This window comes from Schistocerca piceifrons, chromosome 2 (genome assembly GCF_021461385.2).
Source record: "Schistocerca piceifrons isolate TAMUIC-IGC-003096 chromosome 2, iqSchPice1.1, whole genome shotgun sequence".
In the NCBI taxonomy this organism is placed as follows: Eukaryota; Metazoa; Arthropoda; class Insecta; order Orthoptera; family Acrididae; genus Schistocerca; species Schistocerca piceifrons.
This window is the reverse complement of record NC_060139.1, coordinates 593,578,340-593,710,495: the sequence shown is the minus strand read 5'-3', so window position 1 is coordinate 593,710,495 and position 132,156 is coordinate 593,578,340. Positions and strand designations below refer to the sequence as shown.

Genomic DNA, 132,156 nt, shown 5'->3' with positions numbered 1-132,156 from the left:
CCGCCGTTTGAGTCTCGTACAGATTCCCGCATGGAGGACATAGTGATAGACATCCCTGGGGTTGTGAAGCACCTGAATTGGTTGAAAATAAATAAATCACCAGGTCCTGATGGGATTCCAGTTCGGTTTTACAGAGAGTACTCTACTGCATTGGCTCCTTACTTAGCTAGCATTTATCGCGAATCTCTTTCCCAACGTAAAGTCCCGAGCCGCTGGAAAAAAGCGCAGGTGACACCTGTATATTAGAAGGGTAGAAGGACGGATCCTCAAAATTACAGACCAATATCCTTAACATCGGTTTTTTGCAGGATTCTCGAACATATTCTCAGTTCGAAATAATGAATTTGCTTGAGACAGAGAAGTCGCTGTCCATGCATCAGCACGGCTTTAGAAAGCATCGCGCCTGCGAAACGCAACCCGCCCTTTTTTCACATGATATCTTGCGAACCATGGAAGGAGGGTATCACACGGATGCCATATTCCTTGACTTCCGGAAAGCGAATGACTCGGTGCCCCACTCCAGACTCCTAACTAAGGTACGAGCGCATGGGATTGGTTCCCAAGTATGTGAAGGCTCGAAGACTTCTTAAGTAATAGAACCCAATACGTTGTCCTCGATGGTGAGTGTTCATCGGAGGTGAGGGTATCGTCTGGAGTGCCCCAGGGAATTGTGGTAGGTCCGCTGTTGTTTTCTATCTACATAAATGATCTTTTGGATAGGGTGGATAGCAATGTGCGGCTGTTTGCTCATGATGCTGTGGTGGTGTACGGGGAGGTGTCGTCGTTGAGTGACTGTAGGAGGATACAAGATGACTTGGACAGGATTTTTGATTGGTGTACAGAATGGCAGCTAACTCTAAATATAGATAAATGTAAATTAATGCAGATGAATAAGAAAAAGAATCCCGTAATGTTTGAATAGTCCATTAGTAGTGTAGCGCTTGACACAGTCACGTGTATTAAATACACTCCTGGAAATGGAAAAAAGAACACATTGACACCGGTGCGTCAGACCCACCATACTTGCTCCGGACACTGCGAGAGGGCTGTACAAGCAATGATCACACGCACGGCACAGTGGACACACCAGGAACCGCGGTGTTGGCCGTCGAATGGCGCTAGCTGCGCAGCATTTGTGCACCGCCGCCGTCAGTGTCAGCCAGTTTGCCGTGGCATACGGAGCTCCATCGCAGCCTTTAACACTGGTAGCATGCCGCGACAGCGTGGACGTGAACCGTATGTGCAGTTGACGGACTTTGAGCGAGGGCGTATAGTGGGCATGCGGGAGGCCGGGTGGACGTACCGCCGAATTGCTCAACACGTGGGGCGTGAGGTCTCCACAGTACATCGATGTTGTCGCCAGTGGTCGGCGGAAGGTGCACGTGCCCGTCGACCTGGGACCGGACCGCAGCGACGCACGGATGCACGCCAAGACCGTAGGATCCTATGCAGTGCCGTAGGGGACCGCACCGCCACTTTCCAGCAAATTAGGGACTCTGTTGCTCCTGGGGTATCGGCGAGGACCATTCGCAACCGTCTCCATGAAGCTGGGCTACGGTCCCGCACACCGTTAGGCCGTCTTCCGCTCACGCCCCAACATCGTGCAGCCCGCCTCCAGTGGTGTCGCGACAGGCGTGAATGGAGGGACGAATGGAGACGTGTCGTCTTCAGCGATGAGAGTCGCTTCTGCCTTGGTGCCAATGATGGTCGTATGCGTGTTTGGCGCCGTGCAGGTGAGCGCCACAATCAGGACTGCATACGACCGAGGCACACAGGGCCAACACCCGGCATCATGGTGTGGGGAGCGATCTCCTACACTGCCCGTACACCACTGGTGATCGTCGAGGGGACACTGAATAGTGCACGGTACATCCAAACCGTCATCGAACCCATCGTTCTACCATTCCTAGACCGGCAAGGGAACTTGCTGTTCCAACAGGACAATGCACGTCCGCATGTATCCCGTGCCACCCAACGTGCTCTAGAAGGTGTAAGTCAACTACCCTGGCCAGCAAGATCTCCGGATCTGTCTCCCATTGAGCATGTTTGGGACTGGATGAAGCGTCGTTTCACGCGGTCTGCACGTCCAGCACGAACGCTGGTCCAACTGAGGCGCCAGGTGGAAATGGCATGGCAAGCCGTTCCACAGGACTACATCCAGCATCTCTACGATCGTCTCCATGGGAGAATAGCAGCCTGCATTGCTGCGAAAGGTGGATATACACTGTACTAGTGCCGACATTGTGCATGCTCTGTTGCCTGTGTCCATGTGCCTGTGGTTCTGTCAGTGTGATCATGTGATGTATCTGACCCCAGGAATGTGTCAATAAAGTTTCCCCTTCCTGGGACGTTGAATTCACGGTGTTCTTATTTCAATTTCCAGGAGTGTATTTGGGCGTAACATTGCAGAGCGATATGAAGTGGGTCAGGCATGTAATGGCAGTTGTGGGGAAGGCGGATAGTCGTCTTCGGTTCATTGGTAGAATTTTGGGAAGATGTGGTTCATCTGTAAAGGAGACCACTTGTTGTTGTTGTTGTTGTGGTCTTCAGTCCTGAGACTGGTTTGATGCAGCTCTCCATGCTACTCTATCCTGTACAAGGCTTCTGCATCTCCCAGTACCTTCTGCATCCTACATCCTTCTGAATCTGCTTTGTGTATTCATCTCTTGGTCTCCCTCTACGATTTTTACCCTCCACGTTGCCCTCCAATACTAAACTGGTGATCCCTTGATGCCTCAAAACATGTCCTACCAACCGATCCCTTCTTCTAGTCAAGTTGTGCCACAAACTCCTCTTCTCCCCAATCCTATTCAACACCTCCTCATTAGTTATGTGATCTACCCATCTAATCTTCAGCATTCTTCTGTAGCACCACATTTCGAAAGCTTCTAGTCTCTTCTTGTCTAAGCTATTTATCGTCCACGTTTCACTTCCATACATGGCTACACTCCATACAAATACTTTCAGAAACGGCTTCCTAACACTTAAATCAATACTCGATGTTAACAAATTTCTATTCTTCAGAAACGCTTTCCTTCCCATTGCCAGTCTACATTTTATACCCTCTCTACATCGACCATCATCAGTTATTTTGCTCCCCAAATAGCAAAACTCCTTTACTACTTTAAGTGTCTCATTTCCTAATCTAATTCCCTCAGCATCACCCGACTTAATTCGACTACATTCCATTATCCTCGTTTTGCATTTGTTGATGTTCATCTTATATCCTCGTTTCAAGACACTGTCCATTCTATTCAACTGCTCTTCCAAGTCCTTTGCTGCCTCTGACAGAATTACAATGTTACGCGAATCCCAACGTTTTTATTTCTTCTCCATGAACTTTAATACCTACTCCGAATTTTTCTTTTGTTTCCCTTACTGCTTGCTCAATATACAGATAGAATAACATCGGGGACAGGCTACAACCCTTTCTCACTCCCTTCCCAACCACTGCTTCCCTTTCATGCCCCTCAACTCTTATAACTGGCGTCTGGTTTCTGTACAAATTGTAAATAGCTTTTCGCTCCCTGTATTTTACCCCTACCACCTTTAGAATTTGAAAGAGAGTATTCCAGTCAACATTGTCAAAAGCTTTCTCTAAGTCCACAAATGCTAGAAATGTAAGTTTGCCTTTCCTTAATCTATTTTCTAAGATAAGTCGTAGTGTCAGTATTGCCTTACGTGTTCCAACATTTCCGCGAAATCCAAACTGATCTTCGCCGAGGTCGGCTGCTACCAGTTTTTCCATTCGTCTGTAAAGAATTAGTGTTAGTATTTTGCAGCTGTGACTTATTAAACTGATAGTCCGGTAATTTTCACATCTGTCAACACCTGCTTTCTTTGGGATTGGAATTATTATATTCTTCTTGTAGTCTGAGGGTATTTAACCTGTCTCATACATCTTGCTCACCAGATGGTAGAGTTTTGTCAGGACTGGCTCTCCCAATGCCGTCAGTAGTTCCAATGGAATGTTGTCTACTCCTGGGGCCTTTTTCGACTCAGGTCTTTCAGTGCTCTGTCAAACTCTTCACGCAGTCGCGTATCTCCCATTTCATCTTCATCTACATCCTCTTCCATTTCCATAATACTATCCTCAAGTACATCGCCCTTGAATAGACCCTCTATATACTCCTTCCACCTTTCTGCTTTCCCTTCTTTGCTTATAACTGGGTTTCCATCTGAGCTCTTGATATTCATACAAGTGGCTCTCTTTTCTCCAAAGGTCTCTTTAATTTTCCTGTAGGCAGTATCTATCTTACCCCTAGTGAGATAAGCCTCTACATCCTTACATTTGTCCTCTAGCCATCCCTGCTTAGCCATTTTGCACTTCCTGTCGATCTCATTTTTGAGACTTTTGTATTCCCTTTTGCCTGCTTCATTTACTGCGTTTTTATATTTTCTCCTTTCATCAATTAAATTCAATATTTGTTCTGTTACCCAAGGATTTCTACTAGCCCTCGTCTTTTTACCTACTTGATCCTCTTCTGCCTTCACTACATCATCCCTCAGAGCTACCCATTCCTCTTCTACTGTATTTCTTTCCCCCATTCCTGTCAATTGTTCCCTTATGCTCTCCCTGAAACTCTGTACAACCTCTGGTTTAGTCAGTTTGTCCAGGTCCCATCTCCTTAAATTCCCACTTTTTTTGCAGTTTCTTCAGTTTTAATCTACAGTTCATAACCAACAGATTGTGGTCAGAGTCCACATCTGCCCCTCGAAACCTGGTCCCTAAATCTCTGTCTTACCATTATATAATCTATCTGATACCTTTTAGTATCTCCAGGATTCGTCCATGTATACATCCTTCTTTTATGATTCTTGAACCAAGTGTTAGCTATGATTAAGTTATGCTCTGTGCAAAATTCTACCAGACGGCTTCCTCTTTCATTTCTCTCCCCCAACCCATATTCACCCACTATGTTTCCTTCTCTCCCTTTTCCTACTCTCGAATTCCAGTTACCCATGACTATTAAATTTTCGTCTCCCTTCACTACCTGAATAATTTCATTTTTCTCATCATACATTTCATCAATATCTTCATCATCTGCAGAGCTAGTTGGCATATAAACTAGTACTACTGTAGTAGGCATGGGCTTCGTGTCTATCTTGGCCACAATAATGCGTTCACTATGCTGTTGGTAGTAACTTACCTGCACTCCTATTTTTTATTCATTATTAAACCTACTCCTGCATTACCCCTATCTGATTTTGTATTTATAACCCTGTATTCACCTGACCAAAAGCCTTGTTTCTACTGCCACCGAACTTCACTAATTCCCACTATATCTAACTTCAACCTATCCATTTCCCTTTTTAAATTTTCTAACCTACCTGCCCGATTAAGGGATCTGACATTCCACGCTCCGATCCGTAGAACACCAGTTTTCTTTCTCCTGATAACAACGTCCTCCTGAGTAGTCCCCGCCCGGAGATCCAAACAGGCGACTATTTTAACTCCGGAATATTTTACCCAAGAGGACACCATCATCATTTAACCATACATAAAGCTGCATGCCCTCGGGAAAAATTACAGCTGTAGTTTCCCCTTGCTTTCAGCCGTTCGCAGTACCAGCACAGCAAGGCCGTTTTGGTTAGTGTTACAAGGTCAGAGCAGTCAATCATCCAGACTGTTGCCCCTGCAACTACTGAAAAGGCTGCTGCCCCTCTTCAGGAACCACACATCCGTCTGGCCTCTCAACAGATACCCCTCCGTTGTGGTTGCACCTACAGTACGGCCATGTGTATCGCCGAGGCACGCAAGCCTCCACACCAACGGCAGGGTCCATGGTTCATGGGGGTAGGACACTTTATTTACAGACACTAATTTGAAAGCGATAGATGTTCTCAGGTCGTGTAATATCTCCATCAGGCTGCAAGAGATTGTTTAACATAGATGTTTTTTTTCAGAGTTTAAATTCTCGCTTTTTCTTTACTCTGATGAATGTTTCGACATAGCGAGGACATTCTGCGGCCATAGGTAGGTTTTGCAAGAAAATAGTGGAAGCTGTTTTATCCCATTTTAGACAGGGTGTACATGTGAATTTTGGTCATCAGTAATCGGCGGTGGTGCACTTCGCTGGATGTCGCGAAATAATGAGATGCGAATTGTATCCTGCAGTTGAACATACGAGGTGCATTCAAGTTCTAAGGCCTCCGATTTTTTTTTTCTAACTAACTACTCACCCGAAATCGATGAAACTGGCGTTACTTCCCGACGTAATCGCCCTGCAGACGTACACATTTTTCACAACGCTGACGCCATGATTCCATGGCAGCGGCGAAGGCTTCTTTAGGAGTCTGTTTTGACCACTGGAAAATCGCTGAGGCAATAGCAGCACGGCTGGTGAATGTGCGTCCACAGAGAGTGTCTTTCATTGTAGGAAAAAGCCAAAAGTCACTAGGAGCCAGGTCAGGTGAGTAGGGAGCATGAGGAATCACTTCAAAGTTGTTATCATGAAGAAACTGTTGCGTAACATTAGCTCGATGTGCGGGTGCGTTGTCTTGGTGAAACAGCACACGCGCAGCCCTTCCCGGACGTTTTTGTTGCAGTGCAGGAAGGAATTTGTTCATTAAAACATTTTCGTAGGATGCACCTGTTACCGTAGTGCCCTTTGGAACGCAATGGGTAAGGATTACGCCCTCGCTGTCCCAGAACATGGACACCATCATTTTTTCAGCACTGGCGGTTACCCGAAATTTTTTTGGTGGCGGTGAATCTCTGTGCTTCCATTGAGCTGACTGGCGCTTTGTTTCTGGATTGAAAAATGGCATCCACGTCTCATCCATTGTCACAATCGACGAAAACAAAGTCCCATTCATGCTGTCGTTGCGCGTCAACATTGCTTGGCAACATGCCACACGGGCAGCCATGTGGTCGTCCGTCAGCATTCGTGGCACCCACCTAGATGACACTTTTCGCATTTTCAGGTCGTCATGCAGGATTGTGTGCACAGAACCCACAGAAATGCCAACTCTGGAGGCGATCATTTCAACAGTCATTCGTGATCCCCCAAAACAATTGTCTCCACTTTCTCGATCATGTCGTCAGACCCGAGGTTGTTTCGGTTTGTTGTCACACGATGTTCTGCCTTCATTAAACCGTTGCACCCACGAACGCACTTTCGACACATCCATAACTCCATCACCACATGTCTCCTTCAAGTGTCGATGAATTTCAATTGGTTTCACACCACGCAAATTCAGAAAACGAATGATTGCATGCTGTTCAAGTAAGGAAAACGTTGCCATTTTAAGTATTTAAAACAGTTCTCATTCTTGCCGCTGGCGGTAAAATTCCACCTGCCGTACGGTGCTGCCATCTCTGGGACGTATTGACAATGAACGCGACCTCAATTTAAAACAATGTGCATGTTTCTATCTCTTTCCAGTCCGGAGAAAAAAAATTGGAGGCCTTAGAACTTGAATGCACCTCGTACATGCACTGTGCCTATTTTTGTGGAAAGGTGACATTTATTATCGTCATGATTGTGTTTTCCTTTTTAATAGATGCTCGATCGTAGGAGGTGAATTAACGTCAAATACAATTGTTAAAGTGCGGTTTTTTCACATTCAGTACTCAGTACAGTGGGCACTTGCGGGGGCAGTGTGGTGATGGGCCAGTGTGTGTATGTGTGTGTGTGTAGTCGCCCTGGGCAATTGTACCCCAACCAGGGCGCAGCCTGTGGGGTGGGGCAGCCTTTATTTATCTCATACTGTTAAGTTGGCTTACATCCTTTCATGTTGGCTAGAGACTGTCGCCTCAAGTTGGGGTGGTTATAATCAGTGACTGCAGTGGGATGGCAGTATCCCACAGATAAATGCACTGCATGCTGTAGCAGGTGACGATTTGAAAAAGCCTGTGTCTCCCCATGGGTGGAGGGAAGGAGGGAGGGGAAGGAATGATGTAAGGTAAGAGGGCCTCTAATTTCGGCAGTTTGTGGTTGTACATCAAGAAAAACACACATTCAGCTGCAGCTGATAAGCAATCTTTTGCGAGGATGATTCTTCCCCAGTAAATATGTTGCATTATGACTCATTGATTACGTGTGCTGGCTTTTTTCACTTCAATTGCGATGTGTAATTAAAACAATGAAGCATTTTCCATCAGTTGTGGTAGGGTGTATTGGCTTCGATTACCTGGGCTGCAACGTGATTGTCAATTAGGCATCAGTATCAAAGCCTGACATCAAACGGCGATAGATAAAGTCCTAAGCTGTATACCTGCAGAAAATACACTATTAAACTCCTCTCTGTCCAACTCCAGCATCTCATCAGTTGAACACATTTCCCACAAAAAAGTAAAGATACTACCTTACACTCCAATCTTTTTAGTGCCAGCTTGTAGGTGAAGGGTAGAGTCTGTGTTCATCTACCACTAGTTTCGATTAGTGTTGTGAAATTTTTTCCATCAAGATAACACCAGTTGTATAGCATCATCAATTTTTGAGTTGTATTGTGATTTTAGGAACTCATTGTGTAATTATGCCGAATCTTTACGATTAATGACGTAATTAGGACCGATCTCTACTTCAGTTTCCCAACCAAAATAAAGTACACTAATGTAATCTTCCCCTCCTGCATCTGGATAGTTAACATGTGTTGGGGGGTGCACTTGAGCTTTATGTCCAGAAAGACCAGGGTTCAAGTACCAGAAAAGGCACCACCATTTTTAATTTCCTGCCAATTTCCAGGTGGGGGGAGCGGTGGGACGTCATCACAGCCCTGAGGCAGAGAAATTCCGACGATTTTTGAAATTGCCGCCAAAATTCGAATTTCCCACCAAAATTCAAAATTGCTATCAATAGGGTAGATGGGGGAGGGAGTGGAGGGGAGGGGGCGGGGACACACATGCAGGTAGAGGAAAACACATCACATCATCAAGGGAGGTGGGGTGTGTGTGTGGGGGGGGGAGGGGGGAAATGAGGTGATTAATTGACCAATTTAATTAATTTTCATATCAATTTGACATCAAAACTGTGCTCACACCGCCATCTCTTCGCTGCTCACGCATGTGTTGAGGCACTGTTGTTGTTGTGGTCTTCAGTCCTGAGACTGGTTTGATGCAGCTCCTGTGCAAGCTGCTTCGTACTGCAGCCTACATCCTTCTGAATTTGCTTAGTGTATTCATCTCTTGGTCTCCCTCTACGATTTTTACCCACCACCCTGCCCTCCAATACTAAACTGGTGATCCCTTGATGCCTCAGAACATCTCCTACCAACCGATCCCCTCTTCTAGTCAAAATGTGCCACAAACTCCTCTTCTCCCCAGTTCTATTCAATACCTCCTCATTAGTTATGTGATATACCCATCTAATCTTCAGCATTCTTCTGTAGCACCACATTTCAAAAGCTTCTATTCTCTTCTTGTCCAAACTATTTATTGTCCATGTTACACTTCCATTGTTGAGGCACATGGAAACCATTTTCACGACTTACTGTAACTGTGGGTGCATGGTGCAGTGCGTGATAGACTGCAGTCTCTGTAGCAATGTATAATTGAATAAATGGTCTATAGCATGGAAATCATGTATTTCCGGATGTAAAATCATTAGACCTTTTTTGTTCCGTATCCTCTCATTAATCAACCACCAGAGTTTGTACATGGTGGAAAAAATTACCCTGCATACCATTGTGATTCCGGCGTGCGATTAGAGAGGTATCATCACCATCATGAAATGTCAGGCTCACCCTAAACAACGAACATCAACATTCTTCAGTATATAAATGGGCGTAGCGTACTGTTCTTCTATGGGTTAACTCGTTTTATTTTTCTATTTCTCAGCAGGAGCAACATCCTCTTTCAATACATCTCTTACCTTAAACTGAAGTGGATGTAAACGTCTTTGCGTCAGAATGTTTTCCTGATCATGAATTGAACTCGACATTGATTTTTGCAAACCCACATTACTGTGGTACGAAAGTAATATTAATTGCTACTGAGTGATGTGAGCTGTGTGATAAATGAATAGTGATTGCAGGTATGTTCGCTCGAAATACTCAAACAACACTTATAATGTTGCTAGGTGATCATAGGAGCAGTGCAGGTGACTTCACACAACAAATCAAAACTTTTAACGAAACAGAATCGACTCACATGCAGGAACAGAACTTCAAGAATATAATGTACAGCAGCTTTGCTATTCAGGAAACACTCGATTGGAGACTGAGCCGGTGGCCTTACGCGTATAGCTCATACGAATCATTGTGGACTGATTTACAGAAGCTTTCATGACAAACTTCAAATCCCATGGAAGAAAATGTAGCTCAATAGTTCGATGCGTGTTGTAGGTCACTATACGGAACTACGTATGGGCTTAAAACACTTGATTTAGGCGTAGAACTGCGATCTGATTTGAGTATATACATATGCACAGCTATTAGTAGAGACAGATTAAGCATGTGTGTGACATTGTGTCCTTTTTTCCTGTAGAACACCCTGTATGCTAGTACAGTAAAATAGTACTCAACATGAGCAGGTACATGAAGCGTCGTCTCCACAAGGACTTAGTTGTAACTGACAGATCCGAGAATACTTTGGAAAAATGGAATAACAACAACGGGTCACTGCTGTTAAGTAGTAACAGGTCGATTATTGTTGGTCCATCTGATTGCAGGAAAACAAGTGTTCTCATGTCCCTGTAAGTGCATCCTGATGTTGTTCGCTTCGAGAATGTATACATATATATATCCAAGAACACTTTTTAAGCCCAAGCACCAGCTACTTGTGGAAATACTTTCGGGTGTTGATGGTATCATGTATAAGACTTTCACATAAAGGGAGATGTCCAGTCACCTGAAGGATGGAAAATTAGGATCATATTGGTAGATACTACTGTTCCAGCCACTATAGAGGATAAGCCAGACGTATTCAAAGATAATAAATCAATCGGAAAGAGATATTGCAAACCTTGTTATTTCCTTAAAATAGCATAATATAAATTTAAAACGCATTTACCACGCACAAATGCGAACATTCTATGAATTTACAACTTTCTGCAGAGACTGCTGGAATAATTCTCAGTATTATTTCTTAGTTATCGATGAAACAAGCAATTGGATGATGGTCTATGCTGTCGGAAATTTCAAGAAGTTTACGAAAGATTATGACAAATGTATATGTAGTGAAACAACAGGGTAATTACGTCATTATACTCTGTTTTATCGATAAGTTTACGAGATCATCAACCCACCACCAAGGCAACACGTTCCTCTGTACATTCATGTGAAAATTCAGATGCTCAGCGACGGTATTAAACTTCATAATAATAGACTTGAAGCACTCACAAACGTATCAAGGAATGAAATATTTATTATCAAGTCATTCTGACGTTAATCAACAAGTTAACTGCTAGGATTGATGTAATTGAAAAGAGGACAAGCGAGTTAACTGCACGCCTTGATGTAACTGGAAAGAAGGTAAACGGAAGTGTATATAAACTGTATTCTTTTCCGAAGTCTGCTCAGTATACAACAACACGTTGTGTGACTCCATTCCGCTGTGAGCTCTATCTGCAACAGCATTGAAGCACTATGCCTCGTCGACGTGTGTGTCCTCAGCGCCGCCACCGCATGCCTGTCTACAAACACATAATAAGTCTCGAAAATAAACTTGACACAAATGGAACTGCACAAAGTGTTATGTTGAATGCACCGATTTTTTTCCGTGGATGTCGAGTTAAGTTAGGACATGTGGAAAGAGGCCAATCACTCAGACACACATTTAGGCTTGTCACAGAATTTCTTAAAATACGCTCGGAGACTAAAGAAGGGAGGAAGAAGATGGTACTGATGATTTCATTAAACATTACAGCGACTGTCGGGTGGATAAAACTTATGGAGTTAGCACGGAAAAACCATATATGTTGTTACTCAACCTCTAAGTTTAACCAAGAATGCAACACAAATCGGTGACGGAATTTGAAAGAACACTCTCTTTACTGAATCCAATCTTGTTAAAAACTACAAAATTAGATAGCTATTCAACGAAAAATATTGAAAATTGTGGTCAGATACGTATGACTGAAGTATATAAGAAAGCCAGTGGAGTATGAGAAAAGACATTAACAGTTGCAAATCCAAAAACATTATTAAACATGAGTTCTCAGATGTAGGTGGCAGTGGCGCTACAGGCTTTCAGAACAAGAAAATCAACGACATATCACGCTAATACACCCATTACCATGACGCCAATTAAGTAGTTGAACGATTAAAGCTGGTCACATCATCTGCAGTTGGGAATGAAATCATTTCTATGGTTTCAGAATAATAAGTTTGGAACCAATTGTTCAGGAACTCCATAAACCGACATGCAAAACATTTCCATGTAGGCAGGTTATAATTCAAGGTTACGATGACTTAAGGCAGGCGGATCTTGTAGATATGAGGCAATATTCATAGGAGAATTGAAGTTTCAAATGTATTGTAATTGTTATTGATACATGCATGGAATTTTCTTGGGCTCTGCCTGTATAAACAAAGATAGAATAAGTAGTTGTACGGGTATCTGAACAATTGCTACAGGCAGGAACCAACTGCATCCTACACAATCTACAAACAGACGACGGCTGCGAATTGTAAAATAGATATTTCAAGGTGATGATGGAGTGGTATGGAATACATCATTACTCGACATTCTCTCAGATGAAAGCATGCGCTGTGGGGCCTTTAAACCGGTTGATAAGAACAAAAATGTGGATGTATTTTACCGTTTGTATTTTTTGTAAATATCCTCCCACAAGTCATCAACATATACAGCCGCTCTGATCACAGGACAATAAAAATCAGGCCAATTGCTGAACACGTTAATGAGTGTCTAAATACCGTTTACAGTCATATTAAAATTGTACATCGATCCAAACAGAAATTTAATATAGACGACTTAGTACATAATTCAAAACACAAGACAGCAATTGAGCAATCAAACGTCTGAAACTGGTCAAAGAAGATATTTAGAATTTCCAGGGTGCAACAGTCAAACCCTTGAAATTACATCTTGAAAGATAGCAGCGATAGTGAAATTTCCAGTAGTTTTTACACAGATGAAATACAGCGAAGCAGGGAACCAGATCTCTTCCTTGTAGAGTGCGTCATAAGGTAACGGGGGAAAAGGCACGGCACTTGTCAAAAGGTTTGGATTCAGTTCATCGCATAACAATTAGACGGATGACAATGATTTGCTATATAACAAGGTGCCCAAACTTTACACAGTAGAGTAACATGCATGATAGGGACCATATCAGCAGAGGTAGTGGTATTCCTGGTAAATCACCAATAGAACTTCATACCCCTACATATAAGTACTACAGACCTGGGCCCAAGCGTGAGAAGCGACTAGGGCATAGTGCAAGGGAATCAATCTTTTACACGATATCGTACACAAAGCAAATAAGGGTCTCGCAAGACGACATGTGCAGGTAGAATATTAGCCGATGGAGCAAAGGAAATATGATTAAGAAGGGATATCGGTATTGGTCCATGTATTGGCGCACTTTTAGTGGATAAAGCAACGTGCGCAAAATTCAAACTAGGTATGGGACTAAACTTCAGTCGTGTTATGAACGCTACTCGTCACCTGCTGAAGAATAAGGATAAGAAGAAGAAGAAGAAGAAGAAGAGAAGGACATATTAGGATATCTAGACAATGTATTTAGTTATCATTGGCTGCAGCAGACAGAGCATCAAAAGGAAACTTCATTAAAATGCGTGGAGGTCTACCACTGCCAGGCACGTCAGGTGAAATCCTTCCGTTCCTAACTCCACGCTTGGCGGGGCTATCAGAAGTTGGTTCACTAGCCGGCAGTATGGAAGCTATCGCCAGAGCAGCGACAAATGCGGAAAACGCACAGCAGGCTCTAGGCGCAGCTAAAAGGCATAATAGGATTTGAGAACTACGGCCACTGGGAAAGGACTACATTTAAAACCACACAGGAAAGAGCTTGGATTGTCCATTAAAATCAGTATAAGCTATACTGCCTGACGAACAGTTACACACTTCGATGTGCTTAAATCCGTCAAAACGTTCTCTATGGCAGGGCTTCATGGAGTGTTCTTGCTGAATACTCTACTTGACACGATGCGGAAATCAAATTAATGTAGAATCTAAATTTAGACGTTACAGGAGGACCTGGAACTCATTGGATGTCGCACGTTAAAAGAAGAATCCAATATAGTGTTAATTACTTTGACTCAGTCAGCCATTTGCAGCCTCCAAAGAAACTATGCCACTATTTTGCCGGTAACAATATATTTTAAAATTTTCGGTGCTACAAAAAATTCAATATATACCTCTGCGGACACCTACACTGATCCGCCAGAACATCATGACCACCTAACTAATAGTCGGTAGCCAGCCGAAGTGGCCGAGCGGTTCTAGGCGCTACAGTCTGGAACCGCGCTACCGCTACGGCCGCAGGTTCGAATCCTGCCTCGGGCATGGATGTGTGTGATGCCCTTAGGTTAGTTAGGTTTAATTAGTTCTAAGTTCTAGGGGACTGATGAACTTAGAAGTTAAGTCCCATAGTGTTCAGAGCCATTTGAACCATAATAGCCGGTATGTCCACCTTTGTCACGGATAACAGGGGCGACGCGTCGTGGTATGGAAGCAATGAGGCCTTGGTAGGGCGCTGGAGGAAGTTGGCTGCACATCTGCACACACAAGTCACCTAATATGCGTGAATTTCGGGGAGCGGGCGACAAGCTCTGACGCCCCATTCAGTGAAATTCCAGATGTGTTCGATCGTGTGCTGCTGCTGGTTTCTGGTGACAAGAAGTGATCCCTGGCTCAAAATTCAGATCTATTTACATCCTTCTGGTGCCCACTTGTTTCATTAACACCAAGCATCTAGTCACGTCCCTCATAACAAGAGACTCGTCTTGGTGTGGTGGCATTCCACCGCTTGCTGCATGGTTACTGCAGTACGGGACAGTTTACTGCTGTGCTCGGCTCTCCCTGCTTCGCAATCCTCTGGCTTGTCTGTTATTGCGATCCACTAGTCGCCACACTTGCGACCACCTGCTCACGGCTGCTAACGCAGTGCCCCATAGCGGCCTCCTCACTACCTCTTTTCGTTTTCGCTTAAGACCTGACTTTTGCTCAAAGACTGGGTAGCAGCCCTACCAAAGGAAAATTCAGTAGGACCTACCTGTTAGCAAGATTTGAGTCGAGTGCAATGTTGTGACGAATTCATTTCTCAACAACAAACTGATTCATACTAATTACTGGTTATTCCCTACAGCAGATCCAGGTTACAAAAATGTAAAGACGCGAAGCAACACATTTTAGCTCCCAGGGACTGTTCAGACAGACCACATTGGGTGGAGGTGTGTGGACAAGAGCGACTATCTCGTCAATTTTTGCCATGAAGAGAGCCTGACAGATCTTCATTTGAAGCAGGATTGGGATGCGGTATAAAAGCAGCACCCACAACCAGCTGCACTTCAGTTTACAATCAAAACACCAAAGAACTGTCAGTTCCTTAAATCGCTGTTCTTGAACCACACAAGATCAGTGTCCCCACTCGCACAATTGCTCCAGTCGAGTATGATGCACAAACCTTTTGCCTCTGAACCATTGTGATTCAGCAACAGCATTCTTTCACCATTCCTAGCAGTAGTTTCCTATACTTGGAGGGGGAATTCACGAAAAAGGATGGGACTCCCAAGGCAGGACGTTATCTTACACCTAACTTATTCCAATTCCTTTTTCAGAAAATGACATACGAGCTGAATGGTGCTAAACTGACCGCAGTAAGAATGCAGGTATCACATCAGACTGAAAAACATACATTTCATCTGTAAAATAGGTATTGGAACGGTATAGAAAATACAGAACGGTTTATGGATAAACCACCGTCGGCAAACGAGTACAAGCAGTTTAGTGCATGCATACCTCTCAAAATACTTATAGGATCCTTTGATGATATGAGGTGTATTCCAGTTCATGTGAAGTAGGAACATGTATAATAAGAAGTGGAACACATAGTAATGGATATATTCAAGGTGCCAGTTCAGAAGGGAACGAGACAGTGCTCGAGAAAATAATTTGGAAGGTGTCTCAAGTCTCTTGAACAGACGAAGAACGTTGAAAACTTTTAAAAATACTCGGATCTAGGATTCAGCTGTCTTTAAATTTCAGATCATGGAATCTGTCTAAATATCCTCTACTTCCAAGCTAATCTAGACAATCATGGACAATTAAGATGCCAGTTCAATTAAAGACAATTGGATTTATCATCCTCGCACTTCAAACCAATAGGGAATCGTACCCCAAACGTGATTCGAGTGAATTCGACATAACTGAAAAAGTGCCCTGATGATCTCTCCCCTGCAAAAGATTGGAGGGAACTACCAAGGGGAAGGTGTCCAGGGAAAAAAGATTGAATAACCAACGAAACCATAACGTTCTGTGAGTTGGGGCGTGGAATGATAGGAGCTTGAATGTGGCAGGGATGCTAGATATCGTACGGGTCAGTGAAGTGAAATGGAAACTAGACAAGGCTATCTGGTCAGATGATTGTATGGTAATATCAACAGCAGCAGAAAAGGGTGTAACAGGACTAGGACTCGTTATGAACAGGAAGATAGGGGTGAGAGTGTGTTACTGTGAACAGCTCAGTGACAGGGATGTTGCTATCAAAATCGGCAGCAAACCAACACCGACATCTGTAGTTCACTTGTATATGCCGACGTCGCAAGCACAAGACGAAGAGATAGAGAAATTATATGAGGACACTGAAAGGGTCATACATATGGAAAGGGAGATGAAAATCTAATAGTCTTGGGAGACTGGAATGCAACTGTTGGGGAAGAAGAAACGGTTACAGGAGAAAATGGACTTGGGACGAGGGATGAGAAAGGATAAAGACTAATTGCATTCTGTAATAAATTTCAGCCAGTAATAGCGGATAATCTGTTCAAGAATCACGAGAGGAGGATGTATGCTTGGGAAAGGTCGGGTGATACGGGAATATTTCTGTTAGATTACATCACGGTCAGACAGAGATTCCGAAATCAGATACTCGATTGTAAGGCGTATCAAGGAGCAGATATAGACTCAGATCACAATGTAGTAGTGATCAAGAGTATGCTGAAGTTTAAGAGGTTAGTCAGGAAGAATCAATGCAAAGAGAAGTGGGATACGGAAGTACTAAGAAATAACGAGATATGCTTCAAGTTCTCTAAGGCTGTAGATACAGCAATAAAAATAGCTCAGTAGGCAATACAGTTTAAAAGAATGGACATCTCTAACAAGGGTAATCACCAAAGTTGGAAAGAAAAACTTTGGTACAAAGAAGGTAACTGCGAAGAAACCACGGATAACAGAAGAAATACTTCAGCTGATCGATGAAAGAAGGAAGTAAAAAATGTTCAGGGAAATACAGGAGTGTAGAAATACAAGTCGCTGATGAATGAAATAAATAGGAAGCGCAGGGAAGCTAAGACGAAATGGCTGCATTAAAAATGTACTGAAATCAAAACGAAATGATTGTCGGAAGGAGTGATTCAGCATATAGGAAAGTTAAAATAACCTTCGGAAAAATTAAAAGCAAGGGTAGTAACATTAAGAGTGCAACGGGAATTCCGCTGTTAAATGCAGAGGAGAAAGCGGATATGTGGAAAGAGTACACTGAAGAGCTCTATGAGGGGGAAGATTTGTCTGATGTGACAGAAGAAAAAACAGGACTTAATTTAGAAAAGATAGGGGATCTAGGATTAGAACTAGAATTTAATATAGCTTTGAAAAGACTAAAAAACATCAGAAGGGATATATAACACTCCATCATAATATTTAAAATTACTGGGGGGAAGTGGCAACAAAACGACTATTCACGTTGGAGTGTAGAATGTATCAGTTTGGCGAAATACCATCTGACTTTCGGAAAAATATCGTCCACACAGTTCCAAAGACTGCAGGAGCTGACAAGTGCGACAACTATCGCACAATCAGCTTAACAGCTCATGCATCGAAGCTGCTTACAAGAATAATATACAGAATATATGAAAAGAAAATTGAGGATGTGTTAGATGACGATCAGATTGACTTTAGGAAAGGTAAAGACACCAGAGAGACAATTATGAAGTAGTGGTTCATAATGGAAGCAAGACTAAAGAAAAATCAAGAAACATTAATATGATTTGTCGATCTGTAAAAAGCGTTCGACAATGTTAAATGGTGGAGTATGTTCGAAACTCTGAGAAAAATAGGGGTAAGCTGTAGGGACAGACGGGTAATATACAGTATCTAAAACAGCCAAGAAGGAATAATAAGAGTGGACGACCAAGAACGAAGTGCTCGGATTAAAAATGGTCTATCACAGGGACGTAGTCTTTCGCCCCTATTGTTCAATCTGTACTTCGAAGAAGCAATGATGGAAATAAAAGAAACGTTCAGAAGTGGAATTAAAATTGAAGGTGAAAGGATATCAATATACGATTCACTGATGATCTTGCTATCCTCACTGAAAGCGAAAAAGAATTATATGATTTGCTGAATGGAATGTAAAGTCCAATAAGTACAGAATATGAACTGAGAGCAAATCGAAGAAAGACGAAAGTAATGAGAAGCAGCAGAAATGAGAACAGTGAGAAACTTATCATCAGTATTGATGGTCACGAAGTACATGAAGTTAAGGAATTCTACTACCTAGGCACCAAAATAACCAATGAAGGACGGAGCAAGGAGGACATGAAAAGTAGACTAGCACTGGCAAAAGGGGTATTCCCAGCCAAGAGAAGTCTACTAGTAACATATATGGGCGTTAATTTGAGTAAGAAATTTCTGAGCATGTACGTTTGGAGTACAGCTGTGGGAAAACCAGAACAGAAGAGAATCGAAGCACTTGAGATGTCGTGCTACAGACGAATGTTGAAAATTAGGTGTACTGGTAAGGTAAGGAATGAGGAGGTTGAAAGTCTTTGTTAGATTAGTTTCATGTTAGTTAAGTCGTATTTAGTGTGGTCACGCTCAGTCATTTGTAATTTAGTTTTGTACTTCGCGCTGGTCCCCATTCAGTGCTACACACTTACATTAAAGCATCCGTTTTTCCAGTAAGCATGTAATCTTATGTACATTACCAACATTTTGTGCTCTCAAATGTACTTTCTCTCTTCATCATCTGTATGAATGAATGAGTGAGCGTTTGTGTTGAGTTTGTCTTATATATGGTAGCAGTAAAACATCTGGCTGTCTGCTGCGATAGCAACCGTTTAGCCAACGTAGCTTTCTCAGGCAAGGCAAAGAGATTTGTAACCATTCGGGAGTAATTCGAGAATAGTGAAGTTGGTGGCAGAAAGGGCCCCTTTGGTCTCTTCCGGCTTCTCGGGATAAGTCCGTTGCAGGGAGTGTGTTAATGTGTGATGGTTTGTAGCTATTCCAACTGATGTACACGTTTGACCCGATAGTACATTTTCAAGTTAAATAGTCGAATTCTTAGATTTTTCACAGTGTAGTCACGAGTACATTTTTCTGTGTGTAGTAAGTTTTTCCGGACCTCGCTTTGTGTAAGCAGAGCACGTGGCGTCGGAAGCTCGTAAGTTCGTTACTCCAGCACAGGTTTAAAATTCAATTGGCTGACTTCTCTTTTAACTGGCATTTATGTGTGAACTTTTCTCGTGCATGTGTTTTCATTTCTTCGACTTTCCATTTAGTTTCAGTTTTAGGATTGTGTAGCTTTTTTCGTACCACGTGATGGTGATTTCACCTGTGTAATTTCACTACCATCTTGAATAAGTTTTATTCTTAACTACACGTGGTATTTTATTGCTGTTTGTGTCTGTACGGTTTACATCTGTGTTCTTGAAGTTTTCACGACTCTTAGTAATTTTGCTTTGCTCATGAGTATTAGCGGCATTTGCGGGTGTTTGACGCCAGTGTACCTTGGTTTCATGTGCAAGGTGATGCAGAAAAATTTCTTTGCTTAATACTGTTCCGTAGTATTCTTATTGACAATAACTAAATCACAGCGATAGGGATGAACCTCTGAGCCTTTGTCTTATTGTCATGGGAAAAATTCTTTTTCTCTCTATTCTTGTATATGTGAATTTTTCCCTTGTGCGCCTAAGATTACGTTATCAACGTAATGTACCTCATCACTCAATTTTAAATACACTCCTGGAAATTGAAATAAGAACATCGTGAATTCATTGTCCCAGGAAGGGGAAACTTTATTGACACATTCCTGGGGTCAGATACATCACATGATCACACTGACAGAACCACAGGCACATAGACACAGGCAACAGAGCATGCACAATGTCGGCACTAGTACAGTGTATATCCACCTTTCGCAGCAATGCAGGCTGCTATTCTCCCATGGAGATGATCGTAGAGATGCTGGATGTAGTCCTGTGGAACGGCTTGCCATGCCATTTCCACCTGGCGCCTCAGTTGGACCAGCGTTCGTGCTGGACGTGCAGACCGCGTGAGACGACGCTTCATCCAGTCCCAAACATGCTCAATGGGGGACAGATCCGGAGATCTTGCTGGCCAGGGTAGTTGACTTACACCTTCTAGAGCACGTTGGGTGGCACGGGATACATGCGGACGTGCATTGTCCTGTTGGAACAGCAAGTTCCCTTGCCGGTCTAGGAATGGTAGAACGATGGGTTCGATGACGGTTTGGATGTACCGTGCACTATTCAGTGTCCCCTCGACGATCACCAGTGGTGTACGGCCAGTGTAGGAGATCGCTCCCCACACCATGATGCCGGGTGTTGGCCCTGTGTGCCTCGGTCGTATGCAGTCCTGATTGTGGCGCTCACTTGCACGGCGCCAAACACGCATACGACCATCATTGGCACCAAGGCAGAAGTGACTCTCATCGCTGAAGACGACACGTCTCCATTCGTCCCTCCATTCACGCCTGTCGCGACACCACTGGAGGCGGGCTGCACGATGTTGGGGCGTGAGCGGAAGACGGCCTAACGATGTGCGGGACCGTAGCCCAGCTTCATGGAGACGGTTGCGAATGGTCCTCGCCGATACCCCAGGAGCAACAGTGTCCCTAATTTGCTGGGAAGTGGCGGTGCGGTCCCCTACGGCACTGCGTCGGATCCTACGGTCTTGGCGTGCATCCGTGCGTCGCTGCGGTCCGGTCCCAGGTCGACGGGCACGTGCACCTTCCGCCGACCACTGGCGACAACATCGATGTACTGTGGAGACCTCACGCCCCACGTGTTGAGCAATTCGGCGGTACGTCCACCCGGCCTCCCGCATGCCCACTATACGCCCTCGCTCAAAGTCCGTCAACTGCACATACGGTTCACGTCCACGCTGTCGCGGCATGCTACCAGTGTTAAAGACTGCGATGGAGCTCCGTATGCCACGGCAAACTGGCTGACACTGACGGCGGCGGTGCACAAATGCTGCGCAGCTAGCGCCATTCGACGGCCAACACCGTGGTTCCTGGTGTGTCCGCTGTGCCGTGCGTGTGATCATTGCTTGTACAGCCCTCTCGCAGTGTCCGGAGCAAGTATGGTGGGTCTGACACACCGGTGTCAATGTGTTCTTTTTTCCATTTCCAGGAGTGTAACAAGCAATGACAGATCATAGTTTAGAATAACTTTTTGAATTTTCGATATAATGTTTTGTCCTGTTAAACTATGTCAAACTGTGATAACTGTTTCTTAGACAAAGCCGTCCCCTTCTGTAAGATTATTTTTAATACATCCCACCTGGCGTTTCTGAAGTGCAAAAGGCAGTCCTTACATTTGTAGACTTCTGTCCGATTATTATTATTATTGTTCAGGCTTAAGCTCTTGCCTGCTCTGAATTATTTGATTTAACTTTTGTACTTAAACCGTTCCCATATGTTCATTCCATATTTTCACTTGGATCTTTTTACTATTATTAAAACGTTAGTTATGTTTACCATTTCAGTGATTAATTCAGTTCTAATATTAAATTATTCCAATTTTAATTCAATTGGGTGGCGACCCACAGAAATATTGTGGCACACGAAACTTACAGTAGACTGCAGAGTTCCACATTAGCTAATTTCCCCCAGTTACTGTTTCCAGATCAATTTCGTGCTAACCATTCACCCATTAATAACCATTTAAGGTTCTGTGCAGAATTCAAGAGGAAAAGAATATGTGGAAAACACTGACAAGGAGAAGGGATAGAATGATGGGACATCTGTTAAGACATCAGGGAATGACTTCTATGGTACAAGAGGGAGTTGTAGAGGACAGAAACTGCAGAGGAAGACAGAGATTTGAATACATACAACAATTAAAGAGAACGCAGGTTGCAGGTGCTATTCTCGCGGAGTGGCAGCGCGATATCAGGCGACATACAAGGATTGCGCGGCCACTCCCGCCGGAGGTTCGAGTCCTCCATCGAGCACGAGTGTGTGTGTTGTCCTCAGCGTAAGTTAGTTTAAGTTAGTATTGTATAAGTCTAGGGACCGATGATCACGGCAGTTTAGTCCCTAATAATAACTAATGGCGTGTGACGAGGGCCTCCCTCCGGATAGACCGTTCGCCTGGTGCAAGTCTTTCGATTTGACGCCACTTCGGCGACTTGTGCGTCGATGGGGATGAAATGATTATGATTAGGACAACACAACACCCAGTCCCTGAGCGGAGAAAATCTCCGACCCAGCCGGGAATTGAATCCGGGCCCTTAGGATTGACAGTTTAGTCCCTTAGGAATCCACACACATTTGAACTTTCTTTTTGCTACTCTGAGATGAAGAAGTTGGCTCAGGAGAGGAATTCGTGGCGGGCCGCATCAAACCAGTCAGAAGACCGATGACTCTAAAAAACATGACGTAGTCACTTTCCAGAGGCAATGATACCGACATCGTAGTGCACGGAAAAGTAAAGACGAAATAATCTGATTACTGCAGCGATAGCAGTGGGGAACTGCCAAAAATTGTCGAAATAATGTGTTTATATTCCATAACAGAGTAGCTGAAAAGAAAGAAACAAGTAATTGTGGACATACCTAAACAGGGATCAAACACATGATGCATTCTGGAGCTGTACATTGTTGTCGTCAGGAAAGCAATACATAAAAGCTTCCCATAGTCGCATGTCTGGACACTTTACATGGTGTAGTTTCGTGAGGTGCAACTGTATGTGAACCCCCGTGCAGTGTGTATAAATTACTGACTTCAAAGCATATTCCGCAAAATTGCGCCGAATAATGACGTAACGGAATAACTAAATGGTAAATATCACTATCTGTGAGTGACAGAATGGCAAATCGAAACGGACAGACTGTGCTGCTGGAGCTGTTGTATTGTCGGAGTCAGAGTAGCTTCCTATAGCCCTATGCAGCTAGAATATAGTTAACAGTGCAGAGTTTTAAGTTAAAAAAGCTGTTATTCCATCGGTTTTAAACTCTGCAGAAATGTTGCTATCATATGTGCAGAGTGCTGCAAGACGTGATACATCAGTGTCTTGAATTCTCGTCAAACAATTACAGCTATACACAGGTAAATAACTGACATGCGAGCGATTGCGTAATGTAACTGTGCTACAGACAGTCTCGATATTAGTAGTTCTCCTATAGAAAATCTCCACTATTTCGCTGCTAGATGCAAAGGTGAATTTGAAAATTTTTTGAAACTAGCTAGTTGAAAGTATAGTACCCCTTGTCTGTTAGCTACATACGAGGGCTATTCGGAAAGTAAGGAACGATAGGTCGCGAAATGGAAACCACAGTTAAATTCAAAACTGTTTTATTTGCAACAGTTAGCTACAACTTCCAGCTACTTATCCCCATAGTCGCCGATCCAACTTAGACTTTTGTCGTAGCGCTGTACCAACTTCCCAATACCCTCGTTATAGAAGGCAGCCGCCAGTGCATTCCGTCAATTCTCTACGCTGGCCTACAGCTGGTTGTCTGTGCCAGAATGTTGTCTTCATAGCCAGCGGTTCATGTGAGCAGAGATGAAACTCAGAGGGAGACAATTACGGGCTGTATTGTGGGTAATCAAACATTTCCAATTGAAATCTTCATTGCCCCTGTAGTATGCGGCTGAGAATTGTTTTGAAGAAGAAAACGCACGACAGTTATGTAATATTGGCTGCATAGCTTCAGGAGATATTTCTCACCAGGCCCTCGTACTTGGCGGGTGACACTATTGTTCTAAGTATCTTAATGTGCTCCCTGTGTGCTCAGAACTAAAGAGAACGACGTAACGCGATCGACGGGTATACTAGAGACACTGCCCTACACACCTGGGCACAACTTTATCGGATTTTCACTGTGATTTGCATTTCGCGACCGATCGTTCCTTACTTCCAGAATAACCCTCGTATCAGCGCCAGCGGCGCAGTCTGTCCATCGTGGTTTGACGCTCTGTTACACACGAGTCGCCTAGAGAAAAGACTTATTTTCCCGTGTAGAACTTCAAGTTAACAATGGTTTGCACTGCTGTTTTCCATCGGTTTTTAAATTCTCCTCTATATGTATACCATATGTGTAGGGTGCTGCAGGATGAGGTAAGAAAATAATTTTATTCCGGCGGTGCCACCTTTCGAAGCACGTAATTTCCTACTCTCGATAATTATAAAAAAAGTTCTCCAGTCTTTAGGAAAGGGAAGGACAGGGATAGAGCTGAATCCATTTCCGTAGTCACGCGTTGTAAATTTCTGTCCAATACTTATGTTGGAATCAGTGTTATTGGTTGCTCCACAAGTGATCTTGCCACAACAGAGTTGTAGTACGGCACCATACATTAACAGGGTTATTACAAATGATTGAAGCGATTTCACAGCTCTACAATAACTTTATTATTTGAGATATTTTCACAATGCTTTGCACACACATACAAAAACTCAAAAAGTTTTTGTAGGCATTCACAAATGTTCGATATGTGCTCCTTTAGTGATTCGGCAGACATCAAGCCGATAATCAAGTTCCTCTCACACTCAGCACAGCATGTTCCCATCAATGAGTTCGAAAGCATCGTTGATGCGAGCTCGCAGTTCTGGCACGTTTCTTGGTAGAGGAGGTTTAAACACTGAATCTTTCACATAACCCCACAGAAAGAAATCGCATGGGGTTAAGTCCCTGCTTGCTTTATTCGTCGAATTCCGCGGGCTATGCGTGAAACTTGCCCGCACGTGTTCAACTGTTTCTTCGCTCACTGCAGGCCGACCCGTTGATTTCCCCTTACAGAGGCATCCAGAAGCTTTAAACTGCGCATACCATCGCCGAATGGAGTTAGCAGTTGGTGGATCTTTGTTGAACTTCGTCCGGAAGTGTCGTTGCATTGTTATGACTGACTGATCAGAGTGCATTTCAAGCACGACATACGCTTTCTCGGCTCCTGTCGCCATTTTGTCTCACTGCGCTCTCGAGCGCTCTGGCGGCAGAAACCTGAAGTGCGGCTTCAGCCGAACAAAACTTTATGAGTTTTTCTACGTATCTGTAGTGTGTCGTGACCACATGTCAATGAATGAAGCTACAGTGAATTTATGAAATCGCTTCAATCATTTGTAATTGCCCTGTACTAAGCGAATGCTAAGGAACTTCCGGCGTAAAATAGTTTGATTTGGTAGTCCTACAAAGTTTAGTAAGATGGATGTAATATTTGATTGGAGGTGACATCTGGCATATAAAAAGACACCTAAGGTTGTAGTTTAGTAGACACAAGCGTCCTCTTTACGCTGCAGGTATGGATTTACTGTGCGGGAATTTACAAGACGGGCTGTAGCCCTGTTTGTTTATAGTGCCTACGGACGGTACATCGACCCGGCTGCTCAGGCCATATATTCGAGTTATCGTTTCTTGACTTCGCCGTCTCAACTCTTCGGTTTTCTTTTTGTTCGTTTACATATCACATTCACCTTTCTTAGGGGCTTATTACTCCAATATGGAAACTGCAGAACACTAAGCGCAGATTGGCATTTTTTTGCTTGCAGAAAGGGTCCACATTGGAATATGATGGCAGACTGCAATGGAGCGCTCTAGAAATACCTTTAGAAGCTCTTACTCCATCAGTTTTTAAACTCTATGAACGGTTGTTATGTTGTTATCACCAAAACTTTACTTCTAGCTCGTATGTGGGGATAGAATACCACAGCATTCAGAATCCAAATAAAGGGATCGATAGAATCTTATAGCCGGGAACAGGATAGATCGTGTGTTTTAAATACCATCAAACAGTGTCTACGATATGCTCCACTCTATTCTGTGCCAAATGCTTCCATGAGGTGTTAATTAGCGAATAACTTACGGAACAACTGCTGTGTGGTGTTTAACAAAGTTTCTGCTGTTTGCCTACTGGCATACATTTAAATCGTTAAAACGGCTGAGAAATTGAAGAAAGATTATAACATAACTATGAGGGTTGGAACTTAAATACGAGGACCGTTCAGAAAGTAACCTCCGGTTGATTTAAAAAAATACACCAAGTTAAATAGAAATATTTTAATATATACATCTTACAACTATAACTTTGCACTATTTTTCTACATAGTCTCCATAGTGATTGAGGCACTTATCGTATCTCTTCACAAGCTTTGAAATTCCTTCTGCATAAAAATCACCCGCTTGTGCCTGGAGCCAGCCTGTTACCGCATCTTTGAGCTCTTCGTCGTCATCAAACCGCTGTGACCCGAGCCATTTCTTCAAATGCATGAAGAGGTGATAATCACTTGGCGCCAGGTCTGGGCTGTAAGGTGGATGGTTGATAACGTCCCACTTGAAGGACTCAAGAAGGGCTGTTGTTCTGCGAGCAGAGTGAGGACGGGCGTTATCGTGCAAAAAAACGATACCGGAAGTCAGCATACCATGGTGTTTGTTCTGTATAGCCCGTCGTTTATTTATTTATTTTTATTTATTTATTTATTGTTCTGTGGGACCACATTTAGGAGAAGTCTCCATGGTCATGGAACGAGTCAATACATGAAATTATAACACGATTGTAGAAACAGATAAAATGAAATATAAGAAACATATTCAGGCGACAAGTCGTTAGCTTAAATAAAGAAAATCAAGAGTGTAACACTGGAATTTGCTTAATTTTTTAGCTCTTCCAGGAGCTCCTCGACAGAATAGAAGGAGTGAGCCATGAGGAAATTCTTCAGTTTAGACTTAAAAGTGTTTGGGCTACTGTTAAGATTTTTGAGTTCTTGTGGTAGCTTATTGAAAGTGGATGCAGCAGAATACTGCACTCCTTTCTGCACAAGAGTCAAGGAAGTGCATTCCACATGCAGATTTGATTTCTGCCTAGTATTAACTGAGTGAAAGCTGCTAACTCTTGGGAATAAGCTAATATTGCTAACAACAAACGACATTAAAGAAAATACATACTGTGAGGGCAATGCCAAAATTCCCAGACTATTGAATAGGGGTCGACAAGAGGTTTTCGAACTTACACCATACATAGCTCGAACAGCCCGTTTTTGAGCCAAAAATACCCTTTTTGAATCAGAAGAATTACCCCAAAAAATAATACCATATGACATAGGCGTATGAAAATATGCGAAGTATACTACTTTTCGTGTTGAAATGTCACTTATTTCAGATACTGTTCTAATGGTAAATAAAGCGGCATTTAGTTTCGGAACAAGATCCTGAACATGGGCTTTCCACAACAGCTTACTATCTATCCGTATGCCTAGGAACTTTAACTGTTCCGTCTCGCTTATAACATGCCCATTCTGTCTGATTAAAATGTCAGTTCTTGTTGAATTGTGGGTTAGAAACTGTAAAAACTGCGTCTTACTGTGATTTAGCATCAAATTATTTTCCACAAGCCATGAACTTATATCATGAACTACATTATTTGATAATGTTTCAATATTACACACAAGATCCTTCACTACCAAGGTGGTGTCATCAGCAAACAGAAATATTTTTGAATCACCTGTAATACTAGAAGGCATATCATTTACATAAATAAGAAACAGCAGTGGCCCCAGCACCGACCCTTGGGGAACGCCCCATTTAACAGTGTCCCATTGGGACTGAACATCATTACCACTCTCAATATTGCGGAGGATTACCTTCTGCTTTCTGTTCTTAAAGTAGGAGGCGAACCAATTGTAAGCTACTCCCCTTACTCCATAATGTTCCAACTTCTGCAGTAATATTTTGTGGTCAACACAGTCAAAAGCCTTCGTTAAATCAAAGAAAACACCTAACGTTCGCAACCTTTTATTTAATCCGTCCAAAACCTCACAGAGAAAAGAGACTATAGCATTTTCAGTTGTTAAGCCATTTCTAAAACCAAACTGTACATTTGACAGCAAATTATGTGAATTTAAATGCTGCAGTAACCTTGTATATACAACCCTCTCGATAACTTTAGCAAACACTGATGGCATAGAAATAGGTCTATAATTGTCAACATTATCCCTGTCTCCCTTTTTATAAAGTGGCTTCACTACCGAGTACTTTAATCGGTCAGGAAACCGACCACTCCTAAAGGAAAAGTTACAGATATGGCTAAGTACTGAGCTAACATACGTGGAACAATACTTCAGTATTCTGCTAGATACCCTGTCATATCCATGAGAGTTCTTGGTCTTTAGTGATTTAATTATTAACTCAATCTCCCTCTTGTCAGTATCATGGAGGAGCATTTCAGGTAACAGTCTCGGAACACTTTTTTCTAAGAGCGCTATATGATTCCCTGTTGGGACTAGGTTTCTATTTAGTTCACCTGCTATATTCAGAAAGTGATTATTAAGTACTGTACATATATGCGACTTATCAGTAACACGGACATCCCCACTACGCACTGATTCTATATTCTCGACCTGTCTCTGCAGACCAGCCACTTCCTTTACGACTGACCATATGGTTTTAATTTTATCCTGAGACTTAGCTATTCTATCTGCATACCACATACTTTTTGCCTTCCTACTAACTTTTTTAAGCACCTTACAATACTGTTTGTAATGGGCTGCTGCATTTAGATTTTGACTGTTTCTAACGTTTTGATATAATTGCCACTTTGTTCTACAAGATATTCTTATCCCTTTAGTCAGCCACCCAGGCTGCCTGTTTGTGCTAGTACCCTGTTTTGAACGTTCTAACGGAAAGCAACTTTCAAAGAGCACGAGAAAAGTCTTGAGGAAAGCATTATATTTATCGTCTACTGTATCAGCACTATAAACATCTTGCCACTCTTGTTCCTTGATAAGGTTTACAAAAGTCTGTACAGCAACTGGATCAGCTTTCCTAAAAAGTTGGTAACTATATTTAACATGTGTTTCAGCACAAAAATCTTTTAGACTTAAAATTTGTGCATCATGATCTGAAAGGCCATTCACCTTTTTGCTAACAGAATGCCCTTCTAATAATGACGAATGAACAAAAATATTGTCTATGGTTGTTCTACTGTTCCCTTGCACTCTCGTTGGAAAGAATACGGTTTGCATAAGGTTATATGAATTAAGGAGGTCTACCAGCATCCTTTTCCTTGCACAATCACTTATACAATTAATATTGAAGTCACCACATATAACTAACTTCTTGTATTTCCTATAAAGTGAACCAAGAACCTCCTCTAGCTTTAGCAAAAATGTTGTGAAATCGGAGTCTGGGGATCTATAAATAACAACAGTAAGAAGTTTAGCTCCACTAAATTTAACCGCACCTGCACAACATTCAAACACCTTTTCAGTGCAGTACTTTGAAACTTCAATTGACTCAAATGGGATACCGTTTTTCACATACATGGCTACTCCCCCACACCGCAAAGAGCTCCTAGAAAAGCTGCCAGCCAACCTGTATCCTGGTAAAGGAAGCCTCTGAATTATCTCCTTATTTAAGAAGTGTTCAGATATACCAATAATTTCAGAGTCAACATCTATAAGCAGTTCACTAACTTTATCTCTAATACCTTGTATATTTTGATGAAATATACTAATTCCCTCATTAATCGGATACCCAAGCTTTGTAGAAAGTGGTTTCTTTGTTAGAGAGACTTCCCTTAAGCAGGAATACCTATCAGCTGACTTCAATCTAAAAAAGGTACAGCTCTAACACCCACAACTACCGGAATTTTCCCATGAGTGATCCCACCACCCCCACCTATGCTGTCACCTATAAGTTTTGCCAACATCCCCTTTCCATACCTGCTGAGGTGCAGGCCATGTCTAGTGAAACCCGTCGTAACTTTTGTATTGTTTCACAGTACACGTCTTGATTAATGGTCGTACCACATTCCATGAATTCAACCAACAACACCCCTTTGGCATCCCAAAACACCGTTGCCATCAGTTTTCTGGCAGAAAAATCTTGCGAGGCTTTTCTTGGTTTGGTAGGCGAATTTGAATGTGCCCACATCTTTGATTGTTCTTTTGTCTCAGGGTTCACGTACTTAATCCAGGTTTCGTCACCGGTCACGATTCTGTTTAACAATGGTTCTCCTTCGTCCTCATAACGTGACAGAAAGTCTAATGCAGAGTCCATTCTTTGAGTTTTGTGGTGGTCGGTAAGAATTTTGGGCACCCATCGTGCACAGAACTTACGGTAACCCAATCTTGCTGTCACTATCTCGTACAAGAGAGTCTTAGAAATCTGTGGAAAAGCAGTAGACAACTCCGACATTGAGAAACGTCGATTTTCACGAACTTTTGCATCAACTGTCTGAACGAGTTCGTCAGTCACCAATGATGGTCTACCACTCCTCTCTTCATCATGAACGTTTTCTCGTCCACTTTTAAATAAACGTACCCATTCACGGACAACTCCTTCACTCATAACTCTTGGTCCATACACGGCACAAAGCTCACGATGAATAGCTGCTGCAGAATATCCTTTGGCTGTAAAAAACCTTATGACAGCACGCACTTCACATTTGGCGGGGTTTTCTATTGCAGCACACATTTCAAACTGCCACAAAAACTAAACTAGCGCAGGTACGACGTTCACTCGACCACGGCTTGATGCCGACTGACCTGTTGAGTGCGTGAACGCACAGATGGCGTCGCTACTCCCCCCACAACCCGCACTGTGACCAATCAGAGGTTACTTTCTGAACCGCCCTCGTAGAACCCGTTGCCAGCGACGTGGAAGGCTTAGTATACCGTTTGGAAGAGCCTGTTCTGTTGATGGAGCGCTCTACTGCCTGTCGAATCTCTGGAACAGTTCTGAAGCGAATGCCACGAAGTGTTTCCTTCATCTTCAGAATCAAAACAAAGTCACAAGGACTTAAGTCTGGGAGTATGGTGGATGGTACAGTACTTCCCAGCCCCATCGTCCGAACAGAGCACCTGCGCATTGTCGTGTAAAATGATGGGTGGGTTGCGCAGAAAGTGTCGCCGCTTCTTTCGCAAGGCTGGTCGCAGGTGATGCTTCAAAAACGAACAGTAATACTGTGCACTGACGGGTTGCTGTGGAGGAACGAAATGCATTAGGATAACACCATCACAGTGGTACACGTGAATCGCCGTAACTTTCACCATACTGGGGCTCTGACGCACTGTCGACTTTCGCGGCGATCCATAATGAAGCCATTCGTTGGATTGGCGCTTCAGTTTTGGCTCATACTATGTGGCCCATGTCTCATCCAGTGTTACGATACGGCGCAAGAAAGCCTCTCCTTCGCGTTCATAGCGCTCCAAGTGCGTCTGAGCAGCGTCGTAACGTATCCATTTCTGCATTTCCGTCATGCGAAACCCAACGTGATGTATTTTTTCGCATGCCCAGGCATTCCTTCAGGATGCGAAGCACAATCGTATGCGCTAATCCGGTTTGGTGGGCGAGCTCACGAATCACTGTCCACAAACGCGGCAACAGCATGCACTTCTTCAGAGAAGCTAGGACGACCTGCTCGATGTATGTCTGCCACAGTTTGCCGACCTTCGTTAGAGGCTTTTACCCAGTGTGCACTGTTCTGTACGGCAATGTCAATCCCCCGCATGCCTCTTGATCTTGATGCACTGTCGTGCTGCACGACCTCTGGCACATTCAATCTTGATCCAACTCCGTTGTTCCTGTTTCGAAAACATAGTCACACCGTTACGTTAGACCGCTCGCTCACAAGTAATTGTGGGGGTTGGGTTGTTTGGAGGAAGAGACCAAACATCGAGGTCATCGGTCTCATTGGATTAGGGAAGGTCGGGGGAGGAAGTCGGCCGTGCCCTTTCAGAGGAACCATCCCGGCATTTGCCTGGAGCGATTTAGGGAAATCACGGAAAACTTAAATCAGGATGGCCGGACGCGCGATTGAACCGTCGTCCCCCCGAATGCGAGTCCAGTGTGCTAACCACTCCGCCACCTCGCTCGGTCAAGTATGTTTCCCTCCCTCAATTGCGCGCAGGCCGGTGACGTGGGACGGGCGAGTCCATTTGCTCGGAGGTAAGGCAAGTATGTCAACAAAGTGTGCTATCAGCGACAATAGTAGATTCCATTGCATAGTGTCTCCCCAGCAGTGTTGCTACTTTTTACGCTCCAACGTACGTAATTACGTTGGATTCCATGAGAATGCTCCACGACTGTGGTGTAATCCAGAACAGAAGGAAGTTCAGCGTCGGTCGTAATATCATCAGTCTTTTTTGCTGCAAGTCTAGGTTTCAGCTACCAGTGTATCATCATCGGTGCTATAAAAACAAATAATACAAGAATCAGACATAGAAACATCACACTGATCAAGAGCCATGTCATAATTGTACACAATTTCAATTCCATAGTTACATACCGTTATAGGTAGTCATGTAGACTGAAGCAATTACAATAACACACATTCCAATACAAATTAAGCAGGTACAAGTATTAGACGTTTCCCAAGGAAGTGTCATAGGTCCTCTGTTGTTTCTCGACTATATAAACGATGTAGGAGACAATCTGAGCAGCCCTCTTAGATTGATTAGAGATATTGCCGTCATTTACCGTCATGTAAAGTCAATAGCTGATCAAAACTAATTGAAAAATGATTTATACACAATATCTGTATGGTTCAAAAAGTAGAAATTGATTCTAAATCATGAAAAGGGTGCGGTCATCCACATGAGCACTAAAAATAGTCAGCTAAATTTCAGTTACACGGTAAATCACGCAAATCTAAAAGCTTTAAACCCAGCTAATACTTAGGGATTACAATCACGAATAATTTAAATTGTAACGATCACATAGGTAATGTTGTGGGGAGAGCAAACCAAAGTCTGCGATTTATTGGTAGAACACTTAGAAAATGTAAAATCTGTAGTAAAGAGACTGCTTACACTACACTTGTCCGACCTCTTCTGAAGTAGTGCTGTGAGATGTGGGATACGCATTAGATAGGATTGACGGAGGACATCGAAAAACTTTAAAGAAGGTCAGCTCGTTTTACATTATCAAGAAGTACGGGAGAGTGTGCCATGAATATGATACGCGAGTTCGGGTGGCAGTCCTTAAAACAAAGGCGTTTTTCGATGCGGCAGGATCTTCTAATGAGATTTTTCTATCACCAATTTTCACCTCGGTGTGTGAAAATATTTTGTTTTCACCAGTCTACACAGGAAGAAATGATCGTAATAATAAAGTAATAAAAATCAGATCTCGCACGGAAAGATTGAAATGTTAGTTTTTTCCGCGTGCTATTCGAGAGTGGAACGGTACAGAAGTAACTTAAAGGTGGTACGATGAATCCTCTACCGGGCACTTAACTGTGAATTGCACAGTAATCATGTAGATGTAGATGTAACCCAGCTGAGGTTGTCATTTACAGATCGATACAGTTAACCTCGGTTTACGTCATACAGGCTAGACAGAGCCCTTTGTTTCATTACCCATATGTGAAAGATTGGGTAAAGATCCAAAAGAAATAAACAAAAATTTTCAGTGAATTGTGCTTGTGCTCGGGAATAGACAGCGTGATGGGTGCGAGATAAACCGATATGTTACAGAATCGCACGATAACTAGCCTGGCTGATGAACACCTGCTGAAGATGCGACTTTTATGCAGGATGGTGCTCCACCCTACATTACATGTGGAAGATCACTTGCGCACATCGCTTGATCAAGATCATGTGCTGAGCCGCCACGTCCGCCATGCTTGGCCTGCCAGGTCACTTCGGCGATTTACGTGTCGATGAGGATGCGATGATGATGATTAGGACAACACCCAGTCCCTGAGGGGAGAAAATCTCCGACCCAGCCGGGAATCGAACCCGGGCCCCTTGGCGAGACATTCCGTCGCGCTGACCACTCAGCTACCAGGGCGGACGTTAAAGAAGACTGAAACAGGCTATATAGTTATTTTTATCATACTTCTGTGCAAAAAAGGGACAAGCACATTTTTTTTAAATTTGCTGATTACTTAAAATCAAACTATTCATTTTGTTGTCTTTTGCCTACACAATAACCTTTAAACCGATAATCAGCCTGTATAAATGAAAGTGTGATATACCACGCCCACGTTTTTAAATTAGAAATTAGTTTTTTGTGCCTCCTGAAAAATTTGTAAAATATGAGTTAACCCCTTCTTGTACCGAGGTCTTCAATTGTTAAGAAAAGGATTCGATATGCTGCTTCATTTACGACTTAATTAGCAGTGAAGTTAGCCAATCGGGTCGTTGCGCGCGCAAATTCAAGCAGTTTTCCACGGACGGCGTCCCCAGACATGTTTTTAATTTCGATTCCTCAAACCAGGCAAGACAACTATATACATACTATTACGTTCACTGCTGCGGGAAGTGCGTGTCAAGCTTACCTCTGTCGATGTCCTATCGCACTTCTTTCTGGGTAAATTCGCTGCTTCGAGTTTTTTTCGTGACAATTATTTCTCAGCACAACCTTCCTTGCAACACGCTTACAAGATTTTCAGATTGTTTCCCACCACCCTGTATAATAAACTGGGGATGAAGAGGATGAAAAACTAGCTGTGGGTCAAAGCTTCGAATTTACCGTATCATGACAAGCCGTGTACCATACTCGTGCAGCTAAGACTGCAGTGTATGATGTTTGTGTTGCAGTGACTGCTGTACGTGATGCCGTTGTTGTTGTTGACTGCTGCAGGACAAGTGGCAATGATAGAATTTGTAATTGGGGTACGGCACACGTAGTCGTCTTAATAGCAGCCACAGAAGATAGTGTTGAGCTTGATAAGTTAAAAATTATAGGCATCGGTATGCTACTTACAAATGGCTGTTGTCAGTTGCAGGAAGTCTCATTTTTGATTATGATGAAAATCAGACAGCGAGTACCTGCAAATATTTAAAGATGTGACACTGGTAACAATAGTGGCAAACGCACAAAATCCACTGAAGACAGCACTAGATTTGACGGCGGGGGTGCCGGCTGGTGTGGCCGAGCGGTTCTAGGCGCTTCAGTCTGGAACCGCGCGACCGCTACGGTCGCAGGTTCGAACCTTGCCTCGGGCATGGATGTGTGTGGTGTCCTTAGGTTAGTTAGGTTTAAGTAGTTCTAAGTTCTGGGGGATTGATGACCTCAGAAGTTTAGTCCCATAGTGCTCAGAGCCATTTGAACCATTTGAACAACGAAGGTAGCAACAGTGAAGAGTTCTAACTGCAAATTTGTTGAAGCAGGGCAAACATGGGAAATGACCTATGCCAGGCCAGTTACTCCATGACTGAGTAGAGACTGTAGTTTGGTCCCTTCAACCCCCACAAACCAGCCAACCTGACTGGAGATTTCAACCCCAAATGGCTGCTAAGACTTTAATCCATGAAAGAAATATTTCAATAGTAAAATAATGTATCACTGACTGGTTCCCTGTTCTTATCACAGTGCTGTTATACAATTTTTTTTTCTTTTGTTGCCTTTCGATTCCCCCCATGGGGGGGGGGGGGGGGGTTGGCAGCAGCGTAATATGCTGCTCTACAGCCTACAGAAAAGTTAAAAAACATAATGAGAATATAAACAAACAAGAAAAAAGCGGAGATAAAACGGTGACATTGTAAACAATTGTAGGAAGGAGGAAAGTCGTAGAATTTAAAAGATAAAAAAAAAGACGGCGTTGACGATGCGGATGAAGGCATACAATAAGTAGACAGACACAATTTAAAAAAAAAAAAAAAAAAAAAAAAAACAGCGACAGTCTGGTTTCTGTTCACATGAGACAAAAAACACAATTAATGACAGTATGGTGGCTGTGTTATACAACCGGAGACTCCCTTGTAATACATTTTCATTCATAGCTGAGCAGCGAGAAGCAGAAGGAACATGTTAAAACGGTGTTCCAATAATTATTAAGGAGCAGTGATAGGAATCACTGTGTAGATACCCATGGCTAGTGACATATTCATCTCTGTGCAGCGCGAAACAGAAAGAACATGTTAAAACGGTGTTCCAATAATTATTAAGGAGCAGGCATCACTGTGTAGATACCCATGCCTAGTGACATCTGTTGTCGGGTCGCCCCTACAGCTGATAGTCGAGGCAACTGATTCACAGACTGTTCGATACTGCCACTAGAGTGCTCCACCCGTCAAGTGCCTGTAACTGATCAAGTTGTTTGAGACTGTAATTTGCATTCCATTTCCTCTTAAGGGTTAGTAGCTTTCAGTGATATCTTTCAAAGTCGAGAGCCGTACAGGTTAACCAAATTTCAGGCCAGGTATAGGTATCTGAGACTCCCCAATAATTGTTGTTACAAAATCTGTGGTATTGGGCCTACACATACACTCATTGAGGTTCAGTTTGGGGGAGGTAGGCCCCGCCGTCGCCTGTGTTTTCCGTGCGTCAGTGTTTCCGCGTTTGTGTACAGTGTCTTCATCAGTGTTTTCTACTACGTTCGTGTCTCCACCTGAACGTCTTCATCTGTTTTCAGCTGGTGCCACCCTTCATTACAGTGTCTTCCATCGAACGACTTCTGATTTCTTGTGCAGTGTTCATCTTATGTTTGCTAGCCGGGGTGGCCGAGCGTTAGTCTGGAACCGCTCGACCGCTACGGTCGCAGGTTCGAATCCTGTGTCGGGCATGGATGTGTGTGATGTCCTTAGGTTAGTTAGGTTTACGTAGTTCTAAGTTGTAGGGGACTGGTGATGACCTCCGATGTTAAGTCCCATAGTGCTCAGAGCCATTCATCTTGTGTTTATCATGTTTTTTATGTATTCTATGCCTTTCGTGTATTTATGTTGTGTCTTTTGGCCGAAGAGCGGCGTATGTAGGCCGCTGCCAGCACGTCTCAGGTGAAGCATGAAATCACAATAAAGGAAAAAAAAATTCCTTTTGGGGACGCCCCTACTCTTTTCTTCCCGCCCCCTCCCCTGCTGCACCTTGCTCTCCCCTCTTTTTCCATCCTCTCCAGTCTCTCCCTATGCGCGGGTCCCGTCTGGCAGTTTTATTCTTCATCGTGTGTGCTCCAAGTGGGTTTAAAGTGTGTTGTTCTGGAGTGTTTTTAATACTGTTGCCGACTTTTAACCTCTGCTTGTGACTTCAGTGTCTTTTTTGTGTTCTAAGAATCGCCAACTGTGTTTTTTAACTTTATGTCGACTTTTTTAATTGTCCGCACATGAACGTCTCCATGTCAGTGCATTTTTACGTCCGTTATTTCCCCTTACTGTGTTTTATGTCCCCCTTTTTTATCGCCTTATATGTAACGTATGGGGAAGGGGAATGAAATCACAATAAAGAAAAAAAAGTTCATTTTGGAATTCTCAGAGAGGTCTATCCAGAGTTATAACAACTTGTTGTTGCTGCAACGTGTTTAACAAGTATTTTTGAAGTTTCTGAATCGTCGATAGTAAAATGGCTTTACAGATATTCTTTGACAGCGTATGTGAAGATAATATGCATGGTATGAGAGAAATAATAGTCTTATCCAGGGTCCCACTGCTTCTCTTATCATGGTGGTGGTACATTGCCACTCTCCAGCTGAGAACATTTACAAGCTAGAGGTATATAACGATGACTGGCAGGACCCTGGATACAAGGTATAAGGAACACATTGGGACGTGGTATTACAGTAATAAGTTACTCAGCATTTACAGACCAGCTTAAAAGTGAATATTATAAGCTAAGTGCGATAGGAAAACATTTGAGCATCAGAAAAATAGAATCTTCTCACTTTCAAGAAAAAACACTAATTCACAGTAAAAACCTGATTTATGATCAGATAAATATTGGAAATCAGATACAAAGCAAAATCACTGAACGCATAAGAAAACTTCCCCACTCTCTCTTCCCTTACTTTGCATTCACTGTCTTTTTACTTTTGCTTGTGTATGTTCCCTCCCTCTATGTGCTCATGAGTTAGGTCTTCAACTCCCACACTACTCCTTCACTCCTTCATCCCTCTTACATATTAAATAAATACACATAAACACGAATAAAACTACATAATACACATATGCCAAACCGCAGACACAAAACTAGTTAGTGAACGTACACACACATTAGTGGAGCTGTATTACGTTGTACTTCAGGTCAAAAAATGTACTTTGCTCGAAAACAATTTGAAAGCAAGACAAGAACATCAGAGCCTAACACAGGGATACCTGGGATATGTGCAAGCAGACTACACTTCCACATGTAAGCGGAAATCAGGAAAACGTGATGTAATCAAAACTCACATGTCAGTATCTTTTGTAACGAACTGTTTTAGATCTAGAAAGCAAAGTAAAATAGTAAGTTTTTTTCTTTCGAGACCACTGACGATGTTTCAAATCAATAAAACAAAACGCTTGTCGCGATATAAATACGATTTTCTTAATAGCTGCAAAGACAGATTTAAACACCTTCTGGAAGAATGTATGGGTAGATTTTTTTAAAAACTTGAAAATATAGAACATGCACGTGTTTTTAAAAATTAATGACACGGGCGGATATAAATTGAAGACTTTAAGCTAAAGTAGTGTTGTCTTTTAAAATGCAGAAAACTGACGATAGTGTATACACATATAACAAAAAAAAACGAGCATTTCGCTTTCGTGGGCTGAGTTACAGAAAGTGACGCGTACGTGAGAGGTGGTATTTTGGAAACAGTTTGAGATGGAAAAGTTGAGGAGGAGGATCCCGAATCTAAGATTTGAAAAGGACGAAGAAAAGTAGGGAGTGGATGGAGAGGGAGTGGAGGGAAGAGGAGGAAGGAAGAGATCTTGATATATAACAAAGGAGCCAAGAACGTAAACATTATTCTTATAATGCAGGTATTGTAAATGGGAAGACTGATGGTTAAAGAAAACGCATAACATCGAAGAAACTAATACTGTCGATTACTCTTTGTTGAAATATAGCTGTAATTTTGTGGCTAGAAGTCAGTTCGTTTCAATCGCTAGTTTTTCTTCAGGCCAAAAGGGCAACACCATTTGAGTACCTCAGAACGTGTCTGTTCTTCTTGGCCGTCTATCTACAATGGTAGATTTTCAGTGACTTATTTCATCCCTTCTTCGTCAAAAATTAAACAGCAGAGGTAAAACAGAAAACATGATGGGCTATTTTCTTGGTTTTTTAGTTTTAGTTTTCCGCCTAGTTTTCGTGGAGTTTGAAACACTTTGTTTTCGCAGTTTTTCACTATTTTCCCAAAACTTAAAAGAACTTGCACCAGTTGACAGTGTCCATCACTTATTGTAGGACTGACGGTACCAGAACGGTATTTTTCGCTGTTCAGTCCACGATGAGGCAGCACACCTTTGAAAGCCTGTACGAACACAACTGGATTTGGGGTACTTTATTCGTCAAAAAGACTTGGGGCTGTCTGTGCTTAAGTAAACTTTTTTCAAGTAGGACACAAGATAGTGAAGATGTAACCCCTACATAGCGCGGTACATAGTTTGGCGAAAAATCACCGGAATTCATTTAGTTACCCTGCGTAGCGTGGTACACAATAACTATCATACGTTTTGGTGGCAGACGGAGGGTTGCCCTGAATTATTCCCCTAATCCCAGACAGTGCCTGTTGCAAGATGTATTTTATCTGTGCTAATTTTGACTTTACTGATTCACTTGAATTTTTCCTTTCAGACTTGGTCAATGTGACCAACTCATTTACCACATGCCCTAATTCTGAATCTAGTTTGCTATTAAATTCTATGTCCTGGCAGGAAAGCTATTGTGAAAAGTTATTTACAGTGTGCTTCCAATGATCATCAAACTGTTTCTGTACTTTAGTGCCTTGCCTTTCACCGAAAGTATCGACTCTGTTTTCTAACTTTTCAACTCTTTTCATTGTTTTTGTTCATTAGACAAAGAACGTGTGGCTTCAAAGGCCATGATAAGCCGTTTTTAGTAGTGAAACTTTTGGCATAACACTGCAGTGATAATTTGTTAAAATTAGTAGTCAGTTTTTTAAATAATTGTATTTTTTTTTGTAATTGCGCCGATATGTTGTTAAAGTTCGTTTCTTGTTCAGTTTTAAGGCCTTTTATACTTTCTTCCATTGGTTAGACTTCATAATGAGGGTGTAATTGGATCAACTGGCTGATTACTTATTCGCACATTCGATTCACATTAAGTATCGTCCATTGGAACATTTACCTCACATCAAACATCATCAGGTTGAACAACTGCATTACGTGAAGAACTGCCTAAGTGAAAATCACCTCCACATGAATGAAGATCAGTTAAAGTATTTGTCTCACTTTCAGAGTGTGATTCTAGATCGTTTTCTGGAATGTGTGGATTTTCAATTTCTGTGTTAGTGAATTCGCTTTGTCAGTGTTAACCTCATTGGCATGTTTTTCTTCTCTTGCCATTTTAGTAATCTTTCCTACTTTCACAATAACACTATGTGGGTAGAAAATGTTTAAACAATTTGAACAAATTATGATCTGAAAGCCCATCTACTCGACAATAGTGCTTAGCATTCATAATTATCTGAATCAAAATTAAGTGTCCTGCGTAGGACAATGTGGTATGACTTCGCCATTGTGTGTTATATGTCACGAGAACAGCCATCTTGTGGCCCAAATCCCATTAATTATTCTTTGGAGCTAAAAATTTTGTTTATAATAGACAGGGATCCAAATGTTAAAAGTTGCACACACATAAAAGATAAGTGACATAATACAGTTTTTTCTTTCTTTCTTTCGCTTGTCCCTTTTTCCCGCAATGACGCAGGGTCGGCATGGTTAATCGGATTTGGCAAGGTTAATTGAAGGGGTGGCCGGATTCCCATCCTGCCGCCACTCCGTACCCCCTGGGACGGAATTAGTGTACCCCAGCTGACTGTGTCTAGTGTAATCCATGGAATAGGACGAATGTGTCCAGGTGTCTGCAAGCCGTCTAACTAAGGCGGGACGTGGGGACCAGCCCGGTTTTCACCTAGTGGGATGTGGAAAACCGCCTAAAAACCACATCCAGGCCTCCATTGTTAAGCCGCCGGGTGGATTCGATCTGGGGCCAGCGTGCCTACCCGAATCCAGGAAGCAGCACATTAGCGCTCTCGGCTAACCTGGCGGGTTGATATAATACAGTTCTCTGTACCTTAAACAGTGACGTGTTGTAGTTTCTGAATAACAGTTCCCCCATTTTTTTCAATTCCTTGTAAATTATTTCCTTATCTTATTAATTATTTTCTGGTGAACTTAATATTAAAGATTGATTGTATTTGGTTACTAGCAAAAAGAGAAAGCTGAATTACCTTAATGGCAGGAGTTGAGACGGAAATATGCGTAATCAGTGATTGTTAGCTCTTTGCTAGCGAGATGATGCGTTTGACTGTGAGAAGAAATATTAGTAGTTCGATCCCAGTATTTGTTTTGCATTTTAATGGTTCTCCAAAAGGTATCGGACTTTGTAACATGATTGCACAACAAATAGAGGTTATTTCATTGACCATTTGGTATGCATTCAAGGCTGCAACAATGGCAGTCGATCAATGGCATCACCATTTTAGCAACGTTCCACTCAATCTCACCATTAAAAGGAGGCGCAAAAACATTTAAAAATTAAAGCTAGGACAAGGAGTAATGATAATATTCATCTGAAAGATTGTACCTTTCAAGCAAACATCACTAGTAAACTAAAATAAAGGGAAAAAAATCAGACCATCTTATGATAGTACTTCAGACTGAGAAAACCAACGAAAAAGTGATGCAGGAAGAAGAGCAAGACGCAGCATTTCTTTTTTCTGTCACACAGTTTACTTCACCGTCGACCTCATGACGTTCAGAGTACACACTGATTAGCTGAAACATTATGACCATTGCCTACCGCGGAGTTGGATGCCACCTGATGGCGTTGCGGGCACGTGACTCGGTAACAAAAGTATGTAAGCGGATCAGACGGAGACGAGGATCACCCTAGCGAAGATATGGGCTGCAAATGGGGAGTGACTTTGACAAAGGGCAGATTATCATTACGGATCGCCTGTGAACGAGTATCTCGAAAATGCGAAGCTGGTCGAATGTTCACGTGCTACTGTCGTGTGCATCTATGGAAAGAGATAGATGGACAGTGGAACTACCACTAGGCGCTAAATAGTTGGACGTCCACGACTCTTCAAAGAACATAGGGTTCGGGGCCTTGTCTGTTCTGTAAAGTGGGATGGATGGTGACGTGTTGCATCTCTGCCGAAAGAGCACAATGCTGGTGCCCGTACAAGTGTTTCGGAGAACGCCGAAGAGTGTACATTGTTGAACACGGAGCTCCGCAGCAGGCCACCCCTGAAGTGTTCACATTTTTACCCAACGACATCCTCAGTTACAGCTGCATTGGGCACTGGACCATGGGGATTCGACCGTCCATCTGTGGAAACGTGTTGGCTCTTCGGGTGAATCACATTTTTGCTAAACTAGGTCTATGACTAAAAAACGCCATCGTAGAGCTGAAGAGGTGAACGGCGTCTCCCGACGTGCAACGCGCCACGGATAGAGGCTGGTGGGAACAGTATCATACTATGGGAGACATTCTCCTGCCCTTGCATGGGGCGTGGGATAGTAAGCGAAGATACGCTGACAGCTGCGAACCACCCGAATCCCTTCATGCTTGGTGTCTTCACTGACATCGATGTTATGTTTCAGCAGTATGATTGTCCGCATCTCGCAGCTAGAACCGTGTTACAGTGGTTTGAGGAACATTATAATGAACTCACGTTGATGTCTCGGCGACCAAATCCGCTTATGTAAATCCTATGGAACCCATCTGGGTAGCCATCGAGCGCCATCACGGAGTACGCAAATCAGCGGCTCGTTATTTACGCTAATCACATGACCTGTGCGTAGACATCTAACGCCACTTATCTCCACAAACCTACCAAACGTCTCTGGGATCCCTGACACGCAGGGTCGGTAATGTATTTCGTTCCAAAGACGGACAAGCGAGCTATTAAGCAGGTGGTCATAGTGTTTTGGCTCGTGAGCGTGCGCGCTCGTGCATGTGTGTGTGTGTGTGTGTGTGTGTGTGTGTGTGTGTGTGTGTGTGTGTGTATTTGGGCATGTATATACGGGGTGTACCTGAAATGAATGTAGAATATGATAGGGCTGGCAGAGTGGGTCTTATTTCACATAACAACCATGTCCACTCCCTTTCCATACTAAGCTTTGTTGAACAGCGTCGCTCGCCGCCAAGCGGGTAGACACACAACGTGTCATCCGAGCCGTCATGGTAGCATAGCACGTCTGCAGGGCAACGTTTTCAATGTATTTGTGGCATCAAGGTAAATGTGAAATTGCGATGAAGTTTATAACCTTTATTTGAGACCAGTTACAAAAGGTGTACGAAATTACTTCCTACTGCTTGAATGCACTGCGTTCAATGACGCTGGGGTGACTGTCGCACTCTTTCAAACACTCCTGGGAAAATGGAAATTGCATCGGAGGCTGTCATAATGCGATCCATTTGCTCTTCATCAGTCTCAATGGGTGTTTTAGTGGCCCCAAAAGAAAAAATCAATGGGCGTCAAGTCGGGGGAACGTGCAGGCCATTCCAACGGCCCACCGCGCCTATGCATTTCTTACCAAAGGTTTCATCCATTCGCACTGCATGTGTGAAGTGCACAGGTGTACCATCGCTCTGGTACCACATTCGCAGTCGCACGCTGAGTGGAACATGTTCCAAGAAGTGTGGCAGATCATGCAGTGTAAGATTTCACTGCCGGTACTAACATCACGTACAACTTCTGGGCTAATAGGCCGTGGTCGATGTATTAAACTTTCTCCTAACATTCCCTCTCTGACTGCATGAGACATTTTCAGTTCGCCACTTCACCTCTGCAGATGTCTCCCGCAGTCGGAGCAGAAACGTTAGGAGCAAGTTTTATACATCGACCACGGCCTATTAACCCAGAAGCTTTAAGTGACGTCTGGCACAGTTTCTCCTAAAAAGATTAAGTATCTGTTTGGTTCAGTCACTGGAAGAACGTGTATGGACCGACCAGATTATCGCCAACCAAGCCGGCCCAAATGTTGACAGCGAAGCAATCTCTGTGACCACGAACATAGCCAGGGTGATTATTGATTGTGTCTGTTGAATATCCCCCATCGTGTAAAGGATGCCTCATCCCTTAAAAGTACACCGTTCGGAAAGTCCGGTTGAATGGCACGCCCTTGCAAAAACCACTGGCAGAATTCAATTCGGCGTGGAAAATCGTCTGGGTTAAGGGCGTGTACCTTCTGAAGGCGGTAGGGGTGCAAATCATCGTCACGCCACACACACCAAATTGTGGAATGGCTTACACGCTTTTCCCGTGCAACACGCCGCGATTTGTTGAGGGTGTCTTTTCTAACAGTGCTAACGTCTCCTCTTCAAGCCCTTGTGTACGCACTGTGTGTTGACAACCGCGTCCTTCAGGCCTTCGCACAAGTAACACAAAATGAACACACTGGGTTTCGATGTAGACCTTAACCCACGTGCCATTACGAGAACGTGCAAGTGGAAAACGCACCTCAAGTGAACCTGTCCGTCGCAGGGGCCTGTGAATGTGCGTGGATCTGGTACTCGAAGATTCGGAAACCACCAAATGTACAAACTTTGGGCAGTGTGAGCCTTTCCATCCGCCGCCCCGTAAGTACAGTACATGTTTGCCTTTTCCTCCAAAGAATAGAGCTTCATTTCCTGTCCTCACCACACAGCAACAGAGTGTTCCCATTAGATGACGAACTGACGCAGGGCGAACCAGACTCTGCAGTGTGCACAGGTGCTGTCCTCTACACAGCACCTATCGAACAGGCATTTGCACAGCCAGAAGCAACGCGTTCACGTCTCAGTAAGAGGCGGAAAAACCTTGTTGCGTTGTCCCGCCTGGAATGTTTGCTACTAGGTCGACTATAGTGTTCGTAAATAAGTGCCATAAAACTTCGACCAGACGTCTCTTTTACCTTGACGTCAGAAATACATTGAAATCGTTGCCTTGTGGGCCTGCTACCACGCCAACTCGGATGATATGTTATGTGCCTACCCTCTCGGCAGCGCGTGACATTGTTCAACGACGCCTAGCGTTGTACGCTAAGAGAATATGCTTGTTGTGACTCACTCTACCACCCCTCTCATTTTCTTCATTCATTACAGATACACCCTACACATATATCCCGGGATGTAGAGAGCGCTACCTGGGATTTGGTCCACTCTACTCGGAGACTCGATTCTGTTCAGCCAGATCCTAATTAGATGTGAGTGAAGCAAAGGGCTTCTGAATTGATAATATTTGGGAATAGATCACCGCTTCCAACATTTCCCTTACAACTAAGAGAAGCATCTCCAGAATAATATAAGAAACGGGAGTAGTGGAGCTGCTTCTAAATTACTTCTGCGATAATACACTGGCGTGCAAAACCTAAGAACGAAATTAAGTTCCGCATGACGTGTCACTGGCAAGCAACGTAACTCGATGAAGAATACTTAGGAAGAACTGCTACAGTATACTACGGAAGTTAACTGAAAGAAATACGCTACTAGACGAATAGAAATGATGTTTTTATTCTAAGGCAAGAATTACACACTGAAGTCAGCACGATTTATGGTGGTCCCCTCGACATAACAAAAGGCTGGACATGGCACTTAGTACGGTGTGTGAACACCACGGACGGCACTGCGTGCTCTGCAACGTCCTCCTGTGGTTAGTAAGGAGCTTTTGTGGTAGGGGGTTTCATTCCTTCAACAGCGCGGTTAACAACTGGTGGATGCTGTCGCGCATTGTCATCCAAGAAAAATAGCCAGGTGCGAATACGACTCGCGTGCTGAGAGTTCCGTACAAACCTAATTACGTATGTAAACAGTTCATCCATTCCAGGAATCGAGGATCTAGACAATTTTTGGCTGTTATAGACAATGATACAGGCGAGATATTGGTCCTAGGGATTCCAAGACTTTCGAGAACGTTTTAATTTCGAGTTTGAAGTCGGATAACAAATGAAAAAGAAATATTTTTTGTGTGATGTAATTACAAATTCACAATTTTCTAATTATTTTCTTTTACTTATAGAGTAAAAGTATTTCTTCCCAAACTGCATGGTTCTACGTCAAGGGGAAGTACCCTATACGGTTTAATGAGTCAGTTTGCGAGTATCAAAATGTATGACACAAATGGCCGTATCCTTTCATTACATTGAGTTCAGAGCTTAACTTTTTTACACCACCAGAGAACTATAAACGTCAGTATGTCACATACAAGGAAGAGCCAAAGAAACTGATACACTTGCCTAACATCGCGTAGGGCCCCCACAAGCAAGTAAAAGTGCTGCAACGCTACGGGGCATGAACTAGACTAATGTCTGAAGTAGTGCTTGAAAAGAAACTAAAAAATGTTGTAATATAATCTCAAAGATACAAGAAGAAAATTTGTTCGACTGTCATACCTGAGGAATACTCTGAAAAACTGTTTTATCCTTGATACACAAAGGACTAATTTCGAGATTCTTTTGTTACTTCTAGTATTAACTACTTTTTGTTTTGTGCTGGCGTAAAGACGTACTGTATAATTTCATGTCTATGTGTGTGTTAAATGATGAAAAATGTGTTTTATAATTCCTGTCAAGATCAAGCTTAAATCCCATACCAATGGAGTACAACTTATTCTGTTAATTCGAGAAGGCGAATTTTAGATGGAGGCGACAATCTTCACGACGGCGCTGCTCAGCAATAGAGGTACGTGATTGTGCTCACTACTTTCCTTTGGTGGCCGCTAAGATTAATTCTGATGTGTTTATGCCGAGACATTCACAACCTGCAATCTTCCTTTTCGTATAAAAATAGGAGTCCTATGGAAAAAGAAATATTCTTAAATTTAAATAATTGCAATTCTTTTACCCAGGCCACGGGGAATGATAGAACGTAGGTGCCTCTATCCTGAATGTACGTTCGCAATCTCCGAGTGTGTTACGACGTAACTATTTTACGAAAAAAAATTAAGATAAATCTTTCTCCTCAGATCGCAACCACTCGCACGCGAATTTACGTACCCTCTGAATGTGTCTTGTCAGTCGTGCGCATTGTTCTAAAGCTTTTCTGTTAATATTCAGTGGATTGCATCTCCGCAAGTAATTTTTGTTTATGTCGAAAATCGCACTTCACGCGAAGTATTTATTGCGCAAGTTTCAGGCTCCATTTAATGTCAGAAAATTCCGAAGTACGGCTTACTAAGCAAACCGCTACAATAATTTCATATCTCTACAACTACAATAAAAAAAAATAATAACATAACAGAGAGGGTACGTTACAATGGCGACCGAGTGCCATGACGATTATTTCAGTAAAAATCAGTAGAAATTTTAGTTGAAATATTTAAGCCATTTTTGCCATCCATTATTGCTACTACAACTCATTGTTTCTGTTGCATGTTACGCGAGCTGCGTACAAAAAAGAAAAAGCCCATATAAATTACCAATTTTTGAGAGAAAAGTGTTGGACCATTTAATGTCAATTCTTTTGACTACAAAACCGTCCGAAAAAACACGTAAGGTAAGAGCAGCAGCACTACTACGCTTTAGTTGAAAGTAAATGTGGGATTGTTTTTTCATTTTTTCGACACCCACTGCGTAGAACGCATCAGTTCCTTTTTCCAAATTCTTTCCCATTTTTTACGTAAAAATTGCAATAGTTCATTTGCTATTATATGTAAATGCATCACAAGATGGCGGACAACATTTATTAATTGCGCGCGAAAAAGAAAAGAGTCATTTACCAGTCTTCTGTTTTGCCAGACATATTTTACTACGTGAATTTTCACGGACGGGCGCAAAGCCATCTGTGGTTTATTTACGTGTAGTACGAGCTGTAGTGATAGTGAAGTTCGACTGCACGCTGTTCTGTGTTGTGAATCGGCATGGTGAAACTTAGATCTCAAACCAAAACCATGGATAGTTCGTCAGATTAGGAACCCGATAGTCCAACCTTTACATAACCTTGAGACAGAAAGTACTGGAAACACAGTCGCAGCTACCGGCAGTGCTCAGTCGCAAGCGCCGGGCGACAATATGTCGACTATAGAAACAGACACGAATACTGACAATAAACAAGACCCAGTAGAACCAGACCTCATGCGCATGTTTAGAGAGATGCAGACGAATTTAATGTCACAGTTTGCAGCTCACGTCACAGCTCAGATAGGTACTGTTAACACACGTGTAGAAAATGTTGCAGCACAAATGCACGCTCACGGTACAGGGGAAATGCACGCTCACACAGAAACTGTTACAGCACAAATGCACGCTCACACAGAAAATGTCACCACGCAGATAGATAATATTACAGAACAAATAGGTACTGTAAATACGCGTGTAGAAAATATTACAACACAAATGGACAAAACAGAAAATGACGTGAAGAACCTGACCGACATGCAAAACAACCTGACGACTCAAGTGACCCAGTTAAAAAGAGAGGTAGCGGATCAAGTGACAGAGGTAGTACGCGAAGATTTAAATTACATGAGCCAAGACATTGACAACTTAAAGTCCACAGTTAAGGATATGCCAGAACAGATCCGTACCTTAACCGAAAATTTTGAAGCTATGAGTTTACAGCAGACCGAGCTTAGTGTCAAAATGCAGGAGGCTGTAGACCAAGTTGATGACATGACGAAACAGCAAAAACAGCAGTTGGACGAAGTTTATCCAGTACAAAATTGTAGTATTTAGGATCCATAGGCGGTAAATCCAAGCTAATTAAAATGCAAACCATGGTCGAAGTGCAGATTGAAGACGTTTTTCAGTCAATTTTTCTAGTGGTAGAATAGTTAACAGAATGGTGCATGTTCGGCATGGATTTCTTGAGGGAAGAGTGTGCTAAAATTGACTTGGAATCTGGAAAGTGTCATTTGTATATTAACGGAAAGAATTGTTGTGTGGATTTAATAAATGTCAAGAATAGAAACGACAAATCTTGTCGAACTATACACATCCAAATCCTAAAGGTCAATACTTCACGATGCAGCGACTCAAGTGAACTGTGGTGACAGCAGGTAGAGCAGCATGAGACTTAACACAAAATATCTGAATGCTCGGAAATCTCACAACAACAGAAGGGTGATCTTAGAAGTGTATTGTTACGCTATGCTCGTGTTTGATAAAAGGCTCGGAATCATTAGGACGTATCAGTATAGCATGGATATCCGGCCCCATGACACATTCTGTAAGAACACTTATTCTATACCTTGGTCACAAAGAGAGGCAGTGGCTCAAGAAATAAAGAGACTTCATTATCGCCTTATTGCAGTCCGCTACTAGCGGCCAAGGAAGCCGACAATTCGGTGAGACTCGTTCTCGACGCCATGGAGATTAAATAAGATTATAGTTCCAGTAACCACCCGACCTGAAAACCTGGAAGAACAGCTGCAGCGTTTTCACGGGGTGCAGTATTTAACTAGTGAAGACTTTCGTAGTTCGTACTGGCAAATCGCACTATCACCTGATAGTAGGAAATATACAGCATTCATATTTGCAGGTAGGTCCTACCAGTATTGTGTTCTGCCGTTCGAATTGAACGTGAGTGCCGGCGTTTTCATAACTGCGCTCGACACTGTTTTACGACCTGACCTCCTTGACAAACTCACAGTTTATACAGATGACATATTAATAGCAACACCTACGTGGGATGAACATATAGAGCTTTTGGAAAGAGTGCTACAGAGGTTTTCAGCGGCTGGTGTCACAGCTAACCTTAAGAAATCAAAATTTGTGAGAAAAAACATAAAATTTCTCGGTCACATAATTTCACCTGCGGGGATAATACCCGACCTAGAAAAACTGTTAGCCATAAAAAATTTTCCCGCGCCGCGCACAAAACGACAGCTAAGGGCATTTGTGGGTTTGTGCTCTTTCTTTCGCCGGTTCGTACCGAACCAGTTACTCAATAGCCCCGCATTACGGGGTCTATTAAACAAGGACAAACAGTGGATCTGGACGCCTCAATGCCAGACCGATTTTGATAAAATAAAACACGCTTTGGTTAATTCTAATATCCTAGACCATTCTGACATGAGCAAAGATTTTTGTATAGCGGTGGATGCTACATTTTCGGGACTAGAAGCCTGTCTATTTCAGCTGGACGAAGTCGCTAGCTCCGACAATGTTAACATATTTAGTTTCGCTAGCCGTACTCTATCAGAATGCGAGCGCAGGCATTCCACAATAGAATTAGAAGCCCTTTCTATTGTGTGGGCCTTTAAGAAGTTCAATTATTATCTATTTGGCAAGCATGTACGAGTCTACAGTGACAATCAGGCATTAAGCTTTTTGCTCACTTGTAGGTTGCTACACAATCGCCTTACGCGGTGGACGTTATTTTTGCAGTCTTATGATTTTGAAATTATATATGTGAATGGCAAAGATAACGTAATCACAGACGCACTGTCAAGATTACCACAAGGATTACCAGAGTTCGAAGAATTGGCAGAAGAGAACACAGAATTTAAAGTTATGCTCATCAATGACACCAAATTTAGGAAATATTTTTTGGATATGTGCAATAATATGGCCAAATTACAGGAAGAAGACGACCGCTGGAGAAAGTCAGATCCCAGTTAAACAATAACCCCCCTTTACCTAAAAAAAACAGCATTACAGGTTACATAAGGATGTATTATTCGATAGGAGGAACATGGACAGCGATACATGGTGCGTTTGTGTACCCGAAGCATATGAGAAAAGTTTAATTTGGCATACTCACTACGCTTGGGGACACTACGGCGCCCGCAAGTGGTGTAAGAAATTAAATATGTACTGCTATTTTCCCAATATGCTTCGACGCACACAACAAATATTGAAAACTTGTATTACTTGTCAGAAGGTTAAGCCTGTCAATCTGAACTGCGAGACAGAGTTGCATCCTATTTTACCAAAAAACCCGCTAGAGCTAGTATGCATAGATGCTATGTGTCCTTTACCCTCTGCCAGGGGAGGTGTAAAATATGTTATTGGAGAGTATGATGTAATTTCAAAGTATGTGAAATTGTATGCCACGAAAACAACCGCAGCTAAGCCTATTGTCAGACGTTTGCTAAACGACTACTTCCCGTCTGTTGGGAAACCACAGGCGATCTTATCAGATAACACAACCAATTTTACATGCCATGCTTGGAAACAATTTCTGAAAGAACAACAGTTTAAACAAATATTGATATCCAGGTATAGCCCGCAATCCAACCCAACTGAAGGAATATTCCGTTAATTGAATAGGTTTATGAGGACATATGTAGCCAACAAGCAATCTAAGTGGATTGAATATTTAAACGTTTTTGAACACGTGGTAAACAATCTCCGAGTATACGATACTGCAGTTACACCGTCTGATCTGATATGCAATAAGAGAGAGAATAATGAATGGGTAAACCCTATCCCGTCTGTTCTTAGACAACCTGTAGATCTAAATCAAAAAATAAGGCAAGTATTAATCTCTATCACACAACAAGCCCAACGCCGAGAGAAGCATTATGATAAACAGTTACATGGTGTTACCAGATTTGCAGTCAGAGAAAAAGTGGCAAATAAAATATACTGGTCCGTACGTAATTGTACATATTCCGCACTACGGATGTTATTTACTTGCATTCCCTCACAATGGCAAGATCAAAGGACTGTATAAACACAGAGACTTAAGAAAATTCTACTATAATTATCACACGCCATACCTATTAATGCACACGTATAAAATAAGTTACTGTAAAAAAGAGAACCAACACGATTAGGATAAAGAAAGTACATCTTATGCAGCTAAGTGAATAAGAACATTTCACTACTATTGTTTACATTTGTCAGTGAACGTGGACGCAAGACACAGGTAAGCAAGGACATACACGTCAGTTGGTGACTAGCGATGTTTAACACGAAGTGTACTTCTGTTTTTGTTTGGTCACAGAGGTATTTTAGTTTTAAGTTTATATACGGAGGTATCTGAAGCGAACAATTAGCACAGACCTCGGAACAATATAGATGTAAGTTTTTTTTATGCCATTTGTGTATCAAAGCAATAAGGTACAGGATAAGTTACAGAAAAATATTGGGCTCCCTAAGGTACAAAGGATAAATATGTGACGCAAGTACACTATAGGTTGTTGAGAAAGTATTGTGTGTTTTTGACGCATCCACACCACAAGGTTTTATCTATAAATGTATCGCATAAAAATTATGTTAATTTTTTTTGTATGCTGCAATTATAAAAATGATTTCTAGCTGCTATTGAAAGTTTAGCGTACTATATATCATACGCACAGTAACCAAATGCAAGGAAAGTGCACCTAGAGATAGGATTCATGAATAAAAACTTGTGTGATCTTACTGTCATACAGATAATTTTTTTCCCACTTTATATACATGTTTGAATGCAAGTACGATGTTGAGAAACGAATTGTGAATGTTAACTGAGGCAAACATAACACCGTCTCTAATAACAAAATAAAGGAGTATGTACAAAGTTAGTTACAGGAAACCAACTAGCCGAAAAAATGTGGTAACGTCGAAACAAACACAATTATTTACAGGTGGCGCTCGGCGAGATACTGTGAGACTTCAATGAGCGGAGAAAAGCCACCAAGTTGCATTAATGTCACTATGACTGACGATTGACGTAATAAAACATTACCAAGATCACTGAGAAATACACTACGTGACACTAAGAAACGCCAGAGGATTTTAATAATCATTTTTTCAGTATGAAAACATTAAGGATGTATGCTGACTTTAGAGGGATTCAGTACACTTATTTTTTTGCTATGTTTATAATATTTTGTCCAATCTGAGCAGAAGATATTTGTTGCAAGGAAAAAGTAACACAAACATGAACACAAAGGAACACCATATACGCAAGCACAGACTTTAGAGGCAGCCAAGCTTAATCATTAATTTGTTGTTTGTACTACCTAGCAATTTAAGTATAGTGATTTATTTATGTATTTTCTTATTTCTTATTTTTTTATTATTTGTTTGTTTATGATGTGTGTACCATGCGTTGTTACAAACTTGGGTGACGAAAGGATGAAAACATCCCCCCCCCCCCCCACATACATTGTAACTTGCGGGTAGAAAATGAACAATTTTGCCTCATTTGGAGACAACTTCTAAAAGCACTTATAGTGCGTTCATGTCCTAGTGTTGTCACTCCAATACATAAGTGCATCAGTAGTACGACATAAAGTTAGAAAGTGCTGTTGTTCTCAAGCGTGTTCTCCTATGCTCTATGAGATGTCAGTGTCGCGACCGCGAAATGTAGTATTAGAAGCACGTACTCTCTGAGAACACAATCACCTACCAATTTATGCAATAAAATGTTGTGAGCAAAACGTACGCCGACTTATTTCCGTATAGAAACACAGGAACAAATAACGAACGTGGGCATTTATCATAAAGGACAAGCTAGTGGTATCATGAGCTACAGTTTTGTTTCTGAACGAACTGGATAATAAACAGGGCAGTGTATATTTACCCAGTGACAATGAGTTCTCAGTGTCAGTGACCTGTGAGCTATACGCAAATAGACAAGTGAAAATACGTTTCATATCACAAACCTTTTTCTTCGAGGTAAAAGATATATAGTGAATCGAGGAAGCCTGCTACGGTACGAGTGTTTGTGCACTATATAGGACAGTGTGCCGTTGCAAGCCAAATGGTGAAGTGCAGTACTTATCTTTTGTACAATGAACTTAGAAGGCACCCAGTGGTCCCTTCCCACAGCCAAGGTGTACGACAAGTTGAAACAAGTGCGGTTGGTTTTTCGCAAACTCTGCGAACACTGCACGAGACACAGAAAAGTATGGACAGGGATGCGCGGCATCGCTTTACGGCGGTGGGCCCACGCAACTGCTGAGCTCCACACGGCGCGCAGCGCGCCGTCAAACTGATTGTTGCGTCTGCAGTTATGTGCATCTGACGCATTATTGGCTAACGGCGTAACATAGTAGGACAATTTAAATGCAAATCAATATCTACTTTTAAATGGACACCCAACAAAGTGCTAAGACATGTAGAAAAACAGTTTCCTGACACACTAAATAAAGTCTGACTACCACATCTCATGATTCACGTCCCACGTTACCTTTGAACAACGCCTATGTTTATGTATATACATATATTAGTATTAACTACTAATCCATGTCAATTTTTATTTGTTACATGTTTATATTACCCATGACGAGACAATAGTAAAATACGAAAAGGATGTCACTAACCAAATCCTGGCGTAGAAGAGGGAAGCAGTGGAAAGCACAAGCAACTCTAAGCAAGAACTAACGCCTCTTGCTGCCCCAGACACCTCTGCTAGCCCCACACCCGAGATCCGTACACTCCAATAAATATATGACTTTCCTGTAAAATTTTTTTATTGTCAACATGCGAACGAGAAGGCTGTTTATACGGCGATATATCACGTATAAAACAACTTAATACCCTTGTATAATGCAATGTACAAAGAGATAATAAAATGATTTGTGTATACTGTACGACATAAAAAAGAAAGAAAAGAAGAGAAAGAAGGTAAAAGGAGTATGTAACAATTCTGTGTATAATTATCCAGATGTGATGATTTTATGCGAAATATGATGTAAAGACGATGTAAAAGTTTTTTGTGTATAGTATGTAAGTTAATGTGTGTTTTACGTGTGTCCTGTATGTCCTAATGTATATATTTTATCCTCATTGCCATGTGTCAGAACTGGCAACAAAACCATCTTCGTAGAATGAAGATATGGGAAGAAAGACACTGACATTTCTTCGGGCAATTCGCCCAAGGGGGCGATGAAAATGAACTAAAAAATGTCGTAATTTAATCTCAAAGATACAAGAAGAAAATTTGTGCGACTGTCATACCAGAGGAATACTCTGAAAAACTGTTTTATCCTTGATACACAAAGGACTAATTTCGAGATTCTTTTGTTACTTCTAGTATTAACTACTTTTTGTTCTGATGTGCTGGCGTAAAGACGTACTGTATAATTTCATGTCTATGTGTGTGTTAAATGATGAAAAATTTGTTTTATAATTCCTATCAAGATCAAGCTTAAATCCCATACCAATGGAGTACAACTTATTCTGTTAATTCGAGAAGGCGAATTTTAGATGGAGGCGACAATCTTCACGACGGCGCTGCTCAACAATAGAGGTACGTGATTGTGCTCACTACTTTCCTTTGGTGGCCGCTAAGATTAATTCTGATGTGTTTTTGCCGAGACATTCACAACCTGCAATCTTCCTTTTCGTATAAAAATAGGAGTCCTATGGAAAAAGAAATATTCTTAAATTTAAATAATTGCAATTCTTTTACCCAGGCCACGGGGAATGATAGAACGTAGGTGCCTCTATCCTGAATGTACGTTCGCAATCTCCGAGTGTGTTACGACGTAATTATTTTACGAAAAAAAATTAAGATAAATCTTTCTCCTCAGATCGCAACCACTCGCACGCGAATTTACGTACCCTCTGAATGTGTCTTGTCAGTCGTGCGCGTTGTTCTAAAGCTTTTCTGTTAATATTCAGTGGATTGCATCTCCGCAAGTAATTTTTGTTTATGTCGAAAATCGCACTTCACGCGAAGTATTTATTACGCAAGTTTCAGGCTCCATTTAATGTCAGAAAATTCCGAAGTACGGCTTACTAAGCAAACCGCTACAATAATTTCATATCTCTACAACTACAATAACACAAAACAACAATAACATAACAGAGAGGTATACGTTACATGCTGGAGGGAACTGATACCATAAATCTGTAAGAGTACGAGGGTGTGAAGATCTCTTCTGAACAGCATGTAGCAAGGCATCACAGATATGCTCAATAATGTTCATGTCTCGACATTTTGGTGGTCAGCGAAAGTGTTTAAACTCAGAAGAGTGTTCCTGGAGCCGCTCTGTAGAAATTCTGGTCGTGGGGGGTGTCGAGTTGTCCTGCACGAATTGCCCAAGTCCGTCGGAATGCACAATGGACATGAATGGATGCAGGTGATCAGGCAGGATGCTTACGTACGTGTCACATGTCAGAGTCGTATCTAGATGTATCAGGGGTCCCATATCAATCCAACGGCACACGCCGCACACCATTATAGAGCCTCCAACAGGTTGAACTATCCCATGCTGGCATGCAGGGTCCGTGGATTCATGAGGTTATCTCCATATGCTTAGACATCTATCCGCTCGATACACTTTGAAACGAGAGTCGTCCGACCAGGGAATATGTCTCTAATTATTAACAGTCCAATGTCGGTGCTGACGGGCCCAGGCGAGGCGAGGCGTAAAGCTTTGTGTCGTGCAGACATCAAAGGTACACGAGTGGGCCTTCGGCTCCGAAAGCCCATTTCGATGATGTTTCGTTGAATGGTTCGCACGCTGACACTCGTTGATGGCCCAGCATTGAAATCTACATCAATTTGCCGAATGGTTGCACTGCTGTCACGTTGATAGATTCTCTTCAATCGTCTTTGGTCCCGTTCTTGCTGGATCATTTTCCGGCAGCAGAGATTTTCGGAGATTTGATGTTTTACCAGATTCCTGATTATCACGGTACACTCGTGAAATGGCAGTATGGGAAAATACCCACTTCATTGTTACGTCGGAGATGCTGTGTCCCATAGCTCATGCGCCGTCTACAACACTGCGTTCAAACTCTCTTTAATCTTGATAATCTGCCATTGTAGCAGCAGTAACCGATCTAATAACAGCGCGAGACACTTGTCTTATATAGGCGTTGCCCACTGCAACGCCATATTCTGCCTGTTTACATATCTCTGAATACGCATGTCTACACCAGTTTCCTCGGCGTTTCAGTGTAAATTTCAACTTGATACTTCTACATGGTCCTAAGGAAATGGTGTCTTAACAGACGGTAGGACAGACATACAGTCTAACAAATGGCAAAAACGTTCTTTTCGTCTGATATAAATATAAGTAAACAATATCCGAATTTTTTCGTTTGGCCGTGCTGTGAAACATTCCTTCTGGATACACTCCATGATTCTAGGCCAGCGGGAAGTATACTGCAGGTTGTGATGATTGAGTTTGCGAGTATTGAACAATGTGACATATATGGCCGTATCTTTTGACTTCATTGACTTAGAAACTTAGATTTTTACACTGCCAAAGGACTGTAGGCCTTAGTATGTGACATAAATTTCAACTTGTTATGTCTACCCGTTCCTGCGAAAAGGGCTCTTAACAGACGGAGGAACAGAGAGTCAGATAAGAAATTTAAAAAAAAAATCCTATGATGTAACTACAAATTTACAGTTTTCATACGTATTTCCTTTTGTTGTACTGTGAAACCGTTCTTTCTGCCAAATTTCATGAGTCTAGGCCAACGGTAATGATCCTATAGGTTTTTATCAGTGAGTTTGCGAGTGTCAAAATACGTGTCATGAATAGCTGTATCTAGATTGCATTGACTTAGAAACGTCAATTTTATACATTGCCAAGGGACCGTACGCCTTAACATGTGACACAAATTTAATCTTGATACGTCTATCCGTTCCCGACAGACAGACGGACAACAAAGCGATGCTATAAAGGTACCTTCACACCGAGAACCAACGCCAAACATCAAAAGTATACAAGTGTTGTAAGTTTGACCAACTTGCAACTGTGGTGAGTTTTGCTAACTTACAACTGTTGGTAACTGCTGAAAAATGTTGACAACAGTTTCAAACTCTTGTAAACACACGTTCGGCGTTTTTATCTTTTGTTACAGAAAAGCAATGGAAATGGAGTCTGACTGCGAAGATTTGCCATTTGTTATGGTGGGAGATGATGCTTTTGCTCTTTCAGAGTACGCGAAGAAACCATACGCAGGATGGCAAGAGAAAGGCAGCCAGGTAAGATTGTTTAATTACCAAATATCTCGCGCTAGAAAAACTGTGGAGAATTTTTTTGGAATATTGTAAGCAGTTTTTCGGTGTCTTACAACGATGCGCTTAAGTTCTAAAAAAGCGACGTCAGAAACTTCTGCAACTGTGTCTTTGCACAGTTTTCTTAGAAGAAATAAAGAAAGTGCCACAGTTTACTCACCACCTGGCATTTTTGATGTGGAAGATCCAGAATCAGACAAGGTTTCAGTTGGCCGCTGAAGGATGTCTCCACAAAATAAATGTCTTCAGAGAAAGAGAGGCAACGCAGGAAGAACAGCAAAGAATATAAGGTATGAATCCGCGCAATCTACTTTTATCGGATGTTGGTAAAGCGAAATGGAAAGAGAAATATGAATAAATAGATATCGAGTGAAAAGACAAATGTAATTAAAAACTTTCGAACAAAACTCTTATAGCTTTAATTTGCAAACTACTTTGTATCAGATGTTGACAAAATGATATGACAAGAGAAAGAAATAAATTTCCGGTGAAAATACAGTTGTAATTACAAAATTTCCGACCAAAAGTCTTACAGCTTCAGTTACGCTAGTAAATGACATTTTACTTACGATTGTAAATATTTTTCTCCCTGGATTGTTCACGCCCTCCAAATACTTCATATTCTCGTAAAATATCCATTCTGGGACGTAGATCTCAGTTGTCCCAGACCCACTTTTAGTTTTCACCATTTTACAATGCTCACGATTTATCCATTTGCTTTCACACTCCATAAGCGGTACACCAATTTTATCCGAAACTTCTTTCAAAAAATCTTTTCCTTCATATCTGTCTTTATATGAAGGATAAGAAGGATCCTACAGAGGTTTTATCATTTCAATTTCTAACAGAACCTAAATTTTCGATCTGTTGACGACTCGTGAGTTGCCATTGTCGAAAGGAACGCAGCAGACGTAGTAAGAAACACAGCAGACGACACGGCAAATGTGCATGCAAAAGTCACAAAACTCTCTCGTGTTTTTGCTCACTGACCATAAACTAAAAACTCGAGACAAAACTTCTCTCAAATAGTTGATCACACTCGCGACTTCAAACAACTGTTGACAACTGTTGAAAACTAGGACAAACTTCGAGTTGAAAACAGTTGTGACCCGAGTTTGTTGGAGTTGGTTTTCAGTGTGAAGGTACCTCAAGGGTCCCGTTCATCTAAGGCTGATGTACTGTGTATCTACTGTCTGGTTATTTTGAAAGTGATACAGAGTATGAGTTCAATATTATGGTCACTCATGTATGGTTTCCTCAGTCATATATTGATATCTCGTACGCAATCTTGAAGCACAATTTATGCGACGTTATATTAGCACACCTATTACCGGTATTCTCCTTGTCAAATCAATGATCAGCTACGATACAGATAACGAAACAATACAGTTTCTCCTATGGATTAGTAACGAACACCCTACTCTCTGCTTGTATACACAATTTTCAGCTTGTGAAAGGTAAGCATTGTCGACAACGCCAGGGAAGAAATTTGTTGTTTCCTTTTTGTGTGGAACATGGTAGTGAGACCTTCAACTTTTGCAATAGTGGGGAAGACCGGGGCAAAACGGACCACCTTACGTCTGGGCCAGATTTTTGAGGTTCAATGAGGAAAATACTTTTAGAAAAAATAAGAACCGTTAATTCAAAGTTTTGTAATACAGTTTGCAAATGAAGATAACATAAAATAATATATTTCGTTCGTTATATCAACAAACTAAGAAATTGTCCAAGTCCTTTCTGCTCCCTACACGGGGCAGAACAGACGAGCTTTTTCTTAATGTCTGCGATGACACATCTCACAGATAAGTTGGGCTTCATCGTCCTCACTATCTATGCCTGCACACAAGCTACGAGCCCATTGCTTCCGGTTCTGACGTGCTATATAGAGTTAATTTCTTTTTCTTTTGTCTTCCTCTTCTTTTTTTTTAAGACTTTTACCTTTTCCTTTCACTTTCTTCTTCTCTTCTAGAGCTAGAAATCTGCTCTTTGCTCTATTCTCCTTAGCTTCTTTAGCTTCCAGGGATTTTTTGACCGCTTCTTGCGTCTCATTCTTGTAGGGAGGTGATGTGAGAATAGCCGTATTACCTCTTCTACTTGTCACTTGTTTCTGCCCTTATGTAACTCTGGGTACCGGTGTAACATTTTTCGGACTAAAAGCAGAGAAGCTAGACCATGTGGAGTTGTCGATGGGCGCATTTGCAGTATCAGGTATCGAAGCACACCGAGATCCACGTTCCAGTTCACTGGTTTGTAATATACCACTTCAATTAGTTTGCACGAATTCAGGAGGTAGATTTGAGGAGTCAGTAGGAGGATTAGTGGCTAGATTTGCTGAACGATTCAAAGAAGGATTTTAATGGTAGTGCTTGCTGCCTCAATCGTAATACAAGTCGTCGCAGCTGGAACGAAGTCATCGACTGAGAAGATGTTGAAATCCGTTGGCCAAATACCAGTTTTTTTAATGTTTCATTTAAGTTCCCAGATTCGCAACGTACAAAACAACTTGCCCAAACAATGATGAGATTTGCCACAAAGTGACGGCTTTTCTTGGGTTCAACTTAAAAATCTTCTCACTTCGTCTTCATAATACAAACTCAAGGGATTCATGAACAGTGAATAAATTTTCAACTACCAAGATCGCTAAAATCATTTATTTATATAGATCACTGGTTTCGACTGTTCTCTGTTGCCATCGCCGGATCTACAAAAGATGGAACCGAAAATATTGGGATGCAGCAACTAATATAACACCACACATAATAATATCCAACACTTGCAATACATGGAGTATTAACATATCTATATTTACATCATTACGCAATCTTCAACTTCAATACAATATATGATGCTGTACAATGTTTCTCCTTATCGGTATCGTAAGCTACATTATAAGTCGGTATGTCAGTTTTAAAGTAACAGCTATGTACACACAAGTTATTGGTCCGAGTGCAAGTGCTCCATACATCGCCGTCGGCCACGGTGGCCGAGCGGTTCTAGGCGCTTCAGTCCGGAACCGCACGCCTGCTACGGTCACAGGTTCGAATCCTGCCTCGGGCATGGATGTGTGTGGTGTCCTTAGGTTAGTTAGGTTTAAGTAGTTCTAAGTTCTAGGAGACTGATGATCTCAGATGTTAAGTCCCATAGTGCTCAGAGCCATTTCAACCATACATCGCCACTTTACAGCTGACAGATCCAACGTAAACATTCTTCGTGATACGTATGTACATCAGATGGCGCAATGGCAGTGCGAATCGATATTATCATGTCAATTAGATTAGGGCAGGGATCTACTACTTCAAATACTTACATATGCCTACATTATTATCATAACATATAAGACAAGTCAGTATTCCACAGTATTAAAAAAGCTGTATGTAAAGTCATGTGCAACATCATAGAGCATAATTTATATGTAAACCTATCTCTTTCACTTTAAAAAAATTTTTAAAAACATTTTATAAAAGTTCTTTACCAAATTTTTCTTTATACAAAGTCACAAACAATGTGGCAACTTATAACCATTTAATGGCTCTCTACGTACATCTAATGGTATCATAGGTACGTTGATTTTAACACATGCAGGAATAGTTCGATATCTACAGGCACAGTTATGATAGTTCATCAAGAATACATTCAGAGTGTGTGGATCAACATTGGAACTATTTAATGTTAGATCTTTTGCTATCAACTGCGGTGTTTACACGAGCTTATCCATGACAACTCAACAACCTGACGCCTATGTGCAATCGGATCACCTGACATCTAAGTGAACACTCTTCCTATGGTTAATATGATTGCGATAACTCTGGAACTGAGCCCATGATCTAGCATTGCCTCCTCGCCGAGTGGCCGCGTGGTTAGAAGCGCCATGTCACGGATTGCGCTGCCCCTCCCGCCGGTGGTTCGAGTCCTACCTCGGGCATGAGTGTGTGTGTTGTTCTTAGCATAAGTTAGTTTAAGTAGTGTGTGTGTCTAGGGACCGATGACCTTAGCAGTTTGGTCCCTTAGGAATTCACACACATTTGCACATTCTAACATTGCCAGCTCACTCTTTCGTATTCCTGTGCTAGGGCAATTACATTCACGTGGTATTCAGTCTAAATGACTAATGCCAAATATGGTGGTCATTTAACAGGATAAGGCCAGTGTCCAGATCATCACAATTTTAAAACATTTTTCAACAAATCCTTAAGACAAATTTCCATATATGATTACATTATATACCAATCTTTATCTAAAAAACTTTTTCCTAAAATATTTCTAATTTTTTTAACAATTTTTGATATCAAATTACATAAGATAAACCTATAACTTCTTTAAAAAAAATTCTAGTTGAGTCTTATAATGTCGTATGTGAGAAGAAATTTTATTACATTCATAAATGTACGAAATTATAGGTGTAGTTAATAAATAGTGATACTTTTCATCTGAAAAATAATGAAATTTTTCATCTGGAAAATATACAGAGTATCTATTTACCCCTGAAGATACACCTAGTATTTCGCATTTTTCTTAGCAAACGTACTTTTTGTACGATTCGTATTATCACTGCGCCATCTGATGTACTTTGTATCACTAAGAAAGTTTACGCTAGGATCTGTCAGCTGCCAAATTGTGACGTATGTGAGCAGTTGTAATCGGCGCAATAACACGTGTGTACATAACTGTTATTTTAAAACTGACATGCCGACTTCCGGTATAGCTCACGATAGCAACACGAACATGAATTATACAGCACCACTTACTATACTGAAGGAGGAGATATTTGGCTGGTTTAAAAGGGGGTGGGAGGGTGGGGGGGAGAGGGAGAGACCAAACTGCATGGTCAACGGTCCCGAGGACAGATATAAACATATTGTTATTCCATGAACTACAAATCTTGGATATAATTATCTCTGCTATTATGTTAGTTGCTGTATGCTAGCGTTTTCGGCCCCATCTTTTGCAGATCCAAAGGTGGCAACAGAGATTTGCCGAAACCGGTAATGTACATGAATAAATGATTTTAACGATCTTGGCTGCTGAAGATTAATTCATTGTTCGTAACACTAAAGATCGCCCCCACACTGACGGTGTCATAAACGTTCAAGCCTTTTGTAAATGCTATATCCATTGGTCGAAATTTATGCGAGCAATGTGGCGGAAAGCACAGTAAAATAGTTCTGAGCTGGTTGCGTCACTTCCAAGTTTTTCAGACGAGAGACATACCCACCAAGGAGCAGCAGAACAGGATTTTCTATCTTTGTATAATAGAAGTTGGTGACTTTGCGGAATTAGCTTAAGTATCTTTTGCTTGTATCCATCCGGATTCTAGTGCTTCGACTCAACCTACTGGCAAACCAGATTCGCTTTATTGTTGTTCCTTTTCCCTGGGATACATCAACATCGGAAACATGAATATTCCGTCTGCTGAACAACAACAAATTTCAGCTGTCAGTGTATTCCCACATTCTGTCGATGTGAGCACTCCAAGTTGAAGCTGCTCTTTACTTGCAATAATTTTTGAGTGCTGCTTTGGTACGTCAATTATACTGGTCTCATCACGGTTGTAAATTCTTTCTCGGGAGTTATATTTTTTTTTCGTCGATAAATCTAGTCAATAAGTCAAAAAACTTCGATACTGTAACTTTATTGAATCCCACAGCTTGCGCCCCGGATGTGGCTTCTGGTTTCCCTAGATACTTCAGATAAGTAAAGCTTGATTAGAAAAGAACTCCTTCCCGTTGTAAAGCAGCCGGCGGCTGTGGCCGAGCGGTTCTAGGTGCTTCAGTCTGGAACTGCGCGACCGCTACGGTCGCAGGTTCGAATCCTGCCTCGGGCATGGAAGTGTGTGATGTCCTTAGGTTAGTTAGGTTTAAGTAGTTCTAAGTGCTAGGGGACTGATGACCTCAGATGTTAAGTCCCATTGTGCTTAGAGCCATTTGAACCATTTTTGAACCATCATGTCATGGAAGAGCTCTGTACTTGACACTTCCATTTGAACCACTTTTATAAAGCTACTGACGCAACTCACACCTAATAGTTGCACTTGTCTCACACTGCAATGCTGAAAATGAAGAAGGTCTGTCTGTCCACCGTTGCGACTCCAGCCATGGTCTTCGAAAGAAAAAATTTGATTGTGACTGTATAAGCATGACAGAAGAACTTAAAGAAACTACGGTGCCATATGAAGAATGTCGTGGCATACGTGACACAGCTGGACAACACAATGATCACCGAAATCCGCCCTTACAGCATTCAGCGTTTTACGTGAGCGATAGATGGCTGGGATAGCATGGAAGAGATTCCCAAAGGGTGCCCGCGTTCGATGTATGCGCCTGAGCTCGACAAATTACGGAATTTGTTTCCTTTAGCTGTCTACCTGGACTTACTATCTCCACAGCTGAGATCGCATGGATTTAGCCACGTGGAAAAGCCGATTAAGCGGGAATGAACAGGCTGTATTACTCAATAACATTTACGTGCCATTTTTTATGACTAAGAAAAATACAACTCTTTTATGTAACAGATGTTCTTGTGCTGCGAACCGAAATCACTCCAGTAGTTACGTGAAACGAATTCAGAAAGGTCGAACACAGTCGAACGGTGCTCTGGTCTTATATTCGTCGAGTGTCTTAACATATCCTCACCGCATCCAGTGTCCATGTGCAACACAGCGGATATAGGTTTGATCCTATTTAATCTCGAGACGCTCCACAAAAGGCAAGCCTATCTATATGTGCACACTGTTGACGATGCCGTCAAAAATCCATAAGTGATAAGGATACCGTGTCACGTTCAGCAGCACGAGGCGCCTCTAAGCACGTATGCTGATAAATACCACACACAAAGGAGCGCTGAGCAGTTGATTCGCGATGAAGCAGCTACTATGTGTCCTGCTCGCCTCAGTGGTGGCCGCCCAGGTCGGTTAGCACGTATTTTTACTGTCAGCTGTCTGTGTTGATAGGTAAAATGCGGCCACGATAGTGGTTTTCATCAGGGTGCGTTCATTCCAATAAGAGACAAACGACATAGTACCTCCATCCAAATACATTTCGCAAAATCATATTGAACACTACAATGAACTGTCGATCGGTGCAATTATTGACAGTCGGAATAATCTGTGCGATAACTAATGCATGTATAAGTGACAGATGCTTCAACTGATAATAATTATGTAGCTTAGGCGAAGGTACCTTTCTTTAACATAATGTAGTACGTATCGGGACTATCAGCGATTTTTGCTAGGTGAGTGGTGTGCACGGGATGCACTAAGTTTCGTGAGACCAACTGAGGAGCTGCTAGAGTGAGAAGCAGCGGCTCCGAGGTCTGGAAAGCTGACTACGGATAGGGAGTGGTGCGCTGACCACACACAGCATCTGAATGGTGCCACTGACAGAGAAAGACTTGCCGGCCGTCGGTGGTAAATGGTCTGACAGCGCCATAGGCCGAGCTTTACCTTTTTAATGTTCATCCATGACTCAAAGATGGTTACTTGAGAGAAGCTGGATGTGCATTAGTAAATACACTTAACACAGCAGCCTTTGGTGAATTCATGATTTGATTTTAAACGTTACTTTTACAGTAGATTGATTGAATTACAAATACAATAATAACAAAATTTACAAACCAACTTTGATTCCATAAGGAATTTATGACAATCGCTATCAAATAGCTGTTTTGTCGCAAAATATTAGTCACAGGATGTTTCTAGAGACACTTATTAATCATTACACATTTCAGGCTCTGCCCATCTTCAGATGACCTGGTGACAAATTGGTAACATAAATTTTTTTATAACCTTGCAAGTTTATAATAGTGTCTTAAAAGAGGACCTATGTTAAAACATGGTTGAGCAAAATAGACATTTAAAACAAAATACATACCATTTAGTGTAAAGCGAATATACAACTCTCACAAGAATATCAGTTGACATCGAAAGAAACATAGTTTACTAGTCCACTCATCGGACAGCTTTATGACCTAACATGTATGCTGCTTGAAGTCGAGTGTTGTGGTTGGCAGGTAGGCCCACATAAGAGACATTTTTGGAAGGTGACTATCAACAGTCGTCAAGTAATGTACATAAAATGTATGTTTGACCATCAGCTGTTTCTATTTTAAACCCAAATGTCAACTGGTTTCAGTCTTGAACCATCTTCACGAATAAGGGTTAAAATGATTTAAGCCACCCCATAACATTTTAATTGCTTAAATAATGTGTAGAGCATGTCATAAATATCAATACACGACACAGGACTCTTATAAGCGAAAATACGAATACTAAATACACACAGAGCAACACTGAGAAAGATAGTCCTCATCTTCTCTTCACTGCTGCCATGTGCATTTGTACTTTTCGTATGTTTGCTGTGTCGTATATTGATATACATGCTCTACATATTATTTAAGTAATGAGAAATGTAATATGGTGGCTTAAACCATTTTAACCCTTACCCGTGAAGATGGTCCAAGACTGAAACATATTGATATTTGGATTTAAAATAAAAACAGCTGACGGTCAAACAAGCATTTTACGCACCACACAAGAGAGCCCGTTGACGCTAGATGCCGTAAGTGCTGCGGCCCCGCCGTGCGTGGCCGATACATAACTGCAAGTCGTAATAACATAATCTATTACAAAATGTATGTAGATTTTCCTTACACTATCTATAGGAGCTAATGTCAACCTTAGGCAAAGACAAATTTAGAAGACATATAGGTTTTCAGTCCTACTCTGGATGGAGTAAAGTGTTACGACGCTACCATTTATGACCTACACATAATTACAAGTGGTAATTTCAAAACATATTACAGTATCTGACATAACTATAATATGTTTCAAAATTAAAACTTGTAACTACGCGCAAGTCATATACTTTAGCGTCATGGAATTCTGTCTTCAGCCACTCATTTTAGTCGTTGTGTCCGCCCTTCCCTGTACTCCTAGTAATCTATTTCGTGTCACAACCAGTGTGGTATCTTCGTGACGTCGATGAGGAGATACGGCAAACCTAGGAAGTAACGAAATTTATCCCTACAACTTGTCTTCTATAGATTTTAGAAACGTTGGTGTAGCATTTCTAAGTAACATAGTACAAGATGGTACATTTTTCACATGTTTCTCTATATGTTTTGTCTCATAGGAAATTTTTAACTCCATTTTACACTTGTGTAACATGTTTTAGAATTTTTTTGCATTCTAAGACATACCAATTACTCTAGGGGCCGCTGGTGGAGAATCCTAGATCCGACTACACTGACTTTGCATGGGGCGACTCAGCAGCAGGTAAGTGCCCAAAGCAATATCAAGTCATTTTTAGCTGTCGTTGCTGTCAGTCACTAAATACTCTTTCTGTACACCGATGTGAGTTATTAGTCATTACAGTCCCTCTTTACGGCCTGAAGATCAGGGTTTAATAATGATAAGACAGTGAACAAGGTAAACTGTGTAAAAAGAGTTGACTGGGATCTTACCTCAAATGAATTTTTAATGACAGTGTTGTGAGACAACAACATACATTAATATCCTTTATAGGCTACTTATTGTGATAGAGTAGTTGTGAAACATCTGTCACGGAATCAGAAGCAATACAGTTCATGTTGCAGGTAACTCCCTCTGGAGTAAATTGCCGTATGTAATTACAGCCAATCGGCTGAATGGTTTCCTGAAGGCAACTACAACCATGTGCTGCAGCGAATCTTGAGCAGTTAGTCATTTGGTATCACGGTGACACTACACCCAAAACAAGAGAATATCAGGCACTCGTATTATGGCGGAACTATATCAGTGAAAACTATTAGATGCACCGATAACTCGTGTAACAAATAGTTCCTACTAGCGCAACTCCTAAGATAGGCACTCGTGTAATGGAGTTAGCGCGAGGCTATATTTGGAGTGAAGAACAGACTTACGACGTCTCTCCCAAACTGCTGTTCGCTGTCCCTACACTGTGTCAGGCTTCTGAGCGTTCTTCTCTTTTTGAATTCATGATGGCTGACCATCTTTGCTATAGCCCCACACACAAATCCATTACCTTCACAACCAATAACTCTTTAGCCGAGGTTAATAGATCATGGCTCAGTGGTTGTCGTTTCCTGCGAAAATTATTATGAATACGTGATTTAAGGTACTCTGTACTGCAACTGGCTAGGGTGTGCCTAACCGCAGTCCTTTTCATTTGATGCTTTGTTTTACTATTGCTCATCTTAAAATGTTTAGTTTTTCATATGAATTCGAATTTTCCTTTGCTTTAGGACAACGCACGACTAGTTTAAGAAGTGACACATAGAATTTGTAGAGAACTGTTGTGGATTTCCTTGTTTTTATTTGGTTACTTCAAAGGACTTCCGACTGGTATGAAACGAATAAAAGTCAAAGAAGAGTCTGTCTGTGGCTCTTGATGTGCCAAAGCTGAGATGTTTCCCAAGCTAAGCACTTTCCTTCGTTCTGGTTGTTCATTTTTCTAGAGAAAGAAACGTTAAGCGGCCATCAGCTTACGTTAATTTCGCTGGAACATGACAAATTTCATTGATGATGATAGATGATGACGATGATGATGATGATGATGACTGCATGTTTCTTAAAGGCAGGGTGCAAGTCTTTCTGATGGACGCCACTTTGCCGACTTACGTGACCCTAGCCTACCCCAGTCATCCAACATAGAAAGGGGACCTGCAGTGTAACGTGGAATCCGAACCACATGTTTTCCTGGAGTATCCTCGCATCATTGAGAGGTGAAAGCTAAAAGAAAACTGAAAATTTCCTTCTTCTGGCCGGGTTTCGACCCCGAGACCTCTCGGTTTTCAGGCATGCGCTTTGCCGCTAGACCATCGAGCCCGACATGACGATGACGATGATGATGGTGGTGATGGTGGTAGTGGTGTCATGACTGCAACTGTAATGGGACTTGATTCCACTGGAGCCTAGAAATAAAAGTGTCATGTTTAACTTTGCCGCCATTAGCTTTGTCCTCTGTATTTCGTATTTTCTTTCTTTATCAATGACCCAACAAGATGAACTTAGAAATCACTCGCTGAAATACGAATAACGTTTTCAAACAGAATACTACTTGGCATAATTGTCTCTTCCCCCACACTCACACATGCATTACGGTGCAAAAGGTAGTTATTAATCCGGCACTTGTACTTATTTCTACGATTCCGTCTTTGTGTTTTCAATAGGATGTGGCACTCTTAATCTGCCTTCTTCGCCTGCGCTCACTGTGCTGCTGCCAAAGCGGACGTCTTGAAAACAGTGCTTCTGTCTAATACTGTGAATGGAATCCCGCATTGGCACGTGTTGAGAAATAGGCATACAGCTCGCCTCTTCCTGCATGTGAATCAAGCAAACGTGCACGGTGAATGGATGCGGTGCCCAGAGGTCTGAATGTATCTTTATTTACGCCGCGATTGCGATTTTTCAATTAATGACACGGAACTTTCTTCGTCCCAACACCAGACCGCGACTTTCTTAAGGCACTGGGTGTCTAATCCCTTTTAGAATTCGCCAGAAGCATGATGTATATTACCTTCGTTGGTTACCTACCAAATGGAAAGAGGAATAGCATACAAAGAGTCCACTTCATTCCTTCTCAACAGACAGTGGCATTCACTTCGATCGTCAGACAAGTTATACTGAGATCACGAAGGCTGTGGAAGATCTTGTCATAGAACTAGAGAAAAAATTCTTGAGCTGGCGTCCATAGCCAAGTCTTCTCTTTAATTTAGATGTATTTCTTAGTCGAAAATCTTTATGCCTACCACAATCAGCTGATTTCTCTCTATCAGCTGATGCATTGTGATAAGAATACTGATGTAATTACGATTTTATACACATTTGGAAGGGAATCTAATGAGTCATTTGGTTTTCATAGATATCGAGAAAGCTGTTGTTTGAGGTGTTGTGGTCAAAGGGACAGCCAAAACGCTATGTAAGAGGTATCATAAATCTCTACAAGACAGGAGAATGTGTCGTTAAAATAGGGAATGAAATTTCTAGAGAGGCCTTCAGAATAACTAAAAGTCTAATGCAAGGATGCTCTCTGTCTCCCACACCCTTTAAGAAGAGGCGAAGGCATGGAGATTGAAGCAGGGAATCAATGTATGTACGCACTTTGCTATGCAGAAAACGACGAAAAGGATATGTCTTACATGCTTAGGAAATTGTTGGAATAGAATAAAAAGTGGAGTTTGCAAATTAATTTTGAAAGGGTAAAATATCTATGTAGCCGAGAAGAGGGACAGTGACGGACGCGTTATTAAAGTACCTGGGCAGTATCCTATCAAGTGACGGAAGATGTGACAGAAATGTACCTGGATAGTATCCTATCACGTGACGGAAGATATGACAGAGATATACAACAACGGGTCAAGCAAAGAAGGGTAGCTATCCACAAACGAAACCCTGTACTTTGGACATCAAAAATGTGTTTAAAGGTTAAAATTCATGTATAAAACCCATCGCGGAACCAATAACAGGTTATGAAAGTGACTGATGGGAACTCAAAGAAAGAAATAAAAATAGACATAGAGCTTTAGAAATGGACCGTTTGAGAACCAGGTAAAAAATGAGAAAATAAGAGAAAGGATGCAAACTCATTATAGTATTACAGATAAAATAGAAAAAAGACATCTAGAATGATTTGGGCTCGTCAAAAAATTGATGAGGGCAGATGGTCCAAGAGAGCACTTTCATGGCAACCTTCTGGACGGAGAAGAAAAGGGAGACCACGAAGGATGCGGCTAAGTGGTATCCAAGAAGCGATGGAGAGAAGAGGAATGAAAGAGAATGAGGAAGGATGGCGAGGTCGAGGAATTTGACAACAGAGGTGCGGGATGCGGTGACGGCTGTAGTACCCCCACAACAAGTATGAAGGACACCCATTTTATAAGTTACTTGTACGCACTGATCACTTGACAACAACTGTACAGACCGATGTATGTAGATTTTGGCGTGACACGTTTGACGTGTACTGAGGGATGATGTATAGCAGTCAAAAATGGCTCCGCCGGCCGGAGTGGCCGAGCGGTTCCATGCGCTTCAGTTCGGAACCGCGCTGCTGCTACGGTCGCAGGTTCGAGTCCTGCCTCGGGCATGGATGTGTGTGGTGTCCTTAGGTTAGTTAGGTTTAATTAGTTCTAAGTTCTAGGGGACTGATGTCCTCAGATGTTAAGTCCCATAGTGCTCAGAGCCATTTGAAGCATTTTTGAAAATGGCTCCAAAGTTTAAATCACTGTAGTGGACGAAATAAACATAGTTACAGTCAAATGGTGAAATGTTGTCATTTAGAAATTTCTTGATGACTGTGATCCCCAGTAAAAATTAGAATATCAAATAGAAAATAGTTTGCAGAACTTGACCAAAAGTAAACGTTATTTGATAAGACACCCTGGTGCAAAGAGGAATTGTTGATTTGTGATTAGAAAAAAGTGTGGTGATACGATTTCCAGAGGAAAATCAAGGCTTGACAACGGTAAACAGGTTGAAATGGATGTGGGCTGAATTGGAGAGCTGCAGCAAACCTGTCTTAAGATGGAAGACCTAAACATATACTGCAACAACAACAACAAGAATTGAAAGGATATATTAAAAAGAGTGGTTACATGTATGAAATTATTAGTAACAGTATATGCACGTTAGAGTTATTAGGCATTTCTGGTATATCGATATATCGTTATTATCTCTACTATCAACGTACCAGGAGAAGTCACAGCAACTTACACTACATGAATTGTCAAAATTGGCCTACTTACCATATAAGAATGAGACGGCTGAATTTTGCCCTTTGGATTTCGTTATTCGGGATGCGCAAACGCACTAGTCCCTTTTACCCATCTGACATCGGAAATCTCCGTGGCGCGACAATAGTAACTGTGCGGCAGCACGGATCATAAATGCCTGGAGGTTGAACGCCTTTACTCAGTTTAGCCGTGCTGTCCACTGAGCTTCACCTGTTGCAGACGGCGCGGCCGTGAGGACGGGTCGCATCGTGGGCGGCGGGGCGGCAGCGCGCGGCCAGTTCCCGTTCGCCGCGTACGTCAACGTGGCCGGCACGACGGCGTGCGGCGCCGCGCTCATCACCGACGGCTGGCTGCTGACCGCCGGCCAGTGCATCTACTCGTAAGTCCACAGAAAGAAAGAAAAAAGGACTGAGGCTCCACGACGAAATTAACCGAATGGTACGGAAATTGGTAGATGTGACGTAGATGAACTGACAAACAAATTATTACAGTTTCAGAAAAATCGGATGATTATTCAAGAGAAAAACCTTAACCAATTGAGCAAGTCAATAAGATGTTGTCCCATCTCTGGCCCTTATGCAGGCATTTATTCGCCTTGGCATTGATAGACACAGTTGTAGGATGTCCTCCTGAGGGATATCGTGCCAAATTCTGTCCAATTGACGCGTCACGTTGTCAAAATCCCTGACTGGTTGGAGGGTCCTGAACATAATATGCTCCAGACTTTCTCTGCTGGGGAGAGCTCTGACCACCTTGCTTGCCAAGGTAGGGTTTGATAAGCACGAAGACAAGCAGTGGAAACTCTTTCTGTGCGTGGGAGGGCATTACCATGCTGAAATTAAAGCCCAGAATGGCTTGCCATGAAGGGCAACAAAGTGGGGTGTATAATATTGCCGCCGTGCCGCTGTGCCTGAAAAATTCGGCAAATGACAACCAAAGGGTTCCTGTTATGAAAAGAAATGACACCTCAGACCATCACTCTTTATTGTCAGGCCGCACGGCGGGTGACAGTCAAGTTGGTACCCCACCATTGTCCGGGTCGTCTCCAGACAGGTCATCGCTGGTCATCGCGGACTGGAACCTCATTGACTGAAGTAGAACTGTCTTCAGTGATAAGTCCCACTTCAGACTGTGCCCCAGTGATCAGCGAAGACGTATCTGGAGACGCCCCCGACAGCGGTGGGATATCAACCTGTCACCCGCAGTAAGGTACTCAAAAAATGGCTCTAAGCACTATGGGACTTAACAGCTGAAGTCATCAGTCCCCTAGACTTAGAACTACTTAAACCTAACTAAACTAAGGACATCACACACACTCATGCCCGAGGCAGGATTCGAACCTGCGGCCGTAGCAGAAGCGCGGTTCCGGACTGAAGCGCCTAGAACCGCTCGACCACAGCGGCCGTCGCAGCACGGTGCTACTACCAGGAGTGACGGTCTGGGGCGCCATTTCATTTCATAGCAGGATCAGTTTGGTTGTCATCAGCGGCGCTCATACAGCACAACAGTACGTTGACGATATTCTCCGCTCCATTTTGATGGCCTCCATGGAAAATCATCCTGGGTTTATGTTTCAACAAGATAATGCCCGCTTGCACGTGGCTAAAGTTTCTACTGCTTGCCTTAATCAGCAAGATCGCCAGATTTCTCATCAACTGAGAACGTTTGGAGCATGTGCAGGACCCTCCAACCACTTCGGAATTTTGACGATCTAACCCACCAATTGGACAGAATGTGGCATGATACCCCTCAGGGTAGATCACATAACTAATGAGGAAGTATTGAATAGGATTGGGGAGAAGAGAAGTTTGTGGCACAACTTGACCAGAAGAAGGGATCGGTTGGTAGGACATGTTCTGAGGCATCAAGGGATCACCAATTTAGTATTGGAGGGCAGCGTGGAGGGTAAAAATCGTAGAGGGAGACCAAGAGATGAATACACTAAGCAGATTCAGAAGGATGTAGGTTGCAGTAGGTACTGGGAGATGAAAAAGCTTGCACAGGATAGAGTAGCATGGAGAGCTGCATCAAACCAGTCTCAGGACTGAAGACCACAACAACAACAACCCCTCAGGAGGACATCCAACAGTTCTATGAATCAATTTCAAGCCGAATAAGTGCTTACATAATGGCGAGAGATGGAACAACACTTTACTCAAATGTTCAAATGTGTGTGAATTTCTAAGGGACCAAACTGCTGGGGTCATCGGTCCCTAGACTTACACGCTACTTAAACTAACTTAAAGTAACTCATGCTAAGAACAACACAACACTTTACTGACTTGTTTCTCTTCAATAAATCATTCAATTGTTTTGAAACTGTAATCATTTGTCTGTCTCTACATGTACGTCACATCTAAAGATTTCCATTCCATTCGGATACTTCCTACGTGGTGCATCGTTTTCTTATCTTTTTTTTTATTAAGAGCGTAAGTTTTGCTAATAAGCTACATTTTGATATGTTTCGGAATAGGCGTTCAGAAGAGTGCTACTTAAAAAAGACGTACTGCTGTCCATTTCTTCTTAACGAATAAAGTTACATAAAAGGCTATCATGCTGGCTAATGTACCCCTTGCAGCTAATATACGGGGTGAGTCGCGTATGATATAACACCCCCATCATTCCGGGGGCGATTGCACGTATCGGCAAGCGGTGTTCGGCGGATCATAATCGAATATGGGGCACATACTTTGGTACATGCATAATAATCACAACGTTTATATTGACCGAGATAATGAAGCAAGTACATGTTTTTTAAATGGGACGCTGTACTTTTTTTACCATCATTCGAGCGCTCTGGAAAAGACGCGTATAGTGATGTAACGCATGTTGCTATTGTGATTCAAACTTCGCTTAAAAGACGCTGGGAAATATTGTACGATTGAAGGTCGAGGCGGCCGGAAGCGGCTGCAGACTGTAAACACGCCTCGCGCGACCCGCGGGCCGAGTATCCGTGCTCTATGCAGCATGCACGGCCTACGCTACGTAGGTAAATCCTCATCCGCCCTCTTTTAAGCAAAGTTTGAATCACAATAGCAACATGCGTTAAAGCACTATACGCGTCTTTTCTAGAGCGTTCGAATGATGGTAAAAAAAGTATAGTGTCCCATTTAAAAAACATGTACTTGCCTCATTATCTCGGACAATATAAACGTTGTGATTATTGTGCATGTACCAACGTATGTGCCCCATAGTCCGCTATGATTCGCCGAAAACCGCATGCCGATACGTGCAATCGACCCCGGAATGATGGGGGTGTTACGTCTTACGCGACTCACCCTATATATAGGGAAAAAATTATTTGTAGAGGCCAAGATAAATGGAACAAATTATATCGTCAGTAGCAAAAGTACAGCGTGTACCATCCACGCACAAACGCTGCACCCGGTTATGGGCGGGAGACGTATCGGTTTTAGCCGAACTAGACGGGAACAACCATGGAAACGCACGGGGTGGAGAAAAGTATGGAAACACGAAAAACAGCACGCTATGAAGAGTAATGCTGTACGTTGGCATCCAAAACAACTTCAGTTCGTCTCAGAATGGATAAGTAGTGATCCTGTACAGTTTTAAATGGAATATTATACCATTATTTCTTGCGAACTAGCGGCAAGGTCCGGTAACGATGATGGAGATGGATAACGATCACGCATCCTTCTATAAAGACTCAAGGGGACCTGTCGTCATAGAACACAGCATCACCATTCGGGAACAAATATTGTACCATGGGATGGAACCGATCGTACAAAATGGACACACAGCCCTTGGAAGGAGTTTGACATTTCGGAAGCCATGGGGCCCACTGAATACCCAAATCAACACTGAATCCCCACCATATTTCACTCTTGGGACGAAAAATCGGCCAGAAGTTGGAAACAACAGTATGAAACAGGGCTCGTCCGACCAAACGACATTCTTTCATAGCTCCACAGTTAAGGTTTTATGGCTTCGGCACCACGTTTTTCTATTACGGCCGTTTCAATCATTGAAGAGTGGTTTTGGAATTCCAGCCCACCCTGCAATTCTTATTTTACGGACCTCGCTATCTGTTGTTTTGGTGCTGACAAGATTCCCGAGTGCGACATTCAGTTCTTCATTGTCTTTTGCAGCCTTACCTCCTCTTATTTTTTCACACAATCCTGTTCAATAATCATCGGTTACGCTCACTCAACACACACATTCGTGCGTTTTGTGGCTTATCGGAAGATGTATCTCCGCATTTCCTGTATGCGTTGTGAACCTTCGATATACCAAACACTTCGGCTACCTTACTTACGGAAGTACGCAACACAGGAGCACCGACAATTTACGGACGTGCGAATAGAATGAGCTCTGCCATAAGGCATTCACAACTACACAGAACACGTTTGTGAGCACGACTGGCAGTTGCAGCGTAAGGAGAGCAACGCACAGGTGCCGCTCGTGGCCATTACAACAGCGCACCTGGAAGTTTGGCTAGCATCTGAATTTTGGTTGAAGCACACATTTCTCGCGGTTTTTCCATATTTCGATCTATCGCCTGTAAGTGCGAGAAAACATGATCACGGATCTTAGAACAAATGCACCTGGTCTGTCGAATACATAGGCACCCTCTCACAGCTCAACTGGTTCATTAAATCATCAATTTTGATTCCACAGAAACTGTCTAGGATTGTTCGTAACAGTGGATGAAGCGTAGTACTTAACATCTAGCAATTTGATAGCTCTACATGAGCTATTGATCTATAAGTGAATTCAGTTGAATATGTCATGTCAGCTGAAAAGTTATGAACTGTGTTCCTCTCAGTATGGGGGTCATTTTAGAGGCTAATGTTGGTGTTACACGATATTCGCGTGATTCTCAAGGGTCCACTAATGTTTTATCTGGTGGTTTATTTATTCATGTATTTACCAGTTCTCAGAGGTAAAATTCATCGTTAGATGACGTTCATTCTTGTTTCTATATTTGAAACCACGAGTTCAAAGGCGTCTCTAATCACTTCTGTCGCAACGGGGTATTAAAATGTTTTATTAAAGTATATCTTGTCAGCGTCTGTACTGAGACGAGAAAAATTAACTCTATAGAAACAGTTTTATTTTCTATCCTCTTCTAGACATGAAGTTAATCCCTAGACGGAACTGTGCACATGTTATGAGTCTCCAACAGGCCAATATTATTGATTTGAAGAACAATCAAATTTACTCCATTCATATATTATCGCTAAATCACTGGTTGTGAGTAGAAGAGGAACAGTGACTTTTCCCAACTGGATGACTAACGTTCTTGCTAAGTGGCGTGGGCTCGCTTCTTAGATGGCATATTTGTCTGGATGAGGAAGTTTGGCAAAAGTAGCTGTTATTCGTTCAGAATCGAACGTACACGCCAATTTTCTTTTTTTCATTTTCTACGCAGTGGAGTAGGGTCTTCGTGATCCGGCCTCGGTTCTTTTAGATAACCAGCAGCGATGTGGTAGTGAAGCATCCCAGTTGCGGCAGTTGGCTTACAACCACAGCAAACGTCCTAAAACTCTCTATCGGAGATGGGATATTGAACCCACTTTTAATTTGTCTGGCAAGACCAGCGCTTTATTGAAGGGAACTGGCATGCGAGACATGGTCACTGGGAACACCAGATGGCGCGGACGGAGCGGGAAGTCAGAGGTTACAAATTAACGCTCCATCCGAAGTTCAGTCAGGCAGCACTTCATGAAAGTGAAGAGTCGCGTCACCGAAATATCGTGCAAGGAGGACTAAGATATCGGGAAGCACACCCTACAACTCAATAACCTAGTATCATTTTCATTTAGATAGATGCGGACTGTATACAAGATGAACGTTAATAAAACCGACAAACTGCAGGGACTGATTCCTGGAAGTGGAGGAAAAAAGGTCCTATGAGCATGTGTCCGGAAATGGACAGTGGGCGTGCAGCGACAACAAATCTTCCCTGCATCGCACCCACGTCACAACAGATGTTAAAAGTGGTCTCCATGGGAATTCAGGTGATAGGGATGGTAGCGGTTGTCATGTTGCATAAACATAATCGTACTTGGGCTTACACCGTGTTGGCAGGAGCTGGAGCTTGTACTAGGATTCGTGTCAATAAACTGTAGAAGCCAGTTTCCTGAATGAGGTTTTCACTCTGCAGCGGAGTGTGCGCTGATTTGAAACTTACTGGCAGATTAACACTGTGTGCCGGACCGAGACTCGAAGCACTTGCCCGCGAAAGGCAAAGGTCCCGAGTTCGAGTCTCGGTCCGTCACACATTTTTAATCTGCCAGGAAGTTTGTAGAATCCAGTCTTCCAAATCTGGTGTACGCACAGTCCGCCGCCTCCTTCCAGGTTTCCTGTTTGAAAGGATCCATGATATCACAAACGCCCAAAAAGAGCTTGAAATATTTTGTGATGTGGTTGGCGTCTATGAGGATGCTTGTTTTCTTGTTTTGGTCTACCCGTGCTGCCTTTCGACCGTTTTCATCGGCTTGGCCGTACAGAAACACCAATCGCTTGTTCCCCACATGAATACCAGACCATTCTGCCGCTTACAGTACGCTGCGTCAATCGCACAGACTGCAGGATATGAGAAACACACGGTATGTGGTCAGAGGGACCTTCATTCGTCAGCGCCACCTACCATGGCAACGCTGCATTTCCGGACACGTGTTCATAGGACCTTTTATCCTCTATTTCGAGTCAGGAGTCCGTCCCTGCAGGTTCTCGGTTTTATTAATGTTCACCCTGTATATGTACAGTAAAAATCCACAGCATCGACTGCAAAAACAAAGAAGACTCACTTTTTTGAAGAGGTCACAGATCAAATTTCGTTGATCTATTCTGCCTGCATAAAAAAATTCTACATCCTCAGTCTTTGTTACATATTAGGGTGAGAGTGTTCTTCCTTGTTATACTTTTTAGATTTCCCCCTCTACCAGGCCTGTAATAGAAGATTAATACACAGGGTGTTCGGAAATTCTCGTTACAAACATCTAGGACTTGTTGACGGGACTGACAAGGGAACCTCCCCATCGCACCCCCCTCAGATTTAGTTGTAAGTTGGCACAGTGGACAGGCCTTGAAAAACTGAACACAGATCAATCGAGAAAACAGGAAGAAGTTGTGTGGAACTATGAAAAAAATAAGCAAAATATACAAACTCAGTGGTCCATGCGCAAGATAGGCAGCATCAAGGACAGTCGGAGCTCAGTAGCGCCGTGATCCCGTGGTTAGCGTCAGCAGCTGCGGAACGAGAGGTCCTTGGTTCAAGTCTGCTTTGAGTGAAAAGTTTAACTTTTATTTTCAGACAATTATTATCTCTCCGTCCGTTATGTTTTCATCACTTTTTTGGGAGGGATTATCACATCCACAAGAAAACCTAAATCGGGCAAGGTAGAAGAATCTTTTTACCAATTCGCCAAGTGTATAAGTTAGGTGGGTCGACAACATATTCCTGTCATGTGATGTACATGCCGTCACCAGTGTCGTATAGAATATATCAGACGTGTTTTCCTGTGGAGGAATCGGTTGACCTATGACCCTGCGATCAAATGTTTTCGGTTCCCATTGGAGAGGCAGGTCCTTTCGTCTACTAATCGCATGGTTTTGCGGTGCGGTCGAAAAACACAGACACTAAACTTATTACAGTGAACAGAGACGTCAATAAACGAACGGACAGATCATAACTTTGCGAAAATAAAGAAAGTAAAAATTTTCACTCGACGGAAGACTTCAACCAAGAACCTCTCGCCCCGCAGCTGCTCACGCTAACCACGGCACTTTTTTTTTTTTTTTCCTTTCGTTGTATTTGCTCGGGGCGGATGTCGCAGGACACCCGTTTCAGTTCGTCGTTGATCCTTCCACTCAGTTTTTTTTTATTACAGAGGGCAGCTAACCCTCTGACTGAACACGCTGAGCTACCGTGCCAGCATGCACTACGGCGCTCCTGAGCTTACACTATCCTTGATGTTGCCTATCTTGCGCATGGACTACTGAGTTTGTATATTTTGCTTATTTTTTTCATAGTTCCACACAACTTCTTCCTGTTTTCTCGATTGATCTGTGTTCCGTTTTTCAAGGCCTATCCACTGTACCAAATTATAACAAAATCTGAGGGGGGTACGATGGCGAGGTTCCCTTGCGAGTAGAATAGGAAACCATGTCCGGAAACGTACCGTTTCGTGCTACAGACGTTTAAGAACTTGTTTGGTAGGTAGGTATGCAACATGGCAGTCATGGTGGAGGTGCTCACGTCGGATCGGCTGATGTAATTTGACGTCTGCCCTCCCTCTCTGACCTGGTTCGAGCCTCAATCACGTGTCCGTGACTGTTAGAGCAACGTAACTGAGTACACGTTTGTGAAATAAACCGACATGATCCTTCTGTAATGGAAGAGCTGCTCGTTGCCATAACGCCAACGCTCGACTCCGTCGCATACCCTTTTCGACACAATTATGCAACAGCTTCGAGAAATGGGTACCTTTACCCTCAGCAGACGTGACTTTGGAGCTTCAAGGAGACGCCGCACACCCGAAATGGAAGTTTAACTGTGAAAAACAGTGTTTGTGAAAACTGATTAAGTTTCCTTTTTGTTTCTTTTGTTACAAATGAGTTGAATTGTAAAACAAGCTATGTACTGGGTCAGGCGTAGTGAATTACTTGCAAATGTGGTCTCCTTAGTATCATATTTTCAAATGGCTGTAGCACGTAAATGGTATGTTTCCGGACATGGGTTCCAATTCAGTGTCTAATGAGACCCCTCTTTAAGTCCTAGAAGTTTGTAACGGGAATTTATGAACACCCTGTATTTTGTTATTGCCTTTTTAAGTGATGGCAATCACTTTTTATATCCTGTAAGTCTTTTTCTTAAGTTACAAAAATTACTTCGAAAAATTAAATGTTCCACGCTACAACATGATCATCTACCAAGAAAAAAATATTCGACTGAAATTTTAATAGTTTGAAGTCGAGAAAAACTCGTAAATATTTTATTTGATCGTCTATCTGTTACCTTATTACTCTACCGCACACTAATAATCAGTAAGAGAAATCAAATTATGCACAAATATTATGAAAAACCAGCTACAAGTCAAAAAATTTGTTGAAACAGATGCTACTGGCAACAAACACAAATTGCCATTTTCAAGACGGGTCAAATTTGCAAATATCATGTCTATCATGGTAGAGATTTTCTTCTGTTTCGAGGTATACGATGGCGCAAGGCCGACGAAGTATAACTTAACTGTCCAATGCCATAAATAGTTCTGAAATATATAGCATTTTAGTCACCGTAAAATTCTGTACCTGAAGAATTAGCAATATATTCCAAATGACTTTGATATGTTATACAGCACTTAAATGTCTAGAACGTTAAATATTTACAAATTCTTTGCGAAACACACTGATGTCTAATAACAACTTACGTGTGTAGAAAACGGGGGAAACTGCTTATGACGATCTCTAGAGTACCTTCCTGTAAATGATTCCAAAATCAGTCGCTACGGTGAAGTACCGACCAAAAAACATCGTGCGTTCCTAGGTATAACTACCCTCTAGGTAGAATACTCTGTCTAATTGATTACATCATTTATATACAATCTGCCATTTCGGAGTATCATAGATTACTTAATATTGCACATAATCTAATAGTTTCAGTGAATTCTTAACAAAATTAAACATAACTTAATATATTTTACACAAAAGTAATTTTAATATTAAAACCTTCCATACTCTTTAGATTTAAGTTTCTGAGCTATTCCCTTCTATCTCAACATACTGAGATAATTTTATGTTGCGATTTTCAATTAATTAGAGGAAAGCTATTGAATGGATTGATCTCAGATTTGATAAAACCTTATACAACCCGATATTATTAGAAAATATTGTACATTATACTGGAGTTCACCACGTCAGCTTACTTATTTGGGGACTTCCCTATTCATTCCACGCCAACTACTGTTTCGTTCTTTCGATAGCTGCATCCTGCAACAAGCTATTAAATTCAGCTTGCACAAAACTACAAACCAACTGTTTTCTTTCTTGTGTGGGCACCCTGTCTCAGTGAGAATAGCTGGTCTCATGATTCTGGAAACTGTATTCCTGTTTTTCATTCCCATTTTAAGTTTGTTTACCCAGTGAAAAGCTGAAACAAGAATGATAAACGATTTTGTTCCTATCGCTACAAGTATAATTGAATTCACTGGCGTTTCTTTCTATAGCGACATCATCAATAACGCAACATATAGCCTTATGCATTTTTTCAAAACCAGACTAAATATAGAGCTGAACGGAACTTAATATGTTCTACAGGAATAAATGGGAAAATATAAAAAAAATTGGTGAAAAACACTAAACTTTTCCACCTGAATCACCAAGAGTGACTCGCTAAACATTTTCAAGAAAAGTATCAGAGATTATCGTTATAAAGAACCTTCTATATTACCTCCTTTCTCCCTATTACTTACATTGCACTTTCTGGGATCACCTGCAACTTTGATTAACAACACGATAGCGAGAAAATTATTAGCTCTCACCAAAGAACTTGCGCAAACTGCAGGTTACAAGTGCCAAGTGCAGTAGAAGCAGTGCATCGCTGCTAACACAAGTTCGTAAACAACTATTATTTTTACTGGTCGAGCAAGACCACACACACACACACACACACACACACACACACACACACACACACACCCATTGGTTCATGCTGTATTGTTTTGATTCACATTACCACATTGTTGCCGTATTGGGCCCTGTTTCCGGCTAACACACACCGCAATTGCCGCAGGTACATGGAGTGGACCATATACCTGGGAGTAATTGACCTGGTAACGACGGACGACTACTCAGTGGTCATCGTGACCAACTCAGGGTTGGAGCACCCCGGCTATGACGCCACCACGTTGAGGCACAACATCGGACTCCTGAGTGTGCCCGGAAGAGTCTTCTTCAACCGTATGTATCGCATCTATCATTATAGTTTCACACAGTATTTCAATTACACGTTATTTAGAGACAAATACAAGTAGCTGCTTATGAACACCACTGTATATAAAACGGTGACTGTTTCTGTGTTACATCGACTCTGTAATAAACGTTCGATGTTACTTTTGGTGGTTCTATCACTCACAGCTTTCCGCGTGACCTTCTGCTTCTCGCATCTGAAAACATTTAGCTACCTAGTGAAAGTGGGAAGGCAAGTTCAGAGTTCAACTTAGCTTGCCGGTTACCCAAAGGAAGCTGAAATCTAACCTGGTTGGTGTCCCATTCTTCGTTTTGAGTCCTTGAATAGCATCTAGAAGTTGTTTACTTTCAATGCAGAATTTATGATAAAAGCACAGTAATAAAATCGACTTGAAAAGTTATGCAGTAATACCATTAAATTTAAACACTGCTAATTTCTGGCAGTTTCGATTACAATTACTGAAATATCACCACATACCTTTGTTCAGCCGTATTTTATTTTTAAACTTGATGTGGTGTGTCAGTGTTCATAATGACTGCCAAGAGTTCGTCTCTTCTGCTTATTTTTGACGTCGGCGGATAGTAGCCGTGGCCAATGCCGCCTGTCCATCTGTCGCCAAGTGTTATATGCATTTCCTTCAGCGTTTTGTTGTCGTCAAAGACCATCATCTAAAACAATGGTATCTCATTTTGTAGGAAATTTAAGAGGGCAAGGAGAATATTTGTCCGCCTCATATTGAGAAGGCTTTAACATAAATGATACTTTGTTTTTGTTGCGCCGGCGCATGCTGTAGAATAACACCAGTCAAATGTCAATTTGATTTGTGGGATAATATTTGTTGTACAACATTTTAAAGCAGTTCTCTATAAAATTGGCAAACTACACTACAGTGTCGTCGTAGAATTCTTTGTTTCCAACTTTTTAACGCCAATGGTAGTTCATTGTAAGTTTCGGCAAGTTTATAAAGGGTCTGCCCCTTCATTGCAAACTCCGTCCGAACAGCCATGAAGGCCCAACGGTACCGACCGGCCGCCGTGTCATCCTCAGCCCACAGGCATCACTGGATGCGGATATGGAGGGGCATGTGGTCAGCACACCGCTCTCCGGACGTATGTAGGTTTATGCGATAGGAGTCGGTACTAATCAGTCAAGTAGCTCCTCAGTTTGCCCCACAAGGGCTGAGTGCACCCAGCTTGACAACAGCGCTCATCGGACCAGATGGTCACCCATCCAAGTGCTAGCCCAGCTCGACAGCGCTTAGCTTCGGTGATCTGACGGGAACCGGTGTGACCAGTGCGGCAAGTCCGTTGGCGTCCCTTCATTTTCAGCAAGTAGTTAATTTAGCTATATGTACAACAGATCATATTCACGATGAACATTTTGATGTGTAATATGTCAGTTAAACAAAAGTTGTACATACAGTTAATGAGTATATCCTTGTCTTCATACTGTCCATTTACAGGTCCGTAATTAACTTCTTATTCAAGAGTCGTTCTATGATATGTAAGAAATACAAGGAGAAAGAACTTCAATACACACTGGATAAAACTGTTGCTTCCTTGTCACAGTTATTTCTGTAGGAAAATAGCGAAAGAGTTTTATTTCACTCTTTCTTGTGTCAGTCTAACTAGAGGGAAAAGCGGATTACTTTGCTTCTATTACAGTATTTGGGAATGTTTCTTTTGCTATCAAATTATCACATAACGCGAAACCGCCACACAATTCTCATTATTATACAGGGCGTTTCAAAAAGAAAGAGCAGATTTCAAACATTTATTTCTCAAAAACTACAAATGATAGAAACACAATTCCAACGGTCCTTCACTCAATATGAGTACCAAATGTTACACAACAAATATCAAAACTGTACCTCAATATGAGCACCATTTGTTACACGACAAATATCAAACCGGTATCTCATTTCTTGCCACACACGACGCAACTGGTCTTTAGTTACCGAATTCACGGCCGCAACAATTCGATGTCGTACCTCTTGAAGAGTAGCGGGCATAGGTGGGACATAAACACAGTCCTTTATGTACCCCCACAAATAAAAATCGCAGGGAGTAAGGTCTGGTGACCTGGGAGGCCACAGACGATGACATTGATCTTGTGCTCCTGCTCCTCCAATCCACCGTCCTGGAATGGTGTTATTTAGGTACCGTCGTACAGGTTCAGAGAAGTGTGGTGGGGCGCCATCTTGCATGAAGATGAAGTGATTTGAATCTTCCTGAAGTTGAGGAAATAGCCAGTTTTCTAACATGTCCAGGTAAATGGTTCCTGTGATAGTTTTCTCCATGAAAAAGAAAGGTCCATAAACTTTGTTTACCGAAATTGCACAAAAGACGTTAACCTTTGGTGAGTCTCTTTCATGTTGAATAACGTCCCTCGGAGTTTCACTCGCCCAAATTCGTACGTTATGCCGATTAACTTTACCAGAAATGTGAAACGTTGATTCATCTGAAAAAATTAATCGTTCGGCAAAATTGTCCTCTTCCATGTCCTGTAGAATTGCAGTTGAAAATTCGAACCTTTTGTTGTGGTCGTCAGGACGCAATGCTTGCAATAACTGCAGTTTGTACGGCTTCATGTGCAGACGGTTACTCAGAACGCGCCATACCGTTGTTTTAGACATGTTTAGTTCGTGACTTGCCCGTGCCGTGGATTTTCTAGGGCTCCTTTCGTAAGCTGCACGGACACGCTCGACATTTTCATCCGATGTGCGTGGACGACCCGTGCTTTTTCGCTTGCAGATGCAACCATCTTCTACGAATCTGTGATGCCACTCATAAATTTGCTTATGACGAGGCGGCTGTTTGTTGAATTGACGGCGGAATGCACGTTGCACACCAACAATGGACTCTAACTTTGCAAATTGCAGCACACAAAATGATCGTTCCTGTGGTGTCGTCGCCATTTTCCTACAAACAAACGCCAGCGCCACTGCGGATTTGCATGGAACTTCTGCGCGGACCATTGAAAAACTTTGAACCTTTCTCTGACAAGAAACGTTTGAATTGTGTTTCTATCATTTGTAGTTTTTGAGAAATAAATGTTTGAAATCTGCTCTTTCTTTTTGAAACGCCCTGTATTTTGTCTAATGAATGCATTTTGGCTAAGTGAAGTAATATTTAAAAGTATTGCAAAGTTGAATAAAATATAAACTTATTGATGTCTATGAACCTAAACTTGAAAATTCGTTTCATGCCCATTCAAGCTGTAACTAAACGTTGTAGCAGGTCTGTTATATCATTTACTCAGCTGAAGCTTTACTGAATATATTGACGCAAGAAGTTAGAAAATTCTAGAGTGTTATAATTTCTGGTTGGTAATTGGAAATATGGTACATTTTATATTGCAAAAGTGAATAAACTTAGTATTTTTCAAAGTTTTCAGCAAGGCCTTTTGTGCAAAATAAATTACTAACCTTCATAAATTAGTAAATGACTTACTTTCTATGTTTATTTTGTCTAGTTTCTTTTCTTCGATTGACAACAATAGTTGCACCATCTGATCAAAAGTCTAATTCCATTTCCTTATTCCACTAAAATGGTATATCATTAACTGAGCGAGAGCAGTAGTGGGACTATGACAGAATACGGCTGAATGCCGCCCAGTAAATTGTATCAACGGCCTACTGCCACTTTCTTAAACAGAGAGGTGGAGAAATCAGATCCATAATCTACAGAGGTGTTTACAATCAATGTTCAAATACTCAGATTTCTTCTGCACGCGCCCTTACCACCTCTGTTGCAGAATACGTGACGCCTGCCGCGCTGCCGCGGTACTCAGACGTGGACAGCACTTTTGAAGGCGTCGACGTCATGGTCACCGCCTGGGGGGCCCAGGCAACAGGTGGGTCTCACCGAAGTTTCCTAGTCAGCTCTGGCAGCAAGTGCAAAATTTCTGCTCAGTTTTCTCATTTAATGTCAGTCGCTGTCCTAATTAACGCCCCGGAATAATCCTGCCACCGTGCCCTAGATCACTATCGTACGGCTTTGCCGTGGCTCTTGACCCACAGGTAGCAGGATCTAATCCTGATCGCGAAAGGAATTTTCAACATCAGTATCCGGCCAACAAGGGGAGGAGGGGTTGCGACGTACAGGATTTTCGTGTGCAGAATTAGATTCTGAAGCAGTACGCAGTTTATCATGGAGTGATGCCTTGCGACAGTGTGGAAGATTAAGTTTCGTGATAGGTGCAAATGTTTCCAAACGTGTCTAACTTTTTACTTACAGAATATGCTTCTTGAAAAACCAGTTAGCTCTTCGTTTGTATTGGATGTTGACATGGGGATTCTCAAATGTTAACACGCAATTTTAATCTTAAATCACAGAGCACTTATGATCTTAAGTTTAGTCTATTCATTTAGACACCCGGCAATCTTTAAAGAGGTAATGCATTTCTCTAAAATGCTACTTTACGCGAAAAGGGAAGAAGGAAGGTCAGGGTTTATCGTCCCGTTTACAAATAGGTCATCAGATCACGTATGAGGTCCATTATTGTTTCTGGCATACCTAAGCGATCTTCCGTGTAATACACAACAAGCAGTATTAGTGTTTTGTTTTCTTTTTTTTTTGGGGGGGGGGGGAATGAGACTAGTATTTTAATCAATGCAAGCATAAATACATAAACAGAAGAAGGTAAAAAAACGTTCTTAAAATTATCATTGACTGCTTTTCTGTGAATCGCCTCGTTCTCAATTTTAAAAAGACACAATATTTTCAATCCTGCACTTCTAGGGGTACTATCTCAATGATATGTGTAACACATGGCGAGGAACTTCAACATTTTTAAGTGTCCATATTTATGAGAATTTAAACTGGAAAAAGCACGTTTTGGAACTCCCAAAATAAATTACTTAAATTAGTTCAGCCACAGTTTTAATTACAATCATTGCAAATCTTGGGAAGAGACAAATCAGTAAGTTGACATATTGTGCATATTTTCATTCAGTAACGTTTGGCGTAACTTATCTTTAAGCAAACAGCCTACATAGCTCAAAAACGTGCTGTAAGAATAATAAGAGATGCTCATTTTGTAGACATCTCTTTAATGAGTTGGGCATTCTGATTACTGCTTCATAGTATATTTATTCTCTCATGACGTTTGTTGTCAATAATCCACCGCAGCTCCAAAAGAACAATGATGTGCATTATTACAATACCAGAAGGAGGCAAAATGACATTCATTACTCAACATTAAGATTGTCTTCAGCACAAAAGGGGGTGCATAATGCTGCAACTAAAATTCTGATAACTTATACATGTATATAAAAGTCTCACGTACAGAAAAGTGAAACCTGAAAACAAACTGAAAAGGTTTCTCCTTGGTAACAGTTTCTACTCTGTAGGAGAATTTCTATTACAGTGTTTTGTAAAAGGTGATGTATAGGAATAACTGGCCTACATCAGTATAATAAAAAAAATAAAAAGAGCTTACAAATGTTCAGCATGTAGCCATATTTACAAATTACTTTGCGTTGTGAATGTAAAATGACTCGTTCTGCATCATTACGATTTATCGTGGAAAATGATCCGTTGAATATGAAATTAACTAGAGACGGAATAAAAGCTTGGACTTCAAAGAACTTCAAAGGACCGATTCCAGCATTTACATGGAGCATTTTAGGAAACTTACGGAAAAGTTAAACCTGAATGTATTGACCCGGATTTGAATCGTTGTCTCCCTGAATTCAGGACAGTGTGCCGACCACTGCGCCACCTTGCCCATTAGTAGATGCGAGAACTGGTACAGTGTCTTAGCTGACTTCTTTTTAATGCACTAAATGCTTTTATTGGCGAGTTTTTCACTTTCTGCTGTAAAAATACAAACACACTACTGGCCATTAAAATTGCTACACCACGAATATGAAATGCTACAGACGCGAAATTTAACCGACAGGAAGAAGGTGCTGTGATATGTAAATGATTAGCTTTTCAAAGCATTCACACATGGTTGGCGCCAGTGGCGACACCTACAACGTGCTGACACGAGGAAAGTTTCCAATCGATTTCTCATACATAAACAGCAGTTGACCGGCGTTGCCTGGTGAAACGTTGTTGTGATGCCTCGTGTAAGGAGGATAAAAGGGTACCATCACGTTTCCGACTTTGATAAAGGTCGAATTGTAGCCTACCGCGATTGTGGTTTATCGTATCGCGACTTTGCTGCTCGCGTTGGTCGAGACCCAATGACTGTTAGCAGAATATGGAATCAGTGGGTTCAGGAGGGTAATACGGAGCGCCGTGCTGGATCACAACGGCCTCGTATCACTAGCAGTCGTGATGACAGGCATCTTATTCGCATGGCTGTAACGGATCGTGCAGCCACGTCTCGATTCCTGAGTCAACAGATGGGGACGTTTGCAAGACAACAACCATCTGCACGAACAGTTCGACGACGTTTGCAGAAGCATGAACTATCAGCTTGGAGACCACAGCTGCGGTTGCCCTTGACGTTGTATCACATACAGGAGCGCCTGCGATGGTGTACTCAACGACGAACCTGAGTGCACGAATGGCAAAACGTCATTTTTTCGGATGAATCCAGGTTCTGTTTACAGCATCATGATGGTCGCATCCGTGTTTGGCGACATCGGGGTGAACGCACACTGGAAGCGTGTATTCGTCATCGCCATACCGGGGTGTCACCCGGCCTGATGGTATGGGGTGCCGTTGGTTACACGTCTCGGTCACTTCTTGTTCGCACTGACGCAACTTTGAACAGTGGGCGTAATATTTCAGATGTGTTACGACCCGTGGCTCTACCCTTCATTTGATCCCTGCGAAACCCTACATTTCAGCAGGATAATGCACGACCGCATGTTGCAGGTCCTGTATGGGCATTTCTGGATACAGAAAATGTTCGATTGCTGCCCTGACCAGCACATTCTCCAGATCTCTCACCAATTGACAGCGTCTGGTCAATGGTGGCCGAGCAACTGGCTCGTCACAATAGGCCAGTCACCACTCTTAATGAACTGTGGTATCGTGTTGCAGCTGCATGGGCAGCTGTACCTGTACACGCCATCCAGGCTCTGTTTGGATCAATGCCCAGGCGTATCAAGGCCGTTATTACGGCCAGAGGTGGTTCAAAAATGGTTCAAATGGCTTTAAGCACTATGGGATTTAACTTCTGAGGTCATCAGTCCCCTGGAACTTAGAACTACTTAAACCTAACTAACCTAAGGCCATCACACACATCCATGCCCGAGGCAGGATTCGAACCTGCGACCGTAGCGGGCGCGCGGTTCCAGACTGTAGTGCCTAGAACCGCTCGGCCATGGCGGCCGGTCGAGAGGTGGTTGTTCTGGGTACTGATTTCTCAGGCTCTATGCACCCAAATTGCGTAAAAATATAATCACATGACAGTTCTAGTATAATATATTTGTCCAATGAATACCCGTTTATCATCTGCATTTCTTCTTGGTGTAGCAATTTTAATGGCCAGTAGTGTAGTTTCAACATACAATCAGCTTCTATCACTCTGCGTTGTAAAGTAAGCTCATCGGCCTATTAAAAATTCAGTTTCTTTTCTAGTGGTAGATTCTATAGATTCTCAGTTTCAATGAATCCTCAAACAGTGAAAGGAATTCAGTGACTAAAATAAACCAGTTTTAAACTAGGTATATATCAAGGTAGCTTCGTAAATCTATATTGGCTCGCTTGACTGTACGCTACCTGAGATGCGACGTATGTAGGATCAGTTGCTTGACCAGGCTTTCCTTGTGTAGTGTTGCCTAATTTTCCTCTGGCGCACGTGTTGACAGGCGGTGCGGCGGCACAGACCATGTGGTACGCTTACTTCCAGCCGGTAGCCATCTGCAGCCCCGCCTGGTCCTACTGCGGCATTGGGCGCTACAACGAGGCCATCTGCACGGTAAGTACAGATGAATCACTATTCGACGCCATCTGAAGAACCCCCCCCCCCCCCCCCAATACTAAGTGACAACCTTATATGTTTACAGGCTGGTCCCATAACTGGTAACTGGTAAAACAGAAATTCACTAAAAACAGGGAGATTGAGCTGCCCCCACCCATGGGTTTTAAGTAATCCGCGACTCCTACGTCCAAAATTTTCATATTGTCTCGATAGCTATGTGCAAACTATTAGTCCTACAGAAAAAATGAATAGCAACTTTTTGTAGGAAATTTATGTATTGAAATTTTGCACGGGGATATGTTTTCGCTGGAGGAAGTTGCCTTGGAATCAGTCAAGAAATATACGTTTCAAGGTCACTTCTGTACGTTTTTTTTCAAAAACCACGTACGATATTTCATATTCTCTCGCTCACTATGCGCAAGCTATTGGTTCTACATATAAATTGACCATTTTACGGGAAATTTAATGTAATTGAATTATGCACTGGGATCCACTTTCACTGGAGGCCACGATTTCGAGATATTCAGAAAAACGCGTTTGAAGGTCACTTTTGTATGTTTTTCTTGAATAACTCGAAAACTGAGGCATTCAATGAAAACGTATCCCAGCAAATAATTTAACTACTATAAATTTCCTACAAAAACATCGCAAGCCGTTTTCGAATGTGTTGCGGGTTGCATAAAACATATCGGCAGGGGCAGCTGCATCACCCTGTACAATAGCACAATTCAGCCATGTTCTTTGGAAAAATCATATTCGTATGGCAGATATATGTTATTTGTATTGGTTGACTTTTCGGTGAGTATGGTAAATCAAACAATGTATAGATAACGCTGAAGGAAATAGAAACGTGATGTACCATTTTTCCCAAAAACAAATGTTTATACAGCTATCGCTACTGTCTGTAGTTCGAAATCGATAACATGCAAGAACATATACCTAATTAAGCATCTGTATTAGTTCTGGGACTAAAGTCTTATGGTCTTTCCTAAATGACAGCAATTTCGAGAGCAGCTACACTATTTATTATAACTTCCCCGATGCAATTTCGTCCTTAAGTAATTCTCAAGACCAGACGCCCCAGACCGCGCGGACCGTGATCAGACGCCCTACACCACGCGGCTACCCCCCCCCCCCCCCCCCCCCCCGGCAACGTTACTGCGTTACTGCTTGTGGGCCTCTGCTGCAGGCGCCTAGTTCATTCGTCGGCAATGAACGTTGGAATTTCCACCCCAAAACCGCAACTGAGCGTCCACTGCGGGTGACAGGTGACCTTTTCAGACGAATCACGTTGTTTGGCCCATTGGACAGATGGCCTTCGTCGTGTATGATGTGAAAAGCATGAAAGCAAACACCGAGAATGTTTTCGTGGGATTCCCTGGCTGATCTCGTCATTCTGGAAGGCACAATGGATCGTCACAACTGTACATCAATCCTTGGGGGCCATGTCCATACTTATATGCATTTTGTTTTTCTTCGGTGCGATGGCATTTACCAGCAGGACAACGCAGCGTCTTACACAGCCCGCAGTGTACTAGCATAGTTCTAAGAGCACTAGGATGGGTTTACCGTACTCCCCTGGTTACAAACTACACAGATTTAAAATCAATCGCGAATCCCGGGGACCATCTCGATCGGGTTCCTCAATCGAGAAATCGAGATCAGCTGACCACGGCACTGGAGCCCGTATGCTTCCACATCCCATTCTGTACCTTCCAGAACCTCACTGATACACTTCCTGCACGTCTCGCTAGGTCTGCGCTGCGAAACATGGTTATTCAGGCTTTTGACAGGTGGTCACATTAAGGTGACTGGACATTGCATATCCTGCACAGCAGATGGAATACTTTTGACATGGCTGGCTACCACAAAGATTTAAATATCAATTTCACTACCAAAATTTTAGAAAGGAGAAGAAACAGTGTTGAAGAAAAAGAGAACGATAAATGAAAGTTAAATATATACAACTTATTATTATGGTGTATATGTAGATAGTGAGATGTATGTCACAGCAACCAGTATTTCAAGATATACAGGCTGGCGTTGATAAACATAAATTTTCTTCGGTTGGTGCTCCAAATCAACGATCTGTGAATGGAAAACAACTATTAGGGCATGTTTTGGTGGTATCCTACGTTGTGAACCAAGCCGACTAGCGATTTGGGAAAGTAATGACTGCAACGCCCGATGGAGAGCGATAGACAGCGCATGCTGTAGTTCGTGTTCACAGGGTCTAGCGCCAGCAAAGGTCACCAGAGTGCGAAACTGCGCTGGGCGGATTCGTTGGTGGACGGAAGGAGCCCTGCAACGTCGCGAGTGCGGCAGATCAATGTCGGTTCTAATACACCTGTAAAGATTAGAGTTATGACCATAGTGGTATCGTGTTGACTGTTTTATTTATTCAAGGTTTAGACTTGCATACGATCTGAACTCTCTTTACTTCGCTCACACTAACCGTGTCGCTTGTATGCAAATACTTTGGCTTGCAGCTTACTCGCGAAGTAGATTCTCCTCATATCCTAGCTCGTTCTAACTTTTAACGTTGCCACATCTTAGCTGTACTCAACATTCCCCAATCTATGAATCGTATACCGCATTGCTGATCTCACTGTTTACGGGTGTCACGAATTATCAGTATTAGTATCTTGCAGATACTAAAACCACCACCCAGCATGGTCCGTCACTCCCCACATGAAATGCTAGGCAACTCACGTACGCCATTTGATGTGGATGGAAGCTATCATTTAGCAATTTTTTTTCTACGATCTGCCACATTTCTGTTGTGTTTAGGGAAGTACACCTTCGCTTCCCTAGTGGAGAAGACAAAAGAAACTAAGCAGTTGTCCCAAACGCGACCACAGTTATTTACTTCAAAGATAAAGCTTTTTTTATTTCTCTTATTTAATAAAACGCCATCACGTTCGCTTGACACAATCCGATTCCAGTAGCTTTGTCGCCGGGCGTACCTTGGCGCTCACTTGAAGATATTTTAGGGAATCGTTTAGCATCTTGCTGAGCAGCACTGCCATTATCGAGCTATGTATGCCCAGTTCACGTATGTTTCAATGGCATTACAGCAGTACTACACACCACAAATAATTGAAGATGTCATTTAGGCGCAGAAGCCTGTATGTTGGATACAGGGGGGTCAGTAACAGTGTGAAAAGCTTGTTGGAGGGTAGGTTGCGCTCAGCAATAATTGTTAAGAAAAAATTTGATAAGTTACTCGGTTTAAGAGTTAATTAGCATTGAAGTTGGCCAATCAGGCCGTTGCACACCCAAATTTGAGCGCTCCTCCAGATACAATTAGTGTCAGTTACTGTCGTCGCGTAGATGATACACGCAAGACTGCTCCGTCCTTGGCTCTACTTCGATCCTTACTATCATGCCATGTCCAAATTTTATAGTGCTACCTTATTCGATTTTAGGAAACTATACGAAGCAGATGTCTGGCGACACTGTCCCTGACGGACGCTTGAATTTGCGTGTGCAACGGCCTAATTGGCCAACTTCAATGTTAAGCAACTCGGAAACGGGGCAACGTGTCGACAATTTTTCTTAACAGTTATTTCTAGCACAACATACCCTGCAGAGTCCTTACAAGCTTTTCAGATAGTTTCTGACAACCCTGTATACTTGTCGATGTTTTCGTGAATGCGTCAATTATTTCCGACGCGTCACTTGCGGCGTTCCCTGTCTGTGATCCTTCACTGCGATCAGTGACAGAAATCAAAACAACTCGTGGAGTGTGGCAGTGGTTACATCTTTTTGTTTTATCAAATGCTCAAACAGTAGCTTTGGACTACGACAAATGAGTAAAAAACTATGCCAAATGAGTTATAATGAAATTCAGACAAGCTAAACAAACAATCAGTGTAATAAACAATGAGATTAGGGATTTTAAAAAAATCACAGATGTCTGGCAAATGATTCTGTCAGATTCACCGGTAGAATATCGGGAAACTGCAGTTAGCTCACGATCATTCGGCGTACGAAACATTTATTGTACATGTTAACTAGAATTCGAGCTTCATATGTAACTGAATTCAGGAAAGCGTATGGAGGGAGGCAACACCCGTGATCTCGCGGGAATTGATGGAGGTGTGACTAGAATATCATTACATGTAATGGCTCGAAGAGAAAAATTTCGCTGCAGCCTACAAACTCCGTCTGCAGTTGTGCTAGTTTTGTAAACCGACTTTCAGCTTCCAAGGCTATCGTCAAAAAGGAGATGATGACGATGTACATGATGGACACTCTTCGAAAAAATGCTACTGCCGTAGGTGGTGTTGCAGAAATCAGCAACGAAAGCTATCTATGATAAATTAGTGATAATTATGAAAAAAGGTATTATTTGGAAAGCAGCGTATTGTAACAGTCCACAAAGTTACCGCATAAAAGTGTGTATCTGAATTGCGTGATAAAATTGTGTATCTGAATTGAAATATATAGCTTACACTTACAGGTTTAGACGCATGTAATACACAAATGTACGTACTTTAGAACAACTGACTATTTTGCAGCGTTGTATTATTTTGAGCAGGCGGTGCCGCACTGTTCATAAATATTGGAAAGAAGTCATATTTAAGAACCAGCAAGAGCTACTTACGAAGCAAAACCAGTTACAGTATTAATGCCTCCGAAGACAATGATAGGTCCACCTCGGTTAGTCCTAGAATGTGCTGAAGACTAACCAGGAAGACGAGCTTCTCGGGCGACATATATTATCTGATCAAAAGAATCCAGACTCCTGTTTGTGGACATTTATAAGGGACGTGTCCATCTTTAGCCTTAAGACGGCCTGAAGTTTAATAGGGACACTGAATATCTGTGAAGGAATGGCAGCCCATTCTTTCTCAATAGGCAAAATCAGAGAACGTTGTGTTGTCAGGGTGTTGGTGGGTCTGGTGTCTGGAGGGAAGTCGATGTTCTGACTCACCCCAAAGATATTGCATTGGGTTCAGGTCAGGACCTGGCGCAGGTCAGTCCACTTCAGGAAGGTTATTGTTCAGAAACAATTGCCTCACAGATGCTGCTTTATGACAGGATGCATTTTCATGGCGATACGACTATCGTTTCGAACTGTGCCTGTACCGTACGAAGTACATAGTGCTGTAAAATGTATTCATATAATTTTGCATTTAGCGTTTTCTTAAGCGCAGTGCGGAGACCACGCTCCAGCCCCATTACTTGCTCCATACGAGTACTTCGCTGTTGGCACTAGACGCGATGATAGGTAATGTTCTCCAGGCACTTGACAAACCTAAACCCTTCCGCCGACTGCAAGGGGGTTCAGAATGATTCATCATTCCAAATCACTCGTTTCCAGTGATCGAATAACCAGTGCCATCGCTCTCTACACCATCTCTAGCGTCGCTTAGAGTTGACTACAGAAATATGTGGCTTATTAGGAGCTGCTCGACCAATGTCACCCGTTCCTCTTAAATCCCTACGCACAATCATTGTGTTACCCAACCGCTGGTAGCACTCTGGAACTCACGAGTGATTCCTTCCACTGATTTCATGAGCTTTCCACAATGAAACATTGTCTCAAAATATGGTAGAGAAGCCAAAGAGATTCTGATCGTATGTAAAGTACACCAGTGGCAATAAACAAGTCATTACTGTCACTGCTACCTATGTTACCCATTTTACACATGATGGTGTCACTAAAGCGGAGTTACTAAATACAGTTTTCCGTAATTCTTTCACGTAAGAAGACGAAGTAATTATTCCAGAATTATAAACCCAAACAGCTGTTAGCATGAGTTACATAAAAGTGGATGTCTTAGGTGTTGAAAACAACTCAAATCACTTAAGAAAGGCAAGTCTTCCGGTCTAGATGTTATACCATTCAGGTTCTTCTCAGAGTATGCAGACGCAATAGCGCCTTTCGTAGCAATCATGTACAACCGTACATACTGTACTCGAAAATTATGAATTACCTTGAAGAAAATGACTTATTGATACATAACCAACACGAATCCAGAAAATATCGTTCTTGTGCAACGCAGCTAGCTCTTTATTCCCATGAAGTAATGAGTGCTATCGACAACGGATCTCAGATCGATTCCATATTCCTAGATTTCAAGAAGGCTTTTGATACCGTTCCTCACAAGCGACTATTAATCAAATTGCGTGCATATGGAGTACCGTCTCAGTTCTGTGACTGGATTCGTGTTTTCCTCTCAGAGAGGTCATAGTTCGTAGTGATAGAAGGTAAATTATTGAGTGGAACAGAAGTGATATCTGGCTTTCCGCAAGGTAGTGTCATAGGCCCTCAGCTGTTCCTGATTTACATAATCTGAGCAGCCCCCTTATCTTGTTTGCAGATGACGCTGTAATTTATCGCCTAGTAAAATTATCAGACGATCAATTCCAATTACAAAATGATCTAGAGAGAATTTCTGTATGGTGCGAAAAGTGGCAATTGGCACTAAACAAAGAAAAGTGCGAGGTCATCCACATGGGTACTAAAAGAAATCCGATAAAATTAGGGTATACGATAAATCGCACAAATCTAAGGGCTGTCAATTCGACTAAATACCTAGTAATTACAATTACGAGCAACTTAAATTGGAAATATCACATAGATAATATTGTGGGGAAGACGTAACAAAGCCTGCGCTTTGTTGGCAGGACACTTAGAAGATACGACAAACCCACTAAAGAGACAGCTTGTCCCTCCTCTGCTGGAATATTGCTGAGCTGTATGGGATCCTTACCAGGTAGGATTGACGGTGGACGTCGAAAAATTGCAAAGAATGGCAACTCGTTTCGTGTTACCGCGCAATGGGGGTGAGACTGTCACTGATATGATACGCGAGTTGGGGCGGCAGTCACTGAAACAAAGGCGGTTTTCTTTGCGGCAAGATCTATTTACGAAATTTCAATCACCAACTTTCTCTTCCGAATGCGAAAATATTTTGTTGACACCCACCTACGTAATGAGAAATGATCGTCATAATAAAATAAGAGAAATCAGAGCTCGAACGGAAAGATTTAGGAATTCCTTTTTCCCACGCGCCATTCGAGAGTGGAATGGTAGAGAAGTAGTATGAAAATGGTTCGATGAACCCTCTGCCAGGCACTTAAGTGTGAATTGCAGAGTAACCATGTAGATATGAACCACCTTTCGCAGGGCTCTATACTCCCTGTCCGGCAGCACATGGGGTCTGCGTGCTCTTGGTGTTGTTCCCTCGCGTTTCCTCTTCACAACCACACCACCAAGAGTCGACTTCGGCTGCTGCGGAAGAGATGAAACGTCTCTGGTTTATCTGTTACCGAGATGCCATAGAGTACCAGTCCACGTTCGAAGTCCTCAAGTCCCCTCACAGACAAACTGTTACTGCTTCTCAACTGACAGAACAATACTTCCTGTCTCCTTTTATACTAGCGTGTCCGCTTCTCTTGACATCTAGTTGTCAGTTCCGCATTACATAGGAGCGTCCTCATCCTCTTGATCAGATTATGGTGCACACAGAGCGTCTTGCTGGCGATCATTATAGTGGTTTGAAACGCGTGATTCCTAGAAAAAATATATGGTCGTTCTTTACCATGCTCTAGTTTCTCTGCCTCGTCCACCAATATTATTTATTTGTTTTTATTTTTTTATTTATTGATTTATTTAACCTGGCAAGATTAGGGCATCAGGCCGTCTCTTACATCTAACCAGGCATTTTACTTATTTTACTTTCATATGTTTTCGTAGGCATGTTAAACTACATCTAGTACAATAAGTGAAATAAACAATTACAAAGGCACACTTGGAAAAAAATACATACATATAGAGTTTATATTCGTAGATGATAAGTACTGTTATAATTAGACATTATGAAAGAGACAGATGGTAGATATGAGTGATAGCAGCAGGGAATATGAGGAAGGCTGATGGTAAAGGGAGGAGAAGAATAGAGACGTGGTGAAACATAGTTAAGGAAATATAAAGGAAAAGAAGATTGCGTGGCTAATAGAGATAGATGAAGAGGAAGAAGAGAAAGGAGCAAGATAGGAGACACTAGTTTTGCTATTTGACAGAGGAGAGGATTGGCCTTGTTCATTAACTTTGTGGAAAACGTTATGAGGATGATAGTAGGAAATGCTTCAGCTTCTTCTTAAAAGCAGCAGGGGATTGAATTTTGCGCAAGATAAGGGGCAGTTTGTTCCAGAGGCGGACAGCGGCAACTGAGAAGGAGTTTGCAAAAGTTTTTGTTTTGTGAGTGTGCACAGTTAGGATACCAAAGAAGAGTGATCTTGTGTTTCGATTATGATGGCATGAAAGATGTTTAATCTCTGAAGCAAGGTACTGGGGTGCTTGTGCGACGAGGAGTCGGTGAAGTAGACATAGAGTGTGGTAGTCACGCAATTTGTCCGGCCGCAGCCACCCTAGCTGGGAGTATGAAGCATTAACATGGTCATATCGGCAAATGTTGCAGATGTAACGCACACAGGCATTAATGGTTAGTTCTAACCGTCTTTTGTTTTCACTACTCATGCCTTGTTGAATTACATCACAATAGTGGAGGTTCGGTAGAACGAGTGCTTGCACGATCTGGCGTTTCAAGTCCTGTGGAAATACGTTGCGAAACGTTTTGAGAACATAGAGACAATCGGACGTCTTCCGGCACACTGCGACTGTATTCTCCGCCCAGTTGAAATTCTCATCCAAAATTACACCCAAGTTCTTAACTGTTTTCTGATATGGTATTGGAATACCGTTGAGCAGGATAGGAGGCAGTCGTTCGCGGAAATCTGAACTTATTAATTTCTGATGGGCTACTAATATTACTTGTGTCTTTTTTGCGTTTAGTTTAAGCCCCAGGTTTTTCGCCCATGTCACTACTGAAGACAGATCATCATTCATCTGAGCGATGCAGTGTTTACATCTTCAGGTCTTACGCTCAGGTAGAGCTGGAGGTCGTCGGCACAGAAATGATATTTACGGGAGGACAGAACCGACGAAATGTCGTTGACATATAAAGAAAACAAATGTGGTCCTAAGACTGATCCTTGTGGCACTCCCGAGGAGACATGTTTCCAGGGAGATTTTTCATTTACGCAGACAATACATTGCTGTCTGTCTTTTAAGTAGCTTTCAAACCATCTCATTGCGCTATCTGAGAAATTAAGCTGTTGCATTTTTCTGAGCAATATATCAAAGTTAACAGTGTCAAAAGCTTTGCTGAAATCTAGTAGCGTCAATATTGCTGCCTTTCGGCTGTCGATGGCATATTTCAGGTCATCAGTTACTTTAGTTAGAGCAGTGTTTGTGCTGTGATGTTTACGGAAACCGGATTGAAATTTGTCATATAGGCTGAATTCATGCACGTGTTCAGTGATTTGATCATGAACAATATATTCAAGTGCTTTGGAAACAGCAGGCAGTATGCTAAATGGTCGGTAATCACTAGACAGTTGCGGGTTTTCGATCTTGGGTCGAATTCTGTTTCTTTTCCATGCAGTTGGGTATATTCCGTTCACGAGAGAAAAATTAAATATGTCAGTTAAGACAGGTACTTAGATATCGGCAACATTCTTAATCATGGTTATACTGATACTGTCATTACCCATCGCATCAGAAGAGCTTCTCATTATTGCATTTGTTGCCGTATTTATTGTTACGTGTTTTAGATGGAAGGTATCATTGCTAGTTACACACTTGGGAGATTCCTGTGGACGGTAATTATCACCCGTGTGGGTATTCAGAGGTGCAGGGAAGAATTCACTTAATTCGTTAGCTGAGACATGAAAAACAGTTTCCGATTTTGCCTTTCCGACCCCCAAGCTACGGAGATTCTTCCATAGAGTCGTGGGCGTCAGGTCGCTGCACACAAGGGAGCGAGCGTGCCTGATTTTAGCATTGCGAATGCATTGTTTCACTCTGTTCCGTAGCTTTCTATATTCTTCGAAACGTGTACGTGTACTGAAAATGACTTCATGCCGCAGGGTGACTTCGGGAGTCCGATGCAGCGCGCCGAGTCCACTGGGAACTACACGTTGGTGGGCGTCGCCAGCTTCATACAGGGCACCACCACCTGCGAGGGTGCCACCTCTGGCTTCACCATGGTGGCCGCCTACCTCGACTGGCTCAACCGGCACACGCAGCTGGAAATCCTCCCTTGATCAGTGTTCTGTGTGGACGTTCAGTGAGCTGCGGCTACACAGGCCTGTGAACACTGCAACAACTGCACACGGAACTTGTGGCGTGCGCTGATATTATATCTTAGAAACTGTTCTGAGAATCCGTCGATTCCTGACTCAGCCAGACATCGAAACTCAGGAAAACGTGTAATGGAAGAACTTAAATCAGAATATGAGGCAGTGTACAAATTGGGATAACAGTGATAATTCATTTTTATTGTGGTTGTTGACTGAGTTAATAATGCTGAAAGTCCCAAAAGCAGTGATACGTGATTGAGAAGTTAGTTTTATACCTTTATTGTATAGCTGAAGCTATTTGACACTTTTTCGAAGATGTGTAAATGAAAATCTATTTGGTGCTGCGCAAGACACTATCCTTAACTGCTTGGAGACATTTAAGCACACACGTGACAAAAAAATATTTCTGACAAACTGTGTGACATACCACGAGTAAATTTTTCTATTACATCAGGACGGTAAAATATGGGATCAAGTGTTTACATCTATGGTGGCAACCTGTAGCTAATCAACGCTTTGTGGCAGCCCACGTGCAGTCTACTGATGGCTGAAACATATTTCACTGGGAGCAACGAGCTACCAACAATGCAATGTACATAGTTTTAGTATCCCAGTACACGACATATGGGTTTACTTACGTATTAATAACTGTGCTAACTAGTATTAATCTAAATGCTACAGAGTATTTTCTGTATCAAAACTATGGAAATAGAATGCAGTTAATCAATTTACCATAAGCTGACAAAGCGTATGTACGTGTTTATTTTCAGATTCCGTCCAGAAATGTATATACATTTGAAGCAATGTAATTAATTCTCTGAGAAATCGCAATTCTTGACTCAAGTCATTTGATACTGACACATCTTTTTTTTTCTTGTGAACTGCACAAACTTAGAAATTACTACACTTCAACTGGAAAACAGTTCATCTAAGCTGATGTCAGCAGAGACGCACGTGTTCTTTCTTTTGAAACTTTTCCCATGGATTGGTCTCCATATTACACGATTTGTCAACCTACTGAATTTCACCGCATGTTCAGTATCATGAGGCATATTTGTCTCAGCAATAAATATACGAATGGATTCACGAGTTTGTACATGGCGTGACACCGGTGTTCGATGCTCCTCGTTCGTGTCGGGTGTATCGTGTGACTCAGAAGATACTGCTGTTATGGAAGGCAGAGTGGTAAAAAAATTGCCGAGAGACAGTGAATGACAGTAAAAATGTGTTTCAGCACACCGTACTGTATATGATGTTCTCCAGTTTCACAAAGTACCTGACCCCTGAATTGAAATAGCCTAGGACGATGCATATGACCAACTTCTGTGGCCATTTCTTGCACATCATCAGAGACGAAACCTAGGTCCTCTACCACCAACCAGCGATGATGAGAGTGTAGTTCGTCACCTAAATTAAAGGATTTTCGAACACAGTCATCAGATTAGTGAGTTTCTTACAAATGAAATAACTATCAGATTAAAAAAGTAAATCTTGATGATTCAGCAAGTGGTGCAGAGTGAAATACATCAGGTTACATAATTGTTCTTATAACATGGAAACACGGAGTCTCACGAATTGAATATTTTTGGCGTGGTGCAGCAGAGTCAGCAACTGTAAAATGTAATTATATAAAATTTCAGCCTCCAGTTGCATAAGCAAAGAAACTTTACCTAGGTTTCGGCTATAATAATGTAGACTTCTTCAAAAATGTCACAATATAAAATTAAAATTAAAACATGGCAGATATTGGCCTTATCAGACTTAAAATGTTAGTACTACAGTACATAGTCATAAGACCGCGTCACTTCTACTAATCTAGTAGATTCTACTAATCTGAAATTAAAGCATGCCAGATATTGTCCTTATCAAATTTAAAATGTTAGTACTACGTACATAGTCATAAGACCGCGTCACTTCTACTAATCTAGTAGATTCTACTAATCTAGTAGATTAGTAGAAGTGACGCAGTCTTATGACTATGTACTGTAGTACTAACATTTTAAGTTTGATAAGGACAATATCTGGCATGTTTTAATTTCAATTTTATATTTTGACATTTCTGAACAAGGTTACATTATTACAGCCGAAACCTAGGTAAGGTTTCGTTGCTTATGCAACTGGAGGCTGAAATGTAATATAATCTCACGAATTGGTTTCTAGATGAGGTTATAATCCACAAGCTGCACTTTAAACACAGCAGGGCACTGTGTATTTATAAACACTCAGTATATAGCCTCATCTACACAACACAATTAAAAATCTCCTCGGGGAACTGACAAACGTCTAACAAATTTCCAGGCTTCCCAAAACGAGTACGTAGAATTGTAGATTTTGACTCTGTTGCACATTTCATAAATTACAAGTACATTCACCTCATTACTTGGAAAAATGTTCAAACTAAGAGCAGTTAATACATCGCAAGTCGGATTTTAATTATCTGTATTTTGTCCTAACTGACAAAAGATAATTGTCAAAGAAACACATTTTCACCCTGAAATTCCCTACACGTAGATAAACTACAATACTGGAACGAATATTATTCTAAGTAACGCACAGTACGCATGACAGAGTAAGGATAAATAGTATTCGACACTACATTGATCCCACACAAATGACAATCAGCTAATTATAAAATAGAATAACGGTAATTGTGTGTTACCAGAATCTTCCGTCGGTTCTTGGTAGAACAACAGTATAACAAATGAAAAGCACCAGTTAGCTTTTGTTCTACAATATTACTTTTATTGTTAACCGGTTTTCGGCTTACAAGGCCATCTTCTCAGTAAATGTCTGAAGATGGCCTTGTAAGCCGAAAACCGGTTAACAATAAAAGTAATATTGCAGAACAAAAGCTAACTGGTACATTTCATTTATTGTAATTGTGTGTCTTTGTTCTTGTACTTTTTCACAAGCTGTTCAGTTTATTACTGAAGAGAGTCATGATTTCAATAATACACTTAAATTCAACTATGGTTTCAATCTCCAGACTATCTGATAACAGAAACAGTAATTTCGGGTCTTGCGGTCGCAAGAATTTTGCAGACACAGTTTATTACTTTTGTTAGTGGATTTAATAGCATAGACCATCTCAAAGATTCACACATTTAAGCAAGACGTAACATGTCTAACGAATGAAGCAAGTCTTAACATGTCTAACGAATGCTATTCAGAAAGCAAAGAGCCCAAAACCACGCAGACATACGTTACACATGAAGAATTTATAATCACTACTGCATAAATCATACACAGAAGAAGCAAAGAAACTGTTACACTTGCTTAATGTTGTGCAGGGCCCCCGCGAGCATGCAGAAGTTCCGCAACACGACATAGAATGGACTCGACTAATATCGGAAATAGTGCTGGAGAGAATGGACACCATGCATCCTGCAGCGCTGTCCACAAATGTGCAAGACTACGAGGGGGTGAAGATCTCTTCTGAACAGCACGTTCCAAGACATTCCAAATATACGCAATAATGTTCATGCCTGGACAGTTTGGTGGCCAGCGGAAGTGTATAAACTCAGAAGAGAGTTCCCGGAGCCACTCTGTAGCAATTCTGGACGTGTGGGGTGTCGCATTGTCCTGCTAGAATTGACAAACTCCGTCAGAATGCATAACGGACGTGAATGGATGCAGGTGATCAGACAGGATGCTTACGTACGTGTCACCCGTCAGAGTCGTATGTAGACGTACCAGGGGTCCCGTGTCACTCCAGCTGCACACGCCCCACACAATTACAGAGCCTCTACCAGCCTGAACAGTCCCCTGCTGACAAGCAGGGTCCATGGATTCTTGAGGTTGTCTCCATACCCATAAGACGTACATTCGCTCGATGCAATTTGAAATGAGTCTCGTCCGACCAGGTAACATGTTTCTAGTTGTCAACAGTCCAATGTTGTTGTCCAAGGGCCCAAGCAAGGCGTAAAGCTTTGAGTCGTGCAGTCATCAAGGGTACACGAGTGGGCCTGCGGCTCCGAAAGCCCATATCGATGATGTTTCGTTGAATGGTTCACACGGTGACACCTTTTGACGGCCCAGCATTGAAATCTGCAGAAATTTGCGGAAGGTTTGCACTTCTGTCACGCTGAACGATTCTCTTCAGTCGTTGTTGGTCCCTGTTCTTATAGGAACTTTTTCCGGCCGCAGCGATTTCGGAGATTTGATGTTTTACTGGAGTCCTGATATTCACGGTACACTCGTAAAATGGTCATACGGGAAAATCCTCGACTATAACATCATGTTGAAACTCACTTAAATCGTGATAACCTGCCATCGTAGCAGCAGTAACCGATCTAACAACTGCGCCAGACTCTTGTTGCCGACCGCAGCGACGTATTATACCTGTTTACATATCTCTATATCTGAATACGAATGCCCACACAAGTTTCTTTGGCCCTTCAGAGTATATGGAGGAGTGTGACTGTCTGCTAGCAGAGACTTTCAACTTATTTGTTTCGATGTTTTGACATCTTAGGCCGGCCGGAGTGGCCGTGCGGTTCTGGGCGCTACAGTCTGGATCCGAGCGACCGCTACGGTCGCAGGTTCGAATCCTGCCTCGGGCATGGATGTGTGTGATGTCCTTAGGTTAGTTAGGTTTACTTAGTTCTAAGTTATAGGCGACTGATGACCTCAGAAGTTGAGTCGCATAGTGCTCAGAGCCATTTGAACCATTTTTTTTTTTTTTGACATCTTATACTGTGGAAAACACTTTTAGACAAAACCTTTTCTTTATCATTGCTGCACGCTGCGTCCGGTGCGTGCTTGTAATTTTCTGAGTGTCAGACCATATTATTGGTGGTGTCATCCTTTGACAGCAAGGAATGGCAAGGATCACCCCGTGCACCCAATGCAGGCCCCATTAAACCTGTTGAAAAGGCTGCCAGAGTAGAGTGAACAGGGTAAACATGGAGCTCATTGGAACAAACAATTCTTGTTGCCCCAACTCCGAAGTCAAATTTGAACCCTTTCAGTGACTGACAGAGAAGGTTGAGGAGATAAGCGTGGCTCACTGCATTTCATCGAGGTTCACAATCTGCGACATTTTTATGAGAAATGATCGTGACCCTCTGATTCTGCGTCGAGTGGAAGGCTTGAACCAGCAACTAGCTAGGATGCGACTTACTGGATTTGCACCACAGGTTTAAAATCTGTAACGTCCCTCTAAACTTGGCTGCTGTGCAATACACGTCAGACACTGCTAACCAAATAAATGGCCATGTGTGGGATGCACGAAAGCTTCTTTTTTCTTCTTTTTAAACTAGGCGAAACTCCGTGTAGTCCAGATAATGATAGGCGCAGGAGTCCCTGGAATATTAATATAAAAGCCAAAAAATGCCCCCTCCCACAAACTGTTCTCTACACGTGATCAGCTGTGTATTTACACCAAACCCGAAAACTTTGAAGCATTCTTAAAGCGCAGAAGAGCTCACATAATACTGAGTACGGCAAACTGGTTAAAACACAAAGTTGACAGCAACGAAATTTTTTGTGGAAATCTAAATGTACATCAAAGAAATACGAGAATGGGAAATCGAGGCGACGCGTTTGTTGCGGTAGACAAGAAACTCAAATCCTGCAAGATCGAAAATTAAACCGCATACGAGATCGTAAGCTCAGAACTTGGTATCAGGGATAGGGAAAACGTATAAGAGGTCCCTTCTGTCGAACACCACTCTAACTCCCAAATGTAACCAAAAATTGGGAGAAAATCTCAGTATGCTAATACGTTTGTTCCCCCCCCCCCCCCCCCAAACTGTCATCATTGGAGGAGAATGTAACCATCTAACAACTGACGGGGACAATTTCAGTTTTATACGCAATAGCCGTGACTATAGACATACTATAAAAAAATTCTAAATCCTTTATCTGAAAAATACCTACAACAATAGTTCGGAAGCCCACTCACGATGGAAATATACTGTATTTAATGGTAACAAATATATTAGATGTCCTTGAGCATAGCTACGTTAAAACAGCCCTTCTTTTAACCATATTATACACCGCACATTCATGGAACAAAATAACTGTGCCCAATAGTTGAAAGAAAGCATAGGTCACAACGGCCGGCGAGAAGGGCTGTAGAAGTGATCCAAGAAACAACCACCAATATTTTTGGCAATCATCTATTGTAGAATTGTGAAAAAAATTCTGAGCTGCCACCCATTATGCAATCTGAAGGCAATGGTCACACAGAATCAAAGTCACTTGGCATCGTCAAGTCGTGGATCATGGGGATGCAGTATTTCTTGCCTTCTGAAAATCATTTGACCCACCACCAAAACTAAGTAATAAAAGTACGATCATATGGGATATAAAACGAAATTTGTGACTGGACTGAGGATTTTTTGGTTGGGAGGACACACAATATTATCTCGGATGGAAGTCATCGACTTGGAATGTTTACTGTTTGTTCTTGTTGTATATCAATGACCTGCCAGGCAATATCAGTACCAACCTTACACTTTTCATATAATGATGCACTGTCTGAAAATAACTGCACAAATATTCACTCAGATCTTGATAAGATATGAAAGTGGTTCAAAGTTTGGAAACTCGCTTTAAAAGTTCATCAAGGTAAAACTGTGCAGTTCACAAAACAAAGCAAAACAGAATAGAAAAGACGTAGCATCCTACGACGACATTTCGATTGAAGTTAGTCAGATCCTATAAACAGATGGGCATAAAGATTTGTAGGGATACGTAATGGAATGATCACATAGGCTCGGTCTTATGCGTGGCAGGTTCATTGACGGATACTGGGTAGATGATATCCGTCTACGAAGTTGACCGCTGTGACTTTGTAAGCTTTCCCGGTGTAATAAGTCTTGCAAATCTCTTCGGGTTTGCTGCCGGATACTAAAATCAACTTGATTGAGTACATCAGTATCATAGCTGATTGCTAACAGTACATCCGTAGGACCTTTTCTTACAGTCTTCTGATTAGTTTGATGCAGCCTGAAAGCAATTCCTCTCCTGAGACAACCCGTTCATCTCAGAGAAGGGCTTCTAGCGTACATCCTCAATTATCTGTTGGATACATTCAAATGTCTGTCTTCCCCTGCAGTTTTTACCCTCTGCATCTTCCTGTAGCACCATGGACGTAATTCCCCGAAACTTCCTGACAGATTAACACTGTGTGCCGGACAGAGACTCGAACTCGGGACCTTTGCCTTTCGCGGGCAAGTGCTTTACCTACTGAGTTACCCAAGCACGACTCACGCCCCGTCCTCACAGCTTTACTTCTGCCAGTATCTCGTCTCCTACCTTCCAAACTTTACAGAAGCTCTCCTGCGAACCCTGCAGAATTAGCACTCCTGAAAGAAAGGATGTTGCGGAGACATGGCTTAGCCACAGCCTGGGGGATGTTTCCAGAATGAGATTTTCACTCTGCAGCGAAGTGTCCGCTGATATGAAACTTCCTGGCAGATTAAGCCATGTCTCCGCAATATCCTTTCTTTCAGGAGTGCTAGTTCTGCAGAGTTCGCAGGAGAGCTTCTGTAAAGTTTGGAAGGTAGAAGACGAGATACTGGCAGAAGTAAAGCTGTGAGGACGGGGCGTGAGTCGTGCTTGGGTAGCTCAGTTGATAGAGCACTTGCCCGCGAAAGGCAAAGGTCCCGAATTCGAGTCTCGGTTCGGCACGCAGTTTTAATCTGCCAGGAAGTTTCATATCAGCGCACACTCCGCTGCAGAGTGAAAATCTCATTCTCGAGGCAATTCCCTGACGTCTTAACACATGTCCTATCATCCTGTCTTTTCTTCTTGTCACTGTTTACAATACGTTCCTGTTATGGAGGTCCACTCCCAGACTTCTACGTCCGTCAGGAGAGAACCGGGTGGGCTGCGGTGGTGAGACAGCGCCCGCCCCCTCTCCTCCCCTCCCCCACCACCCTCCCCCTCCCCCCTCCCCCTCACCACCCCCCCCCTGCCACGGGACAGAAAATGCTGTTTCTAGTCCATCCTCTGGCGCTACTTCTATTTGGTTATATCCGCTTTTTAAATGCATTGTGGAGAAATAGTTACATGGCCCAAGTTATCGAGAGTATCTGTTATGTTTGGTATCGAATATGCATGGGAAATTGTTCGAGCTTTGAGATATCGGTTGTCACAGTGAAATCTGTATTTTTAGTGCTATCTAGTGACTTTTCTGGGAAAAAAATTACGGGTGCTCCCCATGGACTTTCACCATACTCAGTAACGCCATCAGCTAGTTGCTGGTCGATAAATTTTTCTATACATACACTTCGGAACTCGATATGGGTTCTGGTACAATGGAGCATTATTCCCTTTTGATATTTTGTGTTGCGTGAGTGGCATTTCTGGTAGCGGACGCCTCGGATTAAACGAATCCATGAACTGCAGTAACAAAGGTTCCATTATTTCTTTAGCATTTCCCTGTAACTATTTCATTTCCTCGCATAATGCAGATTCATTGACGGGTTAATTGTGACTGATCAGTGCAGGTCATATGCCTCCAAAAAACCGAAATTAACAACTAGTAAACCCTTTGGCAGACTCACTTCGTCCTTGCCAAAATTATCACAACTGACCGGAAACATAAAATCCTCATCCACTTCACTGACGCATGCTATACTTCTGCGTACAACACAGTGTGACTGATCCAGTTCTTCGTTAGTTTCCAATGGCCTTACAACATATAATAAATCCTTAGGTAGGTCTGAATCTGTGTTCATCCAGATCAATTTCCCTGTGCCTTACGGTATCGTATCACGTGAATTTGATCTTTAGGCCTGTGTCAGCAATTTATTGGGTACCAACTTCACGATCGGTAAATCTTGCGACAGTGTAACACTTGTAGCTGGTGCCGCTAGCGGAAACAATTTCCTATCAACTTCAATTACACGCTGCAAAAGGTCAATTTTTAGGTGACGTTTAGCAAGAAAGTCGAGTCCCAGGATCGCACAACACCTGTCACCAACATGTAGAAGTACCTCTACATTCTCTCGAATACACTTACTTCCACGTTAAACTGAACAGCTCTGTCCCCATTGATTTCACGTCAGTATCACCCACTCCGCCTAACCTATACCGTGGCTACCGCAGTCTCTTTCCGATATTGAAGCGCCTGTGTTATTTCGAATAACGATGCCATGTTCCTTCAGACATGCATGTTCGGAATAACACAGACACTTCAATTTCATATTTATCCGCCGACACCGGGCGACCCTGCAATGGAAGACTAGTATATATAATGAATGTACGAGTACAAGTTGTAGACACGTGGTTGACGATAAACCGAAGTTTGGGTCTGGTTGTGACTCGTGCTCGGACAGCGTAAGATTTTATGTGACCGCTCACGATAAGTGGGAAATCCAGATTCGAGTCCCGTTCTGGCACAAATTTTCACTGTTATGAATCCAATATACTGGTGATGATTGTCAATATTCGCAACTGGGAATAGATTTCTTGCAGTCTTTTTCTGCGCAAGAGACCCAGATTGACTAATTACACATGAGCTTCTGTGTCCGCAAGAAATTTATGTTCTGCACCACTTACTTTGCCTAGCAGACAACACTCCGTTTCTACATACGTTTCCGCAGTCTCATGTTCTACTGGGAATGCCGTCCGACGGATGAGGCACCCCCGTCCCCGTTTAACTACCGATTTTTAGGAAGCTGCTCCTCCGCTGCTTTCTTTCGACAATCACACGCTTTCTGACCCACATTCGTAACATTCGTGTTGACGACATTGTTTCCTTATGTGACCCTTGCGCTCACATATAAAACATTTCAGAGGAAAAAACACCGGGATCGCTCAGTCTTTCTGTATCAATATCGATCTCCTCCAACTGCGCGGCAATTCTAATGCCAACAGGTAAGTCGCCTGCGTTCTCCATTCTGGCACTCCTTGATGCATCAACAGAACGACCTCACAGAAACACATCCAAAGCCCTATACTCTCGCTCACGCAGAACCACTTTATCGGCCTCCGCATTCTGCGTTTGAGAGCCCAGTTTCCTAATCCTGTCAGAGGATTCCACTGATTCGCCGTACTTCTGCGATAGTCCATTAAGTTTTCCCCTACAGAACCTTACCCTTTTCAGCTTCCGATGGTGCTGCATTAAACCGTTAGACAGTTCATCAAATAGTACATAACGTACGTTTTCACGTCATCCACTAACCTTAATCTAGGTATATCGTGTTGTGGCGTAGAAAGACAGCCACGCCACGGAAGTAGCCGAAAGGCACGCGTTTAGCAGTCAAGAGATAGGTCTGTAACAGGATACGTAATGAATGCTATAAAGAAAAGTACGTGGCTTCTGTAATACTTAACTTGAATCCATCCTTGGTACATCGCTATTGACGATATAAGTGAGACTCCATAGATACATGCAATGTTACTAATGGCGCCTTGCTAGGTCGTAGCCATTGACTTAGCTGAAGGCTATTCTAACTATTGGCTCGGCTGATGAGCAATGCTTCGTCCGTGTAGTCGCTAGCAAAGTCGTCCGTACAACTGGGGCGAGTGCTAGTCCGTATCTCGAGACCTGCCTTGTGGTGGCGCTCGGTCTGCGATCACACAGTGGCGACACGCGGGTCCGACATGTACTAATGGACCGCGGCCGATTTAAAGCTACCACCTAGCAAGTGTGGTGTCTGGCGGTGACACCACATATCGAAGGACGTTTCTTCCAACGATCTTCCAAATTTAGCGGCAGCCTTTACATAACTAATATTTATAGATACATCTTCGGTTGCTTCCCCCGAAAATCGCACTATGAAGTTAGCTGCTGTGACATTGGCCCCCAACGACTATTCTCCTACATAGTGCTTCATTCTCTTGCTCCTGTTGCTCTTTAGTTGTAACAAGGCGGTTATCTGCCCCTTTAAAGCTTACCCCGTTTCATTCAGAGTCGCTGCTCGCGTTTCTGGCCTTTGTGTAAAGTCTATTTGTCGTAATACCAGAAAAGAAGGAAACTAGACACACAATACGCAAAAAAGGAATTAAAGTATACTTCAACTTTACGCCGTATCATAGTCCAACGAGATTTTATGCACTATGTGCACTAGTATGCTTTTATGACCAACCATTTTACATGTACTGTTACAGAACCTCGTTCAAACTCAGTGAGGTATTGATAAAGGTGCCTTTGTCACCTTAAAGGCATTCTTGACGAACATTAACTCACCACGCCCAGTTTCAAAGCTAACTAACACCCACCACCGTTACTGCGTGTAACTGACAAACATGATTGGCACCCTCGTAGTGTCGCCACTAGTGCCGCTCTTATGCGACTGGCCCTAAATTTGAATAGACACCATCTTTCAGATGTGGAAACACACTTACCAACTTTCATTTATGTCGCATGACTCCTTCTTCGCGTTTCAATTTTTTTCCATCAGTTTAGATCTTCAGAACAAAAAACTCCTCGATAACTTCTGTCACATTCCGCTAATGACCAATCAGAAACCATCTACACAAAGGATGAAATTTGAAATTTAATTTTACCTCATCATTTCATTTCATTTTATTTTCTGTACTGTTTTATTTCTTACTTTTTTTTTTACTTTCCTCAAATACACTTGGAAGATCCAGTCATATTATTTGAAACTGTTATTCCATTTATTCCATGCATAGCTTTGAATTTAATGACCAGAATGCCTACGTTCATATCAAACTGTCAAACCAACAAGACAGCTTTTGTCAAGCAAAACGAATAGAAAACGCAAATTTGAGTTGCTATCATATCAGTTCGTAAGGAATAATTTTCTCTTGCAGGTAAATTTATTTCCAGTACGTTCGATTCACATCACTACATTTCTATTATATTCTTTTCTTGCGCAGAACCACAAAATCACTTGAGAATGTCCTAAAGGCTGAAACTTGTTGTGAACAAATAAAATCGACAGTGCAAAAGTGTTAAATGCCACCTTCTTTTAATAAATTCATTGCTGTTGTACTCGGTATGAAGAAAATGTGTGACATGCGACCAAACCAAGCGAAGGGTAAAATCAAACACTATCATTGCATAAAAATTAAACTGTTGATTACTATTCACAGCATCAGATATAGCAACCAGTGCCTCAAGGTAAAAGTAATCCCAAAATTTTTGAAATGTTTATTAAACATATAACACAAGTTGCCGAGAAAGGGAAAAAGTGCACCGAAATTATCAGGATCAAATAAGAAATTCATGCTTAATTTGAACACAAGATTTGTCTCAACCGTCAGTTATATCTGACGTATTTACAACTACGATGATGATGATGATGATATGATGATGTTTGGTTTGTGGGGTGCTCAACTGCCCAGTTATCAGCGCCCGTACAAATTCCCCGCCTTTACTCAGTCCACTCCGGCCACTTTCATGAATGATGATGAAATGAGGAGGACAACACAAACACCCAGTCATCTCGCGGCAGGTGAAAGTCCCTGACCCCGCCGGAATCAGACCCGGAACCCCGTGCTCGGGAAGTGAGGACGCGACCGCAGGACCATGAGCTGCGAACATTTACAACTAGGGGAAACGTTCATTCCAATGCAGTGAGTTAAGAGTAGAACTAAGGTAGCTGAGGCAACAGCACTGAGAAGTTGACTGTAGGGCTTAGTAGGCAAACATTGCTGTCCTTGACAACGATTCTAGTCCAGTCAAGATACTTGACTCATTTCATTGATACGATGAGCTAAGGAGAGTTGAGTTCCTGCACTACTTCTCTACCACAGTGCTTCATATGTCTGCTACCGGTGGTATATTAAGGTTTCGGGTGTTATGTATTTAATAGGTTGTATGACACTATCAATTAACCAGAGAATACAAACTGTCGCAGCAATGCAATGTATTTGTTGTTCCTAATTTCTGAAAATATTCCAGGACTTAACGTTAATAAACTACTTTCTCAACACAGATCGAGATGTGGAAAAAAGTAGGACAGTTACATATTTTCATTTATTTCTTTGTCCTATTTTTGTACAAATATTACCTGAATTATTGTTCTTAAGCTTTGGTGTTTCCTATTACAAGATGACACCCAATAAGGAAAATCACTGATCTAAGAGTAGTGTTAACTTTCTTTTCTCAAACATTTCCGCTTCTTGTTTGTTATGTAGAAGCAGATATTTCATTTTCGTGTTGATTTTGTCGTTTTTCTCCGTTGGGGAATTGTGAGGTAATGGGCGAATGGTGACGCCCCGAAAATATTCTAAGTCGGAGTTGGCGTGGCCGCACAGGCCGCTCGGCCAGCCGGTGCTTAGCAGCAAACACGTGGTGCCGAAAGTTAGCCGGATGGTGGGGGAAGCCCCAGCGCACGGTCCAGCCGTGTGGCTGGGAATTCCATTGTGACGCTGTGTCGATGAAGGAGACATGCTGGGAGTTCCAAAGATGGCGCACTTTGTGAAACGTTAATGACAGACATTGCACAGTTCGTATAGAAATTAATAGTAGCCAGATGAATCATGATACCTCAAAAAGAAACCATTATTTGCATGACGATTCTGATGGTGTAATCAGATTTTTAGTAATTTATTAGTTTAAAGTATAGTATCTGACGATAAATTATATAAGTAACACCCAGCAACGAATTTTCAAAATCTAAGGGGTTCGTCCGATTACATCGATCTACGTGTCTTTAGAAAGCTATTAGTGTAAACCTAAATTGGTATGAATTTCAGACATGTAACGTATATAGTACATGGGTTATTGGAGGTCAAAGTGGCCGATTACTATCAATCGCATCAGGTCATAAGTACTCCACAAATACACGAAAAAACGGTAGCATCATGCTTATAAATATATTTATTCATTTATGTCTTTGTTTATAACCGATATACAGGGTGTTACAAAAAGGTACGGCCAAACTTTCAGGAAACATTCCTCACACACAAGTAAAGAAAAGATGTTATGTGGACATGTGTCCGGAAACGCTTAATTTCCATGTTAGAGCTCATTTTAGTTTCGTCAGTATGTGCTGTACTTCCTCGATTCACCGCCAGTTGGCCCAATTGAAGAAAGGTAATGTTGACTTCGGTGCTTGTGTTGACATACGACTCATTTCTCTACAGTACTAGCATCAAGCACATCAGTACGTAGCATCAACAGGTTAGTGTTCAACACGAACGTGGTTTTGCAGTGAGTGCAATGTTTACAAATGCGGAGTTGGCAGATGCCCATTTGATGTATGGATTTGCACGGGGCAATAGCCGTGGCGCGGTACGTTTGTATCGAGACAGATTTCCAGAACGAAGGTGTCGCGACAGGAAGACGTTCGAAGCAATTGGTCGGCGTCTTAGGGAGCACGGAACATTCCAGCCTATGACTAGCGACTGGGGAAGACCTAGAACGACGAGGACACCTGCAATGGACGAGGCAATTCTTCGTGCAGTTGACGATAACCCTAATGTCAGCGTCAGAGAAGTTGCTGCTGTACAAGGTAACGTTGACTACGTCACTGTATGGAGAGTGCTACGGGAGAACCAATTGTTTCCGTACCATGTACAGCGTGTGCAGGCACTATCAGCAGCTGATTGGCCTCCACGGGTACACTTCTGCGAATGGTTCATCCAACAATGTGTCAATCCTCATTTCAGTGCAAATGATCTCTTTACGGATGAGGCTTCATTCCAACGTGATCAAATTGTAAATTTTGACAGTCAACATGTGTGGGCTGACGAGAATCCGCACGCAATTGTGCAATCACGACATCAACACAGATTTTCTGTGAACGTTTGGGCTGGCATTGTTGGTGATGTCTTGATTGGGCCCCATGTTCTTCCACCTACGCTCAATGGAGCACGTTATCATGATTTCATACGGGATACTCTACCTGTGCTGCTAAAACATGTGCCTTTACAATTACGACACAACATGTGGTTCATGCACGATGGAGCTCCTGCGCCTTTCAGTCGAAGTGTTCGTACGCTTCTCAACAACAGATTCGGTGACCGATGGATTGGTAGAGGCGGACCAATTCCATGGCTTCCACGCTCTCCTGACCTCAACCCTCTTGACTTTCATTTATGGGGGCATTTGAAAGCTCTTGTCTACGCAACCCCGGTACCAAATGTAGACTCTTCGTGCTCGTATTGTGGACGGCTGTGATACATTCTCCAGGGCTGCATCAGCGCATCAGGGATTCCATGCGACGGAGGGTGGATGCATGTATCCTCGCTAACGGAGGACATTTTGAACATTTCCTGTAACAAAGTGTTTGAAGTCACGCTGGTACGTTCTGTTGGTGTGTGTTTCCATTCCAAGATTAATGTAATTTGAAGAGAAGTAATAAAATGAGCTCTAACATGGAAAGTAAGCGTTTCCTGACACATGTCCACATAACATCTTTTCTTTATTTGTGTGTGAGGAATGTTTCCTGAAAGTTTGGCCGTACCTTTTAGTAACACTCTGTATACTATTCATGACGAAATCGGTTAATTATTTACTGTATTCCAGAAAGCACAGAGACATTAGGCTACTGGCCTACCTTTTGTTCTATTCCTTTGATATATTTTTATTTAATTTGTTTATCTATCTAGTGTGTGTTAGAGCGTGTTTATGGTCCAGTCGTAGGAATATTTATTTTATTTCAAGTTATTTACATGTATATCCAGTATTTCGTATGTGTTTCAATATGCCAGCCCAAACGTTCACAGAAAATCTGTGTTGATGTCGTGATTGCACAATTGCGTGCGGATTCTCGTCAGCCCACACATGTTGATTGTCAAAATTTACAATGTGAGTGAATGTTGGCTTGGAGAAATGGAGGGAGCGCTCTAGCCAATCGCAGCGCTCGTTACTAGGAGAGATGTATGGAGGTTGGGGAGGACCATCGTTTCTGGAGGATACGAGGTAGTTCCGAGCAATGCAGGAGTTCGGAAGAGTAATGCACAGGACAGGGGAGGTGCTGGACGTGACGGTCGCTGCAGAGATTTGGAGAGAGTGGAGCCGTTTGCGCGTGGTCGCGGTAGATAGAAATACTTTGGAGTGCCGACTTCTGCACTTGTGAGATTTCCCTGGCTTCTGCAATGTAGACATAGTGTGCGTTTAGAAGTGAATAACTCGCGAGCTGAGTTGTTGTTCATAAGTAATTACATACTGTAGGAATCTATTGTTTCTCTGTTATTCAACTTATACACTCCTGGAAATGGAAAAAAGAACACATTGACACCGGTGTGTCAGACCCACCATACTTGCTCCGGACACTGCGAGAGGGCTGTACAAGCAATGATCACACGCACGGCACAGCGGACACACCAGGAACCGCGGTGTTGGCCGTCGAATGGCGCCGTCAGTGTCAGCCAGTTTGCCGTGGCATACGGAGCTCCATCGCAGTCTTTAACACTGGTAGCATGCCGCGACAGCGTGGACGTGAACCGTATGTGCAGTTGACGGACTTTGAGCGAGGGCGTATAGTGGGCATGCGGGAGGCCGGGTGGACGTACCGCCGAATTGCTCAACACGTGGGGCGTGAGGTCTCCACAGTACATCGATGTTGTCGCCAGTGGTCGGCGGAAGGTGCACGTGCCCGTCGACCTGGGACCGGACCGCAGCGACGCACGGATGCACGCCAAGACCGTAGGATCCTACGCAGTGCCGTAGGGGACCGCACCGCCACTTCCCAGCAAATTAGGGACACTGTTGCTCCTGGGGTATCGGCGAGGACCATTCGCAACCGTCTCCATGAAGCTGGGCTACGGTCCCGCACACCGTTAGGCCGTCTTCCGCTCACGCCCCAACATCGTGCAGCCCGCCTCCAGTGGTGTCGCGACAGGCGTGAATGGAGGGACGAATGGAGACGTGTCGTCTTCAGCGATGAGAGTCGCTTCTGCCTTGGTGCCAATGATGGTCGTATGCGTGTTTGGCGCTGTGCAGGTGAGCGCCACAATCAGGACTGCGTACGACCGAGGCACACAGGGCCAACACCCGGCATCATGGTGTGGGGAGCGATCTTCTACACTGGCCGTACACCACTGGTGATCGTCGAGGGGACACTGAATAGTGCACGGTACATCCAAACCGTCATCGAACCCATCGTTCTACCATTCCTAGACCGGCAAGGGAACTTGCTGTTCCAACAGGACAATGCACGTCCGCATGTATCCCGTGCCACCCAACGTGCTCTAGAAGGTGTAAGTCAACTACCCTGGCCAGCAAGATCTCCGGATCTGTCCCCTATTGAGCATGTTTGGGACTGGATGAAGCGTCGTCTCACGCGGTCTGCACGTCCAGCACGAACGCTGTTCCAACTGAGGCGCCAGGTGGAAATGGCATGGCAAGCCGTTCCACAGGACTACATCCAGCATCTCTACGATAGTCTCCATGGGAGAATAGCAGCCTGCATTGCTGCGAAAGGTGGATATACACTGTACTAGTGCCGACATTGTGCATGCTCTGTTGCCTGTGTCTATGTGCCTGTGGTTCTGTCAGTGTGATCATGTGATGTATCTGACCCCAGGAATGTGTCAATAAAGTTTCCCCTTCCTGGGACAATGAATTCACGGTGTTCTTATTTCAATTTCCAGGAGTGTATTTTATTTAATTGCTGGACCATCGACACCAATAACTGTTTTGCAGAAATATACCTCATTCTCAAAAGTTCTTCTACTTTCGTACTCATCATTTAAAGTCGTTAAGATAGTACGTGCAGATTTTATTTAATTGCAATCTTTCATTTATAAATTTATATGTTACTTTCATAATTCGCAATTGCCGATTGATAGAAACGTTCGACCATTCGTTTCATGAGTGTATTCTTATCGTATACTGTAGACTCAACAGTATTTGGTCTGTAATGCGGCAGCTACATATCCCATCCCCTAGCCAACGAAACCAGCGAAAACTTTTAATATTTCAACTCTGAGTCTGTGGGTGCGTAGTTGAGGGCCACCCAACATCACCACCATCACGTTTATTTTTTTGATAGGCCGCAAACTGCACACATGCTATACTTACTATGCTGGTAAGTTGCACAAACTATTATCATTTGACGCCAATTAATTGTTACCTATGTCAACCAACAACGATCACTTTATCGGCACTAATTGTTAATAGAAACTATTGTCTCTACAGCAGCTTTTTGTTGGTTTCCTGGTGACCTTTTTTTTTCAGAAACTGAAGTTCCTTGCGAATAAACTATGAGCGTTCAGTGCATATGTGGTAACTGGAAATAAATGGCGTTGCCTACCACGAATCACATTTGTTGCCACTTGGCGTTGCACAACTAATCTCGTCTGCCGCTGTATGGACTCTGAGGCACCAAACGTTTCCTCTTATCAAATCCATCGACAGATTTTTAATCTCAACATGTTGATTTATACTCGGTGTGTTGCACCAACATATTGTTTTCAACACGCGGAGCTGGTAATGTCTTCTGTAAAGCCAACTTAAATCTCTTCAATGCCGTCATTTACTGCTACGTACACATTTAAGTAGCAGTCACAGAAGGTGGCGGTATCTCCGGCATTCCCATAAATCTATCGACGTTCGTATCATCAGTTTATTTGCTGGGTTTCGGATATCGAGGAATTAAATTTGTCGCCACGCCAAGTGAGCAAAAAAAGCAGTGCCTTGATACAGAAGTCGCATCAAGGCATCTTGTTATCTTTATTTGCGTGCGTGAGAGAACTTCATCCAAAGTCGCGTACCTTTGGGATGGTAATAGGAACTCAAAACATTAAAAAAAATCTTGCGAGACATAATGGTGGGAAATACTTCTTATACGCAAATGGACTCTATTTTGCGTATTTAAACTTCATTCCCTTTTTTTATCTTACGTACAGTGTCTAGATGTACTGTGGATGGATTATCAGAATTGCACACTGGATCAAAGATTATATTTGCCTGTAGCATGTTGAACTATAGAAATAAGAGAAAATAAGTTATGAGTTAGACGCAAATAATTTGACGATAACGTAACTACCCCAGCGAACTACAGGTCATTATAACCTTACAAAACTTTGTACAAATTCCCCTCTGCAATCCCACTTAAGAAATAATGTCTTTGCTGTTTTTTTCCAAGTAACAAATTACAGCAACATTATTGTTCTCCCTCTGTCAGTCGGCTGATACTCCAGCCTGTAGCACTACAGTTCATCTCCATTTTGTTAAGTCGTTCCATTACGCTCCAGGTGTTCAAATCTCAAAAATCTTGTTCTTCTTCATCTTTTCAACTAGTGAAATAACAAAATGTAGAGAATAAGTACAACTCTCAAACATAATACTCGCACTCAACAGTCCCAAAATTGTCTAAGACATCATACTATTTCATTGAGTTCGAAAAATCGTACGTCAGGAATCGATCCTAAGGAAATGGAGAAAGATTTTGACATAATTTTCACTCGTTGCAATGAATGGCAGCTGTCTTTAAATGAGGACAAATGCAATGTAATGCAGGTACAAATAATTGGCCAGATGCGAGTAGGATCTCTCTCTGAGGGCTCCGTGAATACAGACAGTCAATTTATTCCGGGAACTGAGGACCTCGACGATTTTAGCGTGTTAACGACATTGATACTGCCAAGATATCGGTCCCATGGATTTCAAGATCTTCGAGACTGTTTTATTTTCAAGTCCAAAGTCGCATAATGACAAAAGAAATATTTTTTCGCTTGATATAATAACGAATTAATAGTTTTATGATTTTTTCCCCCCTTACTTGCACTGTGAGACACTTCGTCTTGCCAAATTTCATGATGGTGCGTCAAGAGGAAGTGTCCTACAGGTTTTAATGATTGTGTTTGCTAGTATCAAAATATGTGACATAAATGAACGCACCTTTTTGCATCGACTTAAAAGTTGACGTTCTTTATACCTCCAAGAGACCATAGATTTTAGTACGTGACAAATTTCAACTTGATACACTTACTTGTTCCTGAGAAAGAAAGTGTTCTAAGAGACGGACGGACACAGAGAGAGTTTGACAACAAATTACAACAAAACGTTTTCTCATGTGATGTAATAAAAAATTAACGATTTTCAAATTTTTTCCTTTCGTTGTAATGTGAAACCTTGCTTCTTTGCAAATTTCATGATTCTAGGTAAACGTAAGTACCCTGCAGGTTTTGACGAATGAATTTTTGAACGTCAAAATATGTGACGTAAATGGCCGTATCTTTCATTGCATTGATTTAGAAGCTTTACTTTTTTACATTTCCAGGGCATCGTAGACCTTAATATGTGACACAAATTTCATTCCTCAAAAAAGGGTTTTGAACAGTTGGACAGACAGACAATCAGATAGACGGACAACAAAGTGATCCTATAAGATATCAGTCTTTTTCCCAATTGAGGTACGAAACCCTAAAAAGGAATTAATAATCTCCGATTACAGCATCAGAAACAAACTCCGAAAACTCATCAAATCATAAACACCAGGTAAAATAATAAGTGACATGAAAAGGGGAAAACTGGGAATAAGTAGTAGGAAGGAGAATGGAAAACTTACTTATGCTGAAAGGGTTCTGTGGATATGTGCTCCATCCGTATAGAAAATCGCATACACGGTGTTAGTGTGGCTCATCCTGTAGTACCACTTCAGAGTCTGAAGTCCTTGTCAACTACTGACGGCCGGCCAGTGTGGCCGAGCGGTTCTAGGCGCTTCAGTCAGGAACCGCGCGACTGCTACGGTAGCAGGTTCGAATCCCGCATCGGATATGGATGTGTGTGGTGTTCTTAGGTTAGTTAGGTTTAAGTAGTTCTAAGTTCTGGGGGGACTGATGACCTCAGATGTTAAGTCCCATAGTGCTCAGAGTCATTTCAACCATTTGAACTGCTGATGACAGCAAACATTAATTGAATTCTAGACAAACTGCTGGAAGGTCGATGTACCACGTCCAAAAATGTATCAGAGATGCTCAGGGGAAGTGAAATAGGAATCTTTGGTTGAATGTGAAGATGTTTTTACAAATTCCATTTAGTTAAATTTAGAGAACTTCTATTGGAGGTAAACTGTCGCCGAATTTCGCTGCCTCACTTGTATATCTCGCTTTAGAATCTTGAGAATAAGGTGAAAATGACTGCCAAAATGCCTATGTACGTGCCCTGACCTCTCATTCTCGAGATCGCTACTCCACATATACAATACTAAAAGCATAATGATCAGACAGTCATCAACCTGTGACCATTCGAATTACTCTTATTTGCATACGTTGAATAGCACATGTTAAACCTAATTCTTATGGACCCGACACACCTGAAAAGTATTCCAGGGTGGATCGCACTAGTATTTTGTAAGCAATCTCAAATGGATTTTTGCAGTTTACAATGAACCCGTTTTCCTTACAACTGAGCCTGTGTTATCATTCCAATTCACATTCTAAAACTTCAGTAGACATAGGTATTTGCATGACATGATACACTCCAATTATGACTCATATGATATTTTACAGGATGCGTTTTGGGAAATTTAGAGGACAGGTCAGCTAGGTGGAGGCTCAGGTCCACGTGGTCGGAAAAATATGGACGTTGGCGTGAAACTTGGAGGGGTATCTGCCAAAGCTGAATTAGCTAAACAGAATAAAATAGCAAATTAGACTAAGTTTAACAAAAACTAAACGCAACTAGTGACAGAGATGACAGTAACATGGTTATAAAGACAAAATTGGGATAGTGCGTGTGTGAAGTGCATCCTCGCTATGAAATGCAGTTTTTAAGTTATTTAATGTTGAATATGCTATGTACATAATGACTTTTAAAATTTAATATCTCTATAGTACTTTAAGCGATTCTTACAAACGCAGTGTCTATGTATAGGTCTCAGTAAGAACTACTGAACTGCTATAGTTGATTTTGTTGTAAATATCACCCATTTTCAATTACAGGCTGAAATGTACATTCCGTGCAGAAAACTTGAATTTTTACACAAATAAGATATGAAATATTGAAAGTAGCGGCAGCACCACTAAGTAAATACAGTTAGGTGTAATTACTTTTAAATGTACGTATTTATTGATAATGTAACAATCCAAAGTAGTGTTTACATGGGCAAAAACATTTGTGATCAAATCATTTATGTTAGACAAAAACAAAGAGCAGTACTAGAAAGCAAAGGAAATTTACGCTCAAATTCATATACGGTACACGTATATAACAATAAATTTATAGTTTTAAGTGTGTTTTGGAAGTATGGTGTGTACGCTTCACTCACGTCAGTGGGAGGGTTTAAACAACAGTGTCTATTTTCGCGGGGGATTTACTCTGCAATTGTCTGACTGTCGGTATTGAGATCTAAAAGACACAGGATGATTGTGTGACAGTACACTGCCTCATGAGCAAATCGGAACATTTCCATATACACACATTAAAAAAGTTTTGCATCACCTCGGTTCCGAGAGTTCCGGAACCTGTACAAAAAATTGGAATAGAGATCAACATAAACATCATTTCCGCCCTTTTTATTGCCATAAAAATCACAGATAGCATGTTGTACCACCATACAGCGAGACCTTCAGAGGTGGTGGTCCAGATTGCTGTACACACCGGTACCTCTAATACCCAGTAGCACGTCCTCTTGCATTGATGCACGCTTGTATTCGTCGTGGCATACTATCCACAAGTTCATCAAGGCACTGTTGGTCCAGATTGTCCCATTCCTCAACGTCGATTCGGCGTAGATCCCTCAGAGAGGTTGGTGGGTCACGTCGCCCATAAACAGCCCTTTTGAATCCATCCTAGGCATGCTGGATAGGGTTCATGTCTGGAGAACATGCTGGCCACTCTAGTCGAGCGATGTCGTCATCCTGAAGGAAGCCATTCACAAGATGTGCACGATTGGGGGGAATGTCATCTGTGAAGACGAATACCTCGCCAATATGTTGCCGATATGGTTGCACTATCGGTCGGAGGATGGTTTTCACGTATTGTACAGCCATTGCGGCGCCTTCCATGACCACCAGCGGATTACGTCAACTCCACATGATGCCACCCCAAAATAGCAGGGAACCCCCACCTACCTACACTCGCTGGACAGTGTGTCTAAGGCCTCCAGCCTGACCGGGTTGCCTCCAAACACGTCTCCGATAATTGTCTGGTTGAAGGCATAAGCGACACTCATCGGTGAAGAGAAGGTGATGCCAGTCCTGAGCGCTTCATTCGGCATTTTGTTGGGCCCATCTGTACCGTGCTGCATGGTTTCGTGGTTGCCAAGATGGACCTCGCCATAGACGTCGGGAGTGAAACTGCACATAATGCAGTCTATTGCACACAGTTTGAGTCGTAACACGACGTCCTGTGGCTGCACAAAAGCATTATTCAACATGATGGCGTTGCTGTCAAGAGTTCCTCCAACCCATAATCTGTAGGTAGCGGTCACACACCGCAGTAGTAGCCCTTGGACGGCCGGAGCGAGGCATGTCATCGACAATTCCTGTCTGTCTGTCTGTCTTTCCTCCGTGTCCGAACAACATCGCTTTGTTTCACTCCGAGACGCCTGAACACTTCCCTTGTTGAGACCCCTTCCTGGCCAAAAGTAACAATGTTGGCGCAATCGAACCGCGGTATTGACCGTCTAGGTATGGTTCAACTACAGACAACACGAACCGTATACCTCTTTCCTGGTGGAATGACTGGAACTGATCGGCTGTAGGACCCCCTCCGCCTAATAGGCGCTGCTCATGCGTGTTTGTTTACATCTTTGGGCGGGGTTAGTGACATCTCTGAACAGTCAAAGGAACTGCGTCTGTGATACAATATCCACAGTCAACGTCTGTCTTCAGGATTTCTGGGAACCGGGGTAATGCAAAGCTTTTTCTGGTGTGTGTATTTGGTCACGGGCTTAACGATTTTCAGATGTGTCGGTAGTGATCACTCTGAAATATTTTCAACTTGCTAGGATATTTCGCATCAGGTGAAACTGTTGTGTTAAGGACTTGTGATATTTGCGTGTGTCTATAGCGAATACTGTAAAATAATTTCTACCCGTGTACTTTGAATATATTGCGTTAGGGAATCTAGCCGAAACTTTAAACAGTTTTCTGTAGTTAATTTTGAGGGTAATCCGGAATTTGTTTGCTTCGCGGTTAATGAACTTTGATTCTAGCTTTGTCCTAAAGGAAATTAAATATTTTTCGTGAATTTTCGGAAGTTTATGCGAACATGTGATGCTATTCAGTTTATTTAAGTCCTCGCTCACACGGTTATCGCATCAGTAATAAAAGATTAATAATTGTGATGAGTGTTACTGTATTTTTGAAATTAACTTGGTTTGTTATAATTTATGACATTGTGAGTAGTGAACACCACGTCACCACAGATTCCTGCCTGCATGTATTGAATCCCTGACTGAATGTCTTAAGGTTTAATGTGACAGGTGCATTAGTTAGTCCTTGGACTGTAACATAGTTAAGAAATCCGATAACACGTTACAGAGGCCGTATCAACAGAGTTTTTCTTAATTTATAATTTCTTTATTCGTGTTGATGCATGTCGGGACCCACAAGTCATCGAATGAACAGTTATTTGCTGGAAGGAACAGGTTTTAGCTTCCCATTCACCATTCGACAATGGTTTATCCACCAGGGATGAGCAGAGAGAACATTTACGTTACACAATTTTTCTATCCGTCAAGGTGCACATGTAGGTCTCCTCCGGGAGCAACAAGGGTAACAAGGAAGAACAATATTTATCCGTTATATTTATGTACAAAATAGTCGGCAAATGTCCAACACATTTCCGAGGTGCACGTATGAAGTTACTTCCAAATTTGTCAGTGACTCTCCTCCAAGACAAAATGTTATGTTCTAGCTGTCAACCAATCCTCATCTAGTCAAAGACTTCGTTTGACAGCCCATATGATCGTACTTTCATTAATAAGTGATAGTGTGACAATGAGTCAAACGCTTTTCAAAAGGTAAGAAATACTGCATCTGCCTGATTGCCCTAATCAATCACTTCGAGGATGTCAAGTGAAAAAAGCGCGGTTTGGTTTCACGTGACCGATGTTGCCAGAATCCATACGGATTGACGACATATAAGAGCTTATTCTATTCAAGACACAGATGTTGGATAAAAATTGGAAACACCTCCAAAAATTCATGTTTGAACATAAATGCAGATGTTAGTCAAGCCTGCTGTTATATCTGACCACAGGCAGCACCTGTACAATGTCGTCAATAGGTTTCGAGCGCCCGTCGTTGTCAGAACACTGTTCGGGGCAGTAGTGAGTGCAGTATGTCGGACCGAAGTAAATGGGAACGTGGTCAGATTGTTGGTGCCTGTATGGTGGATGCTTCTGTTACCAAGGCAGCCGATGTGTTTGGTGTTTCAAGAAGCACTGTATCAAAGATTTATACCACATATAGGGACTGTGAAAAAACATCACTCGTTAACTCACAAGGCAGACGAAAATGTGTGTTGAGTGATCGCGACAGGTCACTGAAGAGGACTGTGACAAAAAATAAGAGGACGACGAAAGGCACCTCGAGCTGGACTTCCAAAACCAGTCGTCAGTGATGCTAATCCTAGTAACAGGAGAACTTGTTGTCGAAGCCATAAAACCTCGACTGTGAGTAACGGAAGAAAATCATTTGGTCGGATGAGTCTTATTTCACACTGTTCCCAACTTCTGGCCGGGTTCTCGTTCTGTTTGACCCTATGGTTACTCTGCCTAGGATAATGTGACCATTTTGGCTTATATACTCCATAGCATTGGTCCATCCCAGCGTACAATGTTTGTTGCCTAAAAGTGATGGCGTGCTGCAAGCCGACAGGGCTCCTGTTCACACAGCTCGCATCGTCTCAGGTGAATTGTCACATCTCACCAGATCTTAATATTACTGACCGTTTGCGACCTACTTTGGAGAGAAGAGTGCATGATCGCTATCTACCTCCGTCATCCTTACCTGAACTTGCCATTATTTTGAAGGAATTATGGTTTAAGATTCCTTGGTTTAAGATTCCTCTGAAAACCATGCAGGCACTGTACGTATTCATTACAAAACGAATGGAAGCTCCTTTGAATGCCACCAATTCCTACACCGCATTAGGCACGGTAGTGCTTTGTGTTTTCTTTGTCTCCATAGTTTTTTCCACACCCTGTACCACATCATAAAGGAGCTTAGAATGTGTTCTAAGATTCTGCAACAGATGTATTTCAATGAAACTGATTCATAGTTTTGAATCTCTTCTAGTACTCTTCAAAAAATTGGTCTGAGCACTATGGGACTTAACATCTGAGGTCAGCAGTCCCCTAGAACTTAGAACTACTTAAACATAACTAACCTAAGGACGTCACACACATCCATGCCCGAGGCAGGAATCGAACCTGCGACCGTAGCGGTCGCGCGGTTCCAGACTGAAGCGCCTAGAACCGCTCGGCCACACCGGCCGGCTAATACCCTTCATGTAGAGGGTTTGTGGCCTATTCTTACTTCCAATTACTGGGCACAGTTTTCATTTTTTCTTTTTTAAATGTTAAGTGGCAAATTTTGTATGGAATTTTATATAGATTCCATCGGTCCCTGACACCTTTCTTAACTTCAGCGATTTCTAAATACTACTGACACTAATTTCTCTTTACCGTGGTTCCAGAATGAAAGTGGATCTTCTTTCGCAAAGCAATTGTTGCAAACGTATTTTTGGATTTCTAGTTTTGCTCTGTTACTCTCACTTTCAGTTTCTGTGTCATACATTTCTGGACATTAAGTTTGATGTTGCTGACAGTCTTTACATGTGACTAGAATTTGTTTAAGTTTTGTTGGATGTGCTTAGATAACGTTCTGCTACGGTTGTCCTTGAAGAATTAATGCATTGTTCTTCCGTCAGCCAAAAGGGTTTCATTTACCATCTCTCTGTCTACAGTTCCATGCTTTGTTTTATACCTAATGTGCATTAGTAACTGTTTCTTCAGAAAGTCCCATGCAGAGACTTTATACAAACGAGGGTCTCTCCCATCATGCAATGTTCTATAAGCTATTAATTTATTCAGTGTTTCGTCAGCTATTCTTCTAAAGTTGAGTAACAGTTCCTCTACATGTTCTTGTCCATCTAAATAAGAGGGCTATTTTTTTTTCAAGGTCAGATCAGTCACGAAATGGAAACTACAATGAAAATAAAAACTGTTTTTTTTTCGTAATTTAGCGACATCTTCCAGAGACTTCTCTACATAGTCGCCGTTCGGACTTGGACATTTGTCGTAGTGTTGTACCAACTTTCCAATAGACTCATCATAGAAGGCAGCCTATGCTTTCCACCATTTCTCTAAGTTGGTCTTCAGCTTGTTGTCTGTGCAAAAATGCTTTCCTCAGACATACTGATTCATGTGAGCAAAGAAATGAAAATCGGAGGGACGCTGCAGGAGCGCCTTTGTTGCAGCTGTGATGTGCAGCCAAGCATTGTCATGAAGGACAGTGCCTGATGACAACATACCTTTTCGCTTATCAAGAATCGCCATTCGTAGATGATTTTCTCGAATCGCCTGATCCACTCACTGAACAAGACCACTGGTTGACGCTTGCTTTCTTCCCTGACTTTCTGCATCATGAACGTCTGTACATCCTGCAGCATTGCCACACTTTTCTGACACGTATGACAGTTACGTTATGTGGGCTGCATGAAATCAGGCGTAAACTCCCAGCGTGAAGAAACTGAATGACAGTATCTTCACATCTGGTGGGACACTATTGATCTAGATACCTTTAAGTGCGCACTGTGCGCTCAGAACTGAAAAGTGCAACGTGACGCAATCCAGTGCGCTTGAGATCTATTTTTTCTAAGTATTTTTCACAGAAATAATTCAATATGATTTCGCTGAAAGCCATTTCACACCCATCACATACAAAAGTGTTATTACACAAATCGAATGCAGGAGGCTTAAAAGTTTTCTCCATCGACGACAGCGCGATTGGGGAACGTCAGTAGGGCCCATTAGCGAGCTGAGATTTTTTTTAAGTTTTCGATTTCATCTGATAGTGTTCCTGGTGGTTTTCGCCCACCCTCAATAAAACCACTTAGTCGCAGTGGGCGAGAGCGAGAGCGCTACTGATATTATTTTGACTCTTTCTTTTAAAAAACGTTATAAGGAATTAGACCTCACAGTCATCGTATGAGGTGAAACTACTTCAGTACAAGTTACTAGTTTCATCAAAAAGACGGTATTTTAAGCAATCCTGATTAATAAATGAAAAGCACCAGTTTGCTTTTGTTCTACATTTGTCTGAGGATGGCCTTGTAAGCCGAAAACCGGTTAGCAATAAAAGTTATATTGTAGAACAAAAGCAAACTGGTGCTTTTCATTTATTATAATGTTGTTCTACCAAGAACCGACGGAAGATTCTGTTAATCCTAATTAACATGAAACTACCCTTTAAATAATAAAAATATGACTAACGTACTGTTTCTGATAGTAAGCTCTGAGCTGTAATAATAAATGAACTGTCATAATGTGAAGGCAAATCTGCATTCTCATAAAAATTAACTGTCGTAATGTAAAGGGAAGTGTTTCATACTGTGAAAGTTAGCAATCTGACTGCAAGAATTTTGGAACAGTATGAACTGCCTGAATAATGAACTTTGACATAAAGCCTACGATTATTATTTTTGCAAAACTGATCGCAAAAACTCTCTCTGAATAACAAAGTTGGCCCTGACTGAATAAATAAAAAAAATCAAAGTATTTAGTCCTTACCTCTATTCTGCGCCAATCTGGGTAACGCGTTGCACTATTGCTCTGTGTTGCGCGCCGCTGTGCTAAAGCTCCAAATTACTGTATCTACACAGAGACAGTAGATAAGTACAATGAGTTCTCTGTTAGTCGCAACTATAAGTATTTTCCGAACACACTTGCTTCCATGATCAATTAAAAATTGCAAAAGAAAGGATGGTAAAAAATGAAATATGCGCATAAATGACAACACAAATTTTTTTTGTATACTGTGAAGAAGTGCTCATGGCTGCTCTTAAATTTAACGCCCGTCTTAATATCCCAACAATACACTTTCCTGTATCTCAAATCTAGCAACTCTCAGTACAATAACCAAGTTAGTCCGCTGGCGCAGCAATAGTGAATAAAAGTAACGTCATTATATTTACCTTTGACATTCCATTAGACATCCTACTTCACAAATCAGTTTCCGTTACAATCTTGATATAATCATGTTCATTAAACACGTTGATAAATTGAGACTTTACATTTGAAACATAACATTGTTATTGCTGTCTCATTCTAACACAGCTGCTAATGCTCTTCCGCACACACCAAAGATAATAATCTAACTTCTGCGATACAGCTTTACAACATCGCTGTTCGCTCACAATCGATTCAGATACCAAAATTACACATAACATCTATAAAACTGACATGATTAATTAAAACATCGATATAGACATGCTTCGATGACTTACAAAATACTTGTAAAACACTTGACATTGGCATAATCAGTGTCCAGATTAGAAATCTATTAATCAAATGGAATCTTCGATATCAGGGTGTTTCGATGTCTTTGCATCATGCTTCTGGGGACAATAGATCATGTCGTAGGGAACAACTTTTGTGAGAGGCAACGCTGAAACTCCCGTACAACACAAGCCGTCCTTTTATTATTTGTTATGCCCCGAGATGCGGCAGGGTGTAGGCTTCTGCAGCGTATGAATGCATTATGTGTCGCCCATAATCCAGTCATCTGCCCTGTGTGAAATGGGCAGGACGAGCTAATGATTCGCTTCTGAAATATCTTCCTCCGTTTAGAGAGACTCATTGTTAAGGTTTTCTAGGTTAAAGTCGCTCTATGAATTGACTGGGGTAGGTGGTATGCAGATTCGGAACACATGATTACTGGCAAAGTTTTTCAGCGAATTACGGCAAGTGGGAGCGACGGCTTCAGGTAACACTATGCATCTTCGATTCTGATAAGCAGTGTGGTGGCAACATTAACTACTGCCACACTGAAGTAGACCAATGTGTCTGTATTTTTTTTTCTTTACTCTGAATAATAACCAGTGAAGGTCGCACAAAATTTTTGTTTGTTTTTTCAATTGTCAAGATCTTCCCAAAAATCAATCGAGGCGTGGACTCTGCAGTAATCAACGATCTCAAGACAAGTATATATAAGTTGGTTGTGGATTTGAGATACTACTGAATGATGTGTCGACTTTACGCCAAAAACTAAAAATAGATGTAGGTTTTAAATCTTTAGGGACAAAGAGAAAATTTCATAGAACATTATGAATGAAGAAACTCATTTTAACAGCCACAGTTTCTTCGGTAACTTTAGACATGTTTTTCTTACAAATAAAACCTAAATCTAAACGTCCCTCTGAGATCTACAGAAAGCTATCGTCTTAACTATAACCTTCTCTCAGAATAGCAAACAATGCAATATCTTAGCACGCAGCTATTCTTTGAAATGTTTCCATTTTTTTTTTTCATAACCAGGTATTCGAAAGTTAACAAGTAAAAGCAAACCAATATGATGCAGAGAATTTATGTTACACGACGTAAGTTATCTGTACTTAAAGACGATACAGATAGAAACAAACTACTGAGTAACTTTTGTACAAATTTTTACTTTAATCACTGTCAATTCACCTTCAAACTAAAGTGTATTAGTAAAATAGGACAAGTGTGAGCTGTTATGAACAAACAACGGTGACATGAGGATGTTATACACGTAAAGGCGGCCCTCAAAGTTTCGAAATGTGTTGTGGTTTTCAACAAATATCAGTGACTGAGAGCGAATGATTTTTTTTCTTTAATGCTGTTCAACGATCTTTTCTGCTTAAACTTACTTAATATTTCATCATATAGAACCCTATATCGTCTATAAGGTTTTGAACATTCAAATAAAAATGACAGGGTTTGTTTGGCGAGTTCCTTTCTGAAAATCAGAGTGGGAGCCGTTTAAATGCATTTTCTTTTTTTTCCTTATTGAACATTAGGATAGGAAGGCGGTCAGAAATATTATATGAAATTGCTGGCGTATTTAATTTAAAGTGGATGCAAGCAGAATATGTAATTGAAAACGGTGTTATTTGACGGACCCATGCCCGTAAGTGCGTCTCTTAACGACGCGAACTTCAGACAATGCCTCAAATATTCCTGTGACGTAACCCCGGGGTAGTGGACCTTACCGCTCACATTTGGATCTCTGTTAGTAGTAAAATTCTCCAACTACCCACCAGTTCCACTGTAATAGTGATTTATAAAATAAGGAAGTAACTTTACTTTATAAAATTTATTTGGAGAGCTACAGAAAGTTAAAACACTCATAGTGCTTAGTGCCATTTGAACCATTTTCTGTACCCGTAATAAATGAGGACAGGAAACCGCCTAAAAACCATACCAGTGGCTAGTATACCAGAATATCAGAAAATAGATCGTAAATCCGTGAGTTATCGGAAGAAAGGAAGGCGAGGGCTTAACGTACCGTCGACGACGAGGTCATTAGGGTCGGACAGCAAGCTCGGGTATGGGATGGATACGAAAGAAAAATAAGCCCCGTCCTTTTCAAAGAAAGTGTTCTGGCATTTCCCGCA

The 132,156-nt window shown here is 42.1% G+C and overlaps 1 protein-coding gene across 1 annotated transcript; it reads left to right on the top strand.

Moving 5' to 3' along the window:
* Positions 1-64,902: 64,902 nt before the first annotated feature.
* LOC124775622 (elastase-1-like) lies at positions 64,903-100,709 on the top strand. The gene is made up of 7 exons (XM_047250451.1): positions 64,903-64,950; positions 67,253-67,316; positions 71,990-72,149; positions 82,527-82,693; positions 86,460-86,558; positions 90,475-90,584; positions 100,533-100,709. The coding sequence occupies exons 1-7, from the start codon at positions 64,903-64,905 to the stop codon at positions 100,707-100,709; spliced, it is 825 nt and encodes a 274-aa protein (XP_047106407.1).
* The last annotated feature ends 31,447 nt before the right edge of the window (positions 100,710-132,156 follow it).

Bases quoted from the DNA above. Each gene is read 5' to 3' on its own strand.
- LOC124775622 (XM_047250451.1), top strand. From the start codon at position 64,903: ATGAAGCAGCTACTATGTGTCCTGCTCGCCTCAGTGGTGGCCGCCCAG. The intron at 72,150-82,526 runs GTAAGTCCACAG...CAATTGCCGCAG, and splicing joins GCCGGCCAGTGCATCTACTC to GTACATGGAGTGGACCATAT. The intron at 90,585-100,532 runs GTAAGTACAGAT...TTCATGCCGCAG, and splicing joins ACAACGAGGCCATCTGCACG to GGTGACTTCGGGAGTCCGAT.